This window comes from Rattus rattus, chromosome 14, assembly GCF_011064425.1.
Source record: "Rattus rattus isolate New Zealand chromosome 14, Rrattus_CSIRO_v1, whole genome shotgun sequence".
NCBI classification, from domain to species: Eukaryota; Metazoa; Chordata; class Mammalia; order Rodentia; family Muridae; genus Rattus; species Rattus rattus.
Genome location: NC_046167.1, coordinates 73532331 through 73644263, shown reverse-complemented (window position 1 = coordinate 73644263; position 111933 = coordinate 73532331). Strand labels below are relative to the sequence as shown.

Below are 111933 nucleotides of genomic sequence, written 5' to 3'. Positions count from 1 at the left end.
CTTTCTCTTTTTTTGTGGGGGTGAAGATAGGCTGAGGCTGGGATGGAGAAGTTGCAAAGCTCAGAAGACCAAGGGAAGCACCTCAGTTGTGCCCAGAGATGAAAGGCTCAGGTACAGCACCCTCAAGACAAGTTGGTTTGGCCAGCTCTACCTGTTGTGTCATGTCTGGACCTGTGCTCAGGGTTGTGACTTGGTCCTAAGCTTCCCAGGGAAAGCCTGTAATGTTTCAAACTAAAGACAACCTCATATTTCTGTAACCCAGAAAGGTCTTATGCATCCAGTTTAGTTGCTAACTTAGAAAAAGGACTCAAAGCTGGTGCACCTTTACTCACAGTACTCAGGAAGGAGAGGCAGATCTCTGAATTCAAGGCCAGCCTGGTCTAAAGAGTGAGTTCCAGGACAGCCCAGGCTACCCAGTGAGAAGCATTGTAAAAAATAAAAGAAAGGCCTTGATGGAATGGTGGCCTACACCTTTATTTCTAGCACCCTGGAGGCAGAGGCAGGGGCGGAGGGGGAGGCAGGGCAGGGCAGGGCAGGGCAGGGCAGGGCAGGGCAGGTAGGCTCCTGAGTTCCAGGCCACCACAGCTACATAGTAATGCCCATTATCCAGAAAACTAATACACGCAAAACAAGGCAGCAGCTAACTTGTTTAAAGTCAGAAACACTGAAAAGCTAGGTGTTTATGTAAAGGGACTACTAGTACTTCCTGTTTAAGCAAAAGGAAGTGTATTACAGTCCTTTCCAGTTATTGGTGTGAGGGTGTGGGCTCAACTAGGCTTATGTTCCACCTCCGCCTCTGCTTTCCCTCTTAAGCCTGAACTTGCCTTTGAGGATTTCAGAATCACCAGCCTGGTCCCATTGCTGCCATCCAAGCCACTGGGAAGCTGAGGCAGGAAACTAGTTTGAGGTTAGTCTGAACTGCAGTGAAACTTTGTTTCAAACACAAAACTCAAAGGGCTGGTTTCATTTCTCTAATTCCTCAAAATACCCTGAGTGGTAGAGGATTCTTGTGAAGCCACGGAAACAAACACCAGCAGCTCTCAGTAGAAAGGATGAATGTTAGGGCAACCAGTGCACCTGGGAGGAAATCCACAGCACTCTTGGGAGGGCTTGGAGTGCTCAGGTTGGCTCCTGCTCTTACCCCAAACCAGTCAACCCTCTGTCTTGTTAAGCTACATTTCCCCAGAGACAATAAAAACACAGGGCAAGGGCCATAAGAGTAAAGTTAAACTTTACTTTACAGTAATTTTTTTCTATATACAAAGAATTACAGTACATGTTTATGGGGACTCCTAGCACAGGATTCCCCTCTTTTTCACTAGGTTCACTTCCAGCTGACAATTGGTTGGGGGGTGAGAGAACACAGTGATGGACCTTCGTTGAACCCCTTTCCCCACTTAAAAAATATAGCTTTCTAGTCCGTTTTCTTTGCCAAGACCTAGAAAGCTGCTTTTCCACGAGCTCCTAGATGCTGTACTCACCCAACATCCACACTCACCTACATACATACAAGATGGCAGCACCACAACCTGGAGACCGCCTGCTCTGCCCACCCTAGAAACAACACCAATACCTCAGTTTCTGCTCTGCTCCCTGTCTGCCTCTGCCAAGCTGCACTAAGCTCCCAGAAACAACAACTGGGGTCTCTCATAGACTGATGTTCTAACGTCACAGGAAGGCTGCTATATGGGAAGAACCACAAGAGTTTAATGTGTTTTGCTTTTACTGATCAGGAAACATCTCTTTTGAGGTTGTAGTTGTCTAGTTAAAATAAGCTCTTCCGATGTCCTTAAACACTGCCCTTATTCTTCACAAGCAATTGAGACGCTGTTGCAAGAGGGGAAGAGGTAGAGAAGCAGAAGGTAATGGCTACTCCACATCTATAGTTCTTTTCTGACCTTTCCTGGGCAGGATGGACAAAGGCTATGGTCAAGGTGATACTAGCCCTAAGCAACTCAGTGGCCATCATCTTGACACAGGATCTCTTCCTCCTCTGGATTGTACTGAAACACTCTAGGGTAGGGCTGGCAGGCGTGACTGACACTGCCTGCTTCCCTCCTCTCAGAGCTGAAAGGAACCTATATGCGTTCTCTTCCCAAGCAGGAGCCTGGGTTTCTCAAGTCACAACTCCCTCAACCCTTGGCAGTGCTTACTTATACCATGAGATTAGCACCATCATTACATTGTTTTGTGTACAAAGCAATTATTTTTATTTCAATTTACACTATAGCAACTTCTGTACTGACCTAGGAAGCTCAACTGAGAGTGAACTGGTCACAGCCAATCAAAGCTCCTGCAGTAGCTACCTAGGTCTAAATGACTTGGGATAATTAACATGAATAGTTCAATTTTAACAGCAGTAAATTCCTGCTGCCACTCCTGTCCTGTGGTCTAGGAGGTGAGAACATGGGGCCTCTTCTCATCCAATGGCAAACCCCAAAAGGATGACAATATCTCAACTCAGAGAGGTGGGTGTGTGCATCAAAGTGAAAGCTCCCCTGATTGCCCTGGATGGACAACCTAGGCATTCTTCCTGTTAGTTCTGGAACAATACTGGGAAACACCTTTTAATTCCAGCGTCAGTGAACTCGAAGTGCAGAGCCACAAAGGCTCAGTGCTGTACTTCAAGCCCAGACTGTAGTGTGGGGTAGAGCATAAGTACCAAAGAGGCAGAATTGGTTTAAAAAAAACAAACAAACAAGGCCTGACGCAGTGACAGTAATTTTAGGGACGCAGATATCTAAAATACTTTGGGGTGGTAAATAATGGCTACCACCTATTGAAGTGGTCGGCTCTGGCAGGGAGGAAAATTGAGATTTGAATGCAAATTGCAACGATTCCCTTATATTGTTTGCCCTACAACTACACAAGAGACGGATTAGTTACTACCTACGAACATCTCTGCCTTTGGCTTGTCCCTGGACACTACTTCCTGGGAGCTGTCTCACTGGCAGACTCTCTGGCTACCCAAAATGTAAGCTAAATGCTAATGCCAAAACACCACCCATTTCTCTGCTGCCAATTCACACCCTTGAAGGAAGGGCTATTACAGGAGTCAAAGCAGTCCAGGGGAACTGCAGGGTTCTCCATCCCTGCACGCGTGGTACTGAAGCCCAGAAACCAATGCCCAGTTCTAGCACTGTGCTCTGATGCTCTGAATGAGGTCCACTGTTCTTCAGCTGCACCCCCACTCCCTCTACTCCACACCCAGTACTCAGCTCAGAAGACGTTCTCCCAGCAGGTCTGGAAGGAAGGCTCCAACAAATGGTGGTGAATGGAAATCTCAAAACAAAAGACAAGTGGCCAACTGTGCCCCCACCTCGCTCCCTTGTGTCCTGGGAGTCACTTCTAGACAGCAGTCAAGCCAATCAGTTACTCAACCTAGTGTAGAGAAGCCATGTGAAGGTTAACCTTCTCCACTTAAAATTTTTACATAGCCTGCACCCCCCACCCCCCATTTCACAGTTTATTTCATGAAACAGAGCTACTGTAATCGAACACACAACATAGTGAAAGGAGACAGTGCAGTGCAGATATCTTTTTCTGATCACAACTACTGATGACAGGAGAGCAAAGGGCACAGGACTGGCACCGAGCAAACCTACTCACACAGCCTAAGAAATGAGGAACGGAAGGAGGGAGGGGCTACTAGCTGCAGTTATATACTTACATTCTCACACATGATAAATATGTAATATAGTGAACTTTAATGTCCTGGGTGAATTTCTTTAAAAATATTTTCTTCATGGTCTAAAATTTTTAAAAAAGAAAATAAGATGTTTTTTCTCTTCCTTTTCACAAAGAGCTTTTTCACTCTGACAATGTAGGAAGAGAGGATGAAGGGGGGAGAACTAGGCAGGGGTATTCAGAGAGGAGATTCTGAGGTTTCAGGGAAGTGCAGGGATCAGGCCCCCAAACTCGGGACAGCCCTGCCCCAGCCTCATCCCTCTGCCTGAGTTCAAGTGTCTCAATTCCAGAGACAGACTTTGGGAAATAAAAGCAGATCCTACTTGCAATTTTTATATAAAGCGCAAATGCCTCTATAACCACTGTTCTTTCCTCGAGAAGAGATGGGAGCTAACCTCAACAGGAACTTAGGGAGGAGGAAACTGGGGGAAATACAGACTCCTGTTGAAGGTATGAAAGTTGTGACTGAGTCAGAAAGGCCAGGAGATGCTAAGTTGGCAAAGCTGACAGGTAAACACATGATCTGAGAACAAAGGGCAGGTGGGTGTGGTACAACTAGCCAAACAGCACTTCCTGCTGGAAGTTTGTGAGCTGGGGAAATGGCAGGGCAAGGTAGCACCAACAGATTCCCAGCCCTTGGGCCCCAGCTCAGGGCAGCAGTAACAGATAATCAGCAGTTACGAGGAGTCATCGCTTAGATTGGACATTGCTCCAAACACCACGTCTCTCCAGTCTTGGGGAAGGGTTTTGGCCTGCCACTGAGCTAAGTTACCAGGCATGTGCTCTCTGTAAGCCAGAGTGCAGCCATTTGCAGGGAAGTAGGGGACGGGAGGGATTCTCTCCCTTCAGGTAGGAGGGCACAAGACCAGGAAAGAACTTCCTTGGAATCTGACACTCTTCTTAAAGGTGGTGTGTCTTGCTCGGAGCTTGCCAGAAATTCCCTATGTCCACGGCTGAGACTGAAATCTGAAAGCACCTGAGTGTTTGAGGAAATGAGGATGGGGGGGGGTGGGGTGGGAGCTTCTTGTAAAAGGATTATTGGTAGAAAAGAAAGGTAAGCTTGCCAATTGCCCTTGTCCACTTCTGGGACACTACATTCTCAGAGAACATCTCCCTCTAACCAGATGCTTCTCAAAGGATAAATCTTCAGACTACAACATAAGAAGACGGCAGCAGCTGCCCCAGCCAACAGCTCACCGCGGCCTTGATGTAGCACCCTTCCATTTACAGAAGAGATTTGCAGGCACACACACATGCACATACATGCATGCATGTTCCAACCAGGAGATATATGTTCTATATAACCACACTCTGGGCCACAAAAAACCAAATAACCAAAAAAACAAAACCCAACCCAAAAAACAAAAATACAAAAAAACCACTTGAAAACGGAACTGGAAACCCACGGCCTACAAGTACTTTGTGTTGATTCCTGGTCAAAGGTCCTTGAAATCTACCTGGGGACCCAAGCAGGTAAGTTAGGCTCATTGGGATCAGGCCTTATGTAATTCTGACACGTAAAAATGACTAGCCCTCTGCCCTTGCACATATCAGTACTCAGAAACCTGCCAGTGATGTGACTGAACACCAGGTTTTCCTAAAGGTTTTGCAGGGTTCTCAATGGGACATGGTTGGGCTAGGGATAAAGCCTTGAGAGCCCCTACACTTTCCAACTTGAACGGTGGAATTGAATTCCATGCTTGATTCCAGAGTGGACTTTTTATTTTAAGTTGACCATATGTAAAAGTTAGGGTAAAAGAGACTCAAGTCTGTCTGTCTCCTTGACTGGGGCTGAACAACTTTCTGTCCACGGTTCACATAACCACAAGTCCCCATGGGCTAATGTCACAAGAGTTCTGAGTGTTGAGATATAAGGAGAGAAGAACAGTGGAAATGTTGGGAATATGTGTGTTTTTCAAGAAGGAAAAAGAAACGAAGATTTCCCTCCCCAAATGGTACCCTGGGGACAGCTTGTCTGGTGGTGACATTCACTGCATTATTTCTGTTCTGACTCTGCACATTTGCGACTAGAAGGGGCCTGGTTAAGAGCTTGGATGGCATTCTGTTCTGGTTTGGGGTCTTGCCCTCTTCCAAGGGACCAGCAGTTTTGTGCCAAAGTTTGTGTGCCCCAGACGACCAGCAAGCCTGGGCTAGTGTTTGTCCAGCCACTATTGGCCAAAGTCCTGCCCCCGGTGAGGCTTTTCCCAGGCCCCAGGGACTCTGTTCTGTGGTTGTCAACTTCTTTTCTTCATTGGGGAGGGAAGCTGAGATCTTCCCAAGAGACCTGAAGGACTGCCCACTCTTGGCAGTGAGTCCTCTAGATAGCTGCTTCACCTGTTTGACCAGGCCTGGTGCTGGGCTGGGAGGTCCGGGGGTCTGCTCAGATCCCACAGGAGTTCTTCCTGAGGCTTGAATTGCTGATTCATATAAAAAAGCCTTGGCAGAAGGCGGAGAAAGGAATCTGGCATGGGTGAGCGACTTAACAGCTTGCCAAGGGTGTTCTGAAGGAGCTGCAGACTTCCCAGGCTGCTGGAGGGGATCTGACACGCCGCCTTTCTCCACAGCTCGGGGCACATGCCCCAGAACTCTGCTAGCCGGCCTCGAGCTTGACTCTAGCACTGGTGTCTTCTCATCAGCCTGCGCTGTGACTTCCTGAGGAGAAGCAGCCCGCTCCTTCTGGCGAGGCGTTAGGTCTATGAGATCCATCACCACAGCAGCTCTGTGCTTCGCCTGGGTGTTCTGGTCCACAGGCCTCAGTGCTTTCTCTTTAGCTACTAGAGACTGGACCACAGCGGACAGCACTTTCTCAGGAGGTGGAAGTCTCTGGGTCAAGGAGGCGTGGGACTTGTCTGGGGGCCTGTCAGAAATCTGGGGTTTGGGGCTGTTGGTGTTTAGCAGCCTGTCTGGTGATGAAAGTCTCAGGCCAGTGGGGGCTGGAGGTTTCTCCACTGCTTGGGACTTTGGGCTGGCAGCACCTATGGATTTATCCAGCCTTGGTTCAGTCATTCTCAGAGGTCTTTCCAATGGCAGGGAGCTGACTGAAGGAGAGGAGCTTGGCCTGGTCACTGGAGAGGCTCTGTCAGGTGGCTGAGGTCTTGGTCCTTCTTTAGCAGGGGGCCTGTCCTGTGGTCTCTGGCTGGATACCAAGGACTGGGATTTGGTCCCTGACCCAGCAAGGTCTCTGATCCTATCTAAAAGGTGGGAACTAGAGTCAGTTCTCTCAGGAGGCCTCTCAGGGAGCAGTGGCCTCTGACAAGTCCCTGTTACGGCTTTTTTGGAGAGTGACAGCATCTGGGTGGCATCAGTAGGTGGTTGATCAGATTTCTTGGGCCCCTGAGTAGCCATCTCTGATGACTGCTCTGTCTGCTGAGTGCCAGGGCTTGGAGGCAGCGTCGCTGTGGGAGGCACATACTCACGGATCTCCCCTGGTTCCAGAGGGTTGGGCCCACAGGGATCATGCTCAGTACAAGACAGGCGCCCATCGAGCTTGGAAATGAAAAGCATCCCTTCTCGATGCTGCTTGCAAAAGGAGCTGGGGCACATCTCACAGAAGGAGGCTGCTTCCTTCCCACACACGTCACACTGGTGCCAAGGACACTCCCACTTCCCTGAAAACAAGAGTGAAGAAAAGCTTAGGGGAAATAGATGCATGTGAGACGAGCCATGGTGCTGAGACTGGTGCACAGCGGTGGCCACACAGCCTCCTTCACACTGCCACTTCTCCAGAGTCGGTGCCACTCACCTGCCGTTACTCCTTCCCCAGAATTTCAGCTTCCTCTTCTGCACAAAACAATATATAAAATAACAGCAAAGAATCAAGGTTGAGTAACTAAGTATCGACTAAACACAAGCAAGAGACTTCTAGCAAGAAGGGCTGTACAGTAGAACACCAACCAAATAAACCCCAAGGTTCCTCTTAAGATGAAACAGTTATCAGTACTTCCACATTTGCTTGCAAATCCTGTCTGTCCTAGGAAAGCTTTTCAAATTTAGTCGGTTTTTGAGCTATCTGAGGCTGGGTCTCACTACGTAGCCCAGGGTTGCCTGCAGCTCCAGTTCTAAGTGTGTTAGCATACCCGGCTCTAGACAGCTTGTAAATATTTAACTCAGAGAGGAACACGTCAGCCTTTTAACATTCTTGCTTATTTGGTTTTAAATAGAAATAGAATAAATATATACAGATGCAAAAATAATAAGGGGAAGCCGACTCACCTTTGCTGAATATTAGTCTTGAAACCAGCACAGAACTTTATCTGCATTGTCCGTGTAGAACGAGAGGAGAAACCTAAAACTAACCTAACCTTGCATCTAGAACCCACAAATAACAGCACGTAATGTCCTCATCACCAAATGGACAGGCCAGACTTCACCGACTGAACCCAACAAGAACCATACCACTCACACCTATGCCAGGAGAGAGCTCTAAGGAAATCTATATTGCTCCTTCCTGGTTCTGCCATTTCAATGTAATGGCCTTGCCCGCATTATTCTTGGCTTTCTGTTATATCACGAAACCGGATTATACAAACTGAAAGAAAACCAACTCATAAACATACTCCCCTGTCTTGTACTCTAAAGTTCTCCTCTTTCTGGACATGTTAGAAGCAGGCATTAGGATAATGTATAATACCCTCCCTCTAACACAGCCACGCACATCTGTTGTTGGTCTTTCACAACAGCTGGCATGTCCAAATAGCTAAAATCCTAACATACAAGCCACCGCCCAAAGGACACCAACTTCTCCCAACACAATTTCTGGGAACCTCGTCTACCTGGGCAGCTTTGTCCTGTGTGATACTGACACAGCTACTTCATACGCAAAGAAAAAGTCTTCACTGAAGTAGGAGACTTTTGCAGGGTTGAGAGAAACTGTGGTTTTATAAGACTGTCAACCCATCTTTCATTGACTTGAACAGCTCAAGTCTCTAAGATGCCTCACGCTGTCTCTCAATTTGGCTCTTTGAACTATCCTCAAGAAGTCATTTCACTTCACTTGAACTTCCCCATGAACAGACATGCATAAGAACAGAAAACAAATCTTGATGGGTTGCTGGAAAAGTAAAATATAATCTAGGACTTTAGGCCTTTGTTTTCATGTAGTGCCAAAGAGTATGGACCAGCCCTCTCAACTGTGGGGCATGTGCTTATAAATAGCATCCGCTTTCTGAGTAAAGCAAGTGGCAGATTCTGAAAATTCTGACAGAGAAGGAGTGCTTGGAATGGACTTTGGCACCAACCTGCTGGTCGTTTGGTCAGATTGAGACAGTCTGCATGGTAAACTTTCGGGCAGCCTGGCTTCTTGCAGGAGACGAGCTGACCACCATCTCCACAGCTGAAACATTCATCCTCTCTTTCCTTGGTGACTTCACCCTGGCTTCTGCGCTTCCCATGTGGCTTCCTCTTGAATTTCCTGGACTTTTCTTCTGTGACAATGGGTTGATTCTGGAGGTCAGATATTGATCAGTCAACACCCTGAGCTCAGGTATGTAACCTTAACTAGATAAACCATCCTATAAACTTTAGCCTCTCCTCTAGAGTAAGACAAGCCTCAAGATACTGATCCAAAGGAGGAAAGGCAGGACGACACAGTGACCTATCAGATGCCCAATTCATGTCAGCATTTTTTGGGTTGCGGAGATGACTCAGCAGTTATGAACACTTGCTGTTCTGTCCGAGAACCCAGCTGTGATTTGCAGCACCCACACAGCAGCTTGCAACTGTCTGTAACTCTAAGTCCAGGAGATCAGGTACCCTCTACTAGTTTCTGTTGTGCCAGACATGCAAGTGTTGCACAGACACGCATGAAATCAAAACACACATATATTCATAGTAGAATAAAAAATTAAAAAAATATACATACTATATTAACTTTCTTGAATTGTTCAAACTGTCAAGCTTTGGCCTTTGGGAATGCTTTTCAATTTGGCTCCATCCTTGTGACACTGCCCCATCACTGTTTATTTTAGTGTTTCTTTGATCAAGAAAAAAAAATTACCTTTGTTTTTGAGACAGGGTCTCTTTTATGTAGCCCTGGCTACCCAAGTATTTGCTATGTTGACCAGGTTGGCCTTGAATTCAAAGAGATCCACCTGCCTCTCACTCACAAAAGTGCTAGGATTAAAGGTATGCATGACCATGCCCAACTTCTTCTTCTTCTTTTTTTAAATCCCATCTACTTGTTGTGTGCATATGTCTTATATGGGCACAGATGTACCACGGTGTGTGTTGCATGTGAAGGTCAGGGGATAACTTGAAGGACTCTGTCCTCTACTTTCATCTTTAGGTCTTTGGAGACAAAATGCAGGTCCATTAGGCTTGGGAGCAAGAGCCTTCCTTACTGAGCCATACTGCTGGCTTTTATTATTTTGCTATTTTTGAGACAAGGTCTTATATACAATCCAGACTGGTCTTGAAATTGCAATTCATCCTGCCTCAACCTCTCCAGTGCTAGGATTACACGACTATAGTACCACATCCATTTACTTAACACTTTTGTATTATATTCTTTAAATTTGAATGAAACAACAGAAAAACATTTCTTTCATTAATACAAAGACTAGTATTCAAGGCCACCCACCATGTAATCTTTGTTTGGTGTTTACATAACTAAAGATTTCTGTGTGTATGCGTATGGGTTATTAGTTTATTCAACAAACTCTCACTAAACATATAATTAGGGAAATAGAAGCTTATTTCACACTTTTTGTTTTCAACAAGACATCTTTAGGTCAAATTAGATCACTGTCTACAACTTCCCATAAGGCCTTTGTCTAACCAGCAAAAACGTTCATTAAAAACCCCTACTACTCTGATGGAACACAATAGATTTTCCTCAAAACAATTAGATCCTTATCTGTTTGTATGCATTTTTCACTTTTTAATATTTAACTTTATAGACATAGTGGGAACACCCAATGGAGTCACTCTGTAGACTTCTGTGCACCAACATTAAGTTTCAGAACCACTATTAGAGTGCCAGACCATGGAATGTACACTTAAACAATCACTAAAAATTGATGGTTAAGCTAAGCATGGTAGTTCACTCTTTTAATTCCAGAACCAAGGAAGCAAGGCAGACAGATCTCTGTAAGAAAGAGGCCAGCTAGCGTGGTCTACAGGACATCCTGGCTACACAGTGAGCACTGTGTCTCAAAAGAAAAGAAGAAAGAAAGCAAAGTAGAATAAAATCACTTATTAGTAAGGAAAACTTGAAACAGTATTTAAGAAAAGCAGGATAAGATAAGCCAGGCATGGTGGGATAGTTCTTTAATTTGGGAGGCAGAGGCAGGTGGATATTTGAAAGTTTGAGGACAGGCTAGTGTACAGATTGAATACCAGGACAGCGAGAGCTACACAATGAGACCATGTCTCAAATGAATGAATAAATGAATGAATGAATGAATGAACGAACGAACGAACGAATGAAGAAAAGGAAACCATAGGAGTATGAGAAAGAACTCAGCAGGTAAAGGCCCTTGTCTTCCTGCCTGATGTTCACTTAACTGCATGCAAACACATAAATCTGAGGGGAGTGAGAAACATCAGTCCCCAGGCGCCGGCGGCAGCAGCAGCAGCGGTGGTAATGGCACATGCACCCCCAGCACCTGGGACTCAGATGCAGGTAGATCTCTGTAGGTTCAAGGTCAGCCTTGTCTACAAAGTGAGTTTTAGGAGAGCCAAGAGTACACAGAGAAACTTTCCAAAACAAAACAAAACAAAACAAAACAAACCTCCCAAAACCGAACAAACAAAGAAACAAAACAAAGAGAACCCAGGCAGGTAAGGGAGTGGATACCTGTAACTCCAGCAGGTAAGGGGGTAGGAACAGGAGGACAGACTCAAGTTTAAGAAAAGAAAAAAGGACAAACTCATACCTGCGGGATCTAACTAGCTTACCAGAAGGTATAATTCAGTGAGCTGAGACCAGGAAGAAGGAACCTACTTCATAGGCTTTTTTATTTTACAGCCCGACCCTCCCACCCGCACTGGTGGTGGTGGTGATGGGCGCTAGAAGAGTACTACTGAGGCAAACTGCACGAAACACGGCAGCAACACCAACTAGATCATGAGAACTTAGGAAACTGTCAGCCACATTGCCAACAGCCAATTCCTGTATTGCAAAGACATAGCTTCTTACAATGAAGACTCATCCCTAATACCATACCTACCAATGGTACAGGGAAGACATAGCACTGCTCCTAATATAAAAGTTTAGAAAGTGGTACCTTTGGCCTCACACCCAAGAAGCCACTGCAGTTCGGGGCTCCACATTTACAGACAGTCTTTCCATTCCCAAGACATTCTAGGTTATAATTGAAGGTAAGTTCAGTTCCTGCACAAGAGACCACAAAAATATTTACATATATGGTTATATTATTTCTTAATTATAAGTGACATTAGCTTCTAATAGAATAATAATTTTACTTGATTTTTTGCTTTTGTTTGAAACAGGATCTCCATGTAGTCCTGGCTAACCTGAAACTCACTCTGTAGACAAGGCTGACCTTGAACTCAGAGATCTTCCTGCTTCTGCCTCTAGAGTACACTGGGATTAAAGCTATAAACTATCATACCCGGTTAAGAACAGTTTTAAGAGAACAAAATCTTAAGTCTATGTTATTAATTAGCTAACTTAACAAAAATTGAAGCAGCTAAATATTTAAAATAACCCTTACCTTTAAAGTATTACTCTGATTTTTCATGTTTTTTAATTACTTAAATTCTAAATACACTAAAAAATAAATGCGTAACTCGATGGTAATAGAATCCCAGCACTCAGCAGAATGAGGCCTTATCTTAAGACAACAAAACAAAACATGTCTGAAGAGGAGATGCCTCACTGGTTAAAGTACGCACGTGCCATTAAGCCCAAAGCCCTGAATCTAAATCCTAAGAATCTAAGGAAAGCTGAGTGGAGACTAAGGGTTCCTGGAAGCACATGGGCCATCAAACTTACTGTCAGCAACAGAAATCCAAGAAATCCAATCAGAGAACAAGGCACAGGCACCAGCTGGTGTCTTTGGATCTCCACTTGCTCACTTCCTGTGGTGTGTGTGACCACCCCCTCTATCAGCAGGCTACACATGCAAATTTGAAAAACACCTGCCAGTGTGTGTGCTAGGGAATTCACCTTATTTGGAAGCATTCAAGGAAAGAAACATTTCACTGCACAGTAATACCATCAAGAGAGTAAGATTACAGACTGGTGATACACGCCAATTACGACATAATGTGACTAGGTGATCTGAATTTGAAGTGACTCCATGCATTCATAGAGGCATGCCTCAAACCAACAGTGCAGCTGAGGAACTCCTAGTCTTTATGTGTCTGAGGCCAAATATTCCATTTTATAGTGGAGAAATATTATAAATTGAGTGAAAGAATACAACACAATGCCCACAGCAGTAAGTTCAATTTAAAGATCTCTGTAGGAGACTGGGGTGCTTTCCCAATACATGAGAAACCCTGGTTTATCCCTAGCAAAGCCTCTCCAAAACTAAGAGACCGACACTCTATTTATTATTTAAAAATGTAAAACATTGTGTGTTCACATCTTCAATCCTAGCACTGCAAGACAAACATCGCAGACCTCTGAGTTCATGGGTAGCTGGTCTAAATAATAAGATTCAGGGCAGCCATCACTACACAGCGAGATCTTGTCTTAAAACACCAACCACCAACCACCAACCACCAGTATAATAGAGGGCTGGAGAGAGTGTGGTTAAGAGTATTTATTGTTCTTTCAGAGCACCTGAGTTCAGTTCCCATCACCAACATTTAGCATATCACATACCTCTAACTAGCAGTTCTAACTCTGGTGTCCCCTTCTGCACTCCATAGGCAACATGCACACTTACAAACACATACACACATGCATAAATTAAAAAAGCAACAACAACACAAGTTCCAGGAGCTACTCTGCAATCATGGCCCTAGCAAAATTCATTTTGAAAAGTCATGTACTCTCTGTACATTTAAAAACTACCACATAAATGACCATAGAGTGATAGTTCAAACATTAGGCCCAATTAAATACCAACTTTCACATACCTTGTTTCTCAGCTGTCATACAATAAGAAGGTGACAGATAGAACATTGTCACACTACAACTCACTCATATCACGTTTTCTCACAAGTGAACGTCTCACACTTGCTCGGTTAAATCAATTGACTCCTAGGTTCTTACAGAAAATAACCATGATAGAGTTGAGTAGTGTCAAAACCACCAGTTCTTAGTGGTTTTTTTTTTTGGTTCTTTTTTTCGGAGCTGGGGACCGAACCCAGGGCCTTGCGCTTCCTAGGTAAGCGCTCTACCACTGAGCTAAATCCCCAGCCCCAGTTCTTAGTGGTTTTATAAAATAACCTTGGAGGCTGGTGAAGAGTTCAGTGGTAAGATGCTTGTCTAGTATATACAAAGGCCTCAGGTTCATCTCCAGTCTCATTACTTGAGTTTATGACTCCCTTAAGACATCGAGGTAGAATGCTGGAGATAGCAGGTAAGAGCACTGGCTGTGCTTCCACAGGTCTATGAGTTCAATTCCCAGCAACCACATGGCAGCTTACAACTGTGTATAACTTCAGTTCTAGGGAATCTGACAACAATGCATATAAAATAAAAATAAATAAATAATTTAAGGATAAAACGCAGAATTGGGGAAAAAGCCTACTCAAGGAAAAAAGGTAGGTGATGTGTAACAGAAGATTCTTTGGTTTATACGATGAGATTATGGCAAATGTAGAAGGCAGGTGAAAGAGACTAGAGAAACTACAATTTTCTAAGGTAGGCCAATTTTGGGGTACTTAATATTAAAGCTAATCTTAGCACTCAGGAAGCAGAAGCTATGAATTCAAGGCCAGCCTGATCTACATATCAAATTCGACTCCGTCTGAGATTAAAATAAAAGCAAGGTTGCCAGGCATCAGGGCTGAATACATTTAATCCCACCACACAGGAGGAAGAAGCAAGCAGATCTCTTTGAGTCTGAGGCCAGCCTGGTCTACAAACTTAGTCTAGGATAGCCAGGGCTATTAAATACAGTAAAGAGGGGGGAAAAAGATAGAGACCTGGACAATTTTTATCCTTAAAGCCATTATGCTAATTAAGTAAAAAGAAACTAGTCACAAAAGGACTAACTACTCTGATTTTATCTGTATGAAGTTCCTTCAAAGCCAGGCGCAGTGGCTCATGCTCTAATTCCAGCAGAAGCAGGTGGAGTTTACAGCTAGTCTGGTTTATAAAATGAGAAAAAAATCCCAATAGGGCGCTTCCATAGGACTGGGGTTCAATTCCCGGCACCCCCAGAAAGCTCACAACTGTCTGTAACTCCAGTTCCCAGAGATTTGACCCCTTCACAGACATGTACGCAGGCGAAACACCAATGCACACAGAATAAAACCATGTCCAAGTACCATGTGCAAAGTCTCCATCTCTCTCTGTTTCCTTTTTTTTCAAGACAGGATTTCTCTGTATAGCTTTGGCAGTCCTGGAACTCACACTGTAGACCAGGCTGACCTTGAACTCACCGAGATCTGCCGGCCTCTGCCTCCTGAGTGGTGAGATTAAAGGTGTGCACCAATACACCAACAGCACCTGGAAAGTTTGTGTCTGTATGTCCCTGGGAACTGGAGACCTTCTTTCCGAGAGAATGAAAGAGGATTTTTTTGATGGTAAAGGAAGAACTTGAAGTCCAGGTCTCAGCTGCAGTATCCTTAAATGATTCTTTTTTTTTTTTTAAAGGTTTATTTATTTATTATATACACTGTAGCTATCTTCAGACACACCAGAAGAGGGCATCAGATCTCATTACAGATGGTTGTGATCCACCATGTGGTTGCTGGAATTTGAACTCGGGACCTTCGGAAGAGCAGTTGGTGCTCTAACCACTGAGCCATCTCTCCAGCCCCTTATATGATTCTTACCTGCTTTAATGTCACTCAAAGCAAAAAGACCAACTCGGGTATCTCCATTCACAGACCACTTCTGTGTCTCACAGTTAGGCTGGCAGCAGTGATTCATGAACCGAGCATAGTTTCCTTTAGGACCAGCATCAATAATTCGATCCTACAATTTCCAAGAAAAGCTACTTGTCAGATTTCCTGAGACCTCTGCTATATCAAAAATTACACTCTCACAAGATGAAGAAGACGCTTTTAAAACCCAATGTTCTCAGTGCAGGGGTTCTATGTATGTCACCCACGGAGCAGTAAGTATCAGCACCAACTCTCCTTGGAAGGCCGTGTGTTGGATACATTCAACTCTGTAGGGCTAACGCTATGCTGGGCTGCGCTGCGTGGTGACGAGCAGACCTCTAAGGCAACTGAAGGTTATGAACCACAGCTAGAGAGAAGCAAAGCTTATTCCACTTTCTAAGTGACAAGTTTTCAGATCAGGGACACATTGAAAATCATCTAATCAAGTTTGAATGCTTATACTGATCCCTACCACTATCATCAGAATGCCTGGCACTAAGGACTCATAATCTCAAAAGTACAACTTAGGAAATATCTACAAGGTAACTGCCAGGGGAGAGGTGTTAGTCTAGGCACAGTGGGGCACAATGTAATGTCAGCTTCTGCGAATGCTAAGGAAGGACAAGGGCAACGTCCAGGCAGCAGAGGTAACTTAGTAAGGTTCGGATTCAACTTCAACTGTAATACTCTAACCTACGGTAGCTGACATGTGACAAGAAAGCATGGAGTAACAAACAAAGTGAGACGACATAACTAACTACAGTACAATGGGCTGAGGAAGTAGCTCAGCTGCACAGTGTCTGACTAGTGTGCACACATTACTAGGTTCAATTTCCATATAGGGAAGGGAGAACTTCAAAATTATTATATACATTTTTTACGGGAATCTAATATTCAAACATAAAGGAGAACATACATAAGAAATGGGGACATTAGAAAATTTCTTCTAAAATATAACTCCAATGATCACTAAAACATTAAGAAAACCAATAACACTGGAATAATGACTTGATTTCTTGAGCTTTTACAATTTACATCACAGTTCTCAAAAATCATGAACCCCACAGATATTTAATTCTAATAGTAGCAAACTCAGTTATGCAATAGCAGTGAAAATTATTTTATGGTTGGGGTCACCATAACATGAGCACTGTATTAATAAAGAAGGTTGAGAACCAGTACTATACATGAACCAATAACACATTAGCCCTCCAGTGTGTAAAATAAAGGATGAAGGGCTGTTACCTCTTGTGGCCCTGTCAGGTACTTTTATGGCATAACAATCCCAGCTTAGCTCAGATCACACAAACAGAGCACTCAAAGCAGCTCTATTGCCTTTTTGTTATGGGAAAAGAGCAGGTCCAACTTTCTCCAGAATCAAAAATTAAGGAAATTCTCACGTATGTAGACAAACAGTAAACTTATGTCTGGGACACATACACAGTCAAACAAAAAAGGACGTTGCATTACTTACTTTGTCTAGCGTGAGCATATAGAAATTAGTGATATCGTGTTCTTGTGCGTAACGGATCCGAGCTCTGCACTCTTCTTCATCTATTAGCTCACCCACATATTCATTCACAAATTCACCCTAGAATATGAAATTTCTCATAATTTAATGGAAAAAGTATACTGGTGTTTACATGGACACCTCTTATTTTAAAAAGTAATATATATGGGTAGTTCTCCCAAAGCAGATTATGTACATTTTATTATTTTTTTTATATTTTTTTAAAGATTTATTCATTTATTATATCTAAGTACACTGTAGCTGTCTTCAGACACACCAGAAGAGGGCGTCGGATCTCTTTACAGATGGTTGTGAGCCACCATGTGGTTGCTGGGAATTGAACTCAGGACCTCTGGAAGAGTAGTCGGTGCTCTTAACCGCTGAGCTCTCTTTCCAGCCCACATTTTATTATTTATGCTGCCTTAATCACTTCAAGTGAATCACCTCGTCACTGCCACCATCAGAAAGCCCCAGGAGATAAGCACAAGCTGCACCAGAACTGAGGCCGAGGAATACCAACAAAGACATAAGTCAGTGTTATCTCCTGTCTGAGGCATGGAAGCCAGCTTCTCCATGGTTTCCTCTTTCTTGGCTCCCCTGCTTACTTCCTGTCCACATTGTACACACTCTCCACCAGGGTAGGACAACTACACTGGCTTTCACAAATACCTGCAAAACTTTAATCCTAATCTCGGCTGCAAACAAAATAAGGATTTGGTAAATAACTAAACAAACCGGGCTACAGCCGTTGTGTTTCCTAGAAACCTCAACAAAATCCTTTACAAATTATGAAAAGGTTTACTTTACTAAAGCGTCAAATAAGACTTGTTTTTCATCCGGCATGTATATTATTTGTTAAAAGCTTGAGGAACCTGGTAATTCCCCTTGGACAAGCCCATACCCATATTCCCGGGTGTGTCTCCTTCCTTCCTAAACGACTTCCTCAAAGTTCGGGGCTTACTAAGGAGGGAGGTGGCAGACGCCCTCCGCGCTTCACGCTGCAGACGCCTGCACTTTTACTGGGAAAGCTGACCGCTCCGTGTTACACTTAATAAACCCAAGCTGGTTTTTCTCCACTAAAATATTAACACTAAACCATCTCTTTCCCCTCATCTTCACTACTGGCTAAAGAATTTCCACGAAACAGTAAATACTGGGTTGGGGATTTAGCTCAGTGGTAGAGCGCTTGCCTAGCAAGCGCAAGTCCCTGGGTTCGGTCCCCAGCTCCAAAAAAAAAAGAAAAGAAAAGAAAAAAAAAAAAAAAACCAAAATACTTCACTTAGCACCCCCATGACTTGTCCTTTATTCTTTATTCTATGTAGTGAGTGTGGTCAGTGGAAGGACTTTTGATGACAAGATCATCCATTCTCAACCCTCTACATGGTGGCACTCACTATAATCCCTTACCATGTCTCCTGTGTTATATTTCTCATATTGTCTCAAGATGAACCAGTTTTATCATGCAGTTAAAGTAAAATCTCATAAGATTTTGTTTACCTTTTTAATATCTGTTTTTGTCCGGAGACCCCAGCCCCTTTGTAATGTGCGGAAAATTTCAACATCTGGATACTGGCGCTTGCTGAAGCACTGATTCTGACAGCGTCCTCCAGCAGGACACACTGTGGGGTGGCACTCGTAGAGCAGCATCCGGTTGATGCACTCTGAGTCTATCCCACAGGGGTTCTCATCAGTAGCTTTACAGTTGCAACGGGGAATTTCTGACAAGTCTGCAGTGAAGATCTGTACTCTGCCAATAGGCCGGTTCACCTGAAGATAAGTCAACATAAAACAACTGAGGACCTTTAAGAAACAAATATCACTTCCCTTAAGTTATATGACACACTTTACATGACTTGAAGAAAGCAAGACTAAGGTAGTTCATGCAATAATAATGCCACTGTTGATCCATGAATTGTAAATTTCAAGCTAGGTGTGCTGGTATATGCCTTTAATCCCAGCTGTTGGAAAAACTAAGACAATCATAAGTTAAAGGCAAACTCAGACAACTGAGACCCCGATTTCCAAATTTAAAAGAGTGGGAAACTGTAATTTAGTTGTAGAATTCTTGACTACGAACTCTAACACTAGGGAACAAGTCAATTCCTAAGTTGCTAGGCCAAAAGAATTTTAAGCCAGGGTCTGACACGAGATGATGCTGTATAAGCTAATGGGGGTGGGTGGGAAATCCACGATTTACAGTGGTATGGACTTGTAGGTAAGGAGCTTACTGCGAGGTCTGAGAACAACAGGACGGACAAATGTGTTGGCAATGCCAATAAAGTACTTCCTCTGTGCTCTGAATTCTGAGAGCAACTCTGCTTACAGTTTTAGTTTTTTACCACGAGCAGAGAAGCAGCTGAACAGTGCTCACTAAAACAGTCTCCAGGATGCACCTCTCACCTTTATATGTTTATAAGGAGGTGGCTTCTTGTCATTCTTCCGGTCTTCCTGCAGCTGTCTTAGTTCTTTTTGAGCTTTTAACTCTTCAAATCTTGCTGCAGCTTCCTGAAGAGCTGAGAAAACAAAGTAAAATCAGTTAAACAAATATAAAATACAGACTACCACCATCAGAGAAAAATAAAACCCATTTGCTTCCAGAAGTGCGCATTCCTCGGTACCACAGGGAATGTGCAAACTACATACACTCCTGATGACTCCTTTCCTCCTCTATGCCCATCTACTCTCTAATACTCACTCTGTAAATATCACTATGGCTCTAACAAGCAGCAGATCTTTATATCTGAATGCACCTCATGCTATCAAAAGCCTTACAAGATTGCAGTGTCTAGAAAAAAAAAAAAAAAACCCAAAGACTAATTTTTCTCAACTTAAACATTCGTTCTTTATCCAGAGTAAATTGAAAATTCTAATTTTCCCCTTTTCTTTATGCTGTTCTTCTTTAAAGAAATTCATGGGCCAGAGAGATGGCTCAGTGATTAAGGGCACTGACTGCTCTTCCGGAGGTCCTGAGTTCAGTTCCGAGCAAGCACTTGGTGGCTCACAACCATCTGTAATGGGATCTTGCGCTCTCTTCTGGTGTGCATGAAGACAGCTATAGTGTACTCATACATAATAAATGTTTCTCTCCTCTCACCCATAATAAACCTCTCATGATTATCACATGCGTCTTGCCTTGCTTTCCTATTCCGTAGAACTGCACAAACCATCTAGTTCATTCATCTTTCCAGATAGAAGCTCTCAACTTATAAGCTACACTGAGCTCTTGTCTCAAAAACAAGAAAGATATTGAAATTTCAGTCTAACTGCCAGAGCCAAAAACCTTCCTACATCATTCACTGAGTAACACAGAGACCTTCTGCAAATAACATACCTTATATGGCCTATTAATTCACCATCTACAAAATCTATTTATAAGGTTGCCATAAAAACTTACAACAGGAAACAAAACCATCACAGGCATGGACAACAATAAGTGATAACTATCATGGTTCATTCTTTAAAGCATCACTTGGCAAAAACACCTATGACTTCAAAACGTCAAACCCTAGATTGGCTCTGCAGGCTATGAATGTCTGTCACAAGAGCCACAGAATGTGACAGTTTGATGGTTGATTCCTCCCACTAAAGACGTACTCTTAGAAAGCTTATGAGGGCAAATACAATACCAAAACTTTAACAGGCTCAGACGCAGGGCCTTTCCTACACTTTCTCTCCTCTTCTAGCTTCAATGACAGCCAGTTTTGCACAGGCAAAGATGGTGGTGTTGCAGTCACTGACTACCTAGGACAACAAGACTCTACATTCAAGCTCCTATGATTACCATCAATCTTCCAGGTTTCCCCACAGAAACCATACATCAAATAGGACCTAAGAACATGGGTTAAACAGAACGTTTGCTAATCTAATGTTCTGTTCTAAACTAATGAGTAGTACTCTGGAATCACCTCACTAGTAGGCATCAGTTCTTTAAGATTATTGCCTCCTCACGTTGTAAACAAATTTGTAAGCTTCAATATCCATTTAACAAGAAATATATTGCCTTTGAAATGACAACTATAGGAACAGCAAGTACCTCACAGATTTACTTTATTCAGTAAGTTATTCAAAGATCCACTCCCCATTATATCTTAGAGAAAGGCTCAAGTTGTGTTACCTGCCTGCTAAATTGTAAAGTTAATATACCAGGGGACATGACTCAGCCTCAGCAGACCCTACCGTCTTCAATGCTAGACCAGTTTACATTTCCCTGCAATTCTAATTGCTTTTACATCTTTTGTTTTTTAAAAATCTATACAAACCTTAAAAAAAAAAAAAAAAAGAAAGAAAAAGAAAACCTGAATTCTTGCAGAGGAAACTGAAGTGAGTTACACAGCTCAACTACTTGATGAGACAAGACACTGAGTCATGGTTCTGTTAGAGTTAACATTGAGATGGTGGATCACGGAGTAACTTCTGCACAAAAGCAACAGTGCTAGCAAATATGAGGCTGCCAGGTCAGAACACGGATGACAAGCATTACAAGAATTCTACTTTACTTAACTTTTTTTTCTTTGAGACAGGTCTCTTCTCTAGAGACTTGATAGCTAGCTACACCATGCTGGCCTTGAACTCCTCCAGAGTGCTGGGATTAAAGCTGACCTTAATTAATTTTAGAAGGCAGGGTCTTGCTACACAACAGCAGAAGCTGACCTCAACCTGGTGATCCCCCGTGCTTCATCCTCATAACGACTGGAATTACAAGTATGGATCAGCACAGATACATAAACTGGGAATCAATCCATGACCTTACAGATGCCACTCAAGCCCTGTGCCATTAAACTACATCTTATGCCTGGCTGCTTCTTCCTTTGAGACAGAGTCTCACTGTATAGCAAAAATCACTGTGGACCTTACTATGTAATTCAGGGTAGCCTTGACCCTCCAATTCTTTTGCCGTAGCCTTGAATGCTGAAATTATAAGTAGGCACCGCTATACTTTAGAAATCCTGGGCCATTATATGAATTTGAACACAGAGCAGACACTCAGCAGTAGAAGTCTCAGCTTGCCTGAGGAGCAGTAAGGGTAAAGTTACCTTTTTTATATGTTCCATCAACTCCTTTCCCCATCTTATCCTTGCTGCTCACGTCCCCTTCCATGTAAGGGAAGACCCGAGCCTGATGAGTCCACAGATAGTCATTGGACCCAAAGAAGAGAACAGGGAATTCTCCCACGTCATGCCTCATTTTGTCAATGTTAGAGGGAACAGCTCGAGGATGGCAGATCTCAGCGGGCCACCACCTGGAAGAGGTACAAATAAGAGAAGAGGCCTCTATAGGGCTGCAAAGGCACTAGGAAAATAACCTACTTAACGTGGGGTGGGGGGAAGGTATGTATGTATGTATGTATGTATGTATGCATGTGTACGGTGTGCATATGTATGTACAGGCCCAAAGTGAACACAGTTTTTCTGAGTCACTGTCCACCCCATTTACTGAGTCGGGTTCTGGAGTTAGCAGACCAGTGTTTTCCAGTCTAGCGTGCCAATTTGCCCTGTGGACCCTCGTCTCTGCTTCACGAACTCCAGGAGCACAGGTGGGCTATGCGCCGCTCCTCACATTATGAGGGTGCTAAGTTCAGAGCATCAGTCCTCATACTTGTCCAGCTAGAACTTTGTTCATTCAGCCATTATCCTCAGTTTCCAACCCATGGTCAATTTTACAAACCAACAATATAAAGGAGAATGTTCCAGAAACCTGAAATAACAGGTCCATCCACTCACAAATATATAAATAATGTCTTACAATTAGTTATTTTACTTGAAGGAAATAATTATGGTACACAAATATTTATAATGTCCACTGAAGAATTTTCTGCGACGATGAGATGAAGATCGGATAGTGGTGACTAGGGATGGCGCTGTGCTAAGAGCATGTGCTGCTGCTCTGCAGGGCCTTGTTCCATTCCTAGCACCACATCAGGTAGCTCACAACCATGTCTATTCTGCTCCACAGGATCCCTTGTTTCCGGTCTCAAAAGGGACTTGTACTCACATGTACATATCCACACACACAAGTAAATTTATGAAAATTAACTAAACAAGAGAAATTAAAGAAAACAAGAAAGCTCAACATCACGGCATCAATGGTAGCACACTAGACAATTTGGTATTGAAAGAAAAACCTTCCGGCTAGGGTTGGTGGCACATATTTTTAAACCCAGGAGGCAGAGGCAAGTGCATCTGTCAGTTTCAGACCTGCCTGGTTTACACAGCAGATTTGAGGAAAGCGAGTTTACATAATTAAGGCCCCTACTCAAAAGCAAGAACAAAAACTAAAACAGAACTCCCAGTAATTATCTAACCAAGCTAATTAATGTTTCTATCTTCTAACATCTGTCATTTATGTGTCAATAACTTCAAACTTGTCCCTAGATGACTGTTTTTGCTCGTTTTAGTACAGGGTTGTGCTATACAGGCAGAACTGGCCATGAACTTGTGACCCTCTTGCCTCAGGCTCCCAATGCTGGGAATACAGGGTGCACCACCACACACAGCTTCTCTTCTAGAAACTTATAAAATACGTAACCACAGTGTGCCCTTGCTAACTACTGAACTTACTCATGTTAGCTAGGTAAATGCCTGGGAAAGGGGCAAGCAGACTTCTGCTAAGACTGAGGCCAGCCATAACTACATAATAAAATCTTGTTTAAAATCAAATAAAGAAAACTACATTTAAGTTGTATATTTTATGCATTCCGAGTTATCGCAACTTCAAAGACAAAAGGAACAACTGGTTTTAAACTATGGACAATTATTTGGTAGAGAGGCTCAGGGCTGCAAATAAATACTTTGAAATGTTAACAATGTATCTTGTTTATGACATCATGGACTTATTTTACTTCAGTAAAGAATTTGCTATATCACACCTACCATTCTTAGAACTAAAAATCATCTAAATTTTTTGTTCTAGAAAAACGATCAATCGGGGTGGGTATTACTGTGCTGAAATGTGCAGAGCAGTTTATAAGTTAATTATCTACCAGAACCCAGGAACTGGAAGAGGACGACGAGAGAAAAGAGTCACGCTGTGCTGTGCTTACTCACCTGTAGCGGCCAACTTTTACCCAGACAATCTCCCTGTAGTGTGGCTTTTTGCCTGCCTTACAGTCATTGCAGTACCAGTTTCCTTCAGGGATATCTATATTTAGGCATTCACGATGAAAAGCAGCAGGACAAGAATCACAGCACAGAAGGCTGCCTCCTACAGGAATAAAAAAGATGGCATTTAGAACCAACAGGTTACATATAAAGTCCCAGCAGTAATGGCTTTGCTCTACCCCCAGTCAATTATTTGAAACCCTAGTAAAGGCATGCACAAAGACTTTTCTATAACAACAGACCTTTTCTAAGACAATGAGGTCAAAACGCACTCGTATGACTATAAACATTTGCCCTCCCTTCTAAGACTGTTTATGGTAAATAGAGATCAGAGGATAAAGAAAAGCATCATTAAGTTTTGTGTCTGTATATCTTGTGCTTTACATGCATGTGGAGGTCAGAGGTTGGTGCTGGATGTACTCCTTGATCCTTCTCTACCTCATTTTTTTGTGACAGGGTCTCTCATTGAACCTGGAGCTCCTCAATTCTGCTGGGCTGGCTTGCTAACCAATGAACTCGAGGTATCTATCTGCCTGTCTCTGACCTGACAGTGTTATGCTATAGGAATGTGCCTTGCTTTTTACATGAACAGGAGAATCGGAACTCAGGTTATCTTGCTTGTATGGCTGCAACTTTAAAATACAAGTTTCAGTTGGTGACAGAAGGGGGCTTTAAGTTCCTACACCGTATTACTTCAGGAATTCACTTTCCTTTTTGAGATCTAATTTCCTTACCAGCAACATTTTATAATGAACAGTAACACTCTTGAGAACTAAGTCATCAAAACACCCAGGAGTACCTGGTGCATGAAGTTACAGCACCCCCCCTCAAAAAAACACAAACAAACAAACAAACAAACAAAAACCAAAAAAAAAAAAAAAAAAAAAAAAAAAAAAAAAAAAAAAAAAAAACCACAACAACAACAACCAAAAAACCCCCCTAACTTTTCAGAACTCGGCAGTTTCAGCAATGGTTATCTTAACTGTTTTGCTTTGTTGCCAAATGGGAGGCACATCAGATGAAGCAATTAACAGGGTGTCTGGTACCCCTACTGAGTGATACTTGAGGTCTTCTGTTCATAACTTGCAGTAGTCTCCATTGCCATTCCAGTCCTATTAAACTGTTTAAGCATGGCTACACTACATCTTGGAGCACTGAGAATACTTTAGGTGACGTCAGATGCCTGGGCGAGCTAGGCGAGCACTGTTAACAATGAGCTATATCCTATCCCCAGCCCCATGTATTATAAACCACCAAGATACATGAAAGACAGAGAGCTGACTCAGTGGGTCATAACAGGACTTTTACATAAGCCTGAGTACTAAAGTTAGGATCTCCTGTACTCAAAATAAAGGACACTCTGTAGCCCTAGCACTGGCTAGCTGAGACAAGCAGACCCCAGCATCCAATAGTCCAACGGTCTAGCCAAAACAGGTTGACCGAGAGACATTATTTCAGGGTCAGAGAAATGAAGGAAATCTGATGACCTAAGCTTGATACCCAGGACCCAAATGGTAGAAGGAGAAAATTAACTCCTCTAAGTTGTGCATATAGTCACTGCCATAACATAAATTATAAAGCATTGGATAATTAATCCCTTTGAAACCATTCAAAATCAGAAGTCCCACCTTACCTTCTGAGCACACAAAACACCAGCTGACATTAACATGCTCATGATTTCGGCAGCCCCGTCTAGGGGTGAAGTGATTAGGGCAGATGATACTATTAGATGCGAGGATTTTTGACCCAGCAGCAAGACAAAAGTCATTAGCATGGTATGCCACAGGACAGCGGACACAGCGCATCAGACGACCTACATTTATGGAAAGCAGGGAATGGGGGAGACACAAGTGTAAAAAATTACATATAAAAACAAAATGCATTATGCAAGTCTATCTGCCAGCAAGGAGAAATTGTTGGCAAGGACCACTTAGAAATATGGCTCTGAACCATGTAACCCACCATTAAGAGTAAGAGGGGAGTTCTGGGCTAGTTCTCAGCAGGAGTCAGACTGAACAACTCTGAGTACAGCCGCCTTAGCAAGGAGACAAGACAATTGCCGGGAATATTTATAACATGGTGAGTAAGTCCAAATCCAAAGATACGAAATGGTGGGGCACTAGTATTTGCCGAGGACTCTCTATGATGCCATTTCCACATGGCCTCCTAATAATACACTGCCGCAACTAGAACCCAGCACGAGCTACTTAAACCAACCTACACAGAAGAAACGATTCAAAGATGAAAGGAACTGAAGAGAAGCTGCTCTCAAACAAAATCCTATGATATCTAAATATTTTAAACTGCTAAGATGGAAATTCATTACTCCTAACTTAGGCCACAGTGTTGCCACTTTACCTGAGACTATGAAGAAATGAACTGAGGTCTTACAGTTAGATAGGTTTATATTTAAAGAAAAAAAATCCATACCTTTAGAAGCAGACACATTGGCTGGATTAGCAGCATGGCAAGTTATACAGATGTGGAGGGGGCACCTGAAGCCCTTGTTCTGTATGACAGTTGGTGGGTACTTCTGAACACACTCTTCATGGTAAAACTTGCCACATAAAGGCAGAAGGCACCTTTTCACATCCTCTCCACTCTGCTTACATACAAAACAGGTGTGGATCCCTGGGAAAGAAATGAGGCAACAAAATTAATACTTTTACAAGACTCTTCACCAATCTAGTATTAGGTGTTAATGAAGCGCTTTATCAAATTTACCAAACTGACAAAACCTGACCCTAACAAATAAACAACTTTAGTATCTTTCAGATCAGTTATGTGCTTATTGGTATGATGTAACAGGATGTGCAGTGTACCACCTACCAAGCGTTGCTGTCAAAAGAGGAACAACTGTGGTCAGGTCCAGGCTCTAGATCCAACTACATTGTAGGAGTACAGGAAACAAGGGGATGCTAGAGGTACCAGTAGGCATCAGAGCTTTTCTATCCTGAGGACCTATATGACGGAGAACTAACTCCCCCTGCAAAAAGTTCTCTGACTTCCATACAGGGATTGTGGCACATGCATGCATTGAATGAATAAATTTAAAAAAATTAATATTTATTTTATATATGTGAGTATATAGTCACTATTGCACCAGAATTGGGCATCAGATTCCATTACAGATGGTTGTGAACCACCATGTGGTTGCTGGGAATTGAACTCAGGACCACTAGAAGAGCAGTCTGCATTCTTTTTTTTTTTTCTTTTTTCCGGAGCTGGGGACCAAGCCTAGGGCCAGCGCTCTACCACTGAGCTAAATCCCCAACCCCGAGCAGTCTGCATTCTTAACCACTGAGCCATCGCTTCCATACATTTTTGGAAGACAGAAAATAGAGGAACAAGTTAAAGGGACATATTAAACATGCAACCAATCAAATGTAGGGGGTAGAAAAATCCAACAGGGACAGATAGTCAAAGCTTTAACAAATAAATGATCAAAAAAACCCCAAAACCAATCAAAACAAAACAAAACAAACAAACAAACAAACAAAAAAAACCAGGCCAAGATGAGAACTATAGATACCAAGTAAGAGAAATAAAATATTAAAACCAAAACTGTACATAATAGGCACCTCTTTCCCTTTCTTTTTCTTTCCTCCCTCCCTCCCTTTCTTGTTGAGAAAGAGGCATGACGCTCAGAATGGTCAACAACTTACTATTAATAGAAAATAATCATTAACTCCACATTTTTTTGCCTTTACTCTCTACATGATAGGATGACAGGCATACTCTACCACATCTGGCTTTGTAGGTTGATTTAAAATGCTATAAAAAGATACCTTTGCTTTGGGCAAGGAACTGAGTTCAATCTAAAGACCTCATCTAAAAAGAGAGGTGTGGTGGCTGAGATTATGATTCTAGCATTATGGAGGCAGAAAAAAAAGGATCCCTGGATCTGAAGGTCAGCTAGCCTAGGGTGTTAGGCGAGACCCTGGGTCCCATTGAGAAAGACTAGTTTTAAAATGTGCTAGCCAGGCTGTCAGTTGTGCCACACCTTTAAAGCCAGTACTTGGGAGGCAGAGGAAGGTAGATCTCTGAGTTCAAGGTCAGTCTGGTCTACAAGGCTCCACAGAGAGACTATCTTGTACAACAAATAAACAAGAACTTTGACCGAAGCTGTATACACCTCTAATCTCAGCAGTGAGAAAGCAGACAGGTAAATTTGAGGTTAACAAGATCTATAAAGCAAGTCCCAAGATAGGCAAGACTACACAGACAGACCCTGCCTCAAAACAACCAACAAAGTAAACCGTGTCTCCAGAAAGACTGACCTCACTTCTACAAGCACCCACAAAAGAGTCAAATATTATCTTAGTTTTATTTCTGGTTTGTGTGACAAAATTCCCTAACAAAGGAAGTTATAACAGAAAGGTTTATTTTAGCTTACAACTTCAGACTAAGGTCTACCACTGCAGGAAGTCAGGGTGCCATCTAGTCTAGAGTGAGAGTGGACACATGTGTACCTACATTTGATTGTTTCTTTAAGTGGCCCAGGAGTCAAATACAGGGAATAGTGAGGCCCACTTTCAGACTGGATTTTGCCCAATCAATTTAATTACTTTAAGGCAAACTCCTACAGGCCAAAAATAGATAATAATTCTCTGTGGAGCTTTCTGAGGAACTCTGAGAGCTGAGCTCAAGAAATCTGCCTACCTCTCTGCCTCTCAAGCACTAGGACTAAATGCCCTGCACAATTCTTATCTTCTCAAAATTCTAAGTTGTGTCAAGCTAATTAAAACTATTACAGTCACTTTGGGTTTTAAATATCTTTGAGACAAATAGAAAAATCTGAAAATGAATACAGAAATTATAACTCTTGAAAGCATATTGGATTTTCTATCTAAAAATCTGTTAGAAGACTTCAATGAGCCCTCCTGGATTCTTTGTGTGTGTACATGTTTGTAAGTGGAAATTAAGGTCAGTCACTCTCCACTTGGGTGTTTGTGCACAAACATGAGCCTACTGAGGCCACAAGAGGGTGTTGGGTCCCCTGGAACTTGAGTTACAAGCATTTGTGAGCTGCCTGCCGATACTGGAGCAGGGAACTGAACTCGGGTTCTGTGAAAGAGCATCAAGAAATCCTCGTTATCACAGAGGGATCTCTCTAGCCACAGTCACCTTATTTTTTGAGACTGTGTTGCTCTCTGATGCCAGCAGGTTGTCTAGATAATGATGGTTCAGGAATCTGCCTGTCTTTGCCTCCCAGTGTCCGGGATTGCAGACACATACTGCCATGCCTGGCTTTTACATGGATGATGGGAAATCCAAACTCAGGTCTGTATGCTTGTATGGATTGAGCCATCTTCCTGGCCAAACACAACACATGCAAACTTTATTTTTTGCTCTACCTTGATGTATGTCCATAATGAAAAGTTAAGGCAGAAAGGAAAGGAGGGAATGGGGAGGAAAGAGGAGATCCTGCTTTGTAGATAGAGCAACATGAGATGCAGAAGAAGGGGAAAGCCAGCACTGAAAAGCAAACCTGAACATGAACCTTACCTTGACATTTTGCTATAATTAAGGAGTTCACCTAACTAAGACACACATCTATAAATCCTGAAATCACTCAGTTAATAAAATTTAAGAAAGAAAACTAAAATATATATTTGTAAAGAAATAAGCAGTTATAGAGAAACCCTGTCTTTAAAAAACAAACAAACAAAAAAAAAAAACCACAAAAAGAAGGAGGGCAAGAAGGAAGCAAAAGGATACTACAGAACTGCTATTGCTAACTGTGAGCAATGTAAGCAATGAGCTAACTCTACCAAGTGAGGGAGGAGCATCTTCTAACTTTGTATCTTTCCGGAAGCAGGTAAAACTACAGATACAGTGCTTGCCTAGCCTGCAGAAGACTCTGAATCTAGCTTACTCTGAATCTTAAGTTCCAGTTCTGGAAAAATGAAAATGAAAGTTTCTTCAAATCACATGCACAAGTTACTTCAAAATAGAATATACACATAGAGGAGAGAGGGTGAGAAGCCATGGCAGGTGATGTTAAGATTCTACTCTGTGTATTTACAGGTTGTTATTAATGTTCTCAAGGGATGGATGGTACCGGGCTTTGTATGTTTAAGTGGGCAATTATATCTTATCAGTTGGGTAAAAAAAAAAAAAAAAAAAAAAGAATATACACATAGATATGAAGACAGAAACTACAAAATCCACAGAAGATGTCTTAGTTGAAAAAACATGAGAAGACCCAGGTTTGGTCTCAGCGCTCATACAGCATCTCACGGCCACCCGTCACTACAATTCCAGGGAGTTCGAAGCCAGGTAGGTCTACATGGCAAGTTACAGGCCAGCCAGAGTTAACTGTCCCTGTTTATGTGTAACATGATAGTACATCCAGAGACCCTGAGCTTTGAGGGCTAGAGATGGCTCAGAGGGTAAGGGCACTTGCTGCACCTCCAGGGGACCTGAACTTAGTTTTCATATCTACATCAAGCAGTTTACAACTGCCTATAACTCCAGCTATAGGGAGTGACATTCAATTTGGCCATTGTGGGCATCTACACATACATGACATAGTCACAAATGCACAAATACACAACTTGAGCCAGGAATGATGGTGCATGTTTGGTGTATGCCAACAAAGAAGATGAGTCCTTGAGGACTGAGAATTTTGTAGCCAGCCTGAGATGATGTCTAAGCAGATGGACGTAGCTTAGTGGTAGAGCTGGCCTCCTATGCACCAACCCTGGACCACAAACCAACCACTATCCAAAGACTCTGCCAAAAGACTGTGAAAACTGATACACTTGATAGAGCAGCATACAGGGGATGAAGTCAAGGTCAGCCTATACTACACTGTAAGCTTCCAACTCAAAAACAAGAGATAAAAACCCAGAGGAGAAACAGGATGAGAAGGGCGAAGAGACCACAACAGTAAATACTATACAATGTAGGTCTGAATAAGGACATTTTGGCTGAGACTCTAACAATAGAGAACAAATAAAATAGGTAAATCATATTCTAACATAGTAAATTCTGAATTTTAGGTCCTAAGAATCTGAGAAACAACCTCAATGAAATTCAGAGTTTGCTAATTTAGAATTTATTCAACTTATTTAAGAAGACGCGGAGTAATTAATTCAGAATTGTTCTACTCTTGCCACAAACCCTCTACAATATTATCTTCTCTGGAGGTTTATCCATACCAAAGGACTTGGGTATTTCTTGAAATGAGATTAGTACTTACACAGTAATAGTACTTACACAATACCAAAAAGGACAGTGAAAAAAATGGGAGCTAGCTAGCATTTGTCATCACAACCAAGGCTTCAAGGCCGTGCTAACTCCAACTTTATTGATACTTGGCTTAGGGCAATGGAAAAAGAGATAATGTATCTGATTGTTTTGCCTGCATAGTTGGTTTTGAGATCTGTCTATGTATCTATGTACCTACCTACTACCTACCTACCTACCTACCTACCTACCTACAGTTTTTTGTGTGTTTTGTCTTTTTTGAGGCAGGGTTTTATTATAATCTAGTCAGGCCTCACTCAAGCTTACTACACATTTGAGGATTGACCATGAATTCCAGACAGATGTCTCCAGCACTGGAATGAGGTTTTAAACCTTACCCAGAACAGCTAAGCCCAGCCAGGCGTGGTAGTTCATGTTCATACCTATAACCTCAGCATTAGAGTAGAGGGAGAACTTCATGTACTTCAATGTTACCGTGAGCTACTTGATGAGAGCAAAGCCAGCCTTGGCTAAGGAGAGACCTAGTTTTGAAACACACACACACACACACACACACAAAAACAAAACAATCAAAACTCAAACTAAACAGTACATCTCTAATCCTAGCACTTGAGAGGCAGAAGCAGCAGGATATGAGGAATTCTAACATAGCCTGGTCTACAGAGTTTAAGGCCAGGCAAGGCTACCCAGTAAGATCCTACCAAATCGACAACAGAAAGTCCAACCATCACACAGGAACTTAAATGATCAAGTGTTTTTCTCTAGATTAATTATTTAAATGTATATCTCAGTCAAGGTATCCAGGCCAGTCTCAAACTTTTCTGACAATCCTTTCTGTTCTGTCCCCCAAGTTCTGGGATTATAAGATATAAACACACCCACTGGTTCTGAATATCTGAAGCTTTTCTGTGGCGAAACATGGTTCAGTTTTTTCTGTGCTCTAATATTTAATGGTATTTATCTGTGGTTCAGTCAGTAACACTGCTTGCTGTGTAAGTCTAATGGGCTGAGTCTGATTCCCCAGAATGCACAGATTCGACAAAACTGTCCTGAGACCCACATTCACACACCACAGCAGGTATCAGGGTTCCCTCATATATATAATGTACATAATAATATAGAAAGTAAAAATTTAAAAAATACTTCTACAAAAGTAGAGGATTTACCAGCATTTACAGAGATCTGGAAAACTAGGATGAAGTTAATTAACAAAATATTAAGGTACAATTAGGAGAGAATAAATGCTCTGCTACACAGCAGGGTAATCACTCAAATGATCTTACAACAAAGAAATGACGAATGTTTAAAGGGATAGAAATGCTCATTACCCTAAACTGATCACCAGGATAACGGGTGGAGCCAGCACACTGCAGCCCACATAGATGTACACTAATTATGTATTAATTAATAATTTTTAAAATAGAAGCAAGGAGCTGGAGTGAGGGTCAGTAGTTAAAAGCAACTGCTGCTCTTCCAAAGGACATGGGCTTCTTTCTCAGTACCCACACTGAGCAGCTAGCTCCTAACTGCCTCTATCACCAATTCAGAGACTGACATTTGCTGCTGGTCTCTGAGGGCATCTGTATAGACATGACATATAATCACAAACAAATACACATGGATCTTAAAAAAGATTAAAATTTAAAATAAGAAACATTTAAATTTTTTCATAAAAATATGTGTAAGTCATAGCTAAGTATGGTGGTACACACCAGGAAAGCACGCACAGGAGGATCGAGAGGTTTAAGGTCACCCTCACCTCCACAGTGGATTTAAAGCTACATGAGACTGTTTAAAATCACAACAGAATAAAAAGTTAAGCCACAAACTGGGAGAACATTTTGAAAACCCTGTCCTCACTGCTTCAATGGCTTGAACAAAGGTGGGAAACAGGCACATAGAAAAGATGCCCAGCGTTAACAAGCACAAGTCAAACCAGGAGACTCTGCCATACACTATCAGCACAATAAAATGGAAGATACTGACAACTAATGAAGAATCGAATCCTAAGACACCACAGAAGAGAAAACAGAATGGTCCAATTCTTGGCAGTTTCGAGTGAGTCACACAGAGGTTAAGATCACTGGCTGTTCTACCCAAAGGTCCTGAGTTCAATTCCCAGCAACCACATGGTGGCTCATAACCATCTATCTATAAGGAGATCTGGTGCCCTCTTTCAATGTATACAGGCATACATGAAGGCAGACTACTGTATACATAATAAATAAATCTTTAAAAATAAATAAAATTTTATTTTTAAAGGCCCAAACCATAAATACCCAAGTGTTAATTAATACATGAATAGATAAACAAAAGTAGTAAATACCTACACTTCAACACTATTCAACAATGGGAGTCTTTTCTGAGATTAGGATAATGAACTATGATATTAGCAACAATACAGGTAATTGGTAATTATGCTGAATTATGATTTCTCAGGCATATATGTACAAATACAAATATGACAACATATCAAATTGTATACTTCATCTTTTTGATACGGCGTCTCACTATGTGATTCTGATTAGCCCGGAACTAGCTATGTAGACCAGGATGGCCTCAAACTCAAGAGCCACCCACCCACCTCTTTCTAAGAATGCTCTACCTCACCTTGCACAAATACCATCATCATCATCATCACAGTTTTGTAGAGGTCAGAGGAAAACCTGTAGGTCAGCTCTTTCTTTCCATCACCTGGGTCCTGTGCACCAGGTCTTGAGGCTCTGTGACAGGTACCTATATTTACCACACATCTTACCAATTCCCAACACACTCCACCCTCCTTTTAAAAAGAGTGTCTCATGGGATCTGAGAGATGGCTCAGCAGTTAAGAACAGCAGTAACCTTTCCAGAGGATGCCAATTTTAATTCTCAGCATCTACATGATGCTCAAAACTGTCTTTAAGTCCCTATTCCAGTAGATCTGGTATCTTCTTTTTGGCCTACTCGGGTATCAGACATAAACATCAAAATAAAAATAATAAGACTAGCAGTGAAAATTATACTCATAGACATGACATATTAAAAAGGATCTTGCTGGGCATGTTAGCCCATGCCTTTAATCTCAGCCGTTAGGAGGCAAAGGCAGGCAGCTCTCAGTTTGAGGCCAGTCTGGTCTACTCCAGGGTTATAAAGAGAAACTGTGTCAAAAAAACCAAAAAGGATCCCAAGATGCAAGTCCATACAGGCAGTAAGCCCATAAACATCCTGATTATAGCATGTGCTACCACACTGTATGCTATCTATATTACACCTAAGGTATTGTAGAACAGCTGGACAGAAATGGTAGTTCTTACTACCAGGATCAACACTCAGGAGGCCAGGGCAGGAAGGTGCCAGGAGGGGAAGGAAAGTTAGGGCTATGGTGTAAGTAACAGGGTGGAGCGGGGAGAAGGATGAGAAGAAGGGAAGGGAGATGCTCTCCTGATACACTATTTAACACAGATCAATCTCAAAGCCATTATCACATTTGAGCCACACAGAAATGACTGCATATTATTTAATTTATATGCAACTCTCCCTCCCTCATTTAAATTTTTAAAAATTTGTATTTTCAAAATAAAACAGGAACAGATTTACCTTGAGGTCAGTTTATTCAGAGATCATATTTTCAAACATGAAGATAACAAGGCAAATATGAATTATTGGCACAAAACACATTAAGTCTTTTCTAAGATTAGGGTAATGCCATTCTCTAAGGTTTTACTTTTAACATTCTCTCTGTCTCTGTCTCTGTCTCTGTCTCTGTCTCTCTCTCCCTCCCTCCCTCCCTCTGTCTGTGAGAGGGAGAGAGAGAGAGAGAAGGAGCGAAGGAGGGAGGGAGGGAAGGAGGGAGAGAGAGGGGGGAGGGGGAGAATGCATGAAATGGCATATCTGTAGAAGTCAGTTTTCTTCTTCCAATATGTGGGTCCCTGAAACCTAATGAGAGTTTGGAGTCAAGTGCTTTTACCCACAGAGCCATCTTGCTTGCTCCTTTACAAAGTCTTTATTTACACTCAAATGATTTCCTCCTTCACTCTCAAGTATCTACTTCAGCTACTGTCTCAATCCCATTGTCAAAAAGATGACAGATTTATACTTCAGCCTGGTGTGGGGGTGCTCTTTATTGTTAGCCAAACATCCCCAACCCATGCAAAATAAAAAGGCCTCCTTTTACAACAAATCACTCTCGGTGTCCTGTCGCACCTGTCTCTGCTGACCACACATCTTGGTGGTTCTCCATCACATTCACTGTCCAAACTCTTCCAGACTGAAACCCCTTTCCTAGCCAGTTATAGTTAGTTTGCTTTGAACAGTCTTCATGTACAGCTAGTGCTGGCCTACAACTTGATTTGCAGGTCAGGTTGTCCTCAAACTCTCAACTGTGTGCTACCTTCCAACTGTTGGGTTTATAAACATGTACCACCAAGCCCAATCTGCCACAATTAATATTTTCATTTCTGTTATTGCCTTATTACTGATAACAGTGTAATTTAAATACCCAATAATACACATCCAATAAATTTCTTTGAACTACCTGAGACCATTCTACTACTAGTCATGTAACATTTTCTGAGGGTTGGGAATCTCCTAATTCCCACATCTACACATGCAAAAAGCTCACTGCTGTCAGAAATGGTATCTTCAATATATCTTTCTCCTAAAAACCTTAAAATTCCAATTGTTAGGAGGTAGACTATCTACTTTACCTGTGCGACACTCGTTGCAGATGAATTTCCCTCGAGGCATCTCGGCCAGGCCAAGGCACTCCAGGTGGAAAGCCCCACAGCACTGAGCCTCACACAACAGCAGCTCACCCAGTTTCTCACAGTTCTGTTAAGGAAAAGAAACGTTTCTGTAGAAAGACTCCAGAAAATCCCCAAATGAAGAGTCTGCATGAGATCAAAAGTTAAGAGTTATCTTTCCAAAACCTGTGAAATCTCATCATTTATTCAGCTAACATTAACAATTACCTCCCGTGTGGAAGGCACAAGAAGATCTCTGCTTTTTACAGAGAGAGAAGATACAATTGACTGAAAAAAGAAAAAAAACAAAAACAAAAACAAACTGTTTTAGTCCTGTTCCTGTGCTGTGATTTAAGCAGTGAAGGGTTTATCTGGGCCCACAGTTTTAGGATATGCTCTACTACAGAGGGGAGGTCAGGGTGGAAGGAGCTGGATGCAGTTGGTCACACATCATCCATGGTCAGGAATCAGAAAACAACTCAGTCTAGAATTTCAACCAATGAAATGGCACCATCCATGGTGAGCAAATTTCCCTACTTTAATTAATCTAATCAAGATTATCCCTTTATCACCAAGACCAAAGAATAAATAATTTCTCACAGGTGTGCCTGGAGGTGATTCCAAATCCTGCTGTGTTGATAACTGACACTAATGATAAGACAGGACAGTGATAAGCTAATGGTAGTCAGCCAACTGCGCTTTATTGGTGAAAGATGACCTCCCAGATCAGGCTCTGAATGTTCGTTCAGGTCAGGTGTGTAAAGAGAGAGGGGAGGTAGCAAGCACAAAGACCACAGGTAGGAAAATGTGTCTGAAACCAAAGAAAGCCATTGTGACTTTACTAAAGTGAAAACAGGTCATATCTGGCAGGAAATGACATTTCTAAAAAAGCACAAGGGGCCATAATTTCAGATTTATTCTAATTGCAAAGATGTACCACTGGGGACTTTTATTAAAGGCTGACCTTAGGCGTTCATTTTTAAGGGGATTCCTACAGCTTGTTGGTAGAAAATAAATCAGAAAGCTGTTCAGGAGGTAATTATCAGCTGGATTTGAATCCTAACAGTATCAAAAGCACTCTGAGATGTTATCTCGAATTACTTCATTAAACCACCACCACCACCACCACCACCACCACCACCACCACCACCACCACCACCACCACCCCCACCCCCACCACCACCACCCCCCCTTGAGCCCTTCCTTTTCATCCCTCTCATTGAAAACCAAACATAAAGCTTTGGGAGCAAGGCAAGGGAAAGGTCACATTGCCAACTCAGACAATCTCACAGAGGGCATGGTGTCACTGAAGGGAGGAAGAGCCTTATGAAATCAATCTCTCATTAGGAAAACCTTGGAAATTCCCAACGTTTGTTACTTTTTACCCCATTTGTATCCACACGGTGATTACCAATGAAATACTAAAACAAAAAATAAACCTTATACTATCAACTAAGGCACCCTCATAATACACAAGTCTTTCATAGAGAATGCATTGTGTGTGTGTGTGTGTGTGTGTGTGTGTGTGTGTGTGTGCAATCATCCTGTATAATTTAAAGCACATTTAAGCTATAACATATTTAAGTAATATACATGCTGGTAAATAGTTGCTAAATAGTTGTTCAAGAAACTACCATTACCACCATCACCACTACCATCATCACTACCACCACCACCAAGTCTGTAGGAGGCCAAATACACAATTCAGTTAGAAAAGCACGAGGAACTAAGTGCAATCCCCAAACCCACACAAAAAGCTGGCACACACTTGTAAACCCAGACCTCAACAGATGGACAGATTCCTGCCTGGATCTTGCTGGCCAGTCAGCCTACCTAAACACAAGTGCTGGATCCCAGTGGAAGATGCCTGAAAAATCAAGATGGACATGGCTAGGCATAGCACAAGTGTGCACAGCTTTATCCTAGCACCCAGGAGGCAGAGGCAAGATCTCTGGTATATAAATTAAATTTGAGGCCAGCCAGGGGTAGTCAGACTTTGTCTCAAAAAAGAAAGGAAGTGGGCAGCTCTAGAAGAATGACACCCTACTTTGGACTTCTGGCCTCCACCATGCATAGGCACACATACACATTATATATATGTACACATACATACACACAAACACAATCACAAAATACAAACACCTACACATAGAATATGTGTTCCCCTCCAAATAAGTCTGTGGGTGTTTAGTACAGACTTCGTGATCAACTGCTATATACATATCACAGACACTATGATGAAATTCCCAAAAACACTTTCATCTTTATAAGTAGATGAGTCCACCCAAACCCAGATCTGTCATTGGTTTTCAATGAGAGGGATGAGAAGGAAGGGGCTCAAGAACAGAGAAGCAGCAGACACAGTGGCACACAGGGGGACTTGTGGGTTTGAAGCTAGCCTGTTCTGCAAAGTTCTAGGGCAGCCAGGGATATACAAGGAGAAACATAGTTCCGGGGATGGGGGAGGGGAGCTAAACAAACAAGTACGAAAATGTTAGTGAGAAAGATAACAAAACTTAGGACATTAATGTAGTAGAAATTATTCTCAAATACTTGACTCTCCTATTAGCTATTGCTCCCAAATAAAAGCTAAAAAAGTCTCGGATTTATATATTTAGGGTCAATGACAGTTTTTATATAATAAGCAAATTCACACTCAGTTTAAAATATAAAAATGTTAATTACAGCATAAACGGAGTATTTTTCAAATTAACTACATGGTTTGCTCTAATCCCTTAGCTGGGATGGCCACATAATTTAACCTTTGAACTGTACGCTTGAGAAAGTGGTGCTACATATCAAGACAACAAATGCACTTACATCACATAGTCCAGGAAGCCTGGACCACAGGGCTACCTTAGTGCCCACTCCTTGTGCCTGTACCTCCCAAGTACAGGAATTACAGATGTGTGCCACCATACCCAGCTTGAATTTTCTTTAAAGGGAGGTCTCACTGAATAGCCATTAATGGCTTGCAATTTGCTATGCTGACTTTAAACTCAAAGACTTACCTAGCTCTGAGTTTTGAGTGCTTCTACAAAATGTAGGTACCACATTGATTGACAAATATTGTAAATGTATTTACACTCTGACTTGTCTTATCAATAACTAATTGAATGCAATAACTGCTTTTCGGGATTAATACAGCATTTGGGAGGTAGTCCAAATATGGAAAACATTCTTTTTTTTTTTTTTCAAGATAGGGTTTCACTATGTAGCACTGGCTGTACTGGAACTGACTATGGATACCAGGTTAGCCTTGAACTTACTACAGACCTTTGACTGCCTTTGCCTCCATAGTGCTGGGATTAAAGGCATGCAACACTCTGCCTGGTTCAGGTAAACATCTTACTGTAGGGAAAATGAATTTACAAAGACAATGGAATAAAATTCTCTCTCTCTCAGCAACACAGTATGGGTCTGGGTTTACTTTTTAGTTAAAAACAGCAGGGTCCAGGCATGGTGAATACCAAAGTAGGCAGATCTGAGTTTGAGGCCAGGCTGGTCAACACAACAAACTCTAGGCCACCCAAGGCTGCATAGTGAGATCCTGTGATTAAAAAACAAGAACAAGTGGGCTGGAGAGATGGCTCTGTGGTTAAGAGCACTGACTGCTCTTCCCGAGGACCCCAGTTTAATTCCCAGCAACCACATGGTGGCTTACAACCATCTGTAATGGGATCTGATGCCCTCTTCTGGTGTGTTTGAAGAGAGCAACGTGTGTGTGTGTGTGTGTGTGTGTGTGTGTGTGTGTGTGTTTGATCCTTAAAATTAAAAAAAAACCAAAAAAACCAAAAAACCAAAACCACAACAAGTAAATATGGCAGCAAAGGAAGTGGGGAAGTGGACCCCCCACACAAAGCGGAGCGTCCAGGATGCTCTCATGCAAGAGCATCTCAGTAGTGCGGAGAAGTGAAGAAATGAAAGACAACAACTCCTCTGGATGGTCATGGTCAATGTAGCTGGGCCAAGGGATCAAAATTGTGGGCTAAATGGCAGGTCGTGTCAAACAAAAAGTGTCAGGTCACCTAGGATCTCCTGTCAAAGCTGCCCACTTGCACCTGAACATCCACCTATCAGGTTTTCACAATGTCAGATTTTAAGAATTTAAATCGATAAATCAAGAAATTAGGATCTCACAGAGCCATAGAGGAAATATAGCATAACGGGGTTCAGAGCAATTGGTTTTGAATCCAGGATGCACTCAGACCACATGTAACCTATTTAATCTACTGTGTAATTCAGTTTACGCATATGCGGAACTGAATTTGAAACCTCTGCCATAAAAGATTAGAATGAATGATGTAATGCTTATAAAGTAAAAGACTTTTACTTTAGTAAAATAGTGAATAGTGTATAAATATCCAGCTAGTAAAAGAAAACATTTGAAAATGTACCAACACAAGAAACATTCCTAATTAAAGGATGAGCGTGGGGGGATATAGTTATCTACAATCCCAGTACTTGGGAGGTAGAGGCAGAAGGACACAGAGTACAGGGTCAGCCTAGGCTATGTGAGACTCTCAAAAACTAAAACCCAAACAAACAAACAAACAAAAAGGAGGAGGAGATCACAAGATGACAAGAAAATTATTTATATACCTTGCTCTGCTTCAGGGGAATATACTTATGGGCCACAAGGACAGACTGTACCCAATACTCAAGTAATTCCTTTTCTTTGCTTTTCAAAAGAGACAAGAGTTATGGCCTTTAGGTGCTCCGCAGGAATCATGCACGAGCATTTTCTCTAACCAAGATATGGTCTTTAAGAGAGATTAAGGGGATTTCTCAAATAAGTACACATGCAACAAAAAACAAGGCAAACATCTCCAACCTGACAGACGTTCTCCTTGAGTGCTGCTCCTCCCCCTCGTTCACCCTGCAGTCTTTTGGATGCAGACATCCCAGGATCATGTTCTATGCCCTCTTCGAGAATCTCCTTGGGGCTGGCAGCAGTCCTGTGAATCATCAGTTCTCCCTTGCAGAGAAAAAGTAACGTCCCACATCTGTATTATTGATGTCTCCTCCATCTGACCCCCTCCTCCCTCTGGGCTGCTATATGTCTAGCCATTAAGCACTTACAGATGTTCAGCCAATCACGCGGGCGGACTGCATGCAATGTTAGTTCTAACCCTGCTGTGATTGGGCGGGTAGTGGGCGCCTCATGCCCTGCCACTAACTGCTCTGAGGCTTTTCCACTGGAACTTTTTTGAGCTGTTCCATTTAAAGGTTTCACTAAGGGAGAGAAAACATTCTTAAGTTTATTTGATTACTTATTTTCCCTGCCACGATCCGTGTTTCCTAGGAAATGCCCCTTGGGCATTCTAGTCAAATTAGAAAGAAAACACTCTGCATCAACATCTGGGATGCTCACTCCCTGGTTCTAATTCTACTTCACCCTGAATTCAAAAGCTCGAGAGCACCAGTGACTGCACTGATGCTCTGGAGACACTTGTCGTCAGTGTTCTCGAAAGCTGATGTTCATAAACATGCAAAGTAAGCAACTGCTGGCCAAGAAATGAGCATGTAGGCTGTCCTGTTAGCTGTAACAGGGCACTGCCCAGTTTACTGCCCAGTTCACTCGGGTGGTTGGTTGCCTAGCTGACACTCTCTGGTTTAGAGCAGCTTTATTTGTGGAGGCAACAGCTGCATATACTGCCCCTGCTATCAAGAGCACAGGATACCTCCTTTCAAATGGCTATATGCACAGCTGCATTATGGATTTTACTAGTAGTGGGCTTATACCTTATACCTAATTAATCATCTCAATAGAACACTATTTTTAGATCCCCGGGAGAGGGGAGGGGACTTCTAGTGTGGGAAGCTGATTCTCTCTAGGTCAAGGGTGAGAACTGAGTGGTACCTCTGCTGAGCTGGGCGTCTCTCTTGCCGAGTCCTCCTTCTTCACTCTTTTGTAGTGCACTCTGGTTGTGCCATGCCTTTGCCGTTTTCGTTTCCTTGGCTTATCAAATATCCTGGTAGTGCCTGTAACAGGAAAACAGATGTTACCTCACAGCTAATCAATTACATGTCCCACAGCATTTATCCTTCAATTATGGATCCTTAAAAAAATTACAGATTGGGGCTGGGGATTTAGCTCAGTGGTAGAGCGCTTACCTAGGAAGCGCAAGGCCCTGGGTTCGGTCCCCAGCTCCGAAAAAAAGAACCAAAAAAAAAAAAAAAAAAAAAATTACAGATTAAAGTAAAACCCAACTTTAAAATGTATTTATAACTGAAATATCTATACTATTTAAACAGATAAGCATTTTTTCTTTTCCTTTGAGACCCAGTCCTTGCTGGTTGTAGACCAGCCTGCCTTGGACTCACAGAGACACACTTTCCACACTTCTGGGATGGAGTGCACATGATACTCTTAATCATTAGTAAGTTTCTATCTTATTAGAAAACCAAAAAAAAAAAAAAAAAAAGAAAACCACTATCCAACACATAAAGCTAAAAGCTAGGTTTGTTTTTTTAAAGAATCATAATTATGGTTTAATTGCAACTTAATTACTTAAAAAAAAGTTCTAGAAAGGAAGAAATATCAATAAAACATAAATATAACTTTTAAAAATTTTAATTGTATAATGTGCTTATGCAGTGCTCTGGGAAGCCAGAAAACAGTATTGAATTTCCCTGGAGCTGGAATTATAGGTAGTTCTAAATGGCTTTAAATAGGTTCTAGGAACCGATCCTAGATCATCTTGTATCAGAGCAGCAAGAACTCTTAACCACTGAGCCACCTTTCCGGACTAGAGGGACTTTCTTAAACTCTATAAAATGTTGCTGCTGTATTTTAAATAATCCTTCATGCTAAAAATATTTCAATTAAAATTGGTTTTTAGTACATTATCCTGTTTCAAAGGTTTTCTGTAGGGTAAAAAAAGTAGTAGGGGAAAGTAGCAGGACTTCACATAAATTAAACAGCAAAAGTATAGACTATGAAACAAAATAGGGGCAGAGAGATAACTCGCTGATAAGGACATATTAGCCTTTTAAGTCAACATCATGAACAGACAGAATCAACTAGTAGTCCTGAGCTGCACGCTTGCAAATGCTGTGTTAGTAGGTATAAACTAAAGCAATTTACGTCAAGGCATGGTGGCATAGTTATAAAATCCTACCACATGGGAAGTAGAAGGGAGAGAATTAGGAATCCTACTTAGGAAGACTGAGGCTAGCCTGGGTTATGTAAGATTACTTTTAGGGGGAAAAAAGGTTTAAGCATGGTGGTGCACACCTTTAATCCTAGCACGATGGAGGCAGAGGCAGGTAAACTGACTACAAGGATAGACAAGTCTACAAAGAGGAACCCTTGTCTCAAAAATTGTATGACAAAGAGAACATGATGCACATATAAAAATGAAGGCAAAATAATCATACATACAAAATAAAAATAAAACTTTCAGGGGCTGGAGAGAGCTCAATGGTTAAGACCACTGACTGCTCTTCCAGAGGTATTGAGTTCAATTCCCAGCAACCACATGGTGACTCACAACCATCTGTAATGAGATCTGATGTCCTCTTCTGGTGTGTCTGAAGACAGTGTACTCACATAAATAAAATAAATAAATCTTAAAAATAAATAAAAAAAAAAACTTTAATTTAGAGTAATTGCACTATATGACAAGACACACAAAAAGATGCACTTACCATGTAGGAAAAATCCTGTTCCCTAGGATCTAGACTATAGAAAATAACTTCTATCACTGCATGTTAAGAACGAAGATGGGTCCTGGGGAAAGAGCTCAGTCATAAAATGTTCATGCATGAGGATCTGAGTTCAATTCTCAGAACCCATGCAAAAGATGCTTGGCATGGTGGTATGCATGCGTTTGATATCTGAGCAAATGAAGACAGGGGGCAGGACTGGTGGTTTACACATAGAACCCCAAGTATTCAAAGAAGCTTAAAGAAGGAGGATGTTACATAGGAAGTTCCAGACAAGCCCTGACTTTGTCATAAGGAAAGCAAAAAAGAATTAAGGTGGAAACAGTAAGAATTGACTCATGGGGGTAGGAAGAGATGTTCCTACATTTTGTGGCTGAATTTGGGATTATCACTCAACACTGTACAATGAATAGAAAATCTCATCTGGCAAAACTAGAAAAAGAAATGCTAGTTTCTTAAATTCTTAGTTACAGAAACAGCAGGGAAATATATTAATATTATAAGATATTTTACTATACTTACCAAATCAGCTAAATCTCCAACTTATGACTAGCTTTCTAACTTTTCTAACATAAACTCAACAAATGCTTGCTGGGTCTTACAATATACAGCCCTTAATATTGTTGTGGGGCCACAAACCCTAAGGGCATCAAGTAATTGGGAGTTACTGCTTAAATTTACTAGCACCGTTCCTTGTTTGTTTTGTTTTTATGTGCATTGGTATTTTGACGGCATGTATGTCTGTGTGAGGGTGTCAGATCCCCTGGAACTGGAGTTACAGACAGTTATGAGCTGCCATATAAGTACTGGGAATTGAACCCAGATTCTCTGGGGGGAGCAGCCAGTGCTCTTAACCACTGAGTCATCTCCCCAGCCCACTACAGTTGTTTTCTGTACCATTTTGCATGTCACTTTGAAGGAATGGTAACATGCTTAGTTATTTCCATCAGCGCAAAAAATAAAGACAAAAACAAACAAACAAACAAAACAAAACCCTTGTCTATGTCTGATGTATACTAAATGGTTTACTATTTAATAATGGTGATACAAACACTAAAATTTTTCCTGTAATTGGCTGTCTTAGGCAACAACGTCTTAAACTTAGTAAGCCTTCCTTACTGAGGAAGTACCCCTGCTCTAGGCTTTCTCAGAGACATCTCCCTGGTTCTATTTTCCTATTTCATTTTATTTTTTGAGACAGGGCCTCATATGTCCTTGGTTGGCCTACAACTCGCTCCGTAGACCAGGCTGGCTTTGAATTCACAGAGTTCCAAGAGCAGGAGAGTGTGCACCACCACATGTGCTCTTTTACTCTTGAGTACAGATGCTCACTGAAGGCAGACGGAGCTGTCAGATCTCTTGGAGCTAGAGCTGAAGGTGTTGGGAAGCCGGCCTATGTGGCATGGGATCTAACGGAGCAGAGGTCAGTCCTCTTAGCTGCTCAGTTACTACCTCTCTAGTCCATGTCCACTGCTAGAACACTCCCCCAACTGTACAGTGCTTTGACCCAGAACTATAAATACTTTAAAAACCATCTGAACAAGGATTCTATTATATAGTTATATAAATGTACTTGGGATTATGTCCCAGCTTTTTTTGACCAACGGTACTTTAAATGAGCTGCTATACAGGATTCTATTTCCTCAGCCACACAGGTTTCAACTATTTCAGGTTCTTTCATTTTCTTCTGCTATAATCTGCACAGTTACAATCCTTATCCTTGTATCATTAGAAGGATTTTTTTCCTGGTGCTCTAGAGCAAGGTCTTACAACATGGCTCAGGCTGACATCCAACTAATGGCAGTCACTCTGCTGAATCTTCAGAATGCTGAGGTCACAGGCACGTGACATTACATCTTGTCTATGTGGTACTGACAGTGGAGCACGCAGTACTTCATGCGGTTGGGTATGCACTCTGCCAGCTCAACTCTGTCTGTAACCTTAAGGCTACTACCTTATAATGACTGGAATTTACAGAGCACAGGTCTGTTCTTAACGAAAGACAACATGACAAAGCCTATTTGTAATGGGATTTAAGAGGTAGCCTTAGCCTGCCTAATCAGGAAGGTCCTCAGACAATGAATGCTCTCAGGAATCAATGGATTTCTTTGTTGACGTCATTGGCTTCATGCATTCTAGTGCCATTAAAGAAATCTTTCCTGCCCCTGATCTGCAACTTTAATTCAGTTAAAACACTTTATACTTCAAAGGAATGAGTAAGAATCACATTACATAGTAGAAAATACGGTGGGTTTAACTCAAATGGGTGTACACTATCAGAAAAGAACACTTAACTAGCTAGGCAAGGTGGCACACACCTTTAATTCCAGCATTTGGGAGGCAGAGACAGGTGGATTTCCGTTGAGCTTGAGGCCGGCCAAAGCTACAGTGAGACCCTCTTCTAACGAACCTTCACTGTACAGCTTGTACATGGTGCAGATCGACTGTGCACAATAGGGATTCCAGTCTGGCTTTCAGTTAATCTCAAATGGTTAGCACTAGTTGCAGGCAGCTGGAGACTGCTAGATTTCATCTTATCATTTCTGCTTAACATTCTTGGTGCTATTTTTTTGTTTTTTACTTTTTATCTTCTTATACAGCCTTGACCGGGAACTCACCACGTAAACCAGGCTAGCCTCAGACTCTGTGCTGCCTCCCAAGTGCTGGGATTAAATGCTTGTGATACCACACTAGGTCTTTGTGCTTAATCTTTGCGTGCTCTTGATTATAAGCAAATCTGTGTCAATTCTAAAGTACTAAAAGCAGTTTGCAGGGATGAATCTTTAGAAAAATAGAAAGGTCCAAGACATTTATGTGAGTTAGTTAATGAGACACTACCAGTGCCACTGCTTCTGAGTGCTTTATGGAGATGAGAAGCTATTAGAGTAGGTAACAGTCCAAGACCAAGACACAACATAAGACAGCTTCCTTTTCTCTTGGAGTTGCTGAGGAGGGAACTCAGGTCTCACGCATGCTGGGCAGTTACTGTACTATGACTTAGTGTCTAGAACCTATACTCAAGAAAAGACATTTTCGGTTTGTGTTCTTTTGTTACAGAGGGTTTTGTCATGTAGCTCTGGCTGGCCTGGAATGCACGATACACCAGCTCCAGCTTACCACATAACGGGGCCACAGTGTGCTACCCAACTAGCTATACATACACCATTCTTATGAGCTGACCCAAACAGATGAAATTCACAAGCTACACAACAGTATAGGAAAAGAGCTGACATTATCTCCAGGTCATTTCTTTTACAAGCAAGCAAACTGATGGACTGGATTCTAATTGCCTGACTAAAATCAACCAGCATTTTCCTAGCATACATAACAATCAGATAATCATGGCTCCAGAAATATACATCTGAGACATTGTCAGCAGATCACATCGGATGCCATACGCTCAAATTTATGTGACAGTTCAAGTCAGGACACAGTTTGTGAAATTTCAAATAAAAGAACAAGCCCTTAAGAGTCACTACAGGGACTGGGATAAGAGGTCTCTGCCTTTAATTCCACATTTGGAGACAGGCAGGCAGGACTCTGTGAAGGTAGAAGTCAGCTAATCTACTAGCTGATGTCTCAGGACATTGAGGGCTATACAAAGAGACCCTGTCTCAAAAAAAAAAAAAAAAAAAAAAAAAAGCAAGCAGACAAACAAGCCGGGAACAGCTACATTCTGGAAAAAAAAAAAAAAAAAAAGAAACTAAAAAGAAACTATAACATGTGGTCAGTCTGGTCTACAAAGTAAGTTCAAAGCTAGTCATGGCCACGGTGTGAGACTTTACCTTTAAAAAAAAAGCATCTCGAATATAGATTATGAAAGGGAGAATTCAAACTGGAACAGGATAGGAAGCTCACTCCATGCTAGCCAGCTTTCATGGTGCTCAACGGTCCCAAGTACAGTGCTAGGCAAGCGACAAAACCTGCTAGGCAAGATGTGCCACTGGTGACCGGCCGCACGACGGCCAACAGCACAGCAGCCAACTACTTTCTGAATGGATTTGAGGCCTGCTCCAATGAAGGGAATTAAAAATTGGTATAATAAAGGTAATCAGAAGCCCAGGGCCTAGGAAGTTCACAGACCTAGGAAGGGAGGGGGGGAACATCTGGTTTGTTGTTTTGTGCTGAAGGACAAGTCAGATGGTTTGTGATTTTTCTCTCAAACTACACTGGACATTTTCTAACAAAGCAATCAAAATGGGATCTATGCTATGAAATTAATGGTAGAATTTGGAGAATTAAGACTACTTAAAAAATTAAAAAGGAACTGATTTCACAAGTCGTCCAAATAGCTCTTAATTAAAAAAAAAAATTTTTTTTTAATTCCATTTAACTAGTAACAGCATAAGACTTAAAAATAGCTATAGATTCCTATGGGTTTTAAAAAGTATATTGTGGTCAAAGTCTGAAAACTATAATTGTACTGGTCATGACTTTCTACATGAAGTTACTTTCTAGTCAATAAAACGCTTTACATTTATGTCTGCTTTACATTTTCTCAGCATCAACAATACTCACCTCCACCAAACTCCTTCAAATGAGGTGTAGCACGTGAGTCGCCAACGCCATTCTCCAAGTGACCAGACTCACAGCACTGTAAGGAAAAGGAAAGTAATAGGAGTTACTGAGGTACAGAAAACCAGTTCTGTAAAACCTTTCCTGCCAAAATTTACTGGCGCAGCAAGAAATCCTAGGTTAACTTGACCTAGGTAACATATCAGTACAATTTATGCACTTGGGGCGCTGGAGCAGGAAGAGCACAAGTTATAGTTGGACACTGGATAACAAGACCTTGTCTAAAAACACAAGAAACAAACAAACAAATAACAACAACCACCAAAAACCCAAGGACTACACTGGCTGTGCTGATGCATCAGGAATTCAAGGCATTTGAAATGTAATGCACATAGATACAGTTGGATGCAAATAAAAAACAAATGAGAGCTGTCTGATCAATACCCATGTCATTATTACACAGGGGTCCTGTCCTCTATGTTCTAGCTTTACTATCTGTACTGTTTGAATGAAAACTACACTGGACAGAACTCACTCAGTGTGCAGTGGACAATGGACAGTAAACAATTCTAAATCATGTAACAGTCAAGTTACTATGAAACCCCAAAAATGGAGTTGGGGACTCTATTTGTAAGGAGAAAGGGGCTCTTTAGGTGGGATAAGGGGCACTGAAAGTCAAAGTGGAAGAGGGGAAGGACTGAGCAATGGGCAGTGGAACGCAGGGGCAAAATATGCCATTCTTGTACAAAAACTCATTACTTTGTACAGAGCCTGAAACATGTAGAGAAAGGAACGTGTGACACCTCTGCCTGGCCACAGTCCTCAGATAGAAACTCTATGACTATAACAGTAACACAAAAAGGGGCTGTCTCCTGAGCAGGACATGGCTGTGCAAGCTGTAGCTGAGTGGAGAGTTTGCATAGAGTGTAATGAAGGCCTGGGCGAAGCATTATGGCACGTGCCTAAAATCCCAAAAACTAGCAGGTTAGGGCAGAAGGACTGATAATTTGAAGTTACCTTGGGATAGTAGCAAGAACCTGTCCAACATTTTTTTTTTTTTAAGAAATTAAGACATAAGATTGCATTATATACAGAGGAAAAAGCCATATAGACTGCATATAAAGACCATGTCTCAAAAGAAAAATGAAAAATTTAAATTGAAGTATGAAGCACAAGGACATTTTTGGACAAGTCAAATCAAATAAGTTATGCAGGGAAAATTGGGCTATTAGACCAGTATTATAAGACCTATGCTTGCTCCAGCTAAGCAGGGACAGAAGTCCAAATACTCTGACTTTTTAAATATTCTACAGTTTTCTTCTTTTAGAGAGTACAAAACTTTTTTCATATAATTATTTTGGGTTATTGGGAAGAACTATGTACATGCAACTCTGGAGACTGAGGAGATCAGAGATCACTTAAACAGCTGGCCCTCTCCTTCCATCATGCTGTTCTGGGAATCAAAGTCAGGTCATGGGGCTTAGCACTAAGTCATTTACTCTCCAAGCCATCTCCCCTACAAGACTTCTAAAGCACCAATAGCCAGTCATTTATAATAGCAGAACTAATTTTCTATTTCCCCAAACCATTTAAGATACTAGATTTTTTTCATTGTTACTGAAAAGAAACTTAGATATAGAAAAATCATGATTTCAAATATTTAAACTTAGAGATTATAATACCCTATAAAGTCATTTTTGAGGTGTTACATAGAAATACTATCAAAGTAGACCAGTAGCTACAAAGAAATAACTTAAGGGACTGGAGAGTTGGCTCAGTGGTTAAGAGCACTGGCTGGGGGTTGGGGATTTAGCTCAGTGGTAGAGCACTTGCCTAGCGAGCGCAAGGCCCTGAGTTCTGTCCCCAGCTCCGGAAAAAAAAAAAAAAAAAAGGAAGCACTGGCTGCTCTTCCAAAGGACCTGGGTTCAATTCCCAGTACCCACATGGCAGTTCACAGCCACCATCACATTCACATACAAGCCATCAGAACACCAATGTACATAAAATTAAAAAAAAAAAAAGAAATAACTTAAGTCCGGTCAGAAGTTTTCAACTCTGGAAAAAAAAAAGTTCTAAGTTAACTATGGCTATGCATGCCAGCAACACCAGTAGCTGGGAGTAGAGGGAAGGAACATCCCTTACACACACACACACACACACACACACACACACCACACACACACACACACACACACACACACGCCAAGACAGAATAGGATAGACCAAGAACCTGTCATTAAACAAATAATTTGCACCAACTGTATCTAAGTCATAAAAAAGCATCTTAATTTTTTTTTCTACTTGTAAAGAAAATCTCAGACCCGTGCTACAGGCCTAAAATGAAGGCTGCTACTGGGCTAAGGCAGGAGGTTCTCACGTTCCAGGTCTGCCGGAGTGCCCAAGAAAGTGTGAAGGCAGCCAAGGCAACTCGGAGAGACCTGCCTATGACATACAGTTAAGGGGAGGGCCGGCTGCTGTAACCGGCATCAAGGTTATGGAAACAGCCACACACTGTTAAAGTGGAGTTAGGCCTGATCCATGGGATGGAACCCATACCTGACACTGCCAATAGGGCCAAGAACCAGAGATCAGATAAGTCATGAAACAGTCTTTTCCAGACACAAGAGGGCAGGTGCACAAACAAATTCAAGTGTGTGATAATGTGTGCAAGCTCACACCAGACAAAAATCCTAACACAGAGGAGGAGGCGGAAGTCTCACCCCTGGCCAAGGAGCTACTGCATTTGATGACTAATGGAAGGGAAAGTTAGCTTTATCAATATAGATGTATGAAGCACACTCCTGGGTAAGTCCAGATTCCTGGATTTTTTTGTTTTCTTACTTCTAAAATTATTCATTTGTTTATAAGACAGAGAGAGAGAGAGAACAGGAAATTGAATGGGTAAGAAAGTGTAGGATCTAGTAGAGCACAATGAACGTAATCAACATATATTCTATAAAATCCTCAAAGAATAAACAACTGGGGTGGGGGCGGGGCAAAGTACATGCTGAGCACCTGTCACCTCTAGAATTAGCCTTCCCCAGGCGACTCTGGCACAGGGTTTCTATTTGGACAGCATTGATTGTCCTGGAACTGGCTCTGTAGACCAGGCTGGCCTCTAACACACAGACTAACTTTGCCTCCTGAGTGCTAGGATTAAAGATGCGTACCACCGCCCAGTGGCTTAATTTCTAATACTGCTGAAAGGAAAAGACAAAACACCCAAAGCCAAATTATATAAAGGCTATGGATGACAAAACATTCTTTAAATACAGGCTCTCAGACAAATCAAATATACATACTGACACTAAGTAATTTTTATATATACTAGTCTACACTGCCTCCACCCACTCCCTGTCAAGATACCCTCAAGGAAAAGACTTGCAAACTTCCATTTGAATTCCTGAAAATACAAATATCATATGCACTGTTTTCTCCTGCATAAATATGATAAACCTGAATTTTTAATTAGGCACATAACAAAATTATAATATTAAATTATGATAAATTACATGAATGTGGTTTCCCACTTTCTCTTTCTCCCCGAGTTCATTTCTTCTTTACATTTATCTTGGGCACTGCAGGTTCCTCCCCTGTGCTCGTTGAGGATCTGTACTGGGTCCTTTTCTACCAAGGCTCACTTTGATCACAATGAAGACTTGCCTTAAAGAATTTGTTTCATTAAGCAAAGTTTTCAACTTTGATGAAAAGGTGCCTTTATCAACAGACAATGAATCCTTCTCCAGTAATTTTTAGATTATTTCAATCCAAACCTATTCGTAAACTAGTCTAACTAAAGTCTAATTACAATACATGACTTTGTGTTACTTGAATCCAATGTTTATAAGAGCTTACTTAATTCCGTGGCACACCTCTTTGTAGATGGTGTTTCTGACTTCTTGTGTCTTCTTTGAACACCTACTAACAAACAGCCACCTCCCTGAGTGACCGACATCTACCCCACCACTCAGGCCCCAGCATTTATACAGTCTGAAAAGTTCCCACAATTCCAAATGTCTCACAATCACAGAAACTATCTGCAGCTGGCAAAAAGATTGCGCCTGCTAGAGCAGGAGGCAAATCACAGTCAGCTGATGTGAAGCAGGCCCACATCCCCACACCTGACATTCAAACAAAAACATTCTTATAATACTTCTGTGTTTTTTAAAGAAACCAAAACTCCAGGATTCTCACTGCACCTGTAATGCCATCAATCACAGCAGACTTTCTGGTTTAGATGTTCCTCCCACAAAGGCATTCATTGCCTTTAACATTTTAACTGGACAATTATTTACAACTGTAGTTTGAAGAACAATATCAAAAATTTCACAAATTTTTCCCCATAATTTCACGGATGGATGCTCCTTTCTTAATATAGCTCTCAGCAAGTGCAACATACGATTTCCCTTCCTTAGTAACATTTACCTTTCCCCTTAAAGAAAGCACTCATCAGTCTTTTTAGCATATTCAAACTGCCAGCATCACACACTTGCACTCTGGAACCATAATTTGTCCAAAGGATTACTTGAGAGCAAGCACTGTAAGAGCATGAATTAATCCGGTAACCCTCAAGTGACACAGACTGAGACCTGGGCAACGGATAAGCCCAGAGAGAGCATAAGCTACCTATCGCACCTAATCACAATACATGAATTTTAAACAGAAATTCTACATTGCACGATCTGCCATTTAATATTTTTAGAGAACAGTTATTAGTTATTAGCGACTGTAGAAAATGTAACCACAACTAAAGAAGAATGACGATGCACATTAATGTTAAAAACACTAATAAAAATGCAATTTTTAAATCATGTTTTTCCCAGGTTTAAGGTTATAGAGAATTGACAAAAATAACATACCTTTCTAGAAAGGCCAAGATCGCCCTTCTTTGGCATAAATCCAGGGTCTAAATCATTGGATTCAAGAAGTTTCTTAGTTGGTTTTCTTTGACGCTTACCTTCATAATTTCCTGAAATGCATATAATTTTCCTTAGATGGCTTTAAAAATTGAGCAAAGCTAATTTTGAAAAATGAAAATTACAAGTCGCAATCTTGTTTGCATTTTTCAATCATGTTATAAGGGTACACTGAAATGTATTATTCTAAAATACAGTATATATTTCAATGAAAATACACATTAATGTATGATGACTATGTATATGTGTAAAATATGTAAACCACAGAATAACAGCAAAATCAAAGGGCTGAATTTATAGCAATCAAGAGATTCTGAGGATAAAGGAGAGCTGGATTCTGCGTACAAATGAACCAAGACTATAATATTTATTTTGCCCCTAAAATATATAAGAAAATATAATAACTTAAGTATAAAAAGACTGCTCTTAAAAATTACAAAAGACATAATGGAGCACACATGTATTCTCAACACTTGGGGGGGGGGCAGGGAAAGAGAATTATAATGACCTTCATGTCCAGAACTATAGAGTTTAAGACCTTAAAAAATAAAACAGGATTGGGGATTTAGCTCAGTGGTAGAGCGCTTGCCTAGCAAGCACAAAGCCCTGGGTTCGGTCCCCAGTTCCGAAGGAAAAAAAAAATAAAACAAAAAACAAACAAACAAAAAGAATAAATGTTAATTAAAACATTGCTGGAGAGATGGCTCAGTGGTTAAGAGCACCGACTGCTCTTTCAGAGGTCCTGAGTTCAAATCCCAACAACCACATTGTGGGTTACAACTATCTGTAATGGGATCCGATGCCCTCTTTTGGTATGTCTGAAGACAGCTACAGTGTATTCATATACAAAATAAATAAATAAATCTTTAAAAAATAAAACAAATTGGGTAAGGTAGTGTATCACAGCACTCCAGTCCAGAGACTGGGACAGGTACATCTCTGTGAGTTCAAGACCAGTCTCGTCTACCTAATGGGTTCCAGGAGAGCTAAAGCTAGAGACACACACACACACACACACACACACACACACACACACACACACACACACACACACAGCTTGTATGTGCTTGGTTTGTGTGGTAAAATAGATGCTTATCATCCCCGTTCTTTTGGTGGACCAGGACTAGTGAGATGGCACTGTGTATAACATTTCTTGGTGCCAGGCTCGACAATGTAAGTTTGGTCCTAGAGCATACACGGTGCAAGAAGCTGACGCCCTGACACTGTCCTCTGAGGACCACAGATGAGCACTGATGCTCTCACACACTTGGATGTTGTCAGAGAAAGTCTGTCACTGAGGCTGTCTGTCTGTCTCAGAGCATTATTACTTTACACTATTGTATGCAGCAATAATTTACCAACTGAGCTGTTTTCCAAGCCTCAATTATGGCCAGTTTATACATGACAAAACAAGTTTAGAGATTAAACAAATATCCAAGGAAATGGAGAGCTAATAATAGGTGAAAGAGATTTAGGTGACAGACTCTTTTTTTTTTTTTTTTTTTTTTTTTTTTTTTTTGGAGTTGGGGACCGAACCCAGGGCCTTTCGCTTCCTAGGCAAGCCGTCTACCACTGAGCTAATCCCCAACCCCTAGGTGACAGACTCTTATCCCACAGTGTGCAGCACTCCTACCCACTGCTACCTCGCTTGCTGGTCCACACTGCAGCTGACCTGATAATCATGAAAGGGCAAGAAAAAACATCTCCTTCACAGTGCTCCACAGATTCATCTGTGGTCAGAAGCTCTATCGAATTAGCTACTATTTTAGGCATTTCCTCAAACAAAATAGGAAGTTGTATATAATAAAAAATGATAGCTTTTAAACAAAACATAGTAGAAATTTCCTGCTGCTTCCAATTAAATCTGCTTATACACTGAAAGACCCATCCCCACTTTACCTGGTGTCTTAACAAGCAATTCCTCAGACTCAAGGGTAGGCCTCGGAGAAACTTCTGGAGCCACAGGAACAGACAAGGTCAGCTGTGGCAACTCAGCATGTGCAACTCCAAGATCTGACTGAACCAATGGCCCTTCCAAAAATGGAGCCTCTCTTTCAAGAACTGGAGGCTCTTCTTTAGTTGAAATCAAGGAATTCTCATCCACCTGCTTGTTCTGAGCACTAGATCGACATCGGGCAAGAAGGCTTTCGTCTTCACATCGGGAACTTACCTAAAAACAGTACAAGGAGAATTTAGAAAATAATAACAAGAACGACAACAACAACTTAAAAATACAAGAGGTCCTGACACTTGCTATGACATGGATGAAGCTTGAAGACATTATGCTAAGGGAAAGAGGACAAAGTATTGCACAGCTCCATTTATGTGAATTATCTAGAAGAATCAGCTTTTCAGTTTATGAAAATAAACAACTTTTAAAGATGAATCATTCTTATGGTTACACAGCAATACACCTATGCTTAATGTAGAACTGCACGTTTCAAAAAGATTCTATAACAGACTTCCTAAAAAGTTTTAACATAATTAAAAGTAAAAAAATGTTAAAAAATACACTAAAATAAACTCTGTAATGACTACCCAAAGTGGGGGGTGGGGGAGATCCATGTTTCTCCTGATATTACCAATTGAAACTAAATACCTTGATGAAAAGGAACTTTTGTTTTTTAGCTTTTAAAGGATTTCAAGGTTAAATGAAAAAGACCATGAGCTTAAGGTAGAAAAAGATGGGGGGAAAACGCTCAAAGTCTTTATAACCAGTAACAAATTTTTAAAAAAGATTTACTTATTTATTTTTATGTACATGAGTACACCGTAACTGTCTTCAGACACCAGAAGAGGGTCATCGGCTCCCATTACAGATGGTCGTGAGCCACCATGTGGTCGCTGGGAATTGAACTCAGGACCTCTGGAAGAGCAGTCAGGGCTCTTAACTGCTGAGCCATCTCCCCAGCCCCAGTAATAAAATTATTAACAGACAGGTTCTTCAGTGCTTTTTTTTTCAACCACAGGCTGAGGCTGAGAGGTTATGAGACAGACATGCCTTTGGCACACACATACTGCTTATTCACAAAAGTTCAAAGTAAGACTAAAGAGACCAGGCAGCACTGTGAACAGCTTTACTTCACTAAAAAAGTTAGGGTAAAACTGTATGTATTTTTATTTCATCATCCAGACCCTTAATATTACAACATAATGATATTAAGTACTTAAATATGCCTTGAAAACAGAGGGGAAAATAGAAGTGTGACATGTAGACTTTTTATACACTTCGCGGAGACTAATACAGGCAGGCACTGTGTAGAAGCTAATAGTAAACAAAAGGAAAAACAAAACAAAAATACCTGAGAAGGCAGGATCCCAGGTACACAAATAACTGTCTTCTCAAGTGAAAATACACTTCTGCAGGTGAGCTGCAGTTTCCTCAATGTGGTGACATACCTTATGCACTTGTTCCTGTACCTTCTTTTGTTTTTTCTTAGGAGCAAATATCTGATCATATTCTTCTGTGTATTCCAGAAGCCACTTGCTCGGCTTCCTAAGGCGTTTCTTCTCTGACCGAACAGCTGAAACAGAAATTAACTTCAATATTAATTGACGAATTGATTTATTTAATTTAACCCACTATTTCTTGAATCCACCACTACACCCCTGAAAGTAAATTCCTGTTTACTAAAGAGGCTCAAAACAATTGCAAAAGATGCAAAAGGAATTTGACTTAACAAGTAAAAAGCTTGAAATTATTTGCTATGGTTTATCAAAAACAAAAGGTAAGTTTATTTCTATATAGACTCCCCATATACACAATTCTCAATTCTTAAGGAAAAGATTAAACTAAAAGCAGCATTCTGTTGACCAGGACAAAGTAAGCATATATAGAAGTGCAGAGTCCTGGTAAACTGGAGCACACATGTGATCTTCTGAGTAAGATCCACCACCTGGGAGCTGGGTGTGGTGGCTAAGGCAGGAAGACCTTGGCAAGCTCAAGGCCAGCATGGCCTACACATAGTTTGGTTGCATGCCAGCCTGGGCAGAAGAATAAGACTTTGTCTCAAAAACAAACGAAACAACAAAACCAGAAACACCTCAGGGAGCCAAGCTGACAATATCTAGAAGGATGTACAAATAGAGTCAGATATTTGCTCCATTTCTCCTTCTCAGATACACACACACATACATGTTTAGCCTACTGTATCCCAGTTTTAAAACACTTACTCTGTTAGAATTTTGCACCCCAAAGCCCCATAGGATTAGAACCTAACACCTCATAACTGTAAGTTCTGGTCCATGTAGGAGGCAAGAAACATTTTGACAAACTATGTGGGAATGGCCCCGCCTCAGTTAAATATGGTAGTGCTGCTTTTGAGGAAAAGAAAGCAATTAGAAGCCGGTAGTGTGGTGCAAGACTTTAATCCCTGTCCTCATGAGGCAGAGAGGCAGGAAGATCTCTCTGAGTTTGAGGCTAGCCTGGACTAGAGTTTGTGGTTAACCATAGCTACACAGTGAGACTGTCACACACACACACACACACACACACACACACACAAATGTATGTGATTAACCCAGGAAAGCCACCCAGAAAGACCCTATCTCAAAAAATAAAGGAAGCAAACCAAAATCGATATTAACTATTAAAAGGCTGAAATAGTTACCAAAAGTCTATGCTTACATTGCTACCTATGTAATTATGCAGCTATTTAAAAGCATAAAAAGAAAAAAAAGCCCAACGCAATTTTCCTTACTCTTTGATGTTAGATAATTTATCTATAAGCAAACCAAAGTAGAGAAATTGTCCAACCACTGTAACAAGCTGCCTCAAGTTCGTGAGGATGTTCCTTGTACAATGGGCCATGCCTGCTAACCCTTGAAGCCATGTCTTTGTTTTGTTTTTGTTTTTAAAAAAGCCCAAACCAACCTAGGAATAAGTATATATTTTATGCTCTGAAGCAACTATAATAGATATAATTTAATAAATTCCCCAGTAGACGTTCAAGTTTTACAATACTAACAACATTTATTTCTAATAGGAAGGAACATGTTACAACTTGGGGTGGGGGGGCTGGAGAGACGGCTCAGCGGTTAAGAGCACTGACTGCTCTTCCAGAGGTCCTGAGTTCAATTCACAGCAACCACATGGTGGCTCACAACCATCTGTAACGGGATCTGATGCCCTCTTCTGGTGTGTCTGAAGACAGCTACAGTGGACTCATATATAATAAAAAAAAAAAAAAAAAAAAAAAAAAAAAAAAAAAAAAAAAAGAAAAAAAAAAAGAGGGAGAAAAAAAGGCTAATTTCTCCCAGCTTCCCGGTCCATAAAAAAAAAAAAATGTATATCTAAAAAAAAAAAAAAAAAAAAAAAAAAAAAAAAAAAAAATGAAGAAACAAACAACCTGGATTCACTATTTCCAACCACTTAACACTCAAGGATCTCTAATCCTCAGCTCAACATGCCAAGCAGAAATTGGCATCTCCATTTTATAAATAATACATGGGGTTGGGGATTTGGCTCAGGGGTAGGGGGCTTGCCTAGCAAGCGCAAAGGCCCTGGGTTCGATCCCCAGCTCGAAAAAAAAAAAAAAAAAAAAAAATGAAGAAACAAACAACCTGGATTCACTATTTCCAACCACTTAACACTCAAGGATCTCTAATCCTCAGCTCAACATGCCAAGCAGAAATTGGCATCTCCATTTTATAAATAATACATGGGGTTGGGGATTTGGCTCAGTGGTAGAGCGCTTGCCTAGCAAGCGCAAGGCCCTGGGTTCGGTCCCCAGCTCCGAAAAAAAAAAGGTATAATACATTAAGCTTAGAAGGGGAAAGTGGCTTTTCAAACTCATTGTTATAAGTAATTATTAAGTTGTGTAAGTCATGATAACAATCAAAATCTGTCCACTCTAAAATCCTTGGGTTCTTTCTACTGAAGAAAGCTCCTTGGTCAACACTGTATCCCTCCTCTCCTCCTTGGTCAACACTGTATCCCTCTTCTCCTCCTTGGTCAACACTGTATCCCTCTTCTCCTCCTTGGTCAACACTGTATCCCTCCTCTCCTCCTTGGTCAACACTGTATCCCTCCTCTCCTCCTTGGTCAATGCTGTATCCCTCCTCTCCTCCTTGGTCAATGCTGTATCCTTCCTCTCCTCCTTTGCCTTCTTGTTCCCTAAGTGTGTGAGGATGCTGTTCCCATTATACAGTAGGGATTTGCTTTTCTCAAACTTCAGTTCTTTAGTTAAGCATTTCTTTGAGACAAACAAACAAAAAAAAACCTATAGATGCCAAATATTGGGCATTGGAGTGAAATAAATCTATATCCAGTACACCTATAGGTTTCTGCAAATCACATACACTGTTCCTCACCAAAATCAAGTAGAAAAACACATTAAAATTTTAGGGTTTTAGTTGGCCTTGGTAGCAGACGCCTTTAGTCATAGCAGAAGCAGAGAATTTGATGTCAGCCTGGTCTACAAAGTGAGTTCCAGGAGAGCCAGGGTTACACACAGAGAAACCCTTTCTCAAAAGACAAAACAGAAAAAAATTTAGGGTCTGAAAAGCTATTGACATTCTTTTTTGGTAAAGTTTTATAGTCACACTATTCATTTCCTATGGTCTATTACTTTTTTGCTACAAATGCAAAGATTAGTAATTAGAGAGGTTATACAGCTCTTTTTTTTTTTTTGGTTCTTTTTTTTTTTGGAGCTGGGGACCGAACCCAGGGCCTTGCGCTTCCTAGGCAAGCGCTCTACCACTGAGCTAAATCCCCAACCGGTTATATAGCTCTTAATGCCTAAAAATTTTTTTTTTTTGGTTCTTTTTTTTAGGAAAAAAAGTAACAACACTTTCCTTAAATAGTGTAACAAATTGTAAAGTAAAAATACCTAGTAACAACTAAATGACTTAAAACTCAAAAGACACGTTGTCTTTCTTCCTCCCATCTAGTGACACCACAGCGCTCCACCCACACTCTCTCTAATATAAACTGCCCTGAGATAGACTGTAACAATACTTAACAGTTGAAAGACTGGCAAGAATTTCCCTAATCTGGTCCCTTTTTATTTGTGTTTTTAAAACAGGGCTCCTCTATGTGGCCCTGGCTGTCTTTGATACAGGTGGGCAAAATTAAAACAAAAGGAAATGATTTGGCAATCTAAGAAAAAGAATCAAGAAAAAGAAAAACACAACCTTTTAATTCTGTAGGGCAACAGTAAGAGTGAATGACAAACAAATGAAAAGAGGCATCGGGGTTGGGGATTTAGCTCAGTGGTAGAGCGCTTGCCTAGCAAGCGCAAGGCCCTGGGTTTGGTCCCCAGCTCCGAAAAAAAGAAAAGAAAGAAAGAAAGAAAGAAAAGAGGCATCTACCAGAGCGCCTCCAGAGTATTATTTCTCTTTTTAACACAGCAAAATACTTCTGTTACATATAGCGGCATTTATTCAGTAAAAGGAACCTTCTCAACCCTATCCTGCCCCTATGGTCCTAGCACCATAAATTTTGTTTAGCTTTTGTTTTTTGGACATAGGGATTCAGTTTTAAGCCAAGCTGGCTCTAAACTTGTGGCATGCCTCCTTCCTCTGCCTCCCAAATGCTGAGGTTATAGGCCTGAGCCTGCTGCCAAGCTGCTATCATACTTTTAACAAGTTTCTATAAATTAGTAAAAATATACTGTAAATTCCAGTAACAATGGCAAAAATTAAGCTTATGAAACAATTTTATTCATTTTAAGAGATTTTGTAGCATGTATATACATATAGTTCCTTTATAAAATTCAAAACAATTTTAACTAGGTTCTAAATGGGGATAGATTTAAAAGGGATGGTTAGAATGAATTTTAGAGAAATACTGGTGGAATGTAAGCTTTACTTTTTCTGTACTGCTTACAGGAATGCATCATGTGACAATTACAAAGTAAACTTAGATCTGAGATGTATTCTCAAGTAGTAATCAATGACCCAGTGAAGGGGCTATAAACAATGTATGCTCCCAATTCTAAAGAGACAAAACATTATTTTAAGGTTACTTACCGGGAGATGCTAAATTGTCAAAAATGCTAAACATTAATAAAGGGAGGGTTTAACAAATTACATTAATCAATAAGAAAAATAATGTGAAAGTTAATAAAGCTATCACTAATATGGCAGCAAAAAAAAAAAACCCCACAAAACACATCTGGAAAACGGATTGAATTACTGAAGGATCCAAAAAATGATTAGCTTTTTGTATCTTTTAACTATTGAATTGTGCCAATCTGTCACCATGGCTCCTCCTCCGAGGAGGGTTATCTCAATCGACAGTGCTTGCTAGGTACTGATGAAGCCCTGGGTTCATCACTGAGAACCACAACATGGTACAGTAGCAATTCCTATAATTCTGGACTCAGAAAGATTAAGAGTTTAAGATCATTCTTGGCTGTAAAAGAAAAGCTTAGGCCACATGATACTATACCTCAACAATAAAAACCCTTTCAATTCAGTAAAAGCAGTAAAAGCAAAAATTATATGCAACCATGAAATATTATAACACTGAAATATTAATAAATTAGAAACTCTTACAATATATTAATGTTTATTAGTCATTTTAAATGACAAAAAAAAAAAAAAAAGGATTCCCCCCCCCTCCCTTTTGGTTTTTCAAGAAAGGTTTTCCCTGTGTAGCCTGGATTATCTTGGAACTCTGTAGACCAGGCTGGCCTCGAACTTCAGAGACCTGCCTGCCTCTACCTCCTGAGTGCTATCTGGCTAAAAAGGTTTATTTCTAGTGCCCCTGTGACTTTATTTACAAATAAGGCAATGAAAGGAGAACATTAAGGAAAAAATAACTGAGTAGGGTAATATCCAAGGGTGGATAGTACAGAAAGCTAAGTAACATTATTGGAAGCTTCAAATGAAGATTTCTGAAGCCAAGCCAAAGAAATGTAGGCCATCAAGATAACCTTAGGCTTCATGTAGAGCAGTTCAACTCCAAATTGCTCCATGTTTTTGTTTTGTTTCTCTGTACCTCCTTCCACCCACTCCTTTTCTGAACTCTGAGAATAAGACAAACAAAACTGACAGGCAGCTGCAAAGACGGAGGGAGGAAGAGAGGAAGGGGCATGAGAACCAGGCTAAGTCTGCCAGATCACAAAGTGCTTCTCCAAGGGCCTCAGTGCTCTCCCCGGCTTCCAGCTACCATTATGGCAGAGGAAGAGAAATCTCAAACCTGTTTCTCTCCTTATCTTTTATGCTTTTAGAAGATTTTCCACCTTATATACCTAGCAACTCATTACCATGTACTAGGATATAACATTCAACAGGACAACAACAACAAAAAGTAAAATCATTGAATGAGCTTGTATCATGATATTAATGTTGCGGAAAAGTCTCTTTTTAGGAGTACACACTTAAAAACTCAGTGCTTGGGAGGGAAGAATAAAAGATTCAAGGTCACTTCTAGTAAGTGAGGCCAGCCTGGGCTACTCGAGCCTTAAATTAACAAACAAACAAGATCCTGGGCTAGAGAACTGAGTCATGGTGTAAAGGTGCTTGCTGCCAAGCCTGACAACTGTGAGATGTGTCTTGGGATCTACTTGGTGGAAGGAATGAACCGGCTATCAAGTTGTCCTCCAGGCCTCCTCATACGTGCAGCACACATCCAAACATATAGCAGCATGCTAATAAATAAATAGACAAATGTGTAATGCAAAATGTCCTTACAAAGTGCGCATCACCACACAGTACTGGGGAGGTAGAGGCAGGAATATTTGAGTTCAAGGCTAGCCTGATCTACACTGTGAATCTGACTCAGAAAAACAAAACCAACCAACCCACGTTTTTTAAAATTCCATTTAAAACAAACAAAACCACAGAAATTTCCTATTGCCAGCAAAGGAAAATAAGCTGATCCTAACTAAGGATGGAAGCTGAATATTCCTAAACCACTCCTTTCAAATTATACTTGAGCTCAGGTATGATGCAAAGGGAACAAAAGTGACTGAGCCTGATTTTTGTGACATGCACAAAATATACCTTCGCAATGGAAAGCAGGGACTTCTTTGAACAGCAATGTACTTGATCAAGAACCAGGAATCTGCTTTAACTTGCCTTAAAAAATTTTAAAAGAAAGGGCATAGGGCGAGGTTTGAGGGTAGGGAATCAGCAACATGCCTCTATTTCTTCCTTTTTAAAAAAAAAAAAAAGATTTATTTATTATGTATAAGTACACTGTTGCTCTCTTCAGACACACCAGAAGAGAACATCAGATTCCATTACAGACGGATGTGAGCCACACCATGTGGTTGCTGGGAATTGAACTCAGGACTTCTGGAAGAGCAGTCAGTGCTCTTAACCATTGAGCCACCTCTCCAGCCCCCAGAGGATTAGGATTCTTTTTTTTTTTTTTTTTTTTTTTTTTTTGGTTCTTTTTTTTTGGAGCTGGGGACCGAACAGGGCCTGCAACCCGTGAGCAAGCGCTCTAACCACTGAGCTAAATCCCCAACCCCGAGGATTAGGATTCTTATCAGAGTAGCTTTAGACACAACCTCTGAGCCAAACTCTGCCCATGGGGAATGGACTATGTGGTTGGCCAGTCCTACAGCATCAGTTCACCCCAGAAGCCCAGAAGCCCACTGAACAGTCTAATAAAGTGTGTGTGTGTGGGGGGGGGGTTTAACCAGGTAACAGAAACCTGAACCCTCCTCCCCCAGAAGAAGGCAGGGTGGGTCATCAAACCCTGTTGTTCCTGCCCACAGATTTCAGGGATGACAAGGAGCCAGTCAGATGAGCAGGGAGAGTTGGAGGGGGTCCTGGTGGAGGGATCAGTGCAGAGTCTCCTGCATGCAGGGCTCTGCCCTATTCCTCAAACCACCTAGCCCCTAGCTTCCTTCACACTTACCTCCCTAGGTGGGACCAGGTTGGGCTTCCCTCCTGGAGGCTGAGACTTTCTGAGAAGCCCTCCTTCCTTCCCTCCCTGCATGTCAATAGCTGTGCATAGCAGTACATGCCTATAACCCTACCACCTAGAAGGCAGGGGAAGAAATACATCGGAGGCATGCTGAGCTAATCTAGCTAAATTGCTGAGTTCCTGGATCACTGAGCCATCTTATCTCAAAAACTAAGGTGTTGTGCACCTGAAGAAGGGTCCGATGTCAACTCTTGTATATTTGCTGCTAGGTTGTTTTCAGCATGTGTCAACAAGACCACAGAATAAGAAAGAATACTTTTTTTAAGGGAACAGGGTCACTCTATAGCTCAGGCTGGCTTCAAACACCCAGCCGTCATCTGAAGTTACCTGTGCACGTGCTGGACTATGTAAGTGTGAACCACCACACACGGTCAGTAATAATCTTTTTCAATACTGTAACTGAATCAAATGGATACCAACATGTAAAGGAATGGAGTTGAGTAGCTGAACTCATATCATCACTGTTAAAAAATGGATTAAAGTCTCTAAAAAAAAAATGCAGGAGTAAATAAATCTTCATGACCACAGATTACACAATGTCTTCAAAATACAACACCAAATGCATAAGCAAAGAAAGACTTTATCAAAACAAATAATTTTGCACTTTAAACGGTTATGATCAAGAAAGCAGAAATACAACCCAAAGGTCAGTTCAGAATACTTGTATTACATCTACTACTAACACCTAGAATGAGGAATGCTTACAATTTAAAGAAGAGAGCTCAATTACAATAACCAGAGAAGGCTCAAGAGGGCTTAGCATGCACTAGGTCCTTCCTTGATCCACAGAACCAAAAAAACAAAACAAACAAACAAACAAACAAAAAACCCATAAACAATAATATAATCGAAGACTAGATAGACATTCCCAATGAAAGTAAACAAATAGTCAACTGGGTACATGAAAAGACACCCAAACTGCTGGTCAGAGAAATGAAAATCAAATTAAAAAAAAAAAAATTTCTGAGCAGCTCACACTCACTAGAATGGCTATGATCAAGTAAATACTGACAGGCATCTAGAGAAACAGAAACCCTCAGAAATATAAAATTAGGAACTGCTACTAGAAATATAAAATTAGATAAAGCAATTTTCCGACAGTTCCTCAAAGGTCTAAACACAAATTACTAAACTATTTGGTAATTTCATTCCTAGGAATGTAGACAGAAGGAAGAAGAATATGTATCCCTTCAAAAGACATTTGTAACATTCATAAAAAGACCAACAGTGTAAACACACCCAAACCCACCAACCGATGAAGATAAAATGAACTCATCCAAACAATGTAACGTGGTTAGCATTAAAGACCGGAAATAAAAGTTTTAAAAATCAAAACAAACAACTCTAGTCCCTGCCTCCCAGAGATGGTAAGCGCTGTGGAAACTACAAACGTTGGTTAGAAACTGCAATCCCAGAATGAAATCCCAGAATGATGGCAGTAAACACAGTGAGGAGGAGAACCCTTCCCTTTCTCAGAAACTGCCCCGCACCAAACCAATACAGCTCAGACCCAATGGCAGCTTCTCTTTGTGAGGTAGGGAAAGAGGAGGGAGGGTTGGAGGATGGGGATGTAATATGACCTAATATAAAAAAAAAGGAGAAGAAATGAGTTTTACAAACCAACTTCAAGAAAACACATATCTAAGAATAACCCAATAAAGAATTCAAAATAGCAAGGCCCTAGGTTTGGTCCCCAGCTCGAAAAAAAAAAAAGAACCAAAAAAAAAAAAAAAAAAAGAATTCAAAATAGCGGTCTAAGAAACTCAATTAGCTACCTAACACTTGATTAAAAGGAAACTCGATCAATGCATGAACAAAATTAAAATATTGCCGGGGTTGGGGATTTAGCTCAGTGGTAGAGCACTTGCAAGGCCCTGGGTTCGGTCCCCAGCTCTGAGAAAAAAAAAAAGAACCCTTTAAAAAAAGAAATATTGCCACAGGGAAAATCCAAACAAACAAACAAACAAACCCCCTGCGGCTAAAGAACAGAACTGAAATAAAATTTACTAGAGAAATTCAATGGAAAATGTGATCAAGCAGGAGAAAAAGAAAATCAGAAAACTATAAAGAAAGACTGAAGGGCTGGGCGTCCTCCTAGGATAAGAGTGCTTACTTAGAATAGATGAGGCCCAGGGTTCAATCCTAGCACCCTACCACAGCTTGTTCCTTAGTTTCTTTTCCTGGTGCTGTAGGAAAACACCCCAACAAAAGACAAAGGAAAAAGAGCTTCAAAATCTTATAGCTTACATACAATTCAAGGCGGCAGGAATGGAAGCGCTTAGTCATATCACATTCACAACTTGGTGAATGTGTGCTGCGAAGGCCCAGCCTGTTCTTTTCACTTACAGAGTTCAGGTCCCAAGAGCCCTCCCACACCAACTAAAGTATTCGAGAAAATCCCTCATAGGACATCCAGAAACCCATCTCCCAGTTGAGTCTAGATCTTGTCAAGTTTATAACACTAACCACTGCACCCTTCTTTAAAATAAATAAATAAAAATAACAACTAATTACAAATCATACAGTCAAGGGGTTGGGGATTTAGCTCAGTGGTAGAGCGCTTGCCTAGCAAGCGCAAGGCCCAGCTCTGAGAAAAAAAAAAAAAATCATACAGTCAAAGAAATAGGAAATATAAAGACACGACATCTTCAAGCGCATCAATTAGACTACATAATGTTTGAAAGGCGGTTTTGCTGGATAGAATGTTGAGTAAGAAAAAAGGACTGAAAGCTAGCTTGAAAAGTCTTCCCAGGTCTGAGGAAGGAGAGGACATGGGAATTACAGTTCAAAGGACTCCAAAATACTGGCACTGCCTAGCACATATAAGGGTCCTAAGTATAATATCCCAAAATATAAGGGATGGAAGACCATACTGTGATCCATCACAGTAAGTAAGTAAGTATGTATGTATGTATGTACATACGTATGTATGTGTTTGTTTGTTTTGTTTTTCCAAATAGGTCTTCTCGGAGTAGCCCTGGCTGACCTGGACTCACTTTGTAAACCAGACTGGTCTCAAACTCAGACATCTACCTGCCTCTGCTTCCTAAGTGCTGGGATTTAAAGGTGTCTATCACCACATCCTGCCTCAAAATCTTTGAACAAAGAGAATATTAAAACCACCAAGAAAAACAACTCATCACATATAAGACTCATGTTTCATGCTATATAGATTCTTAATTCTCACATACCAGAAGGAACTAAAAGAATTCAAAGTGCTGAAAGAGAAAAACTGCAAGCCAACATTCTATCCAGCAAAACTGCCTTTCAAAACTGGTAGTTCCCCATCTAAAAGCAGAACTAAAAAGACACTAGACAGTATATAAAAATAAATGAAGTTTGTTGCCCACAATATTTATATATTGACGACTGTAAGGCTTTAAAAGAAAGAACATAATTCTGGTAAAGAATTTAGCTGACAAAAGCATAAAAATATAATTACACCAGCCACATGTGTCCAAGCCTCAGGGAGTAGAGACAGGAGGATCTGTGCATATTTAAGGCCAGCTTGGTCTATTAAGAGTTCCAGGGCGGTCAGGACTAAATAGTGAGATCCTACCAAAAAACAGTTGGTTTGTATAGTGAATTCCAGGAGAGCCAAGACTATATAGTAAGACCCTTGTTCCTACTAAATAAACAAAGTAAAATAAAATAATCGTATTTATCTCAATGAAAACAAAAGATAGCAGAGATAGCAAACAAAATATACTTCATCACAAAGACAGAAACTGAAGGATGATGAAATAAACTTAAAGGTTGATATCACAGTGCTCAAAGACATGAGAGACACTGACAGAACTGAAGGCAGACAGTCACAGTTAGACAAAGCAATTACAACACCATTTTATAACAACTGAGAGGACAATCAGGGATGGTGGCTAGTTTTTATAATCCCCCAACCCTAGGGTAGTTCAGACAGTAAGACTATCTAGATTTAAAGTCTGAGTTCCACACTGAGTTCCGGCCAACTTGACTAGAACATTTGACCCTGTATCAAAAACAAGCCAGGCATGCTGACTAACACCTATAATCCTAGCACTGCATCTAAAACAGGTGAAGACCAGCCTACCTTAGAGGCCAGTGAGCCCCAGGCCAAGTTGGCTTATAGAATGAGAACATGTCTTGAAGGAGGGGTGGGGAAAGGCAAAGAAATTGCTCAGTGGGTAATAAAGGCACTTGCTGCAAAGCGACATGATTGATAACAGGCAACAGGCAGCTGACGAACAGTCCACAGGCTTCCACACGTGTGCTGGGGCTGACAGACATATCTGTGCATTTTTAAAAATAGGGCAACCACCCAAAAAGCACAAGATGATAACTAGACTTGAACACAGCACACGCACACACACACACACACACACACACACACACACACACATACACACACACACATATACACACACACACGCCAAACACCAAGTGAACAGAGAATAGCCCCCAAAATACATCATGTTCACACAATGTCATAAGAAATTTATGAAGACTAAAAACACTATTGTTATCAGCCACTATGGGAAGAAAGCAGAAACCTTGACAGTACAAAACGATTAAAATTTATACATGTACGGCAATAAAACTGAATTCTGGGAAACCATTGGGTAAAAAAAAAAAAAAAAAAAAAAAAAAAAAATTTACTACGAGAAATTAGAAATATTTTGAGTCAAATAAAAATACAACAGACTGAAGTTTACGGTATTCAGCAAAAGTAGTACTAAAAGAATTATTTGTGGGGCTGGAGGAGAGATGGCTCAGCTGGTTAAGAGCACTGGCTTCTAGCAATGAATATCTAGTAAGAGCACCAGTGGAAGGGAAGCCCTGGGTCCTGCTAAGACTGAACCCCAGTGAACTAGACAGTTGGGGGGGGCAATAGGGGGAGGGTGGGGAGGGAACACCCATAAGGAAGGGAGGAGGGGAGGGGATGTTTGCCCGGAAACCGGAAAGGAATAACACTCGAAATGTATATAAGAAATATTCAAGTTAATAAAAAAAAATTACTTTACCATAACTGAGACTTACAGAAAAGTTGCAAATGCCATGTTATCCTCCACCAAATCTACCTTTATGTTAACATCTGATTACTATTATATATTGGTCAAAAATAAATACTATAGAAGGTCATATTCTTAAAAAAAAAAAAAAAAAAAAAAAAAGCACTGGCTTCTTCAGAGGTCCTGAGTTCAATTCCAGCAACCACATGGTGGCTCACAACCATCTGTAAAGAGATCCGATGCCCTCTTCTGGTGTATCTGAAGACAGCTACAGTGTACTTATATATAATAAATGAATAAATCTTTAAAAAAAAAAGAATATTTATATTTGTAACTGCCTATGATTTTTGTTTGTTTTAAAGCCAGGCTCTGAAGATGTAGAGATAGTTCAGCAGTTAACAGACATACAGTACATTTGTACACACGTACACACACACACACACACACACACACACACACACACACACAGAGTTTTGTTATTTTTAATTTTAACAGTGGGGGAAGGGATTAAGTTTAGTGACCTACATCTTCAACAACTCCAGTGCTCAGAAAGTAGATACAGGAAGGAATATCTATCTACAAACAGAAAGCCAGCATAGCAAGTTCCAAAACAGCCTAAGATATAAAAACTATATTTAATCCAAAGTTAGCAGAAGGAAAAAAGTACAGCAGAAATAAAAGACAGAAAATACAAGAAACAACAGCAAAAATCAGAAGCTAGGAGGGCCTACCAACTAATGGCTTGCCAATAACAAGGCCTTAGGCTGGTTTCCTAATATCGAAAGGGAAAAATACTTATAAGTGCTAAGTAGAATTTTTTTAAAAAGTGTAATCCATTTTAAAAAATTATTTATGTTTGGAGATTATAATTACATTATTTCCTTCCTCTAAATCCTTCCATATACCCGCTCCTTGCTCTCTTTTAAATTCATGGCCTCTTTTTTCATTAACCTGTGTAACAATACACATATATTCAATTTTTTAAATGAATTATGGGTGGGGAGGAAGGACACACAACATGACAACACACACACACACACACACACACACACACACACACACACACACACACACCATGTGTGCATGTGAGTGCAAGTGTCTGCAGAAGCCGGAAGAGTGTTTTCTATCCCTGGAGCTGAAGTTCCAGATAGTTCTGATACACTCCACATATGTGCACTAGGATCCTAACTCTGGTACTCTGCAAAAGCAGTGAGCACTCTTACAGCTGAGCCATTCTAAGGCTTTATCTAACAAGCTCTTAGCATCATGGAGAAAAAGGGACTTAAATCATATTTACAACTGATATCATTAAGAACTATCCATAACTAGACAATCCAGAGAACTGAATAAAGTCCTTGAAATAGTCAGTCCAAGACTGAATGAATGATATGAATCATTACAAAAGTCCAAACCAAGTTGAGCTCGTGCAGTACTCAGAAGGCAGATAGGCAGGTCTACAGAGCCAGTTCTAGGACGGTCAAAGCTACAGAGAAACCAAAAACAAAGGAAAGATGACTCAGCAGTTAAGAGCGTGTTCTGCTCTTACAAAGGACCCAAGTTGGATTCCCAGCACCCACATCAGGTGGCTGAACTCTATCAGGTTCACCTCTTTTGAGACTGCACTCATGTCCACACACTGGAACACACAGGACTGAAGATAATAGGGATAAGATGTAAAACAACAAAGGCTATGAAGCCTACAGTTTACTGGGGCACTGGCCAAGCAGCTCGACATTCTCAAACTTCCGAAGTGGAGCATGTTACACCTTGTGTGCATCTAGAATCCCAGCACTCCGGGGAGGCTGAAGCAAGATGATAGCAATGAGAAAAGTACAGTTTCTTCAACAAACTATTTTGGGAGAATTGTATATCCATATCAAGAGAATTCAGGGCCTTTGTCTTCCACTACACAAAACAATTAACAACAAAGCAAACAGGCACCAGACCCAAAACAATAAAGCGCCCTGAGACAGACAGCAGTTTCCTGGCTACGACCCCTAACAAAAGAGTATCAAGAGCAAAAACAGTAAAAGAGCATTGCAGGAGATGTTAAACTTCTCCCCATCAAAAAAATAAATAAATAAATAAATAAATAAATAAATAAATCTGTGACAGCTAAGCCAGGAGGACAGAGACACTGTCTCAAAGCAACAGAGTGAGAAGGTAACCACAGGATAGGATTTCTTAGCACATTTCTCTTACCTTTATAAAAATGTGCATCCTCTTAAATTGTGATCAGAGGAAACCTATTTCCAGCCTTTTTACTACTAGTATTACACTAATGACTACACTTAAATTTTTAGGCCTACAACCTCCTCAATCCCAAAATGTCAGCTAACTTTCTAAGAAACAAAAGGAAAAAAAAAATTGTCGGGACTTACAAAAAGGAAAAAAGGCTTCTGGTAAGAAATTAACAGCATGCTGCTGAACATCCACTGAGATCTTAAATAAAACTAAAAAGTTTGAAAATACAGATACCCCAGATTTAAATTTCAGTCTTCTAAATAAAACCATTTCTTACTGAAGTGATAACTCCGGCCCTAAGTTTGTAACACATTTTCCATTACAACAAACAGACCCAGGATCTTCGAAAGGGCAACTTTGTCAGAAAAGCAACATTATCAACAAATTATCTTCCCTTTTTACCAGACATAGTCCTTACCTGGCTCAGGGATCTTGGTCTGTGGCGTCAAACTGGGAATTCCTGTCTCCTTTTCTAAGTCGCCCATGCTGACACTGGACTTATCACAAACATTCAGCCGAGGCCCAACTGATTCTGAGTGGCTAACGTGATTGGGATCTGCTGCTGAGTCCTCGAGTATGCTTGTAGGAGGAGCTCTTTGTTCTAAGTAATCATCCCGGCCCTTCTGCACAGGGTCACCAGGAAGTAAGACTCCAAAAGCACCCTCAGAGTTTTCTTTCTCCCTAAATCTACTCGCACGTTTCCCAGGCTTAGGGCGCCTTTGGTTTAAGCGCTGCCACCGCTTTTTAGGGACCACTTGGTCAACACCATGGGGTTCATCATTCTCAATGTTAATTTCAGAGCCCACCTCTGGGCCTTTTCTGTTCTCAAAAGAAGGTTCTTTTTCAAGAATTTTATCAGGGTCAGATTGTTTAACCTTGCTATCAAAATGTACATCAGAAAAATGGGTCTCTTCATTTCTTAAGAGGTCCATTTGCTGAAGGGGCTCTTCTTTAGCAGGATCTTGAGCCCCACCCTTCAATGGGCCATTCACTGAGCCTCCACTTTCTTTGTTTCCCAGTCCGTTAGCTGCAAGTGTCACAGCTGGAAGTCGGCTCAACTTTCTCTTTCGCTCAGTCTTTAAGGCTTTTGGGTTTACTGAAGGTTTTGCCATCTGGGTTGAAATTGTTACTCTCAATTTGGGTGATAGCTTTGCTCGGCCACAGTTGCGCCTTGGGATACAGTTAGAGCGAATTTTACCACAAGCAGGAAGATCTCTTTTGTCAGAAGGTAAGACGGATAGGGGAGAAGACAATTCTCCAGACAATGCAGAGTCACCCCCACCAGGACTCAAGCGAACTGAGTCCTGAGTGCTATCTCCAGGTTTTTCAGAATTGTGTGTGGAGCCTCCTAACACCAAAACCTTTGATGTTCCTACAGGACTACCAGAAGAACAGTCCCCACGATCTGGAGTACGGTAGGAAGCCAGATTTTGAGCAGTCATCAACCTTTGCTCCTTTGTCTTACTATCATGCATATCTTTCAGCATCATTAGCAATGTGCTAAACTTGTAATCTGGTTCGATGGGTATATGATTCTGACTAGAAGCAGAAGAAAACAGTAACGGCTTTGATGACTTGGATGTTCCAGAATCACTGACATCCTCACTTAATGATCTGTAAGAGAGCTCCTTCAATTCTGACAGCACATGCTTCACCACTGCTGTTTCTATGTCACTCGAATCTCTGGTTTTCTCATGCATATTGTTCAGTAGTTTTAGTCCTTCCCCTTTCCCACTTTTGGATATGCTGGTCATAGGAGAGCCGTTGGTATCAGAAGAACAGCATTTCAAACTGAGGTCCTCACTCGTAGCTGAGGTTTCTGCAGCAGTTGGGCTTTCTTTATGCTTACATTTTATACTCCGGAACTTGGGCTGTCGGCATTTCAAAGGTAACAGAGTTTGATTTGCAAGCCCACCCTTTGTCAGTGAGTTTTCATTACGAATGCCTGGCGGTGCATTGAATTTTGTAGTGAGACCATCATTTCTAAATTCTGGTTGGGGTTTGGGAATAGGACTACTGATTTTAAGATCAGAAAGATTGACCTGAGATATCTCAGCAGTTCCAGGCTCCACTGTCTTGGTAGAATCCATTAAGTGATCTGTATGTGAATTAGTAATAAGGGATTTCTGTTTCTCTTTTACCCTGTTTGTGGCAGGATACCTAGAATACTTTGTTTCATTTTTGTGCACGGATAAAGCATTCTCTGTTTTATCCAATGCATCTGTAACTTCGAGGACACTTTTATGGAATTCCGAGTTGTGTTCTGTAGGATCCAGGTCACTGCTGCCATCATCGGAAGTGGTACACACACTGACAGAATCACTTCGCTTTTCCTCATCACCAGCTCCAACATAGAGGAGCTGTACTTTTGAGCTGCAGACCTGGCCTGGTTGGAGTTTCTTTTTCTCTCCAGAATGTTTAGAGATTAAAGCACTTTCAGACAAACCTGATAAAGAATCACAATTTGGAGTCTCAAAATCTGTCTTAGCAGTGTTCTGTCCACACGAGGAAAAGAGGAACTGTCCTGGTGCGGCGCTAGACCCTGTGAGGCTGTTTGCTATCCTGGAAAGTTCATTAGAAGCCTGTTTATCAGATACACCCCCAGAGAGAAAGTCTAGGCCAAGGTTCTCTGGAGACTTCCCCCTCCGTTCTTCTTTCTGTGCTTCGAATGGCATGAGGCCCTTTTTCACACTAGTCCTTTTTATATTATCAGAGCTTTTCCTAACTCGAGACTTGGCACAGGGCTTTTCCTTTTCATCTGCAGAATGCTCAGAATCAAAAGCCAGAGACTTCAAGCAGCCATTAAGCAACAAGTCATGTTCTGAATCAGGATCGTTCGCACAGTCCTCGAATGGCATGTCTTCCTCGCTGTCCAGCTTGGCCGAGCTGGGGACACACTTCTGGGTCTTAGGTCCTCTGGGAACATCACACTGCTCAGCAAGGCCAACACTGGCTTCCCACTTACTCAGGATTTTCTGAGGAACCTTAAATTAAAAGGAAAATAAGAATATCATTCATTCAAAAAAAAAAAAGGAAGGAAGGGAGGGAGGGAGGAAAAACAGGAAGATAAAAACATCTCAAAGCAGAATCAACCTAAAATCTTACTGTTCTGTTTTGCTTTTGTTTTCAAGACAGGGTCTCACTATGCAGATCTCGCTGTCCTGGAACTCACTGTGTAGGTAGATCAGGCTGGTCTCTGCCTCCCACATACTGGGATCAAACACATCCACTACTACTCCTTGAAAAACTTGCTGTTCTTATTCAAAGTCTCCTTTCTGAAGCCAGGCAGCCCAGCCCCAACCCCACTCCCCCAGAAAAGGAAACGAGGCCGTCCAGCTTGTTGCTGAGTCGGGGTTGTCTGTGCAGCTACCACGCCTGGCTCTTCTATTTCTTATACAATTTACTATGAAAACTGCGCAAGGTTTGTCCCGGCTGGCTTTGACTGTCTACTTCACACAAGCTAGAGTCATCAGAGAGGATGGCGCCTCAGCTGAGGAAAGGCCTCCATGAGACCCAGCTGTAAGGCATGTTCTCAATTAGTGATCAATGTGGGAGGGCCCAGCCCACTGTGGGTGGGGCCAGCTCTACGTAGGGTGCTTTTACGTTCTGTAAGAGAGCAGGTCGAGCAGGTCATGGAGAACAAGTCGGTAAGCAGCACTCCACCTCTCACACTGCCTCAGCATCAGTTCACGCCTCCAGGATCCTGCCCTGTTTGAGTTTCTGTCCTGACTTCCTTCACAGCAATGAATAGTGCTGTGTGTAGAAGTGTAAGCAGAATAATCTCTTTCCTCCCCAACTTGCTTTTTGATCATGGTGTTTTGTCACAGCAACAAAAACTCTTAAGACAAGAGGGTACCAGCTTAGTGGGTATTGTTGTAACAGGCCTGACCATATTCTGGGTGGTTGTGGAAGGACTCTGGAACTTTGGACTAGAAGAGCCACAGAGTATTAAGAGCTCAGTGGGGTGTCCCATAGGACCTTGAATGATAAGAATGTTGAGAGCAGTGTAGAATATGGAAGGCCTGGCTTGTGAAGCTTCAGACAAATTTAAATACTGTCAAGGCCGTCTGCTATTTTAAATTAAATCTGTCACCCCGATCAGCTGGGGCTGCAGAGCCAACCACAATTAACAAGATACTAGCACCACTAAAGTGAAACCTTGAATTATTGGGACAACTGATGCTGGTTAGCTAGAGCTAAGGAATTAGTGATCTTTTACCTCAGCATCACTGAGGTAAAATCTGGGAAGTGTTTCCTAAGCTCACAGAGGCAGCCAAGGCTGTTCCTCGTGCTGGCACCCAGACTCTGTGATATGCAAGAGTCACCCAGATAGTGGTGGTTTGGGAAGGCATAGAGTTCATGAAGAGCAGCTGAGGACTGGCACTGTGAGAGGCCATTGGTGAAGTTGCAGCCTTAGTGGCAGTTGAAGATCCAGGACAGAGGGGGTCATGTGAAGAAGTTGAAGTTTGACACCATGAAAAGAGCCTCAATGAGGCCATTAGTGAAAGTGTAGTCCAGTTGTAGAAGACCCCAGCGTTCTGGAGATGCCAGTACCATGGGATGACCACCAAGAATAGCAGCAGCAGTGGTGTAGAGCCAGCTGGAGTCTAGAAGTCAAACTTGAGTGTACTACAGAGGGCAGAACCAGAGAACTGACCCTAAGCCCTTTGGAGGATCCCAGTAGACCATGAGTGGATCCCAGATACCGGATGGTTGGAGTTTGGTTTTGCTTTGATTTGATTGTTTGTGCCCTCATTTTTCGCTCTTGAAGTAATAATTTGGTTTATTTATTTATTATGATTTTATTACTATTTATTTATGTGAGATCTTGGGGATGAATAAGAAGGAAGGGATCACTATCCTTAATAGTGATGTGTTTGTGTGTCAGCTATACCGGCTGGTCTTCTCTGACAACTTGACACAAGCTGGAGTCATCAGAAAGAGAGGAGCCTTAGCTCAGGAAGTGTCTCCATGAGATGCAGCTGTAAGGCATTTTCTCAACTAGTGATCAGTAGGGTTGGGCTCAACTCATTGGGTATGGTATCATCCTCGGGCTGGTAGTCCTGGATTCTATAAGGAAGCAGACCAGTAAGCACCTCCCGCCACCCCATCTTCCCTCTCATGCTCTGGCACTGTCTCTGCATCAGTTCCTGCTCTATTTGAGTTCCTGTCCTCACTTTCTTCAATGGTAAACAGTGCTGTGGAAGTGTCAGTGGGGTAAACTTTTTTTCCCCTCCAACTTGCTTCTTGGTCAGAATGTTTTGTATCAGCACCCAAACTCCTAAGTGTTGTGTACCTATAGTCCCAGCTACTCAGGAGACAGGAGCCCAGGAGTTGACAGTTAGTTGAGGAAAAACAGCAAGAGCCTATCAACTAATCAACTGAATGACTGTAACATAGAGTGAGACCACAGGGATAGAGAATGATAACTGTGAGAACTAGTAGGAAAAAGGAATAGGAACTATGGTTTAGGGGTGGAGCTTCAGCTTCACAAAACAAAAGAGCAAGGGCTGATGATGTAGCTCAACCACTGGTGCTTCCCTGACGGCCTGAGGCCCTGGATCCAATGCCCAACATGGGGTGGAGGGCATGAATGGACTGACACCAGAGACAGACACACAGAGAAAAAAAAGACAATGAATGACAAGTTTGTAACTTGTATTTTAACAAAAGAGCAAGGTTAGACAGGGCTACAGAGCAAGACCCTGTCTCAAATATGCACATGTGCACACACAATTTTTAACAAAAGAAATTGAACTTTTCTTCTCAGCAAACTGTAACAAAGCATCAAGCAAAAGATACAAGTGTTGAATTCCCAGCACCATATAAATTAAAGGTGATGATGTATTTCTGAAATCCAGCACTTGGAGGGTGGCAGTAGGAGGACCATGTCAAAGTCATCCACATTACAAAAACAACAAACCACCACCTTTTGGGTTGGGCTGAATGGCAAATGCCATTCCTCCCAGCACTCACTCCATGACAGAGGCGAGCAGATGGTGGAGTTCAAAAGCCAACATGGGCTGCACACTGACTTAGCAGATTCTACGACAGACAGGGCTAAAGAGACCCTGTCTCAAAAACAAACAAAAATGTTCATAAACCTAAACAAATGATTCATAACATGCTATGTTTTATTAACATAAACAAACGCATGGTGGCACACGCCTATTTCCCAGCATTCCTGAGGACTATGGCAAGAGAGCTGTTGAGTCTGAGATTGCCATTCAACAGGAGACCCTGCCTAGAGCAACAAAAGGAGACAAAGTCCACCACACAAAGAGAAATGTTCATGAGTAAAATATAACCAGGAATGAAACTACAAAATAAAAACTGGCAAAACCCAAAAGAACTAAAACTACTGAAACACCATCCCAAAGTCGTTATAGGAACATCTCAAGGATCCCAGCACCTGGAGAGTGTGGGCAAGCAAGCCTATGTTCAAGCACAGTCCAAAATGCAGAACAAGACCTGTCTAAAACCCAACCAACCAACAAGGTAAGCACAATATTCCCTTTTTATTCTTTTCATTTTCCTGTTCACTCCTAGGGATAAAAACAAGGGATTTATGCTTAGTAGGCAAGAACTCTTCCAGTAAGCTACATCCTTAACCCTCATTCTAACAATCCCTTTCTTCTTACATAAAAGATTAACCAAAGGGGCTGGAGAGATGGCTCAGTGGTTAAGAGCACTGACTGCTCTTCTAGAGGTCCTGAGTTCAAATCCCAGCAACCACATGGTGGCTCACAACCATCTGTAATGGGATCTGATGCCCTTTTCTGGTGTGTCTGAGGACAGCGACAGTGGACTCCTGTACATAAAGAAGCTAGCCAAAGAAGCCAGGCAGTGGTGGTGCATGCCTTTAGTCTCAAACTTAAGAGGCAGGTGGAGCCCTCTAAGTTTGAGGCTAGCGTGGTCTACAGAGTGAGTTCCAGGACAGCTAGGGCGATACAGAGAAACTCTGTCTCAAAAAAACAAAAAAGACAATCAAAGAAGACTGGTCACTCCATAATAGTGTCCATTACCTCTTTGCTAAGTCAGAGTTAGATAGAATCCCTTCCGTGTAAAGTTGTATAAAAACTAGGCACAGCTAATGCCTACCAAATAGGCTACTTTCTAGCTATTATTTCTGTAAATACCCTGTTAACTGAAGGTAATAGTATATTCCAAATCTATTAACACTGCTTCTTCCATAAGCCAACCCACAGGAAGCTGAATTTTTGAGATTCTTTTGTTTATATATTGTCTTTACCTTATGCCTATATCCTTTTTCTTTCTGTTTCCCTCTTTTCCTAAGGACAGGTAGTTCTTCAAATTGATGTCTGCCTTCAAACATGACGATTGCTTTTCCAGCCACCCAGGCTTTTTCAGAAGGATCTCCAAAAGCCTCCACGTAGTATTCTCGATATGGCCTCCTATTGGCAACTAGATAAAAATGAAAAAGAAAGTGTCATTTCTTCAAAAGGATGAGTACTCACCATCACAAGAATAGCCAAACCTCCTATTGCCATAGGAGCCTAGACTGTAGACAGCTGGCACCACACCTGACAACCTGAGTTCAACCTGAGTTTGGTGTCCAGCAAACCCACGATGGGAGGAGAGCTGTTAAAGCACTTGCTGAGCATTTAAGAGCCCAAAAGCAGATGTAGCTGGAGAGGTGGCTCAGCATCTCGTTAAGAGCGATTCTGTGTTCCAGATACCCCCATTCAGTCCCTAGCACTCAAATCAGGCAGCTCACAATCTCTCTAACACCGCTTCAGGAGATCCAACACCTTTTGCCCTCTGTGCACACCCTCAAACACACATACAAGTAAGTCAAAGTACTTTTAAGGAGCTAAAGATAACTCAGCAGGTAAAAGCATGGACAGCTCTTGCAGCGGACCTGAATTCAGTTCCCGTGCCCAACTCTAGTGGCTCACAATTGCCTATCACTCCGGCTCTGAGGAACCCAATACTCTGACTTCCACAGGCTTGTGCACTCATTGCCCACACACAGACAACCACACATATACATAGTTAAATCTTCATAGACACAGGGCGCAGCCATTAAGGGAGCTGGCTGTTCTTTCAGAGGACCAATGTTTGGTTTGTAGCTCCCATATAGTGGCTACCAACATGACCTCCAGTTCCAGGGGCTCTGATACCCCTTTCCTGGCCTCCACAGGCACTGCACACATGGGAGTGTTCAGGTAAACCACCTTCACTATTAAAAAAAAAATCTTAAAAAAAAAAAGGTGTAGGCTAGGCAAGGTGGTGCACATTTTTAATCCTAGTGCGTGGGAGGCAGAAGCAGGCCAGCCTGGTGTACAGGGCCAGTTCCAAGTCAGTAAGATTTCATCTCAAAACAAAAATAAAAACCGTGATGAGCTGGCTGAGAAGTGAGGTCAATCCAACAACGAACAGTGACTAGCCCTGACTGAGGATGTAGTTCAGTCAGCAAAACATATATGCTTAACATGTATAAATCCCTGTAGGTACAATCCGACCACATGAACCACGTTCTTAGATACCAGCACCATTTAACTACAGCAAAGGAGCCAACAGCTGAAAGTCACTATGATCTATGAAACAAACAGCACGGGTCAGAGAAATAAGCACCTACACTATGTCTAATAATTCCCAGTTCAATCCCCAAGACCTACTTAGTACAAAGAAGAAACCCCCACAAGTCCTATAACCTCCACACATGTTGCATACACAGCTGCACATGTAGTCACACATACACAGTCTCTTTTTAAAGATTAACTTTATTTTCCTTGATGCAAGGTCTTCATAGGCTGGTCTTAGCTCACAGTTCCCCTGCCCTGGCCTCGAAAGTGTATGAATTACAAGAATCAGTACCTCTTGGAGAAGCCCACACCATCAGCATCCACATCAGCATTAACTTACAACTTCTATAAAAAGAATAATGACTGAAATAATTCAAACTAAATATCAAAAGATCTAGCTGAGACAGACATGGGAGAATCATGCCTCTAATACCACAACTCTGGGGCCCAAAGCAGAAGACTCAAAGCCACACTGGACTATAAAGTAAGTTCTAGGCCAGCCTGAGCTATATCAAGAGACCTTATCTAAAAATAAGAGCTGCATACGTGCCTTTAATCCTAGCGATTGGGAGACAAGCAGATCTCTTTCTATAAAATTAAAACTAGCCTGCTCTATAGAAGAGTCTCAGGCCAGCCAGGGCTATAGAGCGAGAATCTGTCTCAAGAAAAAAAAGTTAAAAGAATGCACCTAAGCTGAGGTTAGTAGAGGCAGGTGAATCCAAAGGTCAAGGCCATAATTTTAATTTAATTTACACAATAAATTTAATTACACAATAATTTTAAAGGTATTAAACTGTTAGAAAACAGGAAACTCTCTCAAAAACAGAAAGAGATGGCTCAGAGCTAAAAGCACACACTACTCTTTCAGGGGACCCAACTTCAATTCCCAGCTCTCATTTCCCAAGGCCAACAGTCACTTGTAATTCTAGTTTTGAGATTCTACTTTACCCCACCAGTACTGGTGTTACAGAGCACGCCTCACTGCCTGGATTATTTTCTGAGTGCTGAGAACTGAAAAGTCCTCATGCTTTGAAAGGAAAGAACTTTACTGACTGAGCCATCCCCCAGACCCAAATTTGTGTTTTCCAACATCATTTGAAATACTTAACCTAAAAGGGGACACACACACACACACACACACACACACACACACACACACACACACTGTATTTTTATATACTATACTATACGACACTAATTTTTACATTCATATCAAATAGGAACTGCCACAAATCTGTAATTGCTATATCTAAATGTATATAGTTTTTAATTTTATACTTATATTTTCTATAGGTATGAAATTTTTCAAAGAAAAAGTTGGAAAAAAAGAACAAGGGGCAGGCAAGACAGATCAAGCAGTAAAGAAAGACATATGGCCAAGCCTGACAGTCTGAATTCAATCTCAAAGAAACATAGTGAGGGAGAGAGACAGGACCCCTCCAAGTCTGCTGACATCCACACCAAGCCCCAGGGCATGTGGACCTATACATGCAAATGTATGAACACACACAATTTTTAAAATTACATGCCACAACATCTCTCATGGGCTACTAGAAAGCAGCAAAAGCAAACCAAGTTGAGTAATAAGGACTCAGGGTAAACAGAGTCATTACCACAAACATTCAGTAAGGGTTTTTTTTTTTTTTTTTAACACAACCGATTACAGCTTGTCATAGTAAACCTGAAAGACAAGACAACAAAACTGCAAGTATTTAAAGAGGGAAAAATAGGAAAAAAGACATGAACTAACCAGCCATGAGCTTATTTCTCTAAAATGCAATGGGATTCTCAGAAAGCGTCAGGCCCACATGTGGTCTGTATATATACACACAAGAAGAATGTTCAAAGATATAAAATGAATAAATAAAATAATAAAATCTGGGGTTGGGGGTTTAGCTCAGTAGTAGAGCGCTTGCCTATGAAGTGCAAGGCCCTGGGTTCGGTCCCCAGCTCCGAAAAAAAAAAAAGGGAAAAAAAAAAAAAAAAAAAAAAGTTTGTTCCCATTCTCCAAAAAATAATAATATTTTAAAAAAGCAAACACTAGAAGGCTTAAGAGATGGGGCTGTGGGGGTTGGAGATTTAGCTCAGTGGTAGGCGCTTGCCCTGGCGCAAGACCCTGGGTTCGGTCCCCAACTCGAGAAAAAAAAAAAAAAAGAGAGATGGGGCTGTGGTTGAGCATTGGCTCTTCTTCCAGAGGATCCAGGTTCAAGTCCTTCAATTACCAACACCCACATGGAAGCTCCAAACTGTCTTTAGCTCCAGTTCCAAAGGAGTCCAACACTCTCACACTGACACACACAGTTCCAAAGGAGTCCAACACTCTCACACTGACACACACAGGCAAAACACCAATGCACATAATGTACAAATGAATCATTAAAAAGAAAAACGAAAAAGCAAGCAATACAAACACAGCCCAGAACTGTGTATCAAAGGCCCTGTCACAGGGCCCTGTTCCTAGCAGGTGTTAAAACTGTTTGGTCTGCAGTTACACCTCTCCTGGGCATATCCCCAAAAGATGCCCCAACATATAACAAAGACACGCGCTCCACTATGTTCATAGCAGTCTTATTTATAATAGTCAGAAGCTGGAAAGAACCCAGATGTCCTTCAACAGAGGAATGGATACAGAAAATGATCTACACAATGGAATATTACTCAGCTATCAAAAACAATGACATCATGAAATTTATAGGCAAATGGATGGAAATGGAAAATTTCATCCTGAATGAGGTAACCCAATCACAGAAAAACACACATGGTATGCACTCACTGATAAGTGGATATTAGCCCAAATGCTCGAATTACCCTAGAAGCACAGAACACATGAAAATCAAGACGGATGATCAAAATGCGAACGCTTCACTCCTTTAAAAGGGGAACAAGAATACCCTTGGCAGGGAATAGGGAGGCAATGTTTAGAACAGAGGCAGAAGGAACACCCATTCAGAGCCTGCCCCACATGTGGCCCATACATATACAGCCACCAAACTAGATCAGATGGATGAAGCAAAGAAGTGCAGGACGACAGGAACCGGATGTAGATCTCTCCTGAGAGACACAGCCAGAATACAGCAAATACATAGGCGAATGCCATCATTAAACCACTGAACTGAGAACGGGACCCCTGTTGAAGGAATCAGAGAAAGGACTGGAAGAGCTTGAAGGGCTGGAGACCTCATATGAACAACAATACCAAGCAACCAGAGCTTCCAGGGACTAAGCCACTACCCAAAGACTATACATGGACTGACCCTGGGCTCCAACCTCATAGGTAGCAATGAATAGCCTAGTAAGAGCACCAGTGGAAGGGGAAGCCCTTGTCCTGCCAAGACTGAACCCCCAGTGAACGTAATTGTTGGGGGAAGGGTGGTAATGGGGGGGAGGATAGGGAGGGGAACACCCATATAGAAGGGGAGGGGAGGGGTTAGGGGGATGTTGGCCCGGAAACCGGGAAATGGAATAACAATTGAAATGTAAATAAGAAATACCCAAGTTAATAAAGATGGAGGGAAAAAAAACTGTTTGGTCTGGTTCTCAGGACATTATCTATTTGGTTACTAGCTTGCAGCTATTCTTTTTTACTGGACTCTAATTTCCCACAAGGATAATAAGCAAGGTGGGTTTGTTTTTGTTTTGTTTTTTTTTTATTGTACTGGGATAGAATTTAACCTATGTTTGACAAACAGTGGGATGCAATTAGCATACACAAAGAAAGCTACTGTAAGTAAGAAGGTAAAATTGAATCTTCAAACTTGTGGAACGTTACAGATAGCTAACTTAATGTCAATCTGGCATGGACTGGACCGTTTGGGAAAAGGAAACCTCAGTTAAGAAAATGCCCCGGGGTTGGGGATTTAGCTCAGTGGTAGAGTGTTTGCCTAGCAAGCGCAAGGCCCTGGGTTCAGTCCCCAGCTCCGAAAAAAAAGAAAAGAAAAGAAAAAAGAAAAGAAAAGAAAATGCCCCACCAGGCTGGCCTGTGAGGAAGCCATCGGTGATCAATGTAGGAGCAATTAGCTCACTGTGCACGGTGCCATCCCTGGGCAGGTAGTCCTGGGTGCTATGAGAAAGCAGGCTGAGGAAGCCAATAAGCAACCCCTCCATTGTTTCTGCTTGTTCCTACCTCCTGGGTTATGCCCTGCTTGAGTTCCTGCCCTGATTTCCTCAGCTCCCTGAAGTGTAAGACGGATCCCCACACATCTCCATGCTTTCAGTCAGTGTTCCACCATCACACTTTAGACTACTCTAAGACTGGGAAGCAGAGGCAGACAGCTGTCTTGAGTCAGGTGCGAGCCTAGACTACACAGGATGGTCCAGACAGCAAGAGCTATGGAGTAAGATTTATTTTTTTTTTTAAAAAGGCAGCCAGGCACACACCTTCAATCCCAGGACTCAGATGGAAGCAGCAGATAGATCCTGTGAGTGCGAGGCTAACCTGGTCTACAAAGTGAGGACAGCCAGTGCTTGTTACACAGAGAATCTGTCTAGGAAAGTCATTAAAAAAAATAAATAAAAATTTTTAAAAAAAGGAGGTTGGGGATTTAGCTCAGTGGTAGAGCGCTTGCCTAGCAAGCGCAAGGCCCTGGGTTCAGTCCCCAGCTCCAAAAAAAAAAAAAAATTTAAAAAAAGGAAACAAAACAAAAAACCTACAAACACAGGTAAAGTAACTGAAAAAAAAAAAAAATCAATTCTAGTACTGATGAGGTAACTCAGCCATTAGGAGTACTTGCTGCTCTTACAGAGAACCTGAACTGAGGGTTGATTCCCAGCACATGGCAGGTAAACACCAGCCACAACACCAATTCCCAGTGCCCTCTCTAGACTCCACAGGCACTGGGTATGTATGTGGTACACATACATACAGGCAGGCAAAACACATAAAATGAAAATAAAAATAAATCCTTCAAAAACAGAGATGGCTCAGCAATTAAGAGCACTCTTTAGGGGGTTGGGGATTTGGCTGGTGGTAGAGCACTTGCCTAGCAAAGCCCTGGGTTTGTCCTCAGCTCTGGGGAGGGGGGAGGATGTTAATAAAAAAAAAAAAAAAAAAAGAGCACTCTTCAGGAAAACCAAGGTTCAAACTCCCAGCACCACGTGGCAGCTAACAACTGTCTCAAAACTTAAACTATAAAATTAACTTCAGCAATCTCACTTTTCTTTTTTTCTTTTTGGTTGTTTTCTGGGACAGTATAATACTGCAGTAGAAGCAAGATGGTCACTAGTTGGAAGCCAAGCAGGTTCCAGACCAAGACTGTATAGTAGTAACACCCTAGTCTTCAAAAAAATAAAAATAGGCATCTGAGTTAGACAGCCAAAACCCAAGCCTTACAATTGCAGCTCACAGGGCTTCAAAGCTACTGGCCTACGAGAGCACTTGCACTCAGGGACACATTCTCAACAATACATAACAGATAATTATAAAAATTAATAATAAAAATTTAATTAATTCATTATAAAAATGAATTATTTTAAAATAAGTACATCAAGTTTTAGACCTTAGCTTTCAAAGTACCTTAGCTTCAAATGTAGCAAACCAAGTAAGAAAAACAAACAATAATCAAAGAAAATATTCCAAATCAAGATGGTTTTTGTCATTCTTTCTAGTTGAGAATGTTTCATGTACCCCATATTGGCCTCAAACTCACTGGGTATAAAAGGATGACCTAGAAATCCTTGATCTCTCCAGCTTCCAAGCTCCAAAGTCAGAGGTTCTCAACTTGTGGGTCACAACCCCTTTAGGAGTCAAATGACCCTTTGACAAAAGTCACCTAAGACCATTAGAAAATATCGATATTGGTATTACAACTCAAAACAGTAGCAAATCTCAGTTATGAAGTAGCAACAAAAATGTTATGGTTGGGGTCACCACAAGATGAGGAACTGTATTAAAGGGTCGCAGCACTGGGAAGGTTGAGAATCACTGCCCTGAGTGCTGCCATACTGGGCATGAACTGCCTTAGCCAGCAAGATTTCAAAATGAGTTATTTTATTTTAGCCTTTAAATTATCAAACACTTGATAGCTAAAGTATATAAATACACAAAAAACTAACTCTGGACAATGTAAACTTTTTTCCAAATTTTTGTAATATTTTTATTTACTGTCTGTTCATGGATAGCACACATGTGGAGGTCAGATAGCAACTTGTGGTAGTTCTCTCCCCCACCATATGTAGCCCTACGAACCAACTCAGATCTTCAGGCTTATACTTCAAACATGTCGAGCCATTTCTCAGGCTAAAGACAATGTAAATTATTTTTTTCTTTTCTTTTATAAAAATACTTATTTATTTAATTTTTATGTGTGAGTGATCAGTCTTCCCACACACCCTGAAGAGGGCATCAGATTCCATTACAGATGGTTGTGAGTCACCATTTGGTTGCTGGGAACTGACTGAACTCAGGGTCTCTGTAAGGGCAGACAGTGCTATAAACCACTGAGCCACCTCTCCAGCCCCCACAATGTAAATTCTTTTTTTTTTTTTTTCCGGAGCTGGGGACCGAACCCAGGGCCTTGCGCTCGCTAGGCAAGCGCTCTACCGCTGAGCTAAATCCCCAACCCCGTAAATTCTTAATTAAATAGTCTAAGGTCAAGAGATGACCCTCAGTTTGTAACGTGCCTTCCTACAATGTACAAGCTCTCAGGCTAAATGACAGCACCACATAAACTGGGTGGAAACACCTGATATCCCAGCACATGGGGGTGGAGGAAGAGCACGTTGTCAGACAGGTCAAGGCCAGCCTGAGAAACATGAAACCTCATTTCCAAAAAGTGGGGGGTGGGGGGAGACATACGTTAATTGGAAAAACTAAATTTTCATTTTCCATTGTATACCTACAAAATAACTGAGATTTTTGTTTTGTTTTGTTTTTTTGAGACAGGGTTTCTTTGCATAACAGTAGTGATTTTCCTGGAACTCACTCTGTAGACCAAGCTGGCCTTAAACTCAGAGATCCACCTGCCTCTGCCCCCCAAGTGCTGGGATCAAAGGCGTGCACCACTGCCCTGAGATCTTAAAATTTAAAATATAATCTCACTACGTAGGTGTCCTGGAATCCATGATTCTCCTGACTCCATGGAATTCCAGGCAAGTACTATTAGCCTGGTCTACCTACTTCTCAATCTCAACAAACTTCAAAAACAACTAAAAAAGAGAAAGGTGTTAATTCCTAAATATCTCCAAGAGAACGTAGTACTGCTAAGTGACAGAAACCCGCATTCAAACTAAAAGTAGCTATAAGGTCACGATTCCACATTGTATTTTATATAACAAATAATCAACTGTAAGTTATTACCTTTCATTTTTGAGTGCGTATTAATCAATGGATCAGAACAAATCCTGCAGGGCCACCATGGGCGTCTCTTGAATTTTGCCCAAATGAGATCTCCAACTTCATATTTCAGTGGTGTAGACTTTTTCTTCGGGTGACACTTTAGACAAGACATAGAGAATCAGTAAGAATAAAAAACCTTCCAAGTATTACCCGCCAACTAGAATTCTGAACAGCAACGCCTAGAAACACAAAATGAAAACCTAGCGGGCCAGCGGCACCTGTTCTACTGTTGGAGAGAGGACGACTCAGCGCGATTTCCCTGCCCCGATTGCTCACAGCACAGCATGGCCTTAGAATAATCCCCAATCTGCTCTAGTCATTAATGGTTATGATGAAAGAAAATGAAATGCTAAAACCACACAGCACATGATGGTACAAGGCTTTAACTTTAGTATTTGTGAGGTAAGAGGCAAGAATAGATCACTAGTTCAAGATCAGCCTGGTCTACACACAGAGCTCCAGATAGCCAGGACTACATAGTGAGACCCTGCCTCAAACAACACCAAATCAAACTCTAGAAGTATAGGTCATATTATACTCATACCAATACACACCTAAATATTTCCCGTAATAAACAAGGAACATATACAAAATATTACACAGTACAACTCTAAACAACATTCAAATAGAATACAATATAAATATAAATGAATCTCTTAGGATTGCTCAGGCTGAATCTTTCCTCCAAAAATAGGGTATCTAATTGCCCCCGTTCAGCCCCAGGTCCATGTCTCTCTCTAAGCAGAGATGCTGCCTTCAGAGGAATGCTTGTGTTTCACAGGCCTGAGACTCCAGTCCCACATAGTCGAAGAAGATGAAAACATACTAAGGTGTTTTGCAGAGGCCAAAATACCTAGACTAGAAGGACTAAAAACAATCTTTCCTCTTTACTCCAAGTGAATATGAAACAGTGTGATTTCACCCTAAGGGCCGTGTCTTCAAAGGTGCTTAGAGAGTTCCTCTATCGGATTAAATCTTCCTTCCTAAATAAATGCCTGAAACTATCAACTTGGTACTCAAGTGATCATAAAGAGTATAAGAAATCAATTCATTAAAATAATCCAAGTAAATGATAAATAATGCCCTTATTCAAAAGCTATCTTTCATCCTAAAGACTGCTTTCTTTTGGGACTGGAGAGAAAGATCAATTAGAGCATATACACTATTCCAGAGGATTGTGGGGAGTTTCACCATTTGCACACACACACACACACACACACACACACACACACACACACACACACACACACACACACACACACACACACACACATCGGGTGACCACAACCATCTGTAATTTGACTTCCAGAGGGTTGAAGGCTCTCTTCTGGACCCTACAGAACCAAACATACACTGGTACAGTCAGACATGAAGACAAAACACCCACAAAAATTTTAAAAAAGACTTTCACAGAATGCATGTGAAACAGAATGACTTAGGATGCTTCAAAATACCCATGTATGTAAATTGAGTTCAACTGAAACTACGACAGTTTTGTCACTAAGGAATTAAGTTGAAAATATAGAATTTCCCTTTTAAAAAAGTCCTCGGGAAGGGGTTGGGGATTTAGCTCAATGGTAGAGCGCAAGGCCCTGGGTCCCAAGGTCCCCAGCCTCGAAAAAAAAAAAAAAAAAAAAAAAAAAAGTCCTCGGAGCCATTCAATTCAATTTGCCGGTCAACTCAGAAAGCCTTGCAAAGTTTGTGAACTATGAGATTTTAAAGCCTGAACCCTGTATGGTGGCAGAGACTCAGAGTTCAGGGCCAGGATCAGCTACTGCACTCTAAGTTCCAAGCCAACTGAGCTATATGAGACTTTGTCTCAAAAACCAAAATGCCTGAAAAGGAAAAGACATTTTTTTATTTGCCAAAATCTAATTGATACTACAATTCCTATTCATCAATCAGGTACCTATATATCTCTGATACAATCTGTAATTTGTTAACAGGTGACGGTGGCTGAGACCAGCCTGATCTACAAATTCAGTTCCATGATAGCCAGGGCTACAGAGACAGAGAAACCCTATCTGAACGCCCACCACCACCACCAAAAGAATAGTTTGTCAGTTTGTTTTTAAGTTTTATGTCTATGAATACACTGTTGCTCTCTTCAGAGACACCAGGAGAGGGCATCTGATCCCATAAAAGATGGCTGTGAGCCACCATGTGGTGGCTGGAAATTGAACTCAGGGCCTCTGGAAGAGCAGCCAGTGCTCTTAACCCACTGAGTCATCTCTCCAGCCCTATTCAAGTCTTAATAATGTAAATAATGTTTACTTGGTATTTCTAACTTGTCAAGCACAATGATCCTCCCTGCATTTCCATTAGGCACACTTGTATACTTATTTACTATAAGATACCTGACCCCTTTGGCCTCCAAGCACAGGTGCCCCAGGTACACACACACACTCAAACAGCACACACAATGACAGGATCGGTTCACTCAATGGCAGAACCAGGATTCAAAGCTGGATAGGACAACTGAAGTTCATACTGTTAATGACTGCATTTATCATTGATAACAATAACACCTCAGTTACTACTTATGAGAAATCTAACCATAATTGAGGATATGGAATTGGTTCTGCCTTCTATTTATATACCTGTAACAAATGGATTACATCATACTTTCAGACACATTGCCAAAAAATAAATGTGCTGACCTACGACCAGCACAACAAGAGCACAGCCCTAGTGGGGAAAATCAGAATGGTAACTTTAATATACCCTGTGAAGAGACCAGAAGATCCAGGCTGGAGATGGCTCAGAATAGAGGACCCAGGGTTGGATTCCAACACCACATCCACTCATTCTAGTTCCAGGGGAAGATCCACTTTTCTAACCTCTGTGGGCACCTGGTAATCACATGGTAAGCATGCATACATGTGGGCAAAATTCATGTATATAAATCTTAACAAAAAAATGCTTTTCTTTCTGAAAGATTAAAAGATTTCTTGGGGTTGGGGATTTAGCTCAGTGGTAGAGCGCTTGCCTAGGAAGCGCAAGGCCCTGGGTTCGGTCCCCAGCTCCGGAAAAAAAAAGAACCAAAAAAAATAAAAAAAAGAAAAAAAAGATTTCTTCAGTGCAGGTGACAGTGGCACATGCCTTTAATCCCAGCATTCAGGAGGCAGAGGCAGGTTCAAGGTCTACAGAGTGAGTTCCAGGGAACAAAGAAATCTTGTCTGTAATGGAAAAAAAAAAGATTTCTGGGGTTGGGGATTTGGCTCAGTGATAGAGCGCTTGCCTAGCAAGCGCAAGGCTCTGGGTTCGGTCCCCAGCTCCGAAAAAAAGAAAAGGAAAAAAAATATCTTCATAAGTATAATTAATAATCATATGACCCAGTAATTATACTCATAAATATATACTCATAAATATATTCAAGAGTAATGGATACAAAGCCAGGGCTTGGGTATATAGTTCAATGGTAGAATACTTGCCTGCCATCAATACCAAGGAAACAGGGAAACACAGAAGCATGGAAACACATAGACAAATATATGTAAATGTTTGTAAATACAGTCAAAAAAGTATAAAAAAAAAAAGGTCAAGTGACCACTAACTGAAGAATGGAAATATAAAATGTGATTTGTGAATACAACAGAATAAAGTTAGTATATGTAGATAGATGTAAGGTGTACACCTTCTTTAAAAAGAAAAATCTAAAGGGAGCAGGGCACAGTGGTACAATCTTTAATCCTAGCATTTAGGAAGCTGAGGAGAGGGTCCAAGTTTGAAGTGGGCAATTGGAGTTCCGGGTATCAGCACGGGAAAGCAGACAGCCCAGGCAGAGCTCTGGAACTTGGCCAGCTAGTCTAGACAATCAGTGATGCAAGATCTAAGGTTGCGCTCGGAACTCCACGCATGTATCTGCATTCACATGTGAACACACATACTACAAGATTAAAACTGTAAAAATGGCAATAATATAAATGACATAAAAAGCAATTGAGGAGGACACCTGACACCTTTAGCCTCCAGACTCAGTTGTACCTGTGTACGTGCAGATACACATGCATGCACGCACACATGCAAAATAAGCAACTGAGTGAAGTGGTAGATGCCTATAATCCCAACACTTGTGAGATGAAGGCAGGAAGAGCAAAGCCAGCTCCAGCTATAATACATAACCAATTCTGAGGTAATCCTAGACTGCCTGAAACCCTGACAAAAGGGGAGGACAACTGGTGAGATGGCTCAGTAGTTAAGACCATTTGTTACAATTCCCAGCAGACAATGTTCACAGCCATCCAAAACTCCCAGGCATGCACGTGGTACACATTTACACACATAAACTTAATCCTTAAAAATTTAGCAAAAATAAAAAAATAAAGGGATAGAGAAATGGCTAAGTGTTTAGAGCACTTGGGGCTCTCCCAAACTCCCAGTGGACCTGAGTTTGACACCCCAGCGCCCACACCAGGGAGCCTACAACTGCTTCTAATTCCAGTTTCAGAAGATCCAATGCTCTCTTCTGGCCTCCATGTAGCATAGACACAAACACATAAATAAAAACTTTAATAAAGTAAATGGAGATACAGGTTTTAGGAAGAAACATTTGAAATTTATTTAGATGAGTAGTCAGTCTGGTTTTTTAAATATGTATGTGTGTTTTTCCTACAAGGATGCCTGGTAACTCCCAGAGGCCAGAATAGGACATAGGGTATCCTGGAACTAGAAACCCTGTCTGAGAAAATAAAAGAATGAAAGAAAGAAAAGAAATGAGTAACTAAATAAATAAGTAAATAGGTAAATGAAGAAAGAAAGAGAAGGGGGACAGACAGGCAGGCAGGCAGGCAGGGACAGGGACAGGGACAGAGGCAGAGGCAGAGGCAGAGGCACGCACACGCACACGCACCCACACACCCACGCACAGACAGTAGGTGCAGACCAGGAGTAGTGCCTTACCTGCCATCTACAGAACTGTAAGAGCAATCCTCAGTGGCTTCCCACCCCAAAAATAAAGCACCACACACAGCAACTGAGGCCTGAAATCCTAGCAAGTAGGAAATGGAGCAGGAACATCACAGAGGTTTAAGGCCAGCCTAAGTAACCAGGAAATTTCAGGTCAGCTTAATCTCTGTAGTACAACCATCTCCAGAAACAAAATCTTATGAGCAGTTCTATGCGTCATACCCAATGCTTACCACTGAACAAAATCCCAGCTCCAAAAAAAGTTGAAATAGGTGCTACCCACTCATATTAACCTGAATTTTACATTAACGTTAAAAAATCGCCACAGGCTCCCTGACATACCCAAGTTACAACATCTGTCCTAGTAACTTCACTTAAAGCTACATTCTCACTGTCTCTCCCCCACCTCTGCTCTCCCCTTTAGACAAGGCTTAGAATAGAACTCATGATCCTCCTACCTCAGCCTACCAAGTACCATAAGAACAGGTCCCTAACACAGCAGGCTTCTCTCTGCTGTCCTGGTATCTTCATGTGACTGCTTTCCCACCGGTCACACGATGGAAGCACCCAGGTCTACGGCATACAGCCTGTGGTTCTCTGTAGTTGTAGGTAGAAATGAGTCCTTACTATCCACTTGGTAACTTTATTTTCAAACAAGTGGCTCAACTTCTCTGAGCCTCAAATCTATCCTTTCCAAGATGCATTCAGTAGCTAAGAGTGATTGCTGCTCTTGCAGAGGCCCCACATTTATTTTCCAAGCACCCACGCTAAGCACTTACAACCACTTTCAGAGGATCCACGGTGCTCCTTAATGGCCTCCATGGACACCTAACACACATATACACATACTCACACAAAATATATATAAATAATTAAAATAAAAAATTAAATATCTTTTTTTTAAAAAGAGGGTGTGTGTGTGTGTGTGTGTGTAAGAAGGCATAGTGAACCAAGCAGATGACCTGAGTTTGATCACAAGGTGATTCTCTAACCCCCATGTGTGCCATGGCACAAGTGTACTCACTTGCCACACTGAAATAAATGTAATAAAAGATTTAAAGAAAGCATGGTCTGGGTTGGGGATTTAGCTCAGTGGTAGAGCTCTTGCCTAGCAAGCGCAAGGCCCTGGGTTTGTGCCCTGCTCTGAAGAGAAAAAAAAAAAAGCAAGCATGGTCTAAAAGCCAGTGGTTCATATTTGAAATCCCAACACAGAGAAGGCAAGAACACAAGGTGGAGACCAGACTACACTACACAAGCAGTTTGAGGCCATCAGGACTACGCACTAAGACCTGCGGGGAAGGCCAGGCTACGTAGCTCACATGAGCATATGCCTAACTGATACAGGAGGGCCCTGGGTTTTATCCCCAGCACCAAATATCAGAAATGTATTCTGAGGACCGACACAAAATAGGCAATGTTAGATAATCTCTAGCCTAGGATAAAAAAGTGATGAAACTCAAAATTCACAAAAGGCTCATGACCAAAATAACCAATATTTAACTTCAAGTCAAAAATAAAATTTTTCTTTAGTCAATTTGACCACTCTGCCAGGCCTCTAGAGACATTCTAGGGCTGTTCTCTATCTTTTCTGCCTCAGCAGAAAGAATGTGATGAGAGAACAAGATTCACAACAGAATTTGTTCCCTGTGCACTAGCTTTGGCGGGCTGGTGGGTTGGCTGATTGGCAGGCTGAGGTCTCAGCAGCATATGAGAACTCTGAATTCAAACTTACCACACAGCCAAGGATGACCTTGTCTTCACGATTGGCCTGCCTCTACCCCACACCCGAGTACTGGGACTGCAGTGTGCACCTCACGCTTGTTTACGAAGTGCTGGGGATAAAGCCCAGGGCTGGGTGCCAATCAGGCAAGCCCTCTACCACAGAGCTGGATCCCTAGGCCATTTGTTTCTGAGGGAATTCTTTTATGAACCTAACTAAGGGGAGCTGTAAAATACTACTTTCACTCATATATTTAACATTTACCAGGACAGTCTAGGCCTTAAGCTATAAATATAGTTGAGAAATAATTTCTCTCTCAAAAAAAGGAAAACACGTCAAAGACCAGCAAGATGGGTCAGCTGGTAAAGCTGAGAAACCTAGCTAATGTACTCTGATCCCAGAACTCAGCCAGCGAAAGAAGGAAACTAATTTTTTTTTCCTTTTTTTTTTTTTTTTTTTTTTTTTGGGAGCTGGGGACCGAACCAGGGCCTTAAGCTTGCTAGGCAAGCGCTCACCACTGAGCTAAATCCCCCAACCCCCAGGAAACTAATTCTTACAAGTTGTCGTCCCATCTAAATCAGTATCAGCACAATGACATAAACACATTCACACACTAAGCTAATTTTTAGATTTTAGTGCTCAGCAGTTAAGAGCACTACTACACTTCCAAGGATCCAGGTTTGATTCCCAGCACCTACCAAGTAGCTCAGAATCATCTAGAACTCCTGTTACAGAGTATCTAATGCCCTCTTTTCTGGCCTCTGTAAGCACACATGCACATTCAATGCACAGACATGCTTGCAGGCAAAACATTCATACACATAAAATAATGTTTGCTTGGTATTTTTTTTTAAACTAAGTTGAAGGCTGGGTGATGGTGGAGCACACCTCCAATCCCAGCACTCGGGAGGCAGAGGAGAGCAGATTTCTGAGTTCCGGGACAGCCTGGTCTACACAGAGAAACCCTGTCTCAAAAAACAGACAGACCTAATTTGAATTCAAACTTTAAAAATAAATGTTCTTGGGGTTGGGGATTTGGCTCAGTGGTAGAGCGCTTGCCTAGGAAGCGCAAGGTCCTGGGTTCGGTCCCCAGCCCCGGGGGGGGGGGGGAGTTCTCCAACTATAATTTCTGGCTAATTTTGTCAGAAATCAATATGTATTCAAACATGCAGCACTTTCATAAAAATCTCATGTTCACTAAACGTCAGAACAAAGTTCCTAAGAAGTTAAAACTCGGGTTGAGGCTATGGCTCAGTTAGTATAACCCCTGTCTCGTATGGTCAAAGCCCTGGGTTCACTCTCCAGCAATGCCTAAGCCAGGAACGGTGGCACACATCTAAAAATCCCAGTTTTTGGAAGGCACAGGCAGAAGGATCGGGAGTTAAAGGACATCCTGGGCTAAGGTAAGAAATTATCTCAAAAAAATTAAAATAAAATAAAATAAAAAAGGATTCAGGGGACAGGAAGATGACTCAGCTGCATTTGCAAAGGACCTGGATTTAGTTCCTAGCACCCACATGGCAGATCACAAACATCTGTAACTACAGTTCTGGGGTATTCAGCAACCTCTTCTGGCCTTTTTGAATACTAGGCATTCATGTTGTACACATATATAACATGCAGGCAAACACACTCATACATATAAAACAAAAACAAATCTTTTTCAACAAGATCTTGTCTCACCAGGCACGGTGTGGTCCGCCCTTGGAAACCCAGCACTCTAGAGGCTGAAGCAAGAGGACTGTTTGGATTTCGGTGCTAGCCTGGGTTAATAATAGCAAGGATCGGTCTTAAAATAAAACAAATAAATAGACCCTACATCAAACAGGGGGAAGGAGGGGCTCAGAGAGATAACATCATTAGTAAAACGTTTTGCCTATCATCCTGAAGCCCTGAGTTCAATCAAGGTCCTCATAAACTGGGCACGGTGGTACACATTCCTTAATCCCAGCACTCCATAGGCCTGAGATACATTACATCCTAGTTCAAAAATACATACAAATTTACCCTCAATAACTACAGCTTACAACTGACAATAAATCAGAACTTGTCAACCATCTCAAGATACAAAAAAATTGGGGGCTGCAAAGATGGTTCAGTGGTTAAGAGCACCTGCTATTCTTACAAAGGACCCAAGTTCAATTCCCAGCACCCATAGAGAGGCTAACAGCTCCGGGGGTATACAATCCCCTTTTCTGGCCTCCTCAGGTACCAGGGATGTACATAGTACTCATGCTGGCAGACAGGTTGACAAAACAGTTACATGGATAAAATAAAAAAAAATATTTTTTAAAAAATTATAATTATATCCTTAGTTTAAAAAGTATGATCAAGGGCCAGGAATATAGCTCAAAAGTACAAGGTTTTATCAACACATTCCAGGCCCTGGATTTGATCCTAAGCACTGAAAACAAAATACAAACAAAAAGAAATTAGAAAGTAAAACCAAGACATACCTAAGGGCCAGAAAGCAGCTCAGCTGGTAGAGTACCTGTCAGGACAACCTGACAGTCTGAGGTCATGCCTTTGAACTCTGCAGGAGGGAACCAAGTCCCAAAGCTTGTCCTACGATCTCCTTTCCTGTCACACATGTGCATACAAATAATTTCAATTTTGTTCAAAAGTCCAATATAAGCCACAAATGATAGCTTACACATGTCATCTTAGTGACTTAGAAGGCTGAGGCAGGACAATCACTGAGTTCAGTGCCAGCCTAGCCTAGAGAATATTCAGCTCTAAGAAGCCTCTGTGATTTACTTACCCAACCTAAGCTTCTGCACTGCCGAGTGCATGACATAACTACTAACCTTAACACAGCACTTTTAGAATGACAGTACCTACTACAAATTCAAAAACCTGTCTGGTGACCAACCACTATGATCTAACTTGAAGGGCAACTGAAGTGTGAGTATACAGTAGTAACTCTGACCTGGCATGGTCAATGTCCTGGGTTTAATCACTGGTATCACTTGAACAACAACAAAAAACTTTATATTTCTTTATAAAAAAGAAAAAGTACTTGCTAGGCATGGTAGCACATACCTTCAATTCCAGCACTTGGGAAGCAGAGGCAGAGGGAGAGGCAGGAGGATCATGGTGAGGTAGAGGCTGGCCTGGTCTACCAAGAGTTCCACGACAGCCAGTGCTTCAAGGAGAAAAGAGCACTTGTGTGGCTCAGTCTTCCTGTGGGACCCCAAGCAATGGGAGCAGAGGCTGACTCTTTCACTGACTGTCTGACTCCTACTGGGCTGCCTTGTCCAGCCTTAACACAAGTGGAGGGGCCTAGTCCTGTTACTACTTGAAATGGCATGTTTGGGTGGTATCCCTGGGAGACAGTCCTTTTCTGAAGGGACAGAGAAGGAGTGGATGGGGGCTAAGGGTGGAGGAGAGGAGGTGGGGAAACTGCATTCTGGATGAGAGAACAATCAATTTAAAAATTGTCTTAAGGGGCTGGAGATGGCTCAGCGGTTAAGAGCACTGACTGCTCTTCCAGAGGTCCTGAGTTCAATCCGAGCAACCACATGGTGGCTCACAACCATCTGTAATGGGATGCCCTCTTCTGGTGTGTCTGAAGACGGCTACAGTGTACTAACATATAAATAAGTTTTTTTTAAAATAAATTGTCTTAAAGGGGTTGGGGATTTAGCTCAGTGGTAGAGCGCTTGCCTAGCAACTGCAAGGCCCTAGGTTCGGTCCCCAGCTCTGAAAAAAAGAAAAAAAGAAATTGTCTTAAAAAGAGTATTTCTGCTAGTTATTATTATTGCTAGATTTGATTTTATTTATATATTTTGTATACTTGTTATGTGTCCATGAATCTGCAAATATAAATGTTTCATCCTTTCACTATGTGGGATCTAGAGACTGAACTCACATAATAAGGCTTAATTAGCAGCAAGGTCTTTTAACCCACTCAGCCACCTAGTCAGACAATTTTAGTTTTGTTTTTTTTTTTTAAGTTTTTGTAATGTCTAAGTGTGCATGTGTTTTGCGTGTGTAAGAGAGAATGAGTGAGTGAGTGAGTGAGTGAGAGAGAGAATGCACATGAGTACAGATGCATGAGGAGAAGGTTAGATCTTCATGACACTGGAGTTACCGGAAGATGAGAGCTATCTGATATAGAGCAGTACACACTTTAACGCCTTAGCCATCTCTCTAGCTCTTTGGTTAGTTTTTGGCATAAGGTCTCCTGGGATAACCCAAGGTGCCCTGGAACTCACCATATGAAGCATGGACTAGTCTCAAACTCAAGGTCCTCCAGCCATATGCTGCTGGCTTGGTTTCTGAGACAAGGTCTCACTACGAAGTCGAGGCTATCTTCAAATTCTCAATCCTCCTGCTTCAGCCTCCTGAGGGCTACAATTACAGGCTTGTGTTGTAATACTCAGAATATGTTATCCTTAGCATACATACATGTTTTATCATACAATGGTATACATACAAGACCAATTATTACAGAACTTAGGTACATTAACAAAATACCAAAAACAAACTCAATGTTCATTAACAATGACTAATTATTAGCTGTAGTTCACCCGAACAATGATCTGAAAACATAAAAATGAAGCAGTTTGGGACTGAGAAGATGGCTCAACGTTTGAGAGCACCCAATGTTCTCCCAGAGAACCCAGGTTCAGTTCCCAGCACCCACGCTGACTACTCACATTGGCCTGCAATTCTAGTTCCAGAGAAAATCTAACCCTCTCTTCTAGCCTCTGCACACATGTGGTAACATATCTATCAGGCAAACATTCATATGCATGAAATAAAAAAAGTGTTTATACAAAGGATGAGGAAACTCTTGTGTATTTATATTGTGTGTCTGTGTGTGTGTGTGTGTGTGTGTGTGTGTGAGACACAGATTGTGTATGAGCACAAACAGTTGTGGAAATCGGTTTTCTGCCTCTTCTAGGACTCCAAAACTAGGTATCAGGCTTGGCGGCAAGTGCATTTTCCTGGGCAGTCATCTTGCTGGCTCCCCCTTATTCTTGACAGGGTCTTATATAGCCCAAGCTGGCCTCCAATTTCCAGTGTAAATAAGGGTATTGTGAGCTACTGGTTTGACCCAACTGCTGGAATTACTGGTATGCACCACCACACCTAACTGGCAGCTCTTCATGTAGATACATTATAGTGGTCCACATATCAAACATAAACTATAGTAAGATATAGACAGCAGAACTACCAAGGTTGGGCCTGTTCTGTTTTTCAATTGCATGAGCATATATCAGCCAAATGATACAATTCTTAGTTTCAGCTCCTCAGGAGGGTAAGTCAGAAGGATCATCTGATATCAAAAATATAAGGTTAACCTGAGCAACAGAGAAGATAATGTCTGTAAAAAAAGACAAATTATGTGTGTAAAAAACATCACTTTAAATATTATGTATATGAGTGTTTTACATGCATGTTTGTGTACCATAAGCATGCCTGATGCCCATGGAAACCAAAAGAAGTCATCAGATTTCTAGAACTAGAGTTACAAACAATTGTAAAACTCCATGTGGGTGCTGGGAGTTGAACCCCAGTTTTGGAGGAATAAGCTCTTATTCACTGAGCCACCTCTCCTGCTCCCATATGAAAATGTTTATCTTACACTTTGCTCTTTAAAATATAAAGTAACTTTAAATTACTGTCAGAAGTAAAATAGCATACAATGTAAATGGAAATCTTTAACACAGTTACAAAGCCTCTGAAGTCTTAATGCACTGGGGAGGAACCACTAGGAATGACACAGTTTCAAAAGCATCGTGAGAAAAGAACAGTCAGTGGTTACTAAGACTCCCAACATAAACCGAGGAGATCAGAAAAAAGCTGAAATCATGGCAAGTTAAAGGCCAGACTACTCTGCATAGCAAGATCCTGTCTTAAAAGAAAAGAAAAGCTAATCCTTACATCGCCACAAGACTATAAACACAAAGTTGTTACAAGCACCTCAAAACAGGTAGACTTTTGGGTCTTTCTCAATTTTAACTGCACTATCAGGGAAAGTAAAATGACAAAAGCCATTTTTACATTTCTGGTAAATTATACTGCATATTGGATATATCGTTGTTAAAATTAATAATCTAGTGAATCCCTTCAATGAATCTTTTTATTTCAAATACTGCACTTAAAAGTCACTAAAATGAAAGTAGAATATTGTCATGTTCATCTTACAAATATACTTTGTAATAAAATACAAGCAGAAATCATTTGCCATGATTAAAAATTTTATAAAAATGTTGACCTTTGTTAATACTTTAAGCCAGGCAGTAATGACACATGCCTTGAACCACAGCACTCCAGAAGCAGCAGGTTAATCTGAGTTTGAGGCCAGCATGGTCTACAGAGTGAGTTCCAACACAGCCAAGGATAGAGAAAGCCTGTCTAGAACACCAAAATAATAATAATAATAATAATAATAATAATAATAATAATAATAATAATAATAATAATACAATAGCTACACAAAGTAGCACTTCCAAGTGGCTTATGTTACATGCCAGACTGTAGTCAAAACAGTATTAACTGCTCTTCTTCTGATTATGCATTTACTTTTATTTTTATGTTTATTCTTTTAGTGTTTTTGAGTTTCTGGGTAGCCCTAGCTGTCCTGGAACTCACTCTGTAGACCAGACTAGCCTCAAACTCACAGAAATCTCTCTACCTGTCTCCTGAGTGCTGGAATTGAAGGCGTGTGCCACCAGTGCCTGGCATGACTTTTTTCTTTTATATGTAGTATTCAAATTTTCTTTTTAGGCATCATTTAAAATAATTACAGAATATTAAACTCTATCCTTAAACAATTATCCAAACAAAACTCAGCAGGATAACAAATCTGTACAGGTTACACACTGATGACTTAAGTCAGATAACTTTCAGACAATGATACCTTGCCTATGACTTCCCCTAAACAGCTTAGTCATCAGCCTACTACATTTTTTTTTAATTTATTGTTGAGACAGATCTCCATTATACAGCCCTAGCTGGCCTAGAACTCACAAGAGACCCTCCTTCTTTTGCCCCACAAAGTGGTATGATTAATGCTGTGCACCATCTTCTGTTTATACAGAATGCCAGGGGTTAAACTCACAACACTATGCATGCTAGGCAAGCACTCTCCCTACTGCAGATGGGTTTACTTTTCTAAATTATAAATCTAAGCAGGCCCAGTAGTACATGCCTAAGATTCCAACATTTACTTGGGAGGCTGAGACAGGAGGTGAGTTCTAAGCCAGTTTGAGCAACACAGGGAAAGCAAAGTAAAAAAAATGAAAGGGGGGTTAGGGATTTAGCTCAGCGGTAGAGCACTTGCCTAGCAAGCGCAAGGCCCTGGGTTCGGTCCCCAGCTCCGAAAAAAGAAAGAAAGAAAAAAAAAAAAAAAAATGAAAGGGCTGGAACACAGACAATGTATTAAGGGAACAAAGAATCTTAAAGTGTACATAATCTGCTATTTTGTACTATTTAGTGGGGAAAAGACATAATAACTAGAGATGTTAACTAACTGGCACGGCACAGCACAGCAATTTTACTGTAAACTTTAAAATTTTTTCACTACATGTTTATTCAAATACTAAGTTTGAGAGCTAGCAAGACGGTCCAATGGATAGAGACCCTCACTGTTAAACCTATTTAAGGAAAATCCCTGGAACACACACAAAAAAGGAGAAAACTTGCTCCATAGTGTTCCCTACCTTCTACATATGCACTCTAGTAGCTATATATACACACAAAAACATTAAAAATTTTTTCTCAAAAAGTATATGTAGCAAAAAAACTTAAATTTATCTATATGTGTGTGTGTGTATGCAACATGTGCACAGGTACCCAGAGACTAAATGACGACATCAGCTCCCCTAGAGCAGGATTAACGTGGCTGTTAGCTGCTGCCGACATATGAGCTTAGGAATCAAACTCAAGCTCTACAAGAGCAGTAATAGCTCCTAACCACTGAGCCACCTATCCAGCCCCTGCATTGTTACAATTCTTTATGGAAATCAAAGCAGAGGCAGGCCTATCGAGATCTATAAAAAATTACCTTTGTCCTGATAATTCTGCCCATTTATCCTTAGATAATAATGGGTAACAATAAAACTGATACAGTGGCTATCAAGACCTCACTTACAGGTGGGTACAGAGACTTGTCCCTACAGTCCTAGTGTTTGAGAGGCCAAGCCTGGAGGAGTTAGACAGGCTTGCCTATCTAAAGAACAAAGACTCTAATATTACCTCTACCAAAAACCTGTATCAGAAGCTTAATTTTATCTGTTTGTATAATAGCATTTCTACCCTTAAAGCTGTTTCAAAACCACTTCAAACCAGTTATGATAGGACATAGCTGTAATCCACTCAGCACAGTCAGTCAGAAGGATCTTTAGTTTAAGGTCAGCTTGAACTACACAGCCCTAGGTTCTTTTAAACAAAAACCACTTTAAGCACAGAATTCTATTACCCTTTAACTGTTCTCAATACTTTATAGATCATGGCATAAAAGTAATTATCTATATCAAATAATTATAAAATAAACAAACATGTATACAGCTAGGAGTACAGAGGGTTTCCCTGTTGAACAAAGCCCTGGGTCCAATCTCTTGTACAGATAAGAAATCATTTTTTAATAGAGAGGAACCTTGAAACAGATTCCCACTTTGACACTGGCTGTCCTATAACCCCACCTGCCCGCATTTCCTGGATAGCAGGACTACAAGCTGAGGCTACCGTGTGCTCAGTTTTGGTTTTGGATTTTGAAATAAGATACTGTATATTCCATCTTTCTGCTCCAGTCTCTCAACACTGACCGTGCACACATATCCCACAGAACACAGGTCTTTAATATTTTGTATAGAGGTTTAGATGGCCTTTCATCGATGTTTAAACATGATCTCATTATGTGGTCCTGGCTGGCTTGAACTTACACTGGGCCAAGTCTGTGCTTCTCTATGTGCTAGGATGGAAAGCACGTGATGCTGTTCCCTGCCTACAAATAAAATCTTAAAGATGTTAAAAACAAAACAATAGAAAAATGCTTTGGCTATACAATGCTTGAGAATTAGTGTGACACTAATGTCCACTTATAGCAGAGAGCAGTAACAGCTCCAATTACAGCGTGCAAAGAAATCAGAGATGACATGAAGAATACACCCTTGTAACTCAGAGAGCGACTACTTCCTGACTGTTCCTGGCATGTTAAGGGATATCACATAACCAGTAATTTTAATCTATTAAAATAGTTCATCCTCCAAAATATATTCTTCTAACACCCCCTCCCCTTTTGGAAAGGGGTCTTATGTTGCAGCCCTGGCTGGCATTTGTCACTACACTCAGCCTTCCAGCATGTCTTTACTGTACTGGAGGGCTGGGATACAGCTCAGGTGTTGATACTTGCCTAGGATGTAGAGGCCTATGTTCTATTCTGTTACCTGCATAAACTTGGTATGGTGGAACATGCTTAATTCCAACCCTGGGGAAGAGGACAGAAGAAGATATGGAGTTCATAGCCAGCCACCTTCCACCCTGGGAGACTGCTGAGGAAGAACACTGTGGCTATTCTAGATAAGGCCATTGAAATGTGTGAAGTTGTTTAAAATTACATTTAAGGTTGAGCATGATGGCGCAAGCTTTACTCCCAAAACTTAGGAGGCAGACAGGAAGATCTCTGTGAGTTTGAGGCCAGCCTGGTCTACATAGTGAGTTCTAAGACAGCCAGGAACATAAATTTACTTCTGTGCATATGTGTAGAGGCCAACGAACAGCTTCCAGTGTTGGTCCTCTCCTTCCACCATGTAGATCCCAGGAATGGAAGTCATCAGGCTTGGAGGTAGGAGCTTTTTACTGACTGAACTATTTACCGGCCTAAAATATGAAAAAACTTTAAAAGCCTTTCTAATTTCATCTAGCAGCAGCAGGAATAAAATCCTGACACAGTATACTAGGACATGAGTATGCATCATCTTATTGGGTCTCCAAACAAGTCTGTACAAGTAGAAATTACCTGTAAACTATGGAATCAAAAAACAGAAAAGTAGGGGCTGGGGATTTAGCTCAGCGGTAGAGCGCTTACCTAGGAAGCGCAAGGCCCTGGGTTCGGTCCCCAGCTCCGAAAAAAAGAACCAAAAAAAAACCAAAAAAACAAACAAACAAACAAACAAACAAAAAAAACAGAAAAGTAAGTAGCCCAGTGCAGTGGCCCACGTCTTTAATCCCAGCACTTGGGAGGCAGACGCAGGTGGATGTATGAGTAAGAACAGCCTGGTCTACACAGCAAGTTTAGGACAGACAGCTAGGGCTCTCAAAAAAACCCTGTAAGTAGGCAGGCCTGGTGGCACATGCCTAAATCAGTACCTGGGAGGTGGAGAAAGGAACACTAGGAGTTCAAGATCATCCTTGACTACTCAATGGGCTTGAAGTCAGCCTGGAGTACATGCTTGGGATACTATCTCAAACCAAAGAAAAAAAGTTCAATAAAATAATGGCTTATTGGGGTTGGGGATTTGGCTCAGTGGTAGAGCGCTTGCCTAGCAACCGCAAGGCCCTGGGTTCGGTCCCCAGCTCTGAAAAAAAAAAAAAAAAATGGCCTATTGAGTTATTATAAGAATGTACATTGTAGGGCGACGGGGGTACACACCTTTAATCCCAGCACTCAGAAGGCAGAGGCAGGCAGATTTCTGAGTTGGAACTCAGCCTGGTCTACAGAGGTAGTTCTAGGACAGCTGGGCTACACAGAGAAACCCTGTCTCCAACTAACACCTCTCCAAAACAAAATCAAAAAAGACAAGAAAACCTAAGATGGCTCAGTGGGTAAAACTACTAGCCTTTCAAGCCTGACCACACAAGCTCCATCCCCCAAGCACCAGAAAGCCAGATTCGATGGTCTGCACTTGTTATCCCAGCACTCCTCAGGCCAGATAGGAGGCACAGACACAACTGCCTGGAAACTCAAGGCCAGACAGCCAGGAGTACAAAGAATACACAAGAGACCCTGCCTTAACAAAGGGTCTAAACCCAGCAAGTTATTCTGACCTGCAAGTGAGTACTGTGGCAGGCAGGCAGGCAGGCAGATACAGACACACATACATAGACTCAGACACACAGACACACACACACCACAACACGATGGGACCATCAAGATGACTCAGCAGGTAAACAAACTTGAGTTCAGTCTTCAGGACCCACATAGTAAGGGAACTGACTCCCACAAGTTATCTCCTAACTTCCTTATGCACACTTGGTTCAACAACGCTACTTGTTCTGTTTTCTATTGCATGTGGCACCCAGGGCCCTATGAGTGGAAATCCAGCACTCTACTACTACTGAGCTACAACTCCAATGCTTATAAGTTTTGGATTTGGTGGTGCATTTTTGGTTTGGGGGTTGCTTTATGGGAGTGGGTGGGAGGGGGAGGCCACACACTCTAGCAACCTGGAACTCACCACCCTTTTCCTTCAGTTTTAGGATTACAGGCATGTATCACTCCATTATCTTATTGTTTGTTTAATTTTTTCAAGATTTTAATTTTTACTTTTTTCCCTTTTCTGTATAAGCATTTTGTCTGCATGTACATCCGTGCACCACATGCATGCAGTGCTTGAGGAGGCTGGAAAAGGGAGTCAGATTTCTTGAGACTGGAGTTACAGATGGCTATGAGCCTTTCTGTAGGTGCTGGGAATCATACCTGAACCTCTGGAAGAGCAGCCAGTGCTCTTAAATGCTGAGCCATCTCTCCAGTCTGAAGAGCTGTATTTTTGATTTTGTATACATATACATATAAAAGCGTGTGTACATCATGAGTCTGTGTGACCATGGAGATGAGAGACATCAGGTCTCCCTGGGTACAGGCTGAGTCAGATGCTGGGAATCAAACCTGGTTCCTCTAGAATAGCGGGCACTCTTAAAGGCTGAGTCATCGGGGTTGGGGATTTAGCTCAGTGGTAGAGTGCTTGCCTAGCAACCGCAAGGCCCTGGGTTCGGTCCCCAGCTCCCAAAAAAAAAAAAAAAAAATGAATTAAAGGCTGAGTCATCAATCCAGCACACTCACATACATGTATGCTCACACACACCTTTCTTAGAACATCTTTTACTCTGTAGCCCTGGCTGACCTTGAACTCTGTATGTGAACCAGGCTAGCCTGAAACTCTGAGATCTACCTGCTTCTGCCTTTAATGTGCTATGACAAACCAGCATTTAAATCTCATTCTGTAGCCCAGACTGGCTTCAAAATCAAATCCTTCAGCCTCCCAAGTGCTAGGATTACTGACATATGCCATAACATCCAGTTTGATATTACACTTTAGGTGACCATGACATAAAGTGAAAAGCTCAGTTTGCAATCAGAAATTCTTTTTTTTTTTTTTTTTTTGGTTTTTTTTTTCGGGGCTGGGGACCGAACCCAGGGCCTTGCCCTCCCTAGGCAAGCGCTCTACCACTGAGCTAAATTCCCAACCCCTCAATCAGAAATTCTTAATTAAAAGTCTCAAAGTCAGGCTGGAGAGATGGCTCAGGGGTTAAGAGCACTGGCTGCTCTTCCAGAGGTCCTGAGTTCAAATCCCAGGAACCACATGGTGGCTCACAACCATCTGTAATGGGATCTGATGCCCTCTTCAGGTGTGTCTGAAGACAATGACATGTACCCATATATATTAAATAAATAAACTAATCTTTTTTAAAAAGTTTCACAGTCATCTAGAGACAGTTTTCACACAGTGCAGTAGTCGCCAGCAATGCAGGTAGATGAGCAAACAGTATGGCACGTGACTGTCAGGCCAACAGGAGGATTTGAGTTTGAGGTCAGTGTAGGCTATGCAACAAGAAAAACACATCCTTTTAAGAAGTGGGAAGTAGGAGGATCACAAGTTCAAGGTCATTCTCTACTAGAAAGTTCAAGAATTATATGACAACTGTTTTAAAGACATGTACATAGGAGCTAGGCAGTAGTGACCCACACCTTTAATCTCAGCACTCAGGTACAGGCTGGTGAAATCTATTTTGAGTTCAAGACCAGCATGGTCTAAAGAGTTCCAGGACAGCCAGGGCTACACAGACAAACTTTCTCAAAAAAAAAAAAACCAATCAAACAAACACACACAACAAGATGTCTGTGTAAGATGGTAAGATGATACACAGAAGATAAAGGAACTTGCCACCAAGTCTGACGGCCTTAGTTTAATCCCCAGGGCCCACACAGCAGGACACCAGTAGTACTCAATTCTGACTGAAATGTTCTTAAGTACCTTAAAAATCCACACCTTTTATTGTTTGCTTTGAACACTCAGGTTGGCCTCAACCTCAAAACAACCCTTTCTGTCTCGGTTTCTTGACTGCTAAGAAATAGGCATGAGGGGTTGGGGATTTAGCTCAGTGGTAGAGCGCTTGCCTAGCAAGCACAAGGCCCTGGGTTCGGTCCCCAGCTCGAAAAAAAAAAAAAAAAAAAAAAAAAGAAATAGGCATGAGCCACCATAGCTGACTGGCTCTGACCTTCCTCTTCTATTCCATCTCTTTACCACAAGGCCATAAAGACCCAGCCAATGAGACAGTACAGACTAAATAATTAATAAGGTCACCACCTGTTCAAACTTTGAGGTCTAATATTTTCTCAAGATGTCACCTAATATATACAATGTATGCAGGTTTATACTAGAAAGAAAAAAGTAAATAAAACCTTCTACATTTATACATTTATATAAGTTTATTTACTACCATGTTAGATGCAGAGTATATTCAAAAGATTAATTTTTTCTTTTTCTTTTTGGTGGGAAGGTGGCTTTTTGAGACAAAGTCTCACACTGTAGACTGAGTTACTTAGAACTCAGAACTCCAACTATAGGCGTGAGCCCCTGTGCTCAGCTCTGCAGCAGTCAGCAGGACCAATACCGGACTACACACACCTGATGAGAACCACACAGCCTTACATTTCTACTGCATGCTTCTACCAAATCCAGCTCTGCCCTCATATCCAATGCATATGTGAAAGCAAAGACAAAACCACCCATGTACAATAAATATCAACATGAATCCAAGAAAGTTATAAGCTGCCGGTAGATTTTCAAAATAAACTACAAATTCTAATATACATCCAAACAATACAACACAAATTTGAGATATCCACCACAGCAATTTTTAAAAATTTCTAACTGTCAAGCTAAGAAAACATATCTGATATCAATCAACAGAAACAAAGGCGACACACCCATTCTTTCTCTGCAACTTTAGAGATTGACAGAAGTATAAAGTAAAATAAAATGTCAATGCCCTCAAGACAATCGCCTCTATACTATAAAAATGTCTTATAAAATCTTATATTTTCCAGCATCTGTAGACTCTAAACAAAAATACAATCTTCTTTGGTGACATTAACAGTAACCATGACAATGTCGTGTCAGAATCGAAAGAAAATCAGAACCAAATATGTAAAACTAAGAGTGGCCTTTCGGAAATCAAGCACTTTTAATTTTAAAAGAGATGAATCTGGGGCTAAAGAGGTCAACTGGTCATTAGCTAGTCAAGAAATGCCAAGTTCTAAAAAGTAGGACGGCAAGAACGACCACCTCCAGCAATAGTACAGAACACTGAGGGACTTGTTTCTTCCTCCGTTTCTATCTGCGCCTGCCTGCACACAACACGTATCTACAGACACACTTCAAACCTGAGAACTAGAAAAGCTTATCAAGCCTGGTGGAGGCAGTCATCAAAGAGGTAGACCACCGTAACTTCACGAGTAGTTCAGAAGAAATTAACCTTTAAATTTTGAGCACTGGCCAGAAAAGTTTCCCATCTGAGCCAAGTTCAATGTACACCCCAAAAGCACTTCAACTTATAGCAAGTTTGGCCCATGATTTACACAGAAACGGACTCCAAACCACACACTGGTTCCCGGCACAAAGGCATCAGCAGACAAAGCCATTTAGTTCTGCTGTTGCTGTTTTGTTTGAAGCGAATCAAAAGTATACCTACCTGTACCTTGAAAATGTAAACCTGACCTTAGTCAAATGCCGTTAGAGCATTCACTCTTAGGCAATCCTCAATGAAGCAATTTGGGATAAGCTACAAAGGACCGAACTCACGGAAAAGAGATATGGTTTAAAAAAAAAATCAAAGTACAATTTCCCTAGAAAAGCTCATGTTAGCTTCCAGCTATGAACTGGAACCAAAGACAAATTAAAGTTTCCCTGTCCGTGGCCTGTGTATATACATTCAAGTATATATTTAAGTTGTACCAAAGACTGCTTACAAATGGCAATTCCTGTGAAGTAGATGGTGATGAAGTCCCAGGTAATTCTAGCATGTTTCCTAATGTACTGGTACTGGAGTCGGGATCATCCTGAAAAGATAAATTTATTGAGTTAAATTGCTCTTCTACGGTAACGTTTGTGTCTCCTAGTGAGTTGGGGGCTGGGAGGAGGGCTGTCTTTTCATTGCTTCCGTCCACTTCACTTCTTTGTTTATTTTTCTGTTTTTCAGTTTGAGGAGCTAATGGCACGAATGGCTGTTCCACTGCACCATGTCTACTCTCTGGCATGCTGTCTTGTTCACTTCCCGTGGCCATCTCTACACCATTTTCTGATTTAGGCTCATAATTGCAGGAGGCATTGGTCTGAGTTTCCTCAAAGATCTCCTCTATACTCTCATCCTCTGTGACTGGCTGTTCTGGGTCCATTTCAGAATCTACATCTGCATCGTCCACACAAGTAAAATTGTCAAAGTGCAGAAAGCCATTCTTGGTCGTCTTTGTTACGCTTAACTGAAGTTCAGGGGGGTTATTACAAGTGGGCTCCTGGTTCAAAGCAAGTGCTGTTGGGCCACCAGGACTCAAGGAAGTGCAAACAATTGGCGACTGAGCTCTTGAATCACTTTTTGCAGGGTCTTGAAAGGATTCTGATCCATCAGCAGACCCACTTAAATACTCTACATTGATCATGGAGGCCAAATCCTGTAGTCTCCGCAGTGGAATGTAACAAGATGGAGAATCTTGTCCATAAGCATTTTGGGATGTTCCACTGGCAGTCGGTAACTGCATAGTACACCCATTAAGTGGCTCAGAAAAATTGGATTGACCATTACCGAAAGGGCTGTCCTTGTCTTCGGGGGCATCTAAATTCACTGAATTAGAAAAGGACAGCAGACAATTTCTTCTAGATAATTCACAAGACTGATCCATACTGTGCCCGCATCAACCTGGAATCCAAAAGACACAGCAATTAATCAGAGTTAACAAACCATCTGAATCTGACTCTTCTTTCCAAAATGGCAGCCACTTCTGAAGGCCTAGTGGCCTTTCTGCTGCACTTCCAAGGACGGGAAAAGTTCTCCAGGCTGACGACAGGAAAATGGCCTCAGAACTACATCTTCCCGGAGCTGGGTAAATCCTGCCACATGGAAACTGCCCGTTCTTTTTCCCTGCACTGCAGGCTGGTGGACACTGGGGCTGAACTAAAATTAAAACCCTTTGGCAGTCAAAATTCCCAGATCTCAATCGGGAGGGAATCCTCCTCTCCTCCCCACGCCCTATGTCCGACAGCCAAATCTCTTGAAAGAGAAGGGGCTGCTGGTTTCGGGGGCAGCTTCTGGACGCTGCACAAAAAAGGTATCCCCTCCTCCTTCTTCTCCTCCTCCTCCTCCTCCGCAAGCTGGGCGCAGCGGTCACAATAGCGCTGCACCCCGCGCCCAGCCGGCGCCGGAGCCTTTGCAGCTACGGTGCGCAGGCCTCAAGCGACTTGGCCGAGGCGGGTGTACCCCGAAGCTTGCCTTCCTGGCTGCAAACCTACTGAGTTCGCAGCTGCAAGGACCGAGACACCGGGACACGGCCGGGAGAGAAACCGAGGCGGTCGGCAGAGCCGAGTCAGGGTAGCAGCAGCTGCTACAGCTTGACAAACATGGCTGCTGCCGTCGCCGACGCCGCCTGCCCGGGCCGCGCTCCTTCCCACAGCCGCGGTAGCACCTCCCGGCAGCGCTGTTGGCACTCGTCAACACTCAGCAGCAAAGCAAAGTTTGCTGCGGGAGGGCAGCCGCCCCCGCGCCCCCCAGCCAGCTACCTGAGGGGAAGCAGAGGCCGTGGTGCGCGCGGGGGGCACGGCCGGCGATGCACGGGCCGCGTTGGGAGGAAGTTCGCCGCAGCCCGGCCAGCTAGGCCTAAGGCCCGCTGGTAGTGATGGAGGAGGGGGAGGGCGCCGCGGCTGCACCGCCGCGGGCCACCAACCCTGCTCGGCCACCGGCCCTCCACCGCGTACCTCACCTCACGGCCACCACCATCTTCCCGGCCCCGCTGTCTCCTCCCTCCCCCTCCCGCCCGTCGCCCACCCCTGCGCACTAGTTACCGTGCCCCGCGCCCCCTCCCGGGCCAGCTGGGGGGGAGGGGGTGACCCTCATTACACTGGGGGCGCGAGCGGAGCGGAGGACGGAGAGAGGGAGCCGCTCGCCGCACCCCCCTCCCCCCTCGTCTCTCTTCAGGCAGGAAGGCAGCGAACGCGACCTGCCCCGGCCTATTCCTCCGACGCCGCCACCGCCTCCTCCTCCTCCTCCTCACACCCCCACCGCGCGCGCCCCCGCGGCGGCGCGTGCTAAGGAGAGCGCCTCGCACCAGCCCGCGTGCGACCGAGGCCCCCGGGTGCGCGCGTGCGCGCCGCCGCCCACCTCCCCCCTTCCCCCACCCCTCCCCGCGCGCGCGCTCCCGCGCCTCACTCTTCGGGGTTCAGGGCGGGTGAAGTCGGGCTCGCGGGCGAGCGAGCGAGCGGGCGGCCCAATCGGCGGAGCTGCTACTGCCGCCCCCTCCCCTCCCCCTGTGCGCCCGCTCAGGGCCCGGGCCTACGGGCTAGCTCGGCTGCCCGGGCGGGGCCTGAGGCAGGCTCCCCGGGGGCCTCGCGCGCCTCCCGGGAGCGTCGGGGCCTGCGGGCGTCGTGGGTGGCATTGAGATCCCTTCACCTACCTCGGGGCACTGCGCCAGCCCCTGGTTGCACACAGCTAACCGCACCCTACTCATCCTGAACCCCAACCCCGGAGACACCTGGTCTGGCTGAGGCCTGGCCTGCCGGCC

At 41.8% G+C, this 111933-nt stretch overlaps 1 protein-coding gene across 1 annotated transcript; it reads right to left on the bottom strand.

Moving 5' to 3' along the window:
• Positions 1–5391: 5391 nt before the first annotated feature.
• Nsd1 (nuclear receptor binding SET domain protein 1) lies at positions 5392–111438 on the bottom strand. Its single transcript, XM_032884593.1, is given in 25 exon segments — positions 5392–5814; positions 5817–7295; positions 8925–9129; positions 11913–12019; positions 15607–15748; positions 17132–17248; positions 18665–18934; positions 19568–19680; positions 22201–22406; positions 24211–24367; positions 25898–26077; positions 26695–26895; positions 36168–36291; positions 41038–41181; positions 42067–42188; positions 48393–48468; positions 53249–53358; positions 55205–55475; positions 56705–56829; positions 71841–74406; positions 78675–78847; positions 87266–87401; positions 109135–109224; positions 109965–110078; positions 111218–111438. Coding segments are annotated over 24 exon segments (7275 nt in total). The 5' UTR covers positions 109995–110078; positions 111218–111438; the 3' UTR covers positions 5392–5683.
• Between the last annotated feature and the right edge of the window lie 495 nt (positions 111439–111933).